Source organism: Trachypithecus francoisi, unplaced genomic scaffold (assembly GCF_009764315.1).
Source record: "Trachypithecus francoisi isolate TF-2019V2 unplaced genomic scaffold, Tfra_2.0 Lachesis_group15, whole genome shotgun sequence".
Classification (NCBI taxonomy): Eukaryota; Metazoa; Chordata; class Mammalia; order Primates; family Cercopithecidae; genus Trachypithecus; species Trachypithecus francoisi.
In genome coordinates this window covers 114,081,372-114,222,668 of record NW_022681460.1, presented here as the reverse complement: position 1 = coordinate 114,222,668, position 141,297 = coordinate 114,081,372, and the positions used below count along the sequence as shown (strand labels likewise).

The following is a 141,297-nucleotide window of genomic DNA, read 5'->3' as shown; positions in this document are numbered from 1 at the left end:
CACACGTGTGCAGACACACAACACGTGCATACACATGGACACACACTGCCATGCACAGGAACACACCCCTCCCCTCATGCCACACACGTGACAACTGGACCCCAGATGTGCATCCTGGGAGGACCCTGCTGTTTCTCTTTTTGCCTCTGTGTCCTGGGAGAATGTGCTCCAGGAACCTTGCAGCGGAGGTGTCCCAGGCCCGGGGAACAGCCTAGCTCAGGCCTGGGGCGCGGGCAGCCAGGCAGGGGTCTGGCCCAGTCCTAGCGGGGGGAAATGAACTCTCAGCCCCCAGGGTACGGCTGGGGCCACTATGCCTGGACCCAGGTCAGACGAGTCACTCGTACATCCTGAAATCCTGCCAGAGGCCGGAAGTCAGGTGCATTAAATGTGCCGAGATGTATGCACCCAGGGCCTTGGGGACATGAACCAACAGTTTGTTCAAAAGCAGACACCTGCCTACAGCAAGGCCATTATGAAGCTAGAGTCAAACACTGAGACTTGTGTGATGAAACAGATCCAGGATTTGTGTTTCAGGCCTGGGGCTGGAGGCAGGAGGCAGGGAGGGACGCTGGGCCGAGGCCTCGTCTCCTGGAGGCTCTGACCCCCCTGGTGCAGGGTGGTGTGTGGGCAGGGGCACCTCGGGAGGGGAGGTTCGATGTGGAGCACAGGAGCCACTTTGGGTGGGAAGACCGAGGCCTGGGGGGCACTCAGGACTCTACCGTCAGGGGCTCTGTGAGCTAGAATGGGGAATGGGGGGTGGACCGGGAGCCTCTGGGGAACCGACAGCGGGAAGGCCGCTGACCTGGGAGGCTGGGGGTTGTCTCCGTGGCATCACCGTGCCCTTTGGGAAGGTCCTTCGCTCTCCGGGTGGGGTCTCTGGGACCCTGTGACGAGCAGGCCCCTGATGGTGGGTGGGGTCCTGTCCCTCTGTTCCCACCCAGCCAGGGGTGACAGTTCCGTCTTCCTCCCGCATCAGCCGGCAGCCCCTTCCCGGGAGCTCCCTGAGTCCACCTGCTGCTCCGGGGCTGCTGGGGTGAGGATGGGGTGAAGCAGTGCGGCCCTGCCTGTACCACCACTGCCCACTGAGGCCCACACCCCACCCATGGCGGCCGGGACGGACGTCCTTCCCATGTCCTGTGTCCCCTCACCACCACCAGCCCAGCATGTCCTTTGCCCATTCCCACTCGGGCACTGCCCTGGGATGGGGCTGCCCCACACCTGGGGATATACCCGGCCACATGCCCGCCCCACACTGGGCACACACCCAGCCCACATGTGGGCAGGCCTGGGTCCTGTTTGCTGGGAAGAAGTGGGCAGGTGGGCTGTGGAGTGGGCAGTGCTGTTTGCGTTGGTGCTGATTGGAGGTGCCTCCTGCTGCTGTGTGAGGTGGCCAGGCTTCCCCGGACTCTCTCCAAGGTGCTCTCAGAGACAGTCGAGGGGCCCTGGGCCTCGGGCTTCTGTGTGGGGTGACGTGGGAGGGCAGGGAATGGAAAAATCTTCCTCCCCCACCATTAGGAAAGAAAACGGTTTCCATGGGGCCAAGTTTATTTTATTTTATTTATTTTTTTGAGACAGGATCTCGATCTGTTGCCCAGGCTGGAGTGCAGTGGCCGGATCTCAGCTCACTGCAAGCTCCGCCTCCTGGGTTCATGCCATTCTCCTGCCTCAGCCTCCTGAGTAGCTGGGATTCAAGACGCCCGCCACCACGCCTGGCTAATGTTTTTTGTATTTTTAGTAGAGATGGGGTTTGCCATGTTGGCCAGGTTGGTCTCGAACTCCTGACCTCAGGTGATCCATCTGCCTTGGCCTCCCACAGCACTGGGATGACAGGTGTGAGCCACCGCGCCTGGCTGGTGTTAACTGATTTTAAAGTGCACACTTGGGCGGCCCTCACCTCTGTCAAGTCCCGAATGTCCTCATCACCCCAAAAGGCAACCCCGTCTCTATAAGCACTGGCTCCCCACCCCTTCCCCAGGCCTGGGAGCCTCCACGTCTCTCTGGCTTGGCCTGTTCTGGATGTTTTGTAGAAATGGCATCAGACGCTGTGTCCCTCTGTGCCCAGCCTTTGTCAGTCGGGGTCCTGCCTCAGGTTTCATCCCGGTGTGGTGTGTGCTTGCGCCTCCTTCCTTCTCATGGCTGAGTGGCACCCCGCACGTGGCCGGCCTGCCTGCAGTTCGTGGCTCATCTGTGGGTAGACACTGGGCTGCTGGGCTGTTGGCCATGGTGCATGGATGCTGTGGTTGTCCATGCACCGGCTCTTGTTGGACGGAGGTTTTCGTGGTGCCTGGGCGTGGACCCAGGAGTGGCGTTGTGGTTGTAGTGGGTGGTGGTGTGGGCATTGCGGTTGTTGGTGTGGGTGTTCTGGGGGATGTTGTGGGTGCTGCGGGTGTTGTGGGTGGTGGTGCGGGTGTTGTTGGGGTGGGTGTTGTGGGTGGTGTTGTGGATGTTGTGGATATTGTGGACACTGTGATGGTGTTGTGGGTGGTGTGGGCATTGTGGGTGCTGTTGTGGGTGTTGGCAGTGTGGGTGATGGTGTGGGTATTGTGGGCGTTGTGGATGGTGTTGTGGGCATCGTGGGTGGTGGTGTGGGTGTTGTGGGTGTTGTGGGCAGTGTGGGTGGTGGTGTGGGTGTTGTGGCTGGTGTGGGTGTTGTGGGTGGTGTTGTGGGTGTTGTGGGCACTGTGGGTGGTGTTGTGGGTGTTGTGGGTGGTGTTGGCATTGTGGGCGGTTTTGTGGGCGTTGTGGGTGGTGGTGTGGGAGTTGTGGGTGGTGTTGTGGGTGTTGTGGGTGGTGTTGGCATTGTGGGCGGTTTTGTGGGCATTGTGGGTGTTGTGGGTGGTGTTGGCATTGTGGGTGGTTTTGTGGGCATTGTGGGTGGTGGTGTGGGAGTTGTGGGTGTTGTGGGTGGTGGTGTCAGCATTGTGGGCATTGTGGGTGTTGTGGGCAGTGTGAGCATTGTGAGTGTTGTGGGTGTTGTGGCTTTAGGCGGAGGGCATTTGGTTCACTGCATTTCCTGGCCGGCATCTCCTGTCATCGCATGCCGGGTGCCCACGCACGGTCCATACTGGGGTTTGGTACCGTCCACCTATGGATTAAAAACGTTCCTGGACCTCTGGTTTCCAAACACCCGGGCCGGGCTTGTAGGCAGAGCCAGTCGCACACCATCTCCTCCTTTCTGAGGTGGGTGGGGCTCTGGGCAGGGAAAGACGGAAGGAGGGAAGGAGGCAGGCTTGCAGCCTTGACCACGGGGAGGAGGGGAAACTGCCCCTGGATGCGCCGGAGTGCACCCCAGCTTGTGGAACGAGGCTGCGGGAGCCTGAGACCGGGAGCTGCAGGGCCTGCACCACGGAGGGTCCCTGGGGGACGGGACAGCCTTCCCGCCTCTTCCAGCCCCTGGCGCTCGGCTGTGCCTTAGCTGTGGCCTCGTCGCTCCAGCTTCTGCCTCAGTCGTCATGCGCCGTGTCTTCTGACTTTGGATTTAGGGTCCGTCCTGATCCAGTATGACCGCATCTCAATGACATCTGCAAGGACCTTGTTTCCAGACAAGGCAGCTCTTTGATATTTGAGTGGTGGGGGGCGCTGCTGAGCCACCTTGCTGCCTCCTCATAGGACTGAAGGACATTTTGCCTTTGAGCAGGAGACTCCACACACGCGGACACTGACATTGAGCCACAGGGCTGGTCACCATCCCCCTCCTGTGGCACCACATGCCAGGGCCTGGCACCTTCTGCGTGGCTCACATGGCCTTGGGTCCGGCCCCTGCCAGAGGCTGAGGCCCAGGGACCCTGCTGGGCTGGAAGGTGCTGCTGACGCAGGCGCTTCTAGATAAGCAGGAAGCTCCGGAGAGGAAGCTTTATTTTCACTTCGTTCCGGCCTTTGGTGTTTGGAGGTGGCCTTTAAAGATTTGTTTTTGATTTTATCTCAGAGACAGTGAGGAAAAGCCCATGGGTCAGGCTCCAGAAGAAACATCCGGGAGGAGGTCCCTGAGTCTGGGACGGTGGGGCGGGGGCTGCAGGGGTCCCAGGAGGAGGTGCTCCCGGCCCCGCACAGCCCTGTGGCTGCAGCCCCTGCCTGAGCCTGTGGGCCTGCTGTGTGGTGGTCCTGGGGCAGGGATCACAGAGCCTCACTCCCCAGAACCCCAGCCTGTGTCCCCGAAGGGTCCCCTCTCCTCAGAGGGGTTTAGTCCCACCAGGTGGATGAACTTGGCATGCGTTGCTGGGCTGGTTTCAAGGGAGGGCTCTGCCCACCGTTATCACGTGTCAGGAAAGCCCCGCCGAGCCCTCTGTCCTTCGCCTTCTGGCCCAGCCAGGCGCCTGGAGCACTCAATGGCCCTGTTGAATGTCACAGAGGCTGCCGGGCACGCGGGGACGGGGACTCACCCGCTGGGAACAGGTGTGAGGGCCCAGCTCTGACCAGCAGGTGCCTGGGAAGGGCTTCTCCTTGGACAAGAGCTGCCTTCAGCCCCTCGGTCTGGAACCTCTTGGGCCACCCTGGCAGCCTCTGCCCTGTGAAGTTTCTCTCTCTGGGAGATGTTTACTTTCCTGGCAGTTGGCCTCCGTGGCACTCACAGAAAAGGGCAGGGCGGCCCCTCAGACCCTTTCCTGAGGCCACACCACCCTGAAAGCAGGGTGCGTGCCCTGAGCAGAAGCAAGGACTGCGGCCTCTCCTCCCAGCTGGGCCCCGGGATTCTGAGACCCATCTCTAAGGCCAGGGCAGGGCTGGGGCAGGGTGCGTTTATTAAATTCTTAGGGGAAAAAAAGCAAAATTAACACAGAAACAAGTGGATGAACCAGCAATGGGCGAGGCCCGCCTGTGGACTCTGCCCCGGCCCTGCTCAGGGCTCTGTGGCCCCAGCTCCTTCCCTGGCGAGACACCTACCCTGCCCTGTGCCGCCAGCAGCTTCAGAAGCAAATGTTCCAGAAAGGAAGAGGAAGGGGCCAGGCAGGTGTGTCTCCCAGACTCTGCTCAAAGTGAACAAAAAGGAGGCAAAGGGACCAGAGGGGGCATGAGGTGGGGGAGGGGGAGTGAGGGGTGAGGGGGTGTGAGATGGGGAGGGGCGTGAGGCAGAGAGGGGGCGTGAGGGGGGAGGGGGCATGAGATGGGGAGGGGGCATGAGATGGGGAGGGGGCATGAGATGGGGAGGGGCGTGAGGGGGGAGGGGGCATGAGATGGGGAGGGGCGTGAGGCAGGGGAGGGGGTGGGGTGGTCAGGGTGTGGGGTGAAGGCATGAACCACAGTGGCTGGCCTCTTTTTTCTTTCTTTTTTTCTTTTTTTGAGACAGAGTCTCGCTCTGTTGCCCAGGTTGGAGTGCAGTGATGCAATCTTAGCTCACTGCAAGCTCCATCTCCCAGGTTCATGCCATTCTCCTGCCTCAGCCTCCTGAGTCGCTGGGACTACAGGCACCTGCCACCACGCCCGGCTAATTTTTTTGTATTTTTAATAGAGACGGGGTTTCACTGTGTTAGCCAGGATGGTCTTGATCTACTGACCTCGTGATCCACCCGCCTCGGCCTCCCAAAGTGCTGGGATTACAGGCGTGAGCCACTGCGCCCGGCCTGCCTCTTTCTTTTCCTGGAGATGCGTCTTGCTCTGCTGTCCAGGCTGAAGTGCAGCGGTAAGATCGTGGCTCGCTGCGCTCAAGTGATCCCTTCTGGTCCAGCCTCCCAAAGTGCTGGGAGAACAGGTGTAAGCCACTGCGCCCACCTCCAGGTTTAGCTGTGGGATGTTTGGGCTTTGAAAGGAGCTGAGCTGACAGAGCCAGGAGGGCTGGCTGCAGGATGGAGTGGCTGGGGCGCTGGTGTGGAAGGGAGAGGACGGCTGTCACAGTGGCCTCTGCCCCCAGCTGGTGCCCTGTCCTCACCGTCTCTGTTCAGGTGGTCAGAGCAGCAGCAATCTTCTGTGCTGGCAGACGGGCCCTGACCACCCCATGGGTCCTCAGCTCATCCGCTGCCCCGTCCCTCCCGTCCACCCTGTGGCAGAGAATTTTCACGGCAGCTCCGAGAACAGGAGGAGAGTCACCTCCAGCATTTGTTCTGAGTCTGTTCCCTGGCAACGTGAGGCCTCAGCTCTTCCAGCGCTCGTAAAAATTTACGGCCATCACAAAGGAGCTCAGGCGGATGGACTGCAGTGCTGGGGTGGCACCCCCATGAACCACCCTTTGTGAGCCGCTCCAGACACTTTGGCTCCGGGCTGGCATCTCCCACCACCCTCATGACAGCAGCGGCTATAGCCCCCGCCTCTTGGGCTGGCCCCGTCACGGCAGCGAGGGCTCTGCGTGTGGACAGCCGCCCCCTGCAAGCGTGTTTGTTAACAGGGACCGTGAGGAGCTGTGGGGGACTCGGTGCGGGGAACCGGGGTCTGGCTGAACATCACTCCCTATTCTGAAACGACAGCGTCAGGACAGTGGCTGGGCTGGGTGAGGCTGGGTGGGGCAGCACGGCCAGGAGGGGCAAACGGAGGGAGGGGGTGCGAGGCACGAGGCTGAAAGTAGGGAGAGGAGGGAGGGGGTGCGAGGCACGAGGCTGGAAGTAGGGAGACGGTGTCCCAGCCGCCGTCACCTGTCCAGCCTGTCTCGCTCACAAATCCCTGTAGTCCACAGTGGCTGCCCCTTTATTCCTGGAACAACGGCTTGGGTTGGGGTCTGCGTCTGGGATCGGGGAGCGCAGGGGGCTCATGCCCGGGAGGCTGTGGACAAAGGCACCTGCTCCGTGCTAGAGAAGGTTCTGCCCCAGCGAGGGGGGCCATCAAGCCAGACAGCCCAGGGCCAGCCACATGGGGAGGCTGGGTTGGGGACAGCAGCCCTGGCACCTCTCCCTGAGAAGCAGCCTCCCCAAGCTGTGCCTGAGCCGAGGGCACCGCCCAGGTCATCTCAGCCAGAGCCATGGCTGGGTCCAGGGGAGAGATTGTGCCAACACGGTGACCTCCCAGCAGCTGCGTGATGTGAAGGTTTTCAAGCAAAGGCTGAATAGCCTGGAGAACATCCGCACACGCAACGCTCAGGGTCAGCCGTGCAGGCAACTTGCCCATATGTGTTTTACACGTTACACAGCTGCCTCTATGTTTTCTGCTGACCGTTTCAAAGGAAGCAGCAGACACTGACTGTAAATACTTCAGTGTCTCCTGACGTGGGGACACTCCCATTAGAGAACAAATTCAGTGAATTAGTGAACAGATGCATGGATTCAAACACGAATCTGTGCTGGGCACGGTAGCTCACGCCTGTAATCCCAGCACTTTGGGAGGCTGAGGCAGGTGGATCACTTGAGGTCAGGAGTTCGAGACCAGCCTGGAAACATGGCAAAATCCCATCTTCCTAAAAATAGAAAAATTAGCCCAGCATGGTGGTGCAGGTCTGTAATCCCACCTACTTGGGAGGCTGAGGCAAGAGAATAGCTTGAACCTGGGAGACAGAGGTTGCAGTGAGCTGAGGTTGTGCCATTGTACTCCAGCCTGGGTGACAAGAGTGAAACTTTGTCTCAAAAAACAAAACAAAAAAGAATAAATTTAGCAAGAGAAGTGCAAGACTTGTACACTGAAACTACACTGGAAAGAAATTAAGATCTAAATAAGCGAAGACATCCATGTTCATGGATAGGAAGATTTAATAATAGCTATGACGAGAATACTTCCCAAACTGATGTACAGATCCAACACAATCCCTGTCAGAATCCCAGCTGATTTTTGTGTGTGTGCAGAAATGGACAAGGTGACTGTAACATACGTATCAAATTGCAAGAGACCACAGAGAGTCAAAATCATCTTGAAAAGGGACAAAGTTGGAGAATTCAAATTTCCCACTGAGGGATAGTGGCTCGCGGGGCCCGTGTATTGGCCTGGTTGTCTTGGTAGAAGTTTGGCATTTTGATGCGCCTGACGCTTTCCTAGGCCATTTGCCTCATTCCCCACTCCTTGAATTTCCTGTGGGCCGAGCCCCCAGTCTCCACCCAGCACCCTCAGCTGGCTCCTCTGTGCCATTTGCCTTGTTCTTCACTCCTTGAATTTCCTGTGGGCTGGAGGCTGAGCCCACAGTCTCCACCCAGCACCCTCAGCTGGCTCCTCTGTGCCATTTGCCTTGTTCTTCACTCCTTGAATTTCCTGTGGGCTGGAGGCTGAGCCCACAGTCTCCACCCAGCACCCTCAGCTGGCTCCTCTGTGCCATTTGCCTTGTTCTTCACTCCTTGAATTTCCTGTGGGCTGGAGGTTGAGCCCACAGTCTCCACCCAGCACCCTCAGCCGGCTCCTCTGTTGGGTGCTGCGTCTCCGTGTTGTTCCACCACTGACACTGCAGCTGCACTTGTCCCTGTGATGGGCCCAGGCTGGGCTCCCCTAGCCCAGTGCTTTCTGATTCCCGTTGCCTGTCACCAAACAATTTGGTTCCCTTGGTGGTCCTTGTCTGAGTCACCGTGGGTAGCAAAATGGTTCCTTCTAGAACTTTTGTGCCCGTGTTATTACAGACTTGTCTTTAGTAGGGGCAAAATCCCATCCTCAAGTCCCTCACCAAATTAAACAGCAGTCCAGACTCCATGTGCACTGTGATCCTGGGCCTGTGGGACCAGACTGGCCTGGGGAATGGGCGTGACTCTGTTGTGGAGGGAAGCGGGGAGTGGAGGGGAGGATGCCTTTCCGTGTGTGGCCCGCCCTGCCCTGCCCTCCCCTCCCCGCACAAACTCCCTAGTTTCTGCCTGTGCCAAGCCATGAGTCTCCAAGAGGGCCTGGGACTGGGGGAAACCAGTCTGGGGGCTGCAGCCCCCTCAGGCCCAGCTTCAGAGGACCCCACAAAGTGATGGGCCTGAAGGGGAGGGGGAGGGCATCTGCCTAACCTGCAGACCCCAGGCCAGGACAGGGGCTGGGCCAGATACAGGGGCTGCTCCTGGGCATGAGCCCCCCCTGCCCAAGTGAGGTGGCCGTGTGACCTTTGTGTTCGGCCTTTGTCTGGGACACAAAGCTGTGGCCTCTCCCACTCAGTGGTGATGGCTGACCTGTCTCTTGGGATTGTCTGCCCCCTTCTGAGCCCCTGGGATTCTGAGCCCCTGGGAACAGTGGGGTGAGTTACCAGCTGTGCGGCTACGTGGCTGGACAGTTCGCCCCACACCTCGGCCTGCGTTCCTGCGCCAGAGCACCGAGGGCCTCCGGGTGGGAGCTGCTGCAGCCTGCGGGTGTCTAGCTGTGCATCTCTGGGACCTGGAGGGAAGGATAGCTCAGAAGGGGCTTCTCAGGGGTGACCTTGTAATGCAGATTCAGGAAGGAGGGTACACAGGGAACATTCGAAGGTCAGAGACACTTTTTCCTTCTGAGCATGTGTGAGAACACGCTAGGTGGTCCGGAAGGGTGTGTGCAGTGGGGGTGGTGCCGGGGGGTGCAGCCTCCACTTCACAGGGCTCTGCATGAACAGGCCCAGGTCCCGGTGGGGTCTCTGGGTGGGCAGCTATGGGCACAGCAGCCGCCTGTAGGGGCCTCCCCCGATGGAGCCCTCAGGGTTTGCAATGGTGAATCCTCAACCCACTGACATGAAATACACGTATTTTAGGTTACAACTGGATGAGTTTTGACAAATGTGGCATCAGTAACCCACAGATCTGTCGAGACAGAACACTTTGGTCACCCTGAATATTCCTCGTGCCCACCCCAGAGGGAACCACTGTCCTCACATGTGTTTCACGATAGATTAGTTTCACCAATTCTGAAACTCTGTGTACAGTTTCACTCCATGCAGTGCCTTTGACGGCATCCATGTTGCTTTCTTTTTTCTTTTGAGACGGAGTCTTGCTCTGTTGCCCAGGCTGGAGTGCAGTGGCCGGATCTCAGCTCACTGCAAGCTCCGCCTCCCGGGTTTACGCCATTCTCCTGCCTCAGCCTCCCGAGTAGCTGGGACTACAGGAGGCCGCCACCACGCCCAGCTAATTTTTTATATTTTTAGTAGAGACGAGTTTCATCAACTTAGCCAGGATGGTCTCGATCTCCTGACCTCCTGATCTGCCTGCCTCGGCCTCCCAAAGTGCAGGGATTATAGGCGTGAGCCACCGCGCCAGGCCCCATATTGCATTCTTTCTTTTTTCTTGCCTTATGACTCTGGCTAGCCAGACTAGTGTGATGTGGAATAGAAGCAGTGGGACTGGATGTTCTTGTCCTGTGCTTCATCTAACAGTGAAGCTTTCAGTTTTCCCCATTACATATTATGAGGACTATGGGTTCTGCAGATGTCTTTTATTAGGCTGAAGAAGTTCCCTTTTCTTCCTAATTTGCTGAGTTTTTATTATGAATAGTATTGAATTTTGTTTAATGTTTATTCCTATATCTATCAGAGATATAATCATATGGTTTTTCTTAGTCTTTTATTGGTTGATTTGCTTTTTTTTTTTTTTTTTTTTGAAATGGAGTTTCACTCTTGTCACCCAGGCTGGAGTGCAGTGGTGTAATCTTGGCTCACTGCAGCCTCCATGTCCCGGGTTCAAGTGATTCTCCTGCCTCAGCCTCCCAAGTAGGTGGGACTACAGGCGCCCACTACCACGCCTGGCCAATTTTTTGTATTTTAGTAGAGATGGGGTTTCACCGTGTTAGCCAGGATGGTCTCCATCTCCTGACCTCATGATCTGCCCCGCTCAGCCTCCCACAGTGCTGGGATTACAGGCGTGAGCTACTGTGCCCGGCCGGACATTTCCTTTTCATATCTTTACAGATTCAATTTCTTCAATAGCCAAAGGGCTCTTTGGTATCAGTTACATTTTGGGTGAGTTTTGGTTGTGGTTTTCAAGGAATTGGTCCGTTTCTTCTAAGTTATAAAATTTTCATGTCTAGAGGGGAGTTGTTTGTGCTTTTGACTTTCAGTGTGTTTTGGACAGCCCCTAGACCAAAGATGAGTCTTGACTGAGGCTGTGAGGGGCAGCTGTGCCCCGAGGCTGACGGGAGGAGCCAGACGACGCCTGGGAAGATGGAGCCGTCCCGGTGCAGCCACGTGGCTGTCAGGAGGGCATGGGGACTGAGCTGCTCTAGCAAACTGGGGAGCTTAAAGCAACAGAAACCCACCCCCACTGTCCTGGAGGCCAAACGTCTGAGTTCAAGGCTTGGGCAGAGCCGTGTTCCCACTGGAGGCTCCAGGGGAGGGTCCTCCTGCCTTTCCAGCCCCCAGTGGCTTCAGGTGTTCCTCGGCTTATGGCTGCATTGCTCATCTCCGCCTCCGACTTCACTTGACCACATCCTCTGTCCATGTTTTCTCCTCGCCTGTCTCTTAGAAGGACCCTTCCCACTGGATTTAGGGCCCACTCTACTCCAGGACAGTCTCTTCTCAAAGCCCTCAACCTATTGACGTCTGTAGAGACCCTTTTCCAAATAATGTCACATCCACAGGTTCTGGGGTGAGGATGTGGACGTCTCTTTTCGGGGTTCATCATTCTCCTACTTATTACGGTCTCTAGGCCTCCGGGTCCGCCCCTCTGCTGCCAGGGTCTGTGGGTGGCTCTGGCCCTGCTCTGGCTCTGTCCAGGTGTGGGTGTGCACGGCCCGACCAGAGAAGGGGTACCCCCTGCCCCCAGTGTGGACCCACAGATCCTGTGGAGGTGGGAGAAGGTGGCTCTCCAGCCATGGGGGCTGTGCTCATTCTCAGCTCGGGGGTCATAGGACGAGGAGGTCAGCGAAGCTGGCAAGTGATTCACAAGGTGCTTGGTGTCTGGTTCCCACCTCGTGGGCCTGAGGATGCAGTTCAGCGTGTTCACCGTCACCATCAGGTCGTTCCCTCACTGCCACCGAGGGGCTGGGGCTGCTGCTTGGCGGTGGGGTCCCCATGATGGTATCAAGAAAGGGCTGAGGGTGCTGGTCACGCGCTGCCCTGTGCTGAGTGGACGTGGCCAGGGCACGTGGACCAGCTGGTTTTTGGTGCCGCCTGTGGGGCCATGGACTCAGCATGCTCCCCGCTGTGAACTGGGCACCAGGGGTTGGGGGAACGCCCTGGGGGATGCTGGGTACTTGGGTCTGGGGGACACGGGTCGGGGGATGCCTGGGAGACCCTGGGCACTCAGGTTGGGGGGAGGCCCGGGGGACACTGGGCACTCGGGTCAGGGGGACGCCCAGGGGACACTGGGCACTCGGGTCAGGGGGAGGCCCGGGGGGCGCTGGGCACTCGGGTCAGGGGGAGGCCCGGGGGGCGCTGGGCACTCGGGTCAGGGGTACGCCCGGGGGGTACTGGGTACTTGGGTCAGGGGGGCACGCTCCCAGCTGTGCTGCCCTGCAGGCTGGCCTCTGCTTTTGCCCAGAGCGGGAGGCTGGGTGCACGCGTGGGCACTTTGTTCTGAGCAGCCTGGATCAGAGGCCTGGGCTTGCGTCGTTCGCACAGCTGTGCTGCCTGAGCCCCGACAGGTGATGGTGGTGGGCCAGCTGTCCCTCCAGGGTCCCAGGGAAGGGTGGGGGGAGGCACCCCCCACGTTGTGGGTTTAACCCTCACCTGCCTGCACCCCTGCTCCCTGTGGAGGGGAAGCCTGGCCTCTCCTGTGTCCCCAGATGGGGCGTGGTCTTCTTGCCGTCTTGTCCCCCCTCCCCCTGCCAACCTGCCCCCAGGGAAGAGGAGTCTCACTGGCAGATGCCTCAAGCCCCAGGGACACACGCGGCCTCGTTCCCTTGGTGTGTGTTGTAGTCCTGGCTTCACGATGGTGTGTGTTGTAGTCCTGGCTTCACGATGGTGTGTGTTGTAGTCCTGGCTTCACGATGGTGTGTGTTGTAGTCCTGGCTTCACGATGGTGTGTGTTGTAGTCCTGGCTTCACGATGGTGTGTGTTGTAGTCCTGGCTTGACGATGGTGTGTGTTGTAGTCCTGGCTTGACGATGGTGTGTGTTGTAGTCCTGGCTTGACGATGGTGTGTGTTGTAGTCCTGGCTTGACGATGGTGTGTGTTGTAGTCCTGGCTTGACGATGGTGTGTGTTGTAGTCCTGGCTTGACGATGGTGTGTGTTGTAGTCCTGGCTTGACGATGGTGTGTGTTGTAGTCCTGGCTTGACGATGGTGTGTGTTGTAGTCCTGGCTTGACGATGGTGTGTGTTGTAGTCCTGGCTTGACGATGGTGTGTGTTGTAGTCCTGGCTTGACGATGGTGTGTGTTGTAGTCCTGGCTGACGATGGTGTGTGTTGTAGTCCTGGCTTGACGATGGTGTGTTGTAGTCCTGGCTTGACGATGGTTGTGTGTTGTAGTCCTGGCTTGACGATGGTGTGTGTTGTAGTCCTGGCTTGACGATGGTGTGTGTTGTAGTCCTGGCTTGACGATGGTGTGTGTTGTAGTCCTGGCTTGACGATGGTGTGTGTGTGTAGTCCTGGCTTGACGATGGTGTGTGTTGTAGTCCTGGCTTGACGATGGTGTGTGTTGTAGTCCTGGCTTGACGATGGTGTGTTGTAGTCCTGGCTTGACGATGGTGTGTGTTGTAGTCCTGGCTTGACGATGGTGTGTGTTGTAGTCCTGGCTTGACGATGGTGTGTGTTGTAGTCCTGGCTTGACGATGGTGTGTGTTGTAGTCCTGGCTTGACGATGGTGGTGTTGTAGTCCTGGCTTGACGATGGTGTGTGTTGTAGTCCTGGCTTGACGATGGTGTGTGTTGTAGTCCTGGCTTGACGATGGTGTGTTGTAGTCCTGGCTTGACGATGGTGTGTGTTGTAGTCCTGGCTTGACGATGGTGTGTGTTGTAGTCCTGGCTTCACGATGGTGTGTGCTGTAGTCCTGGCTTCACGATGGTGTGTGCTGTAGTCCTGACTTTACGAAGCCGTCTTTGTGCCTGGGCCGGCCTCAATCCACGACGACCTGATCTCAAGGCCCTCCCTTAATCGCATCTGCAGAGACCTGAGTTCCAAAGAGGTCCTGTTCTGAGACTCCGGGTGGCCGTGAATTTAGGGAGACAGCGTTCCGCCCAGTGTCCCCATTGTCCTGGGGTCACGGCCCAGCCTCAGACCCTCCCCGTGGGGGACAGACAACAGGAACAGCAGGCCTGGCCACGCCTGCCCCAGAGGCACCGTGGACAATGGCTGGGGAGACCCCTGGGGGGCGTGACAGTGACCAAGTAGGGGATGTCCCTGGGACCGGGGTGGGTTGGCTGAGGTGCCCCTGAGGACGGCCCCTGCCTTATGGGCTGTACCGTCCACCTCCACCAGACAGGGCTGTGACAGGGCAGGGCAGGCAGATGGGCCGGGGCAGCAGCCCGCAGCTGTGTGGCTCACAATAGGGCCGGCCCTGGCGGGGACACAGGCCCTGATCCGGCTAATGGTGCCGCGTATCTTTTGCATGGGGGAGAATTGTGAGCGTGGACGTCGTGGGGGAGATGAGGCCACCTGATGGGGAGCCTGCAGCCCACCCTTTAAAGGAACAAGGCATTTTTTTCACCCTTTTTTTCCGTGTGGCTCAGACAGCTGACTCCTTAAATATTAATCAGGGTCATTGAGATGCAAATGCGTGCCCACCACAGAAGGCCCCGCAGCTGCAGGGCTGGCACCGAACGTCCTGGCCCTGGCGGCCCAGATGCAGCCCTGACCAGAGCTGGCAGCGAGGACCACCTTCCCTGAGGACAAACAGGTGCCTGCCCCTCGACAGGAGCAAGGGCGGCGTGGGCCTCGCTGGGTCTTTTTAGCTTTGGCCATGGCTTTCCTCGCTTCCACTGCCCTTAAAACACGGTGTCCTGGATAGGCACACACCGGGGCCCCCCAGCTCCTCTCGAAGCCATGAGGCTGGGGGAGGGCGCCGCGTGTCCGGCCTGTGGTGGGTTCAGAGGCTGAGTTTAGACAAGTCTGGGGTGGGGGCCGGGTGCAGTGACTCACACCTGTAATCCCAGCACTTTGGGAGGCCGAGGCAGGCGGATCACGAGGTCAGGAGATCGAGACCATCCTGACCAACACAGTGAAACCCCATCTCTGCTAAAAATACAAAAAAATTAGCTGGGCGTGGTGGCGGGCACCTGTCGTCCCAGCTACCCAGGAGGCTGAGACAGGAGAATGGCGTGAACCTGGGAGGCGGAGCTTGCAGTGAGCCAAGATTGCGCCACTGCACTCCAGCCTGGGCGACAAAGCGAGACTGTCTCAAAAAAAAAAAAAAAAGGGTCCAGCCCGGGGAGCATATCGCTGGGTGGACACAATGACCTGGATGCAGGGGGTGGGGCAGCTGTGTTCAGGCTGCCTGGGGTTGACCATCAGCAGAAATACAAAATAAGATGGAAGAGGCAGAGATGCCGGGAGCCACGATGGCCCCGCACGGAGCCGAGTCTCCTCCTGCTTCCTTAGCACGTGTTGGAGGACGAGTCCCAGCTCAGCTCTTCATAATAAACACAGTAGAAGCTTCAGGGACTCAGAAGTGCAGCCCAGGTCGGGTGTGGTGGCTCATGCCTGTGATCCCAGGAGTTAGGGAGGCTGAGGCGGGTGGAACACGAGGTCAGGAGTTGGAGCCCAGCTTGGCCAATATAGTGAAACCCCATCTCTACTAAAAATGCAAAAAGTAGCTGGGTATGGTGGCGGGCGCCTGTATTCCCAGCTACTTGGGAGGCTGAGGCAGGAGAATCGCTTGAACCCGGGAGGCAGAGGCTGCAGTGAGCCCAGATCGCGCCACTGCCCTCCAGCCTGAGTGACAGAGCCAGGCTCCGTCTCAAAACCACAGCACAACACCGGGGACCGGAGGCTCTCACACTCCGCAGTTAGAGACTTTCCGATCATAATAGTTTCCGTGTGGATCGGAACTCATGCAAAGCAGCACACAGAGTGGAGGGTGAGCTCCAGAGTGTCCACGGGGTGAACCTCAGTGTGGCCACCACCGGGTCCAGAGCAGGGTAGACCCCGTGCCTCCAGGGTCCGTCCCTTCCACATGTGGCTGCAGTTCTGGTGCATGCGGCCGCCCGCCGTCCGCTGCCTCTGACCTGGGCCGCGGGCTTGTGACATGTGTCTGGGCTTTCCAGTCGTGGCTGTGACGCTCTGTGCGGCCTCTGTTCCCTCTGCCCTGGACGGACCGTGGTCACTCGCTGTCTTCGTCTCTGGTCCCCGGGGTTTTGTGACCCTGGAGCCCCCACATCCTGGTGCAGAGCCCGCCTCTCCCGGACTGGGCTTCGGCCGAGCAGACACTGCCCAGCTGCTCTGTGACCAGCGTTCTCTGCTCTGTATCTCACTGGCGTTGGCGCTCGCTGAGTCCAGCCTGGCGCTGACATGTTTCTGTGCTTATTTCATTTTCCAAATCAACTCCCCGAGGTGAGACGGGCTTGCACCAGCAGGTCGGAGCCGGTGGTGCACGTCTGCCCAGCTCTGTGCTGAGTGAGGATGTGCTGGGGGCTTGAATCAGACATGGGGGTGGGGGTGGTGTTTAGATCACAGAAATTCGAAGCCACACAAATCAGGGCTTTATCCAGAGAGCCAGGCATGATTTCCAGGCATAAAATGCACCCATTTAAATGTAACCGACGGTTTCCGACAAGGGTACCTGGCACCACAGCCGAGACTCAGAACATTTCTCTCCCAGATCTCCCTGCGTTCTGGCCCTGGCGACATGGGCCTGCGTCTGTTACTGGGGTTGGGTCGCTATCCTCCCTGGAGTTCCCTGAGTGGAGCTGTGCCCTGTGAGCTCTTTCGTCTGTTCTTCAGCTGAGCACGGTGCTTTGGAGGGTCCGACGCCGTGTGTATCAACAGCCAGATGTGCCTCTTGCTGAGGACGATGGCTCCAAGATGACCTGGTTCACCCGTCCTCCTGCTGATGGATGCCGGCATTGCCCGGGTCCTGGTTGCGGTAAATCAATCTGCTGTAAACACTGCTTACACGCCCTTGTGCTTTCATTTCTCCTGGGCAGACACCTAGGAGTGGAGTGGCTGCTTCCTGAGGGAGTTCACGTTTCACGTTTCCAGAATTGACACTTTTCCAGAGTGGCTGCTGCCTCCCGTCCCGGTGGGTGTATGAGGGGGAGGGCTGCCTCCTCCGCCATTGTCTGGCAGAGCCTGGATAGGACAGTGTTATTTCTCTACCAAGTGTTGGATGGAACATCTTGGCCTCAAGTTTTCTGTTTTAAATCACAAATTCAATTTTTCTTTTTTCTTTTTTTTTTGTCACCCAGGCTGGAGTGCAATGGCACGATCTCGACTCACTGCAACCTCTGCTTCCCGGGTTCAAGCGATTCTCCTGCCTCAGCCTCCTGAAAACCTGGGATTTACAGGCGTGCGCCATCACGGTGGCTAGTTTTTGTATTTTTGGTAGAGACGGGATTTCACCCTGTTGGCCAGGCTGGTCTCGAACTCCTGTCCTCAGGTGATCCACCTGCCTCGGCCTCCTAAAATGCTGGGATTACGGGCATGAGCACCGGGTCTCTGTGTGGATGTGGAGTTGTGGGGCCACGTGGTCATCCATCTACACTGAACATTTTGAGCAACCCCAGACAGTCTCCACATGGCCACATGATTTTGATGCACGGCAGGCGAGCCCGAAAGAGGAGCTTAGTCCAAGAGGGTTCTTGGCTTTGCCCAGGAAAAGAACTCAAGGGTGAGCCAGAGGTGGAAGGAACAGCTTTACTGAAGAGGCAGGGTTACAGCTGTGGCTGCTCCTGCACGGCGGGGCTCCCACAGACAAACAGCTCAGGGCAGCTCTGCAGCCTCATTTATAGCCACCTTTTTTTTTTTTTTAAAAGACAGAACCTTACTCTATCGCCCAGGCTGGAGTGCAGTGGTGTGGTCTAAACTCACTGCAACCTCTGCCTCCTGGGTTCAAGCTATTCTCCTGCCTCAGCCTCCTGAGTAGCTGGGACTACAGGTGCCTGCCATGCCAGGCTAATTTTGTATTTTTGGTAGAGATGGGGTTTCACCATGTTGGCCAGGCTGGTCTCTAACTCCTGACCTCAGGTGATCACCCGCCTCGGCCTCCCAAAGTGCTGGGATTTACAGGTGTGAGCCACCGCGCCCGGCCAGAAATGTCAAATTTTGATGAAGTCCAATTTCTTTTCTGTTTTGTTGTTGGTGCTGTTGCTGTCATAGCCAAGAAATCACTGCCAAATCCAATGTCATAAAGATTTTCCCAGGTTTTATTCTGAGTCTTACAGTTTTAGCTGTTATGCTTAGGTGTTTCATCCTGTTTTTTGGGTTAAGTTTTGTGTATGCTGTTAGGTAAGGGGCCAGCTTCATTCATTATTTTGCATGTGGAGATAACACTTTCCCAGCACCATTTGCTCAAAAGACCATCGTCTTCCCGTTGAATGGTCTCAGAGCCCATGCGTGTGGGGCGATTTCTCGTCGGAAGGTACCAGGCCGCGCGTGTGGGACAATTTCTCGGGTCGTTCTTGTTGGAAGGTACCAGGCTGCGCGTGTGGGGTGATTTCTTGGGTCGTTGTTGTTGGAAGGTACGTGGTTGCATGCGTGGGACAATTCCTCAGGTGGTTACTGTGCCCCGTCCTTCTCTAGGTCTCCATGCTGCTGCCACACTGTTTTGACAAGGGAGCTTTTTTTTTCTGCCACTGTGGGCCAGCTGCCACCATCTGTGGTATTCTTGTGCATTGCTGATCTAAAGCTCCAAAGCCGCCGTTCTCCCAAACCTTCCTGCCCAGATGAGGACCTGGGCAGCCTGAGACCTCCAAGCTGCAGTGAGGATGGCTGAGAGTCTGACCCAGCCAGGGAGGCTGTTCCGGGGACTCCAGGGTGCCCCTCCCTTCCCCCAGGCCCACGGTTGACCCAGCAAACCCACATTGAGGGCCTGGCGCAGGACCAGGGGCAGCTTGGTGTCAGAGCACAGAGCAAGCTCCGGAGAGCCAGGGGGTTGCCATGTGGGTGCCGGCAGTGGTTGCTAGTGCAAAGGCCCCACGGCCCTGACCACACAGGGACCCCAGACATTTGGGGGAGATGGGCTCAGTGCGGTGAGGCCTTGGGACCATCTGCCAAGGACTGATGGGGTGAGGGGAACCCAGCTTCGGAAGGGTCAGGTGTGACGGGCTCTGCGTCTGCAGAGAGTGCAGGCTCCATTCCAGCCAAGGCTGTCACAACCTGACCTCAGGTCAGCTGTCGGCCCCAGGTGAGTGGACGTTTCTGGGACTCTGGATCTGGAGACTGGACCCCCACAATTAGGGCCCCTCTGCCTGCCGGGTGAGGGGGTCTCCCCAAGCAGGGCTGGACACTCATGGATCGGAGCCAAGGGCTCCATGGAGTGGGTCCCCGAGGCCCCCAGCTGGGTCCAGGGGCCCCCCTATTTTCGTGACCTTGGTGGGGTGCCCAGGGGTGTTGGCAGACCTGCCCTCCACAGTGACAAGCCCCCGAGGCTGGCCGAGAGGGGGAGGGCAGATCACACCATGGCCCCCACCCCTGAGCACCCCTTCAGATGCTCAGGCCTCCGCCCCCAGGGTCCCAGGGGACTTCCTGACCAGAGGCATCAGTCTGACCTGTGTGGGGGCCACTGGCCTCACTGCCCCGCACCGGCAGGCAGGACCCTCCATCACACAGAACACAGGTGGCGGGGGGCGGGGCGTCTCGCACAGGCTCTGTGGAGAGAGTTCAGACACAGGGGAAGAAGCTGACAAGCCCAATGGGAGGGCTGAGGGCCACGATTCTGTTTATATGAAGCGTCCTGAACAGGGAGACCTACAGAGGCATGAGATGGATTCCCTGGGGCTGAGGGCTCTGTCTGGAAGATGGAAATGGGCCGGACAGAGTGGGTGGTGGATGCACAGCCTCGGGAGTGCACTCCACACCACAAACGACTCGCTTAACCACGGCCACTGGTCCGCTTCATACTGTGTGACTTGGCCCCACACGCCCTGTGACCCTGCCGCCAGGTCCCCTGGGAAGTCACAGCTGCCATCCCCGATGGAGGATGAGGGTGGCCGCTCCAGGGCTCTTACAGGTCCTTCCCGTGGTCCCAGGATGGTGCTGCAGTGCCTCTGGGCTGTGGGTCCCATGAACGGGCTGCCCAGTCACTCCTGCCGTGGGCTCCTCCCCTGCCCCCTTGCCCAGGACCTGCAGCCCCACTGCGGGGTCCCTGGGAGACCAGTGGTACACAGCTGCCCTGGGACAAGAGGAGCCTGGAGCGGGGTGGAGGAGCCTGGGAGGAGGGGCTGTGGGATTCGGGACCCACCATGGGGAGGGCGGCCGTATGGGAGGGTTCCGGGCAGGGGGCACAGAGGGCTGCTGGCTCCTCTGGCCTCCCCCTTGCAGAGGCTGGGCAGGGGCACCCCTTGGCACCAGCCTTTCCCGGGTGATGGGTCCTTTGGGTCCTCACAACTCCTGCCGCTGCCCGAGATGCCCGCCCCTGAGGTGTGCCACAGGGCTGAGCCCCACCAATGGCAGAGCCCCCGGGAAGCCCCCAGGCCCCTGCGGCCGACAGCTCCGCGTGGTTGCCCCAGTAGACTGGCTGGCTCCTGGCGCGTCCCTCTGAGGCCCCGTCTGTCCCTCCACAGACACAGGGCGCCCTGTTTCCCCGGGAGCTGGAACACGGGCCCTCTGTTCGCACCTGGACTGGCCGCCCCCCAGCCAGGCCGAGGGGGGGCTCCACACAGACCCGCACTGTGCCGACCGCAGCCGGCCTCCTCTGCCTGAACCACCGTGTTGTCCCCACCGGGGCCCCCCACAGTGGCTCAGCCATGGGCATCACGGCTCCGGGCATCGTGGATGGAGACGGGGAAGGGGTGGGTGGCTGCCCCCCAGGCTTGGGGAGAGGGGAGGGCCTCTGTCCTGCGGTGGGACCCACTTCTGACTTCTCCCGGGACCCAGCCTCACAGCGTCCTGGGTGAGGGAGGCGTTGCCCCAGAGCTTTGCCTCCTTCCAGCAGGGCCGGCACCCCTGCTCGTTCCCATTTAACTCCAAGTATTCCCACACACAGCAGGCACTGGAAGGGTCACCAGGCAAAGCACCACCTGTTCACCTCTCCGCCCCCAAAGCCTGAGTCCCGCTCGGTCACCCGCTGCCCCAGCACCGGAGTGTGGGCTGGGGGCATGGCCACTGCCAAAGAGAGGGAGGCGCAAGAACTTCATTTAAGCAGTTTGTTTTCGAGTAAGCTGGTAAATGGTATAATAGGAAGAGTAGAAAAATATGTAATAGATATGACATAAGAATAGGAATAATAGAAAAACATGCAGTAGACGCTGTCCAACGATGATGACGGTGTGCACAGGCGGCTGTCCTGTGATTGAAGGGCCTTGTCAAGGCGTCAGAGGCAGCGCGGTCACAGCCTGGAGGGTGGGGCTGGGCGTGTGGTGTGTCTGTCTGAACCTCACAGACACCAGTCACTGGGGGATGAAACCGGGCCCAGAACACATGTGTGCATGGGCTATGTGTGCCTGCATGTGTGGGATGCGTGTAGGCTGTTGCGGGGGTGATGAGGGACAGGACAGAAAATGGCCCGTCCAACCCCACATCCAGGCCGGGCGTGTCCAGCTCTCTGTGGGGCAAGGGCTCGGCTGCCCCAGACGTGATGGGGACTCGGCTCTGAGGGTCAGGACTTGGCTGGGAACACACCATTGAGGGGGGAACAGAAACCAGCCCCTGGGATGCTGGGGACCCCGAGAGCTCCCTGGCTGGACCTGTGGTCAGGGCTGTAGTGGAGGAAGGTGTCAGGATGGCCATCGTCTCAACTCCTGTGGGCGGCACAGCCCCAGGCTGGGCCTCTGGGAGGAGGGTGGGATGGATGGGAGATCAGAGCCCCCTGAGAAGGCTGGCGCCTGGGACAAGGGTTGGCCAGGATGTGAAGCCCCAGGTGGGCAGGGCCAGGGAGCCGCCACAGTGTGTGACAGCAGACCCCACCCAGGACCCCTGCGCTGGGGGCTGGCTCCCACCGCTCTTCTCTCCACGTCTCTCTTGGCGGTGCCGAGCTTGGGCCGGGTGCAGGGAAGGGCAGACGTTGCTGAGCTGCCGAGGGGCTGGGTCTTTGCCTTTATTTCTGGTGCACATTTAGAGGGGGCTGGGGCAGAGGCCACCCACGGTCCCTGAAGTAGGGCCTCAGCTCCTCCAGGCTGAGTGGAGGGAAGTAGGCTCCGATCCTCTTCCGCACCCACCACTTGCCCTCGGCGGCGTGCCTGCCCCCAGGACGGCTGAACTTGTACCTGTAGTGCTCTCCTCGGACCCACCTGCAAGGGGGCAAGTGTCAGCCCAGGGCCTGCTGCTGAGCTGCAGCTGCTCACAGGGTTCCTCCACGGACAGAGCGGCTGCATGAGGAGCCCCCACCCCGAGCACAGGCAGACCCCCAGCAGACCCCGGGCAGGACGACTGTTGCAGTCCACACCCTCAGCAGGGAACAGTGCAGCCAGGGGGAAGGGTGGACGTGGGCAACTCCGCGAGAGGAGACCTAGCAGGGCCACATGGCAGAGCCCACACGGCAGAGCGACCGGCCCGGGGAAGGCCAGGGGCTTCAAGGGTGGCACTGAGCAGGCCCAAGGAAGTTCCCAAGGCCCCAGTTTGAGCCCCAAGTGCCCCCCGCCTGGGAAGGCACGGAGAGGAACCTGCTGTTCACGGTGTGGGATCTCCACCATCATGCCAGCCCTGCTGCAAGGTGCCTGGGGGTTTCGCTCCACAGGGCAGCCCGAGGCTGTGAGGGAGCCAGGCTGGGACCCGTTTCCTGAGGGCACAGCCTCTGCTTCCCAGGGCTTCAGGCCCTTTCCTGCCTGAGATGTGGAGATACTGGCTGCCTGCTCGCCTTGGACAGGCCCGAGTGGGATGAAGGCCCCTCCCCCATCTCCTCTGGACTGCGGCAGCGGGCAGGTCTCTCTGCTGAGCTCTGTGTAAGGTCCTGCTGACCATGGTGGCCGGGCCTGGTTTAGGCCACGCTGGGTCTTGGTTCCCGGCTGGCAAGCCCTCACTAGACTCTCGGAGGACTGGGCATTTTCTCCTGGGGGTGAGACGAAGCCCCTCGTGTCCAGGGCTGCTCGGCTGCCCCGGAGAAGAAGGCGCCAGACGGCGTTGTGGCCATCGCCAGCTCCCGGCCTCCAGGCCCTTCCCAGTTGTGCAGCAGGAGTGGAAGCATCTCAGCCCGCAGGCCGGCTGCTGCCTGGCTGGGATCCACAGCAGAGCTGGGCCCCAGCTGCCTGGTGAGTGTGAGGGTGCAGCCGTAACAGGGCCCTCTGATGGCCCCTGGAATGAGCCCAGGCAAGTGCTGGCGGCTTCACACGGCACCAGGGCCTGGTGCCCACTCTGGGGCGCTGTCATTATTCGGGGCTTCTGGTGACCTGCACACAGCTGTGCCCCTGGGGCTCCAGGTGGAGACCTTGGGCTGTGCCCCTTGGGCTGGCAGGATGAGGGCCTCTGGGCCCACCCTGCTCCTCCTGGCTTTGGTTCTGTTTGGGTCTGGGGTGTGATGGATGATGGTTCCTCTCCCCCAAGTCCGAACCGCCCCAGGAAAACCGGGAAGGCAGAGACCCTCTGGGTGGAGGAGGGTCCCTGAGGCACCTGATGGGCGAGAGGGATCAGTGGCTTCAAGAGGAGTGGGGTCGGGCCTTTGGAAAACTTCCCGGGTAGCCAAGACTGAGGGCGATGCTGGTGGCTGGTAGCTCCCATCTGCTCCAGGAGGGCACTGCACACTGCCCTGGGCCCCGGGGTCTTTCCTGGACCCCCTGGGCCCGAGGCCGCCATGGTTGTTCTTGGCTATGTGGACGGCAGCGGCCAGCATGGGGACTGAGCCAGGTGGTGCCAGGCAGAAGTCACAGTGGACCCCGAGACCGACCTGTGAGCAGCTCAGCAGCAGCTGAAGGGACAGGCTGGGGCGCGGCCACGAGGGCGCTGGGCTGTGCTGGCAGCATGGTCCCCGCACGCTCTCCTGGGCCTTGCTGGGGCAACGCAGACCCCACACAGGCCCACCCTCTCCCAAACCCTGCTGGGAGGGTGGGGGTCCCGGGAAGGCCTCTGCAGTGGGATCGCCGATCTTTCCCAAATTCCTGCTCTTGCTTTCTGCTCCTTCCCAGGACAGGGTCAAAGCCTGGGGGTCCGGGCCCTGGTCTCTGACATCAAGAGCTGGAACTGCAGTTTGGAAAGCGTTTTGGAAAGGGCCAGAAGCCTCTGTGCCAATGGCAGGTTGGTGGGAAGGGGCCCCAGGCCCCCAGCGGCCTGAAGGGTTGCATTTCATTCCTACAAGGTACCCGAGAAGGCCATGGCACCACCCCCAGAAGGCTTGAGTGTTTAAAATAGGGGATCTCCCAGCCCTTTTGAACAGACCCTACTGGCAACAGCTTGGCACAGCTATAGTAGGGATCCCAGCCAGGGCCTGACACTGAGACTACAGACATGGGCCCCATCCACGCCCGGACCCCTGTGTCCTTCCGCACCCACCCCCGCCCTTCGGCCTCCTTGTATGAGTTCAAGAACGTGGTATGAGTGGAATGCTGTGGCATGTACCCGCGGGGCAGGCGATTCTCATTCGTGCCAACTCTCTGGTTCCGCCAGGTCGCGTGATGGAGGCTTCCTCCTTGTCGCTGACCAGCGTCTGTGGCGTGAGCACACCTGAGTTTGTGCGGTTGCTCTCCTGTGGAAGGACAGCTGAGCTTGTTGCAGTGTTTGTCTATTACAGCTGCCGTAAAGCTCTGCACGGGTTTCTGCGTGAACCTGGGTTTCAACTCTCCGATTTAAACATCCACGGAAGCAACTGCTGAGTCCATGGCAATTTCAGGTTTCGTTTTTGAGGAGCCATTTTACTCTCCCAGCAACAGCCGAGTGACCAGATTTCTTGGCATCTTTGCCTGCATGTGGGGTTGTTGCTACTTTTATTCCAGCCATTCTGATGGGTGTGCAGTGATGTCATGGGACAGGTGTGAGCCACGTGTCACGGGACGGGTGTGAGCGATGTCACGGGACGGGTGTGAGCAGTATCACGGGATGCGTGTGAGCAATGTCACGGGATGGGTGTGAGCGACATGTCACGGGATGGGTGTAAGTGGTGTCATGGGATGGGTGTGAGCGATGTCACGGGATAGGTGTGAGCGATGTGTCATGGGATGGGTGTGAGCAGTATCACGGGATGGTGTGAGCGACGTCACAGGATGGGTGTGAGCAATGTCACGGGATGGGTGTGAGCGACATGTCACAGGATGGGTGTGAGCGACATGTCACAGGATGGGTGTGAGTGGTGTCACAGGATGGGTGTGAGTAATGTCACGGGATGGGTGTGAGCGATGTCACAGGATGGGTGTGAGTGGTGTCACGGGACGGGTGTGAGCGGTGTCACGGGATGGGTGTGAGCGACGTGTCACGGGACGGGTGTGAGCGATGTGTCACGGGATGGGTGTGAGCAATGTCACGGGATGGGTGTGAGCGACATGTCACGGGATGGTGTGAGTGGTGTCATGGGATGGGTGTGAGCGATGTCACGGGATGGGTGTGAGCGACATGTCACGGGATGGGTGTGAGCGACATGTCATGGGATGGGTGTGAGCGACGTGTCACGGGATGGGTGTGAGCGGTGTCATGGGATGGGTGTGAGTAATGTCACGGGATGGGTGTGAGCGATGTCACGGGATGGGTGTGAGCGGTGTCACGGGACGGGTGTGAGCGGTGTCACGGATGGGTGTGAGCGACGTGTCACGGGATGGGTGTGAGTGGTGTCATGGGATGGGTGTGAGTAATGTCACGGGATGGGTGTGAGCGATGTCACAGGATGGGTGTGAGTGGTGTCACGGTGGTTCTTGCTTCCCTAATGACAGGCATTTCTCCTGGGCTTATCTGCAATCTGTGGACCTTCTTTGGTGAAATGTCTCTTCCTGTCCACGCTCATTTTCTAATGGGATTATTTTACTGTTATGAAACTTCTTTACATATTCCAGATTTTAGCCTATTGTCAGATACATGGCTTGCAAATATTTTCTGTCTGTAGCTTAAAAATTATTTTTGTCCTCTTAACAGGGTCTTTTATGGAGCAAATGCTTTTAATTTTAATTAATTACAATTTATCAATTTTTCCTTTTACAGATCATCTTTTAGTATCAAGTATAATGATTCTGCCTGACCCTATATCCCAAAGATTTTCTTCTAAAGTTTTTTTTTTTTTTTTTTTTGAGATGGGCTCTTGCTCTGTTGCCCAGGCTGGAGTGCAGTGGTAAGATCTTGGCTCACTGCAACCTCTGCCTCTCAGCCTCCCGAGCAGCTGGGACTACAGGCATGCACCACCACACCCTGCTAATTTTTTGTATATTTAGTAGAGACAGGGTTTTGCCATGTTGCCCAGGCTGGTCTAAAAACACCTGAGCTCAAGCAATCTGCCCACCTCGGCCTCCTGAAGTGCTGGGATTACAGGTGTGGGCTACCATGCCTGGCCCTGAAAGTTGATTGTCTTATGTTTTACATTGAAGTCCAGGATCTGTTTTGAGTTATTTTTGTGTAGGGTAAGACTTGGGTTGAAGGTTTTGTTTTTGTCCATGCAATTGCTTGGGCGCTTTTGTAAAAAAATTCAGCCGGGCATGTTTGTGTGGGTCTATTTGTGGGTGCTCTGTTATGTTCCATGGATCTGCATGTCTGTCCCTCTGTCAGTACCACACTGTGTTGACTACTGTGGTTCTGTGTCGTGAAACTGCGTAGAGATTCCTTCCACTTTGTTCTCTTTCAAAATGGTTTTAGCTATTTTAATTCCTTTACATTTCTGTAGAAAACTTGAGATGACTTGTTCTTACCCATTAACACATCTTCCTAGGGTTTTTAAATAGGAATTGCATTAAACCTACCCATCAATCTGGAAGGAACTGTCATCTCCACTTTGTTGTGCCTTTCAACCCGCGAACGTGGCCGTCTCTAAATGTGAGCTGACGTCTTTCAGCAGCATTGCCCAGTTTTCAGCATGTAAGTTCCGCACATGTTCTGTCAGGTTTATACCTAAGTATTTCACTTTTTGGAGTGGTTGTAAGTGGTTCTGCATATTTAATTTAGGTATCTGTGTGTTCATTGCTAGTATACAGGAATACTACTGAATCATTTATGTTGATCTGGTGTCTTCTGACTTTGCTAAACTCACTTATTAATTTTCTTGTTTTTTGAGATGGAGTTTCACTCTGTCACCCAGGCTGGAGTGCAGTGGCGCGATCTCAGCTCACCGCAACCTCTGCCTCCTAGGTTCAAGCAATTCTCTTGCCTCAGCCTCCCAAGTAGCTGGGATTACAGGCATGTGTCACCACACCCAGCTAATTTGTACTTTTTTTTTTTTTTTTTTTTTTTAGTAGAGACGGGGTTTCTCCATGTTAGGCTGGTCTCAAACACCCGACCTCAGGTGACCGGCCTGCCTTGGCCTTCCAAAGTGTTGGGATTACAGGTGTGAGCCACTGTACCCAGCCTCACTTAATTCTAGGCGTGTTTTTGGTGGATGCCTTGGGATTTCCTACAAGGACAACGATGTCATCTGTAAACAGGCACAGTTTCGTTTCTTCCTTTGTGATCTACATGCCTTTGAATTCCTTGTCCTGCCGTACTGCAGTGGCCAGTGCTTCCAGCACTGTGCTGGATCCGATCGTTACAGCAGACATCCTTTCTTGTTCCGGATCTGAATGGTGAAGGGTGATTCCCTCCCCCCGAGTAGAATGCTGGCTGCAGGGCTTGTGCAGATGCTCTTTATCCAGCTGAGGAATTTCCTCTCCTTCTCTGTTTTTCCAGGTTTAAATCACGAATGGATGTTAAACTTGTCAAGTGCTTTCCCCACAGTGACGGATGTGATCATGTGAGTTATCTTCGTTAGCTGGTAACATGTGGATCACACTGGCTGATTCTCAAATAGGGAACCAACCTTCATTCCCAGAACAATCCCTACTTGGTCATGGTGTAGAATTGTTGCATATTGACAAATTCTATTTAGTAATTTTTTTTTTTTTTTTTTGGAGGCAGAGTCTCACTGTTGCCCAGGCTGGAGTGCAGTGGCATGATCTCCACTCACTGCAACCTCTACCTCCCGAGTATCTGGGATTACAGGCGTGAGCCACCAAGCCCAACTAATTTTTCTATTTTTAGCAGAGACAGGGTTTCACCATGTTGGCCGGGCTGGTCTTGAATTCCTGACCTCAGGTGCTCTGCTCGCCTCAGCCTCCCAAAGGGTTCGGATTACAGGCATGAGCCATTGTGCCCAGTCTATTTAGTAATATTTTGTTAAAAAATTTTGTGTCCATATCGCTGAGGGATATTGGCTTGTAATATTATTTTCTCATATTATCTTTGTGTGGTTTTGGTATCAAAGAACCACTAGCTTCATAAAATAAATTGAGGCTGGGCACAGTGGCTCACGCTTGTGATCCCAGCACTTTGGGAGGCTGAGGTGGGAGGACTGCTTAAGCCCAGGTGTTCGGGACCAGCCAGGGCAACATGGCAAGACCCTGTCTGTACAAAAACTAAAAAAGTTAGTGAGGCGTGGTGGTGTGGGCCTGTGGTCCCAGCTACCTGGGAGGCTGAGGTGGGAGGATAATTTGAGCTCAGGAGGTCGAGGCTGCAGTGAGCCATGTTTGTGCCACTGCACTTCAGCCTGGGTGACAGAGTGAGAACCTGTCTCAAAAAAAAAAAAAAAAAAAGAAAGAAAAGAAAAAATAAAACATAAATTGATGTTTTTCCTTCTTTTCTATTTTCTGGGAAATTAATCTTAGAATTCTCCAGTGAAACCATCTGAGCCTGGATATTTCTTTTTGGAGTTTAAAATTACAAATTCAATTTCTAGTTATAGGACTATTTAAATTATTTCATACAAAGTGAGTTGTGGTAGTTTGTGTTTTTCGAGAAATTGGTCTATTTCATCCAAGTTATAAAATTTATGTATGTTAGGCTGGGTGCGGTGGCTCAAGCCTGTAATCCCAGCACTTTGGGAGGCCGAGACGGGCAGATCACGAGGTCAGGAGATCGAGACCATCCTGGCTAACATGGTGAAACCCCGTCTCTACTAAAAAATACAAAAAACTAGCCGGGCGCGGTGGTGGGCGCCTGTGGTCCCAGCTACTCGGGAGGCTGAGGCAGGAGAATGGCGTAAACCCGGGAGGCGGAGCTTGCAGTGAGCTGAGATCCGGCCACTGCACTGCAGTCTGGGTGACAGAGCGAGACTCCGCCTCAAAAAAAAAAAAAAAAAAATTATGTATGTAGAGATGTTTGTCGTATTCCCTTATTATCCTTTTCAGGATTGTAGGGTCTGTAGTGATGTCTCTTTTTCATTTCGAGACATAGTCTCATGGTATTGTTGGGGCTAGAGTGCAGTGGTGCAGTCTCGGCTCACGCGATTCTCGTGTTTCAGCCTCCCAAGCAGCTGGGATTACAGGCGCCGCCACCACGCCCAGCTAATTTTTTGTATTTTTAGTAGAGACGAGGTTTCACCATATTGGCCAGGCTGGTCTTTTTTTTTTTTTTTTTTTTTTTTTTTTGAGACGGAGTCTGGCTCTGTCGCCCAGGCTGGAGTGCAGTGGCCGGATCTCAGCTCACTGCAAGCTCCGCCTCCCGGGTTTATGCCATTCTCTCGCCTCAGCCTCCCGCCAGGCTGGTCTTGAACTCCTGAGCTCAGGTGATCCACGTGCCTTGGCCTCCCAAAGTGCAGTGATTACAGGCATGAGCCGCTGTGCCCGGCCTCTTTTTTTCACCTTTGAAATTGGCAATCACATCTTCTCCTTCTGTCATTCTTACTAGAGGGCTGCTGATTTTATTGGTCTTTTAAAAGAACCACCTCTTTGTTTCAATAAGTTTCTATATTGTTTTCAATTTCATTTTCTGCTTTTATTTTCTTACTGCTCCTTGCTTTAAATTTTTTCCTAGTTATTCATGGAGTCTTGCGCTTAGATTCTTCTTCTTCTTTTTTTTTTTTTTAAGAGATGGGGTCAGCCGGGCGCGGTGGCTCAAGCCTGTAATCCCAGCACTTTGGGAGGCTGAGACGGGCGGATCACGAGGCCAGGAGATCGAGACCATCCCGGCTAACACGGTGAGACCCCGTCTCTACTAAAAAATACAAAAAAACTAGCCAGGCGAGGTGGCGGGCGCCTGTAGTCCCAGCTACTCCGGAGGCTGAGGCAGGAGAATAGCGTGAACCCAGGAGGCGGAGCTTGCAGTGAGCTGAGATCCGGCCACTGCACTCCAGCCTGGGCGACAGAGCAAGACTCCGTCTCAAAAAAAAAAAAAAAAAAAAAAAGAGATGGGGTCTTCCTGTGTTGCCTCATGGCAAGAGGCTGGCTTCAACGTCCTGGGTTCCAACAATCCTCCCACCTCAGCCTCCTGAGTAGCTGGAACTACAGGTGCGCCCCATGGCACCCAGCTGAGGTAAGATTATTGATTTGAGATCTTCCCTCTTTTCTAACCTCTCATGTCTCTTTTCTAATGTATGCATTTGAGGCTTTCTTTCTCATCACTAGTTTCACTACATCCCAGAAAATGTGACATATTATTCAGTTCAATGAGTGGCATATTCTATAAACATCATTAGGTCCTGTTTGTCGATGATGGTGCTCTTTTATGTTCTTGCTGAATTTCCATCTACTTATTCTATCAGCTGTCGAGAGAAGGGTGTTGAAGCATCCAACTGTAATTGTTGATTTGTCTGGCTCTCCTTTCAGTTCTTTTTCTTCTTCACATATTTTGCAGATCTGTGCTTAGTGCACACACTTAGGATTGCTACGTCTGTTTGGTGGGTTGGGCCTTTTCTCATTGGACATCTTTGTCTCTGATAATTTTTGCACTGAGGTCTACTTTGACATGAATACAATGAATCCTTTATTCTCATTAATATTCACATGATATTTTTTTCTATCCTCTTACTTTCAACCTGCCTATACAGTTGGTCCCTAACTTATGAGAATTCAACTGACAGTTTTTCAGCTTTACTGAAAATGGTGCGAGTGATATGCACTCAGTAGAAACCGCACTTTGAGTGCCCAGACAACTATCCTGTTTTCACTTTCATACAGTATTCAATAAATTACATAAGATATTCCACACTTGATTATAAAATAGGCCTGTTAGATGATTTTGCCCACTATAGTCTAATGTGTTCTGAGTACGTTTAAGGTAGTAGTAGGCTAGGCTAAGCTACGATTAATGTTTGGTAGGTGTACTAAACACATTTTGACTTATATTTTCAACTTATGCTGGATTTATCAGGGCATAAGCTCATGATGCATATATTTAAGTTACTATCTTTTTTTTTTTTTTTTTTTTTTTTGAGATAGGGTCTTGTTGTGTTGCCCAGGCTGGAGTGCAGTGGCATGATCTTGGCTCACTGTAGCCTCAGCCTCCTGAGTAGCTGGGATTACAGGCATGCACCACCATGCCTGGCTAATTTTTGTATTTTTAGTAGAGAGAGGGTTTTGCCATATTGGCCAGGCTGATTTTGAACTCCTGACTTCAAGTGATAAACCTGCCTCAGCTCCTAAAATGCTGACATTACAGGAGTGAGCCACTGCATCTGGCCAATCTTTATCCTTTGGTTTATTTAGACCATTTACATTTAATATAAAGTTCACCATTCTACTTCTTGTCATCTGTGCTGTTTCTGATTTGTTTTTCCCAACCTGCTTTCCTATGGGTTATGTTTTCAGAATTCTATTTTGATTTGTCAATAGTGTGTTCCAATGTATCTTAGTATAGGTTGTTTTTTACTGGCTGTTCTTGGCACATAACTTATAGTCTACTGATGTCATTTTACCACTTCAAGTTTAGTATAGAAACCTTACCTCTATGTCCATTTGCCCTCATCCATTTATAATTATCTTAAATACTTCATCTACATAAACTTTGAACTACTTCAGACAGTTTTATAGCCTTTGCTTAACCATCAAACATGACTGGGAACTCAAGAGAAGGAAGGTCTATTGTGTTTACCCATGTTTTTTCTTTTCCTTTTTTTTTGAGACAGTCTTGCTCTGTTGCTCAGGCTGGAGTGCAGTGGTGTGATCTCTGCTCACTGCAACCTCCGCCTCCCAGGTTCAAGCAATTCTTCTGCCTCAGCGTCCTGAGTAGCTGGGATTACAGGCGTACATGTATCACCATACTCAAATTTTTTATTTTTGTAGAGATGAAGTTTCACCATGTTGACCAGGCTGGCAATGTCTTATTATCTTTAGTTTTTAGAAATTTGACTTTGATGTGTTTAGATTTGAATTTCTTTGGGTTTTTCCTATTTAGTTTATTGACACTCAGTTTATTGACTCTGTAGGTTTGCCCCTTTTGCCAAAATCGGGAAGTTTTCAGTTCTTATTTCTCCAAGTACATTTTCGGCCCTAAAACTCGCTCTCTCTTCCTCCTAGGACTTTGACGACATGAATTCTGCATCTTTTGTTCTAGTCTCAGTCCCACAGGTCCCTGAGGCTCTTGCTGTTTTTTCCCTTCTATGTCCTCTCTCTTGTTGCCATTGGGTACTTTCTATGTTTAAGTTTATTGATTCTTTCCTCTGTCCTTTCCATTCAGATGTTGAGTGTTTTATATCAGTTATTTTTTCACTTCTAAACTTTTCATTTGGTTCTTTAAAAGATCTTCTCTTTGCTGAGGCTGTATTTTTATCAGTTGTGTTCATACTTGCTTCCTGAATGCCTTTTCGATGGCTGCATTCACATCTCTGTGCAGTCATTCTAACACCGCTTTGATGTTGGTGCTATCATCCGTCGACTGCCCTTTTTCACCAGTTCAGTGTCTTCCTGCTTCCTGCTATGACAAGTGAGTTTTCCACTGAAAACCAAACATTTTGTGTATTAGGAGATTTTGGATCTTATTTAAACCTTCTGGTTTAGATGACTTCTTCTGACGTCATGCTGGTAGAGAAGTGGGGTATTGCCTTGCTACAGCCAGGCTGGGGTAGAACTCCGGTGGATACATTGCGGGTATTCCTTGTCGACTGGGGGTACTCCTTGTTGCTTTGGGTAGGACGGGAGTCGTGGCTACGCACTAGGCCTCCATGACACTATGGCGGGGGTGGCCTGGTCACTGCTGGGTGGTGGTGAAGGTCTGGACTTTCTGCTAGTTAGTATGTAATACCACTCTGGAGGGGAGGAGCCCCTCAGTACTGCCAGGGGTGGGAGGAGTCCACGCTCCTCCTGTGGTCTCCACTGACACCATAGAAGCGGGGGGCGGGCAGGGGGAGGGTCCTTCCTGCCCACTTAGATGAAAATCTCAGCTTCCTTTTTGGCCTCCTCTGGTAGCACCCCAGCGAGGGGTGATTACCCCTTACAGCCGTTTGGAGCAGAGTCCAGGCTCCCTACTCCATGCCTTGCCGGTGTGGGTGGGGCCATGGTTTTTTCTGTGGTGTTGGCTGGAGCGGTGATTATTTTCTGTAAATTTCCTGTCTTGCTAGGCTGCTCTTTTCTGGCCCTTTAGTGAGAGAGCAGATTTTTGTTGAGGTGTTTGTCTATATCTGCTGGCATTACTGGGTTTCCAGTTTCCTCACCTCCAAGTCTAGAAAGTGAGGCAGAAAGCAAGCCCAGGCAACACCGCCATTTTGGGGCTGTGGCTCCATCCCGAGGGCCCTGCTGGTGGGCTCTCTTCTCTCACCTTTAGTCTTCCTGTTTTATATAACGTCTAGGGATCTTGGTTGCCCTTAGTGGGAGGAACAGGGATAAGTGTCTGCTCCATCTTCCAGTTTATTTTATTTTATTTATTTATTTATTTTTTTGAGACGGAGTCTCGCTCTGTTGCCCGGGCTGGAGTGCAGTGGCCAGATCTCAGCTCACTGCAAGCTCCGCCTCCCGGGTTCACGCCGTTCTCCTGCCTTAGCCTCCCGAGTAGCTGGGACTACAGGCGCCCGCCACCTCGCCCAGCTAGTTTTTTGTATTTTTTAGTAGAGACGGGGTTTCACCGTGTTCGCCAGGATGGTCTCGATCTCCTGACCTCGTGATCCGCCCGTCTCGGCCTCCCAAAGTGCTGGGATGACAGGCTTGAGACGCCGCGCCCGGCCCGTCTTCCAGTATTAAAGTCGATGAGGAACTAAATGCAGACCCACGGTTAGGCCACGGCCTGTCATGGTGCCGCCCGCTCCATCTGCCAAACACGTGTATCATGGAGACGGGGAGAGGTGTGCTGTGTGGCAATGTTCAGTATTTCAGATGTTTTGAATGTTTTCCCTAAATGTTAACTCGTTACTGGCTCATATAAAATAGTTCCTGCTTTTCACACTTGGTTTTACAGTATCCACCCTTTCAGGTGCTCTGGGACCCGTGGACGGACCTGAACTGCTCTGACATGATTCCTTTTTTCAGCACCTCCTGGCTGAGAAACAGGCGACCCGACTGTGCACTCTGCCGGCAGAGGCCTCCCTCACGACCTGACGATGGCAAACCTTCCTCCGAGCTAGCTCCAGGGTCCCCAGGCACCGAGGAGGCCGCGATCTGGGGTGGGGGCGGAGGGGCTCTGAAGGCTGCTGAGATGGGGGCAGCAACAGAGAAGACCCGTACTGAGCCTGGAAGGACGAGTTCTGGGGCCAGGTCCCCAGTGAGCCAGGAGGTGAACGTCTGCCTGTCCAGGCTCCAAGGTCTCGGGCTCCCAGGGCTGCTGGTGGACACATGGCAGGCAAGTCACCTGGGGCTTCATGCTAATTCACAGGAAGGTGGCCTGTCTGAGGGCACCAGCTAGGAGGGCAGCCGCCCCCCCAGAGGCTCTGGGATGGAGACTCCCCATGAGAAGGGAACCCCATCGCCTCTCTGCCCCAGCTCCCCGTAATACCAGTGCTGGGGAAGCAGCCCTGGAAGCATCGCTTGGCCAGAAGTACCCTGCCTGGGCTGCCAGACTCGGGGCCCAGCTGCTCCATTGCCTCTCTGGACCTCAGTGCCCCCTCCCACCCCTACCCTCCAGCTCCTCTGCTGGGGCCTCCACACAGCTGTGAGCAACTCCAGAGGCTGCAGCTGTCCCAGCTCCCGAAGTGTTCTTGGAGGGAAAATCCACAGCTATGTTTTCCGTGAGAACTGGCGGCTGATGGCGCAGGGGAGGGATGGGCAGTCCAGACTCTGCTGTTCTTACAACCTCCAGGGGCCTGCTCAGTCCCAACCATGTGGGGCAGGGGATGCAAATGCTTGTCAGAGTGGCCGCCCCAGGTCTGGCCACGTGGGCGTCTCCAATCCTCTACGCTCTGCCTCACTCTGGACCCCACCCCACACTGTCCTCAGATCCCCTCCTGTGCCCCAGTGGGGCACCATCCCTGCCTCCTGCTCCTCTTTGGGAGGCCCCAGCTCTCTCCAAAACCTTGTCTTCTGGTCACAGTGCTCAGGGTCCTGGGCGTCTCCTCTGCACCCCAGCTCCCCTGCGTGGAGTGTGGAAGGCCATCCCCGGTGTGGGGAGGAGGGTGACCTCCCCCCATGGCTGCCACCTCTGGCTCCCGAGAATCTCACCCCACAGGGCTCCCTCCTTGGGATGTCACCAAGTCCCTGCCCAGGGTGGGCCAGGCTGCACGGCCCACAGGAGTCCCCTGCCCAGTTCACCATGGGCCCTGGGGCTCCTGGAGTGAAGGCCCCACCTGTCCTTCTTGCCTCTCCAGGCCAGAAGCAGAGCAGGCACCCGGAGGATGCCTCAACAAAGGTGTGAACCACGGCGCTCTGCCCGGCCAGGGACCTTGGCCGTGGTGTCCAGAGTAGCTGTCCTGGCTCCTCTCACCATGGCAGGTTTGGTTGGAGTGGGCTATGAAGCAGGGGTGGGACCAGCCTTGATGCCAAGGCTGATGGGGGGGCCCTTTTTGCTCCCAGCAGGCCCCACCTCCTGCCTCTGCGGGAGGGAAGGGGCACTTCCTATAAGCAAGTGGGGTGTGGGTACAGGTGGGTGGGACCCCAGAAGACACCTGGATTTGGGGGAGACCCCTGAACAGAGGAGGGCATCTTACCTGGGCGGGGGCCTGCCCGCGAAGGGGTTGTGTGCCAGCAGGGACAGGGCCTCAGCGTCGCTGGCCAGGAGCTTGCCGGCCAGGTGGAGGATCCAGTCATTGTGCTCGTAGGTCTGGGAGGAGAGGTCGGGCTGGAGATGGCTGCGCCATGCGCTGTCCAGGCACAGTCCCCCCCAGATGCTCGGCCGTGCCCTCCACTCCCTCCTGCGCCAGCCTCTCTGTCCGTACAGCAGCGTGTGGTCCTGAGGCTTTCCTGGAGGTGGGTTCCCTGGGCGGTCGCACCCCAGTTCTTTGGCTGGGGTCCCCTTCAGGGGCCGCCTGCTTCACATGCTCCTTGTAGCCCTGACCACTCATTCCCAGGCTGGCCGCTGGCCTCACTCCCCTGCCTGGGCGCCTCGGAACCTGTCCGCCCCAGCTCCCTCTGTCTGGGCCCTGCCTCCCTGAGGCTCAGTTTTCTGGTGGCTGAGATGGGACCAGGAGGACAGAAACAGCAGCTCTGTCGTGAGTGCCTCTGCTACCCCCAGCCCTGAGGATTCCTTCCTTCCTGTCTTCTGAGACAGAGTCTGGCTCTGTCCCCCAGGCTCGTGTGCAATGGCGTCATGATTTGAGGCTGCAGCGGTTGGGCTCAATCAATCCTTCCTCCTCCTACGTAGCTGAAACCACAGGTGCCGCCCTCACCTGCTGCTAATTCTGTATTCAGGGTCTCGCTATGGCACCCAGGCTGGGATTCCTGGCATGAGACCCCACCTGGCGGACCCTGGGGGACGCTGGGGCTGGGGCTGGGCCTGGATGTCGTGTGGGCTCAGTTCTCAGCTCAGGAAGGATCCCGCCCCTCATCCCCCTCCCCCTCCCCCTCCCCACCAGCCCCTTCGGTGGGTGCTCTGGGAACCTGTCATCTGAGGGCAGAAGAGGGTGGGGTACAGGTGGGTCTGTGCGCCCGCCGGGGATTGTCCCCCACCTGGAAGGCCGCGAACCACATAAGCCAGTCCAGGCGGTAGTGGTACGGAGAGATGAGGCAGGGCCGTCTGCTGGGGTCGCCTGGCTTGCACTTGAACTCGTAGTCCTCCCACACGGCGTCGGGGGCGCTGGCGTTGGGGCTGGCTGTGCCCTGCAGGATCACCTCCGTCCGCTCCTTGGTGATGCTGCCAGGAGACCGAGGCAGACCAGGCTCACATCACACACCGGCTGGGCTAAGTGGGGTGCATGGGGGGTTCCCCGACTGACCATCCTGGCCCAGGTGGAGGGCCTACACCCTCCCAACCTGCCTCCTGGTCAGGGGCTACTGCGAGGCTGGGTGGGGCTGAGGAGTACTCTTGGGGACTGGCCCCAGGGGCTCATTCGAGAGCACATTCCCTGCCCCTGAAGACCCAGCCACAGCCGGCATGTGCCCCATGCCCCTTGGCAGCTCGGGGTGGACACGAGGGGGGAAGAGGCCAAAGGGCTGGCCCCAGGGCAAGGAGAGCACCTGTGTTCAGGCAGCACTACCCGGCATTCCCACTCGGGGTCAGGGCCTGGTCGCCTCTTCCTTACGCCCCCAGTAGGCATTCCAGGGCCGCAGCCCACCTGCCTGGTGACCTTGGGCCCTGCCCCTTTGCCTGATGGGACCAGGATGGAGGAGGCCTGCATGTCCAGGCCCGGTAATGGGGACAGCATGGCCTGTGCCTGGGTCACGCTGGGGTGGGGCTGGGGTCATGGGGGCCCGCACTCCAGCACTGCCTGAATGTGGCTGGTCAGGGCTGAGTCTCCTCACATACCCAGCTCCATACCCAGCTCCGGGAGATGGGGACCCTGGGCCCATACCTTCCGAAAGCCCCGTAAGTGTTGACAATGTGAAGAGAGTTGAAATGGGTGTTCATGACCTGTCTGGAGCTCAGCAAGTTGAGGACCACGGGCACGCTGAGCCAGGCCAACAGGACGCCCAGCGAGACGTTGGCTGCACGCCGCACCACAGAGCCTGGCAGGGGAGTGAGATCTTCCAGGTGGGGCTCCCAGCCGCCCCCTGGCCTGTCCCCGGGGAGACCCCAGCCGCCCCCTGGCTTGTCCCCAGAGAGACCCCAGCCGCCCCTGGCCTGTCTTGGGGAGACCCCAGCTGGTGCTCACTAAGGGTCAGCTGTCCGGGGTCCCGGGGACGGAGCGGCACCTGACGTCAGGCACCTTGTTCCTGGCATGCTACACAGTGGACAACGCTGACTCATTCCCTACCCTGGCACCCCCAACCCACAGGGGCAGGCTGTAGGGCTGGCACCACCCGGCTTTCTTATGCCCGTGGGCACTGGGGCAGGGTCCCTCAGCTCAGCCACCTACCGAATCTGGGCTTGGGCCGTGCGCCTTGGATTTCACTCTGCATCTGCAGAACTTGGTCCTTCAGGCTGCCTGGCCCGGAAGGGAACAAGAACCCCAGGGCGGCGTCATCGAAGCAGGCCAGGCTGGGCACCATGGTCAGCCAGTTCAGGAAGCTGAGGTTCCCGCTGATGATGAGGATGGCCTGTGGAGATGCCGCAGCTGAGCCTCGTGCAGGGCCCCCGGGTGGCTGGATCCTCCCTTCTTGGAGCGGGGTCTCTGCACCCAGCTTTGCCCTTGCCATCCCGCAGCCCTGGCATCACAAACCCAGCTGTGCCTTCATGGAGGGGACAGCACACGCCTCAGAGGTGCCTTCTGGCAGACGCTTCCAGAACGTTCCTCCCATGACTGCACATTTCTGTGCAGGTTCTGTCCCTTGCTTTAGTGATGCACAAGGCTGGGGCTGGACCAGACCCTGTGCCCTCCTGGAACTCCTCACCTGCAAAGGGTACCTGCCAGGGTCATGCCCAGGGAGGGCTGGTGTGTCCAAACAGGGGAGGCTGTGCTTGGAGAGGGGGTGCCGGGGATGCCCCTCAGCCGACAGGTGACACGGACAGCAGGGGCCATGGGGGGCCACCAGTGACGCTCCCACTCCAAAATAGGAAGTGCAAGGAAGTGAGACACAGGCACAGGCCCCTGTGCCACAGAGGTGAACAGCAGGAGAGGGGAGGGGCTGCATGCAGGGCTGGCTGGGCAGCACGGCCGGGAGGGCTCCAGGGAAAGATTCAGCAACAGCAGTGGGCAAAGCCGCGGCAGGAGGGGATCGGGGGGACCTGCTTCTGGACACCCCTGCAGGCCAGTGATCATTAGGTGACGAAACTGGAGATTGAGCCGCTGTCCCCGCAGCTCCATCAGGTGATGTCACAGGTGCGCTGCCAAACCTCACCCTGGCCGTTGCCGCGGAGGCGTCAGGGAGACAGCGGCGGCTTGCGTGGCCGGTCGCCCCGCATGGGTAACGGTCTGCAGCTGAGCCGGTGGACCCTGGGCGGGCAGGACCCGGGCGTGGCTCCCTCAGACGGTTCTGTCAGCCAGATTTGATGCACTAAAGCCCAGCCTTTGTCCCCATAACTCAGGAGGAAGGCTGAGGGCACGGACCCCGATGTCTAATAAGGGTCTCGCAGGGGCAGCCGCATCAGTTTTATGGACGATAACGGCGTTTTATGAACTGTGCATTCATGGCTCTCCCTGGGTTAATTTGAAAAAATACCTTTCCTGGTTCTGAGCCCCAAATTAACACTTTCGTATTCTCCACCGTCTACAGTGTTACTAACCCCCTGTGCTAAAACCAGCCCCGCCTTGCCGTGGCTGGGGTTAGCCACCTCTGCCAGCAGCTTCCCTGGCCGGCCAGACCCCCATGCCCTCTGTTCTGTGACCAGGGCTGGTCTGGGGCGGGGCAGGGCGGCTGGGAGCCCCTGTACTCCCATGACAGGGAGGGTGCAGGGCTGGGCACTGAGGTCTGACCTTTGGACCCACTCTTTGGGGTGCTCTGGAGGGGATGCCCCAGCTGACAATGGAAGGTCCTGCCATCCATTCCTGGTGGGAAAAGCTCCAGCCTTTCCGGCCCTTCCCTGTGGTCAGCCTGACTGGCAGATGAGACCAAAGCGACCTGGGGCCCAGCCTGAGCCAGGGCCCGTTCCGAGGCTCGGCCACTCGAGAGCCATCAGGAGCTTTGAGCAGCGCCCAGTCCTAAGCCCCTGCCTGCGTTTGTCAGGGTGGGCCCCGCCTGGGCGTATTTCCAAAGTCCCCTCGGGTCATCCTGATGGGAGCTCAGTGGGCAACTCTAGACTCAGGGAACTAGGGCTCCATGGAGCACAGATCCGGGCATGAAATCCTGTTTCTAAGAAAGCTTCGGGGCTCGGGGACTCGGGGCCCTGCCCCGTGCGGAGGCGACCCCACCGCACAGCGTTCAGCTGCTCTGGTGTATCTCTCGCCCTCCATCTGGTCGGCTGTTTTGTTATGAAAACGCAGTTCCGTGTAGAGTGCACGGCCTGAGTGCTCCTGGGGGACCTAGTCTTCCTTGTTTTTCTTCTAGCGTCACTGAGCCATCTCCTCAGAGGGAAATCAATCTGCTCAGAGCCCATCTGTGCTCGCCTCCGGCCGGCAGAGTCCTCACACGGCCGTGCAGCCCACAGATGACCCAGCCGGTGGCTGGGAGCAGGGGCGAGGCCAGAGGGGTCCCCAAGGCCGGCACAGGAAGAGAAGCTTGAGGTGATGGAATCCTGGGGCCAAGAGACGGAGCAGCAGGGGTTCCGAGGCCAGTGGCGCGTGGCCCCAAGAAGGAAGAGCAGGGTTGGGGTCTCTGGATGCCTCTGGGGCCTCCCACCTGTCAGCTGCCACAGAGAACAGGTGCGCTTGTGAGGACCCTCTGCTGAGGACACGCCTGTGGTCACGGGGACCCTCCGTGGACGACACGCCTGCTCGCAGGGACCCTCCGCCGAGGAAATGTGTTGTGTTCCCAGGTGGGCATGAACCCAGGTCTCTCTTCGGTGTCACGGAGAGGAGATGAGGGCGGAAGAACATGGAGAACATGGTGGGAGGTAGAGAATCTGCTGAGGTCTGAGCGTCCATAACAGCAGTGACCTAGAGCCCTGTGCCTGACACACACAAGCGCATCCGGCCTTGCAAAGGAACTGGATTTCAGCACGTGCCCCAGAAGGGACAGACCCAGGGTCATGACGCTCAGGGAGGGAGGCTGGACACGAGGCCGCACATCGTCGGAGGCCAGCTGCATGGAACATCCGGGCCCGGGAATCCAGAGATGAGGCTCCCAGCAGTCTGGCGGCTGGGGGAGGCCCGGCGGGGGGTGTCGGGGGTAAGGGACGTTCTGAACCAGGTGGAGGGGTGGCTGCGTCACTGTGAACACTCTGAACGCCCCCAAGTTCACTTCAAAAGCGTGAACTTGGCATTATCTGTGTTGTTTCATCACAACCACACACAGCTCGGGCCCATGAGCCCAGCTCCCTCCGGGACAGCCTCAGGACAGCCGGCCTGCACACGGGGCTGAGAGGGCCTCCGGGCCTCTGTCTTGAGGGGGCGTGAGGTGCAGCCACCACAGGGCAAGGAGCCCTCTGGGACGGGTGGGTGGGGTGGGGCCGGACAGCCCCTGTGAGCAGGTGCCTCAGAGGCTCCAGACCTGAGCTCACCCCCGCCCCTCCCACCCTGGCGGCCCCAGGTGTGTCTCCTTGTCCCCAGTGCCCTGGTGGAGGCTGATGGCTCCCGTGGGTGCTGGCTGGGCGGCCGGGCTCTGCGGTCACTGCTCATGTGCACCTCTCTGGGCAGCAGTGGCCCCAGGGCCCCGAGGAACTCTCCGGAACAGCTGTGTAAACTGCGCGTAGGAGGAGGGAGGCTGCTCATGCCTCAGCTCCCCAACGGAAGGAACATGGGAACACACGGAACCAGGACGGGCTCCAGGGAGGCAACACTCAGAGGTGGCCCTGGGTCTCAGGGCACTCGGCTGGCACAGGTGAGGGCGTGGCCCCGGCCAGGGCACTACAATGGTAGAGGGCGCGGGTCACTCTCAGTCCCACACCGCATCATCCCCCAAACACCCTCTGCCCTGCACGCCTGTGGGGGCGTACATTCCTGGGAGTCTTCAGCCCGGCCCTCCTCCAGCAGCTGGGACCCCAGGACCACATGGCTGAAGATGGCTCAGGAGTCGCCCATGTGTGCAGCCCCACCCAGGTTAGGAATCCTGGAACAGACCACTCCATTCAGGCTGGACACCCCTCCCTGGGTGGCAGTGGGACCCAGGGCTGGCACAGTCAGCCCTGGCCCCACGCCTGTGCTCAGCACAACCTTCCTCGTGCCCTGTGTGGGAAGCACACGTGCCCGGGACTCCGTCTGGGGCCCTTCTGAGGTGAGTGGAGAAATAAACCGGGGCACATGTGGACCACGGGGGTCTCAGTGCCAAAGAGAAACGGGCGATGGAGGCTCCAGGAGGCGCGGGGAGCCCCACGTGCAGACGCGGAGGGAAGGGAGCCAGTCCGCGGAGGCCGCAAGATGCTTCCCACTCCACAACGTCCAGCAGAGGCAGCACCGTGGAGACGGAGGGCCGGCGGGGCACAGAGGACTTCCAGGGCCACAAGCGAGTGCGTGAAGCTCTGATGGGGACACACATTGTCCTCCATCGTCTTTGTCGGAGCTCACAGAGTGAGCAACCCTGCACATGACTCTCCTGTCAGCTGGGGACTCTAGTTGGCAACAGTCTATCAGTCCTGCCTATCAATTATACAATGTCCCGGCCAATGCAAGGTGCTGAGGGCAGGGAAACTGTTTGGGATGGGGATAAGGGAGCCTCTGTAGTCTCTGCACAGTTTTTCTGAAAACCTAAAACTGTTCTAAAATAAGTCTCTTAATTAATAAAACAGCTGAAACACCGGAGGAATGGATGCAGGTAGCTTGGGGTGGGCAGAGGCGGGCTGAGGACCTCAGGGGGTCGTGGTGGCAAAGATGCTGCCCAAACTGAGACCTCCAGTAAGTTAACCCGGCTGATAACCACGGAGGAAACAGAAGGTCTTTCTTGTCCATTAGAGGAGGGAAAGTAACAGGAAAAAATGCGAAAGATACAAAGAACAAAGAGAAAAACACAAAGATGTGGAAATACGTCCAAATACGTCAGCAGAGATGTATGGCCCTTTACTTCACAGAGACAGACGGCCAGGCTGACCCTAAGCATGACCTTGCTCCCGCTGTCTCAGGAGCTGCATCGGTGAGGACACAGGCCTTGAGGCCAGGCGCACACCTGCAGTCACGGCACTTTAGGAGGTCAGGCAGGAGGAGGGCTTGAGCCCTGGAGTTCAAAACCAGACTGGGCAACATAGTGAGACCCCCATCTCTACAAAAAATTAAAAATGGCTGGGCGTGGTGGCACCTGTAGTCCTGGCTACTTGAGAGGCTATAAAACTCAGATAATATTATGACTTTTTTTTTTTTTGCCAAGATTTGAAAACAGATGAAATCAACAAATTCCCAGGAATATGTTCACCACAAAAACTGCCTCAAGAAGGAATTGAAACCCCGCCTGTCCTGTGGCCCCCAAGGGTGATCAGTCACAGAGACCCTGGTGGCACAGGTGGCCTCACGCAGGAGCACTGCCAGGTGTGAGGGACGGTCACCTTTGCTTTCCAGACTCCCGTACAGGAAGAGGCTCAGATGTGCTGGGAATGTGAACTCGCTCCAGCACCTGCAGCAGGAACGTAACCTGCCACGTTACAGATGGAAGAACAAGCATCTCACGACCGATGGAGAAACACTTACTACAACTCCGCATCCACTCGTGGCTAATAACCACAAAGGAGAAGTGAATAAAAGCAGCCACGAAAACAACCCACGGCTGGCATCGTGACAGACAGTGCGCAGCGCGGGGGCCCTCCCTGCTGTGGGACCCCAGACCCAGACGGCACTCAACCCCGCCCAGCAGGGGAGAAAGGGATGGACGCAGAACCGGCAGAACCCCCAGATCGCCCACAGGACGCGTCTGCGAGGGGCCCGCGGACAGACAGGGTAGTACCAGTACAGAGGCCCCCCGAGAAAGGCTGAGGCCGCCCGAGTCCCACACTTAGCAACCAAGAGGAGGAAGTGTGAGTTAAAAGAGCACCATTTGCAACATCAACAAAAGCAGTCACCTTGGAGCTGCTGTCCCCGCAAGGGGCACGGCCACACGGAATCGACTGAAGCTATTCCAGGAGCCTGCAAACACGTGTAGGGTATGGCTACTCTAGGAGCCCGCAGACACGCGAGGGGCACGGCCACACAGAACCAACTGAAACTATTCCAGGAGCCCTGAGCAGCTGCAGAGAGAAACGTGCGGTCCTGGACGGGGGACGATCTGTGAGCAAGTCCGTTCTTCCCACTTAGATTCACAGCGACATCGATGCCCGCCAGAGAAATCACCCCATGGGCCCCGGCGCCTGCCTCCAAGCAGCTAATGTGGAAAAGCCCGAGGGGTCAGGAGCTGCTCAGGGCCTCTGCGACCACAGCCAGAGTCCTTGCTGGGGGGAGGGGCCAAGAACGGCACAGCCACCCTGGGACACGTGCAGCTTCCAGTAAAGTGAATCACAGGCCTGCTCACGGTACAGCAGTGCCCTTGAAAACACGTCCACGGGATGACGAGATTGCGTGTGTGCACGGCAGGCTGCAGTGAAAACCACCACGAGTGCACAGACAGGACAGACGGGCCGACCGCAGAACGCACACCATGAAACAGGGCCCGGCCAACAACCGTGGGCGCCCCCACGTGCACCAACATGGCGTGGCACCCGCGCCTGCTGATGGAGCTTTGCCCCTAGAGGCTGTGGTGCTCTGGCAGGGGCGGGCAGGGCGGGGGCAGCGGCATGGGGCACCCAGATCCATCTATTTTCCAGAGCACGTGGAATGCCACCCCAGGACCTGTGCACTGCCCTGGATGTATGTTACACTCCATCGAAACAATCAAGAGAGACAGAACCACCTTTAAAATCCCCACCACATTTTCCTTGGGAATTGACAATCGGAATGTAGCATTTACAGGGAAAAGCAAACGCCCGAGATTGGCCCAGCCCTGCCGGAGGCGGCGTGGGGGTGCCCTGCCCTTCGAGGCGCCCTCAATGCAGGGGGCTTGTGGGGCAGGGATGGCAGTGAGCATGGGCAGGACAGGGGGTTCAGGAGTGCCTGGAGTTCTGGGGGCAGGGGGAGGCAGTCCCTCACCCACATGGAGACAAATGACCCTGGCCTCTCTCAGACCCTGGTTCCTGGTGGACTGACACGAACACGTGAGAGGAAACCTCTAGAATGGAAGAATCGTAGGAGGAGATCCCAGGAATGTGGGGGTGTCCACACAGGGCCTTGGTGTGCCTGACCCCGTCCCACTGCCAAGCCCAGGACATGGCTGGGCCTCTCGCAACTTGGGAGGAGCCAGTCCTTGGAGGACGCCTGGGAAGGAGACCCTCAGCCTCCAGCCCGCGACAGGGCCGCAGTGGGGTCCTGCAGGGGATGAGAAGGAGCTGGTGAGGCCCTGACACCAACAAAGGCTGGAGAGGGCAGGCTGTCCCCAAGAAAGGGGGACTGTAATGCCCCAGGGGCCTCCCAGACAGCAGGGCAGCCCGAAATAGGGCGATGGACCAGCGTCTGTGGACACGGGGGCCGAACGGGTGGCGCGGGCTCACCTGGAACAGGATCTGCAGTACCCCATGGATGATGCAGGCCCGCCGGCCGAGGAAGAGGAAGAAGGGCACCAGGAGCTCGATGAAGTGGTTGCTGAGTGTCTCGAAGCGGTGGAACCACCAGGGTGAGTGGTGTAGGTAGTATGCCACAGGGTTGGGCACCGGCTGGGTCTGCAGGAATAGGAGGGGCCGTGAGGTTCCTGGCCGATCTCGGGGGGTGGGGCTAGGGATAGGCATGTGGGTCCCTGGCCCCCTGACCCCGGCCCCTACTGCACACAAGATCCCCCCGGCTCGCCTGACCCTGCACACGCGGAGCCCACCTGCCAGCCTGAGAGCCAAGGGACAATGAGGGGGAAGCGAGTTTTTAAAGCAAAAGCAAAGTGTTTATTTTTGTCTTAAAATCTTTACCATCTAAAAGCCAAGAATACACACCCTAACTGAAGGAGAGACAACACCTATAAATCGTTCGTACCGAACTCGAGAACACAGGCGGTCAGAGAACGCACTGCCTGCTGCCCACACAACCCCCAAGTGCTGGGGTCCACAGGCAGCCCCTCAGGCTCAGGATGCCCTCTCCCTGGGGATGGGCACGTGGGTGGGGACGTGCCGGTTGGGGACCAGCAGGAATGGGGGTCTGGGCCCCGAGCCCAGCTCAAGGCTCTAAGCACAAAACCTGGCTGTGGGGACCTTGAAGCCTCCCAGGCCAAGGCACAGAGGAGTCCCCACACCTAGGGTCCCACTCAGCAGCCCTGTCAGGAGGAAGAGCGGGAACTTGTTCTGTACCATAACTGAAAACTATCAAGGCCAGGCCTGTGTGATCCCAGCACTTTGGGAGGCCAAGGCAGGCAGGTCACTTAAGCCCAAGAGTTTGAGGCCAGCCTGGACAACATATCAAGACCCCATTTCTATAAAAATAAAAAATTAGCTGGGCATGGTGGTGCATGCCCATAGCCCCAGCCACCTAGGAGGCTGAGGCAGGAGGATCGCTAGAACCCAGGAGGTGGAGGCTGCTATGAGCCATGACTGTGCCACGGCACTCAGCCTAGGCGACAGAACAAGACCTTGTATCAGTCAATCGATCCATCAATCAAATCAGAGCGGTTGTGCAGACTTGTGTGGAGTGAGAATGCCCAACTGGCAAACCGGGCCCAGGCCCCCACACGCTGGTTCCTGGAAACCCCCGACGATGGGACCCGGAGTGGCACTGCCAGGGCCATGTGAGTCGGTGAGCCCAGGGTGGTGGTGGGAAAAGTGCCCGTGATGGACGATGCTGCATGCTCTGCCTGGCTTTGCAGAGGGGCCTGCTCACAGGCTGCTCAGAGCTGAAGGCCTTGCTAGCAGAGCCCGCGGGAGCCATGGGGTCCGGCACAGCCACAGAAACCCCACTAAGGACAACAATGAACAAGCCCTGCAGAGAGGGAGGCAGCCCCCAGACGCTTCAGAGTCCGCACCCAGGTCTTGGGACTCCCGGGGTCCAGAGAGGCTGCGTGGAGGTCGGGGCCCTCGGGTGGCAGAAAGCGCACGTAGGGGCTGTGCTGGGCAGCACTCGCTCTGGGGTGGGGGTGTGGGATGTGCAGGAGAGGCGGCCACGTGCACACCCAAGAGGGGGTATCCGGGCACAGGGCTCCAGTGCACCCCGAGAGCTATGGGCTGGGGAGGGTCCTGAGGCCTCTGCTCATTTGCTTACAGGGCAAAGAGTTATTTTTGTTTACACTGAGGCTGGGAGAAAACATGACCTGAAACTCGGCTGTGAGCCGTGAGGTGGGTGTGGCAGTGTCACACTGCACGGCAAGGCCAGGAGCTCCCGTGCGGCCGGGACACTCAGCCCGCGGCCAGGGGAATGGTGGGTCAGGGCATGGTGGGGCTGCTGGCCCAGACCTCAGGGAACAGCCTGCAAACTTCTCCTAAAAGACAATTTTAAATAAGAAAAACATGAGGAACGTGTGAAGGGGATGACACCTGTTTAGGGACTTAGAAGGCAGCAGATCTTGGGGGAGAACAAGTGTTGTCTGTTGGGACCCACCCCCCAGTACCCACAGTGAAAAGCCAGAGAAGAACCGGAACACCTGGGCTGCCCCCTCCCTTGTGGGCTGCTGCTCACTGTGTTTGGGGCTGCGGCGAGCCCCGCGCAGGAGGCGGCAGGCTTGGCCGGGTGCTGGGAACAAGCGCCTCCAGGGCTAGGCCCACACCCCAAGTCCCCGCTCTCAGTCTGGCTTTTGGGGTGGGGGACGTGAACCTCTTCTTCCCTCCTGCACGCTGCGGCTGCTGACGTGTGGGAGGCAGAGGAGGCTGCTTATGCTTCTCAGGTGAGGGTCCTGGGATGAAGAAGGCAGGTCCCGTGTGTTCCAGGAACAAGCCAATGACAAAGGGCCCTGTGGGAAGTGGCCCTTGGATGTCTGCGTCCCAAAGTGGTGACTGCCACTGGCTGAAAACCTCACCTGGGAAGGGGCCATGGCAGGGGCACAGTGCGATGCCTTTGTGGACATGCAACCCCCCTTCCCATCACGGCAACTGCAGATGCAGGAAAACGACAGTGAGTAACAAAGACGGTGACAAATGTGACAGAAACGGGGCTGACGGGACCCAATGCTGTGTTAAAACGAGAAGAGCCTCAGGCCGAGCTGTGGTGGCTGCTGCCCTCCTGAGTGGGGTTCACCTCCCCAGCTGACCTTGGCCCCTCCTGAGTGGGGTTCGCCTCCCCAGCTGACCTTGGCCCCTCCTGAGTGGGGTTTGCCTCCCCAGCTGACCTTGGCCCCTCCTGAGCGGAGTTCGCCTCCCCAGCTGACCTTGGGGCTCAGCTTTGGCCAAGAGAATGCAGTGAGTGATGTTCTGAACTCTCAAGCTCAGTCCTTGAAGAGGCAGATCCAGCCCCATGAAAGATCCCTCTACTCTGAGGCCACCAGGCTGTGAGGAAGCTCATGGTGGCCACGTGGCAAGGCCACCAGGAGACACACCAAGTTCCAGAACAAGTGACGCCTTCCTGGACCTCTCGGCCTGGCTCGTGAATGACCCCACCTGACACCACGTGCAGCAGAAGAGCCGCCCAGCGGAGTCCATCACGGGACCAGGGGAGAGAGAAGCCGCCCAGCGGAGTCCATCACAGGACCAAGAGAGAGAGGAGCCGCCCAGTGGAGCCCATCGCAGGACCAGGAGAGAGAGGAGCCGCCCAGCGGAGCCCATCGCGGGACCAGGAGAGAGAGGAGCCGCCCAGCAGAGTCCATCGCGGGACCAGGAGAGAGAGGAGCCGCCCAGCGGAGTCCATCGCGGGACCAGGAGAGAGAGGAGCCGCCCAGCGGAGTCCATCACAGGGCCAGGAGAGAGAGAAGCCGCCCAGAGGAGTCCATCATAGGACCAGGGGAAAGATGTTGCTGCTCTAAGCCACTGAGGCTTGGGGTGTGTTGGGCAATAGCAGATCTCTGAAACAGCCTGAATCCAGAAGCCAAACAGTGTGGAACTCTGATGTTAGTGGGAAAAGCCCATTTTAGAGAAACCAAAGTAAAAGTTTTTCTGAGTCTTTGGGTAACAGATACTTAGTGCTGACTCGCACGCCCTCCACCCCAGACAGGGCTCAGCACTCACACCTGTGTAAGCCTCCTCACATCCTGGAGAGGTACAGAAACAATATTTGAACAAACACTGGCCAAATGTTTTCTGAATGTAATGACAATGATAAACCTATAGATTCAAGCAACTCGACAAACTCCAAGCACAAAAAACATGAGGAAAATGACACCAAATAACCAAATGGTCACATTTTACTACATGACAGTATGACACTATTGATCACTTTGATTGTCGTTTGATTGACAAATTGTCACAAACTGCCTATGTTAATTAGATCATGTTGGTTGGTAGTGTTTTTCAGCTCTTCTATATCCTTATTTTGTATCTAGCTGCTTTATCTGTTATTGAAATCTCCAACTTTATGAATGTGTCTACGTCTGCTTGCAGTTCTATCCATTTTTGCTTCATGTCTTTTGAAGCTCTATTACCAGGTGCATAGATGTTTGAGAGTCTTCTGACCTCCTGATGAACGTTGTGAAATAGCCTCTTTACTCCTGATCACATTATTTGCTCTGAATTCTGCTTTGTCTGGTGTGAAGGTGGCCAGTCCAGCCTTCTTGCCACTTGTGTTTGTGTGGTATGTTTTCCCACCCCTTATCTTTCAGCCTGTGTGTGTCTTCGTATTTGAGGCGTATCCCTTAGAGTAGTGTTACAAACTACACATCATAATCGAATATTGCTCAAAACTTGGGATAAAAAATCTTACATGCAAATAGAGAAAGATGTTACAGAGTATGTAGATAAGAAGTTGTCATAGGAAATAATGCAAATGAGACGAGAGTAGAGTACAATCTTTAAAGTACTAAACCTGTCAACCTAGAATTCTATACCCAACAACAATCTCTTTCAAAAATGAAGGTGAAATAAAGACTTTGTTAGACATTGACAAGCTGAAAGAACTTGTCACCAGCACACCTATGCTAGAAGAAGTGTCAAGTCTGTTAGGTGGAAGGAGAATGATCACAGATGGAAACCTGTGTCTCCACGCAGCAGTGAAGAGCTCTGGAAATGGTGACATTAGGTGGAGGGAGAATGATCACAGACGGAAAGAAGAGCTCTGGAAATGGTAAGTATATGGATACGCAATGAGGCTCTTCTTCCAATTGAATGAAACGTCTCTGAAAGATAACTGACTGTTTAATCGAACTGTTTGGCAATCATAGCAAAAGACCAGGAGGGGAAAATACTGTTGGTAGAATATTGTTGTACAATTCTTTCAGCATTTATGAAATAGACTTAGTATAACTTGAAGGTGAGCTGTTATGGATTAAAGGTATGTACTATAAACCCTAAAACCACCACACAAATAAGACAAAAAAGTTACAGCCAAGAAAGAAAATAAAAAGAAGTCACAAAAATATTCAATTAATCCAGAGGAAGGTATAAAATAGAGAACACATGGAAGAAACAGAAAACAAATCACAAGACAACAGCTAAAACCTTCCCCAGGAAAGACTGCATTTGATGCCAACGGCCCAAACACCCAGATAAAGGGCAGGATTTGTCAGACTGGATTGAAAAATAAGACCCAAGCATACTCTGGCTCTAAGATATCTGCTTCAAATACGAAGACACACACAGGCTGAAAGGTAAAGGGTGGAAAAACGTAGCATATAAACACGAGCGACGAGAAGGCTGGGCTGACCACCTCCACACTAGACAAGGCACAATTCAGAGCAAAGAATATGAGGAGGAGTTAGGAGGCCATTTCACAACGTTCATCAGGTCAGAAGACTCTCAAATATGTATGCGCCTGATAACAGAGCTTCAGCAGACATGACGCAAAATGGATAGAAGTGCAAGCAGACATAGACAAATCCATAATGAGAGTTGGAGATCTCCATCTCCCTCATCTCAATAATTGATAAAACAGGCAGAAAATGAGGAAATACAGGAGAGTTGAAAACACTGCTGGCCAGTGTGATCTCATGAGCCCTGGCAGAACACTGTTCGTTTTTAGCTCAAATGGAACTTTCACTACAACAAACCATATTCTGGGCTACAGAACAACTCTGACTAAATTTTAAGACTCAGGGCAGATCAAATACATTCTGACAACAAAGGAATTAAATTAGAAACCAATAACAGAAAGAGATCTGGAAAATCCCCATCCCTTTGGAGCCTTTACAGAACCTCCGTTTCAGTGCATGTTACAACATTGGATTCTCACCACCGCCTTAGGGTAGTGGGTGATCCGTTTAAAGTTGGAAAGACAGAACTTGCTCGGGATCACACCAGCCAGTAAGGGGCGCGTGGAGGGTAGGCAGCACAGGGCTGCGTAAGAAGAGGGCTCAGATGCAGGCGCTGCCGTCCTCGGCTGCGTGGGTAGAAGAGCCGTGAACACTGCTGACCTTGAGGTGGCACCCCTGCCTCCCCAAGCCGCGGCTGTCCCTGGCAAGAGGACCCCAGGAGAAGCGGGAAATCCAGGTCCAGGGAAGGCCGGTGTCTCCTCAGGCCTGTACTGGCCTGGTGGGCTACTCTGCCGGGTGATGCCAGGGCATGGGCCTGGGGCTGTCAGCCGGGCCCTGCCAAAACCACCCTGCAGTGGGCCACCTGCCAGGCCAGGCCCCTCCCACCCGAGGCCCCTGACATTCTACAGGCCAGCACTGCCCCTCCTCCCCAGCCCCCAGCACACACAGAAAACATTATCTTCTTACAAAAACCAATAAAACAGCCAGGAGACAAGGCGAGAAGCGTCAGCCCCCAGCACGCTGGATGGGATTTAGGCGCGGTTCCCCTAACGATGACATTTACCGTCCTTAAGGGTAACGCCAACCTGGATATAGATTATTCCCACATTAGCAGGCCACCATATCTGAGGGCGCCTGGTGACTCACCTCCAGTCACAGCCTGAGGGGGCTGGCAGCCCACGGCCCCTAGTCGTAGTTAAAGGCATTACAGGATCTCCTGGCCCAAATTCTGGCCGGGTGGGTCCTGGGACACACGAGGACAAAAGGCTGTGCTGAGCTTCCCTGTTGGGAGTCAGCCAGGGGCAGCCCCAGGCGCTGTGCTGTGTGTGTGCCTTGAGGGGACAAGCTGGAAAGGGACACCTGCCTGACACGGGGACGCACCAGCCACAAAATACACTGCGTGGAAGCTGGCCAGGCCAGGCTGAGCACGTCAACACGGGTTCCTGCAGCTCCTGCCGGGAGTGTTGGCACACACGCAGCCTTGGTACCTGTGGCGGAGCTGGGCGGGCAGGGGGGCATGAGCGAGGCTTCTCTCTGCAAAGCTGCTCTGGGCAGCAGGGCCCTGTCCCCGGGGGCACCCACAGCAGCTCTGCACCCCCTCAGTCACTCCCACCCACACCTGGAGGCCCCGCAGAACTCTGGAAGCCCAGTCCAGCGAGGGCTGCTCTGTGTGGCCCGCCCCACGCAGAGAGTGCACACTCCTAGCACGAATGGCCTCTGGTCTCCGTGGGCACCTCGGGGTAAGCAGGGTGTCGCAGACACCCTGGAAGGCATGGCCGTGGCCTGGGCCTGGAGTCAGGGTGCAGAGAGTGACCACGGGCAGGGGCAGTGCTTCCGGATCTCTCTAACCACTGGTCTAAAACTCCGCCCGCATGTGTGGGAGCCAGAGACGCACCCCCAAACTGCAGGCTGGGAGACCCTGGCTCCAGGAGTGTCAGGTGGCCCCAGGCAGATCCCAGGGACCCCCGCCCTGCCCAGGCAACTCCCTGAGGGTCTGTGGTGCGTGGCCTGGTCCCCGTTCGTGAGCCGACCCTGAGAGGCTCCGTGCCCATCACGGGACCTGTCTGTAGCCCTGAGAGCGTCCTTTAGCAGACAGAATTGTAGTTCTCCACGACGTCGGCCCAAACTCACAGGCCTGACCTCGGGCCAAGCCTTGGGGTGCAGGGGGTAGAGCTCAGTGGGGTACTCCTGCTGGCAGCAAGTGAAGTGGCCGTGGGTCCCTGCCCGCCCAGGCCCTGGCAGGGGCTGCCCTGTGCCGTGTCTGGGAAGCAGCTCTGGAAGGGGCGTGGAAGGAGCACCGTGGGACTGAATGATGGTGCTAGATTTCCCGCAGCCCTCTAGCAACAGAGTTACGTTCAACTCCCCTAAAAAGCAACAGAGACTTGTTTGCAATGTTCGGGGTCCATGTACTCCAGATCCAGTGAGTCTTCTCTGCATCAAAACCCATTCGTGGGAGTCCTCACCCCATCCTTCTCGATGACAGCTGACTTCCTAAAACCCAAGTACAGACAGAGGACAGGCCTGGATTTTCCATTTCAGCAGCCAGTGCCATCCCTGCTGCTAAAAGCAGCTGCATGACCCCCACATTCACAACCTGCTATTGCATCCGTGTCGTCAGGAGACCACTCTGATGTGGGGACCGCAGCAACCCTCCCCACAGCCCGCCGCATTCCGGATGGCGCCCGTCCCTGGTCACCAACCCTTGTCCTGTGCTGGCCCTGGGATCCTGGGGTTCCTTGGGACAGGGCTGAGGACATGGCTCTGGTCCCTCTGCTGGCTGAGAGCAAGCGGCCATCAATGCATCCCCACTGTCTCGTGGGACCGAGCCCTTGGCCTGCGGGGTCTGCACTCACTCTGGGTAGAGGGCGTCGGAGCTGAGTGAGCTGCAGGGCATCCTGGTGGAGTCTACGGAGATCTGGGAACACCACACGTAAAGGGCCACAGGCTTGTCGGGAGTTTCAGGCAGAGCTGCCCTGTCGCCTTTCACCCTCCGGGGAACTGGCCTCTTCTCTTGGAACTTGGGGACGCCTCCCCCGCTGCTTCTGACTTAACCGACTGAATTTGCTGGCAACTGCCTTTCGTTACCAGCAGATGAAAAAAGCGGCGAGTCTGGGGTGTGAGGCTGCGGACAGCCATGGCTGAGCAGTTCCTTCTGGGGAGAGAAGTCCGCACACGCGGAGCTCCCGAGCCCGGAGGAGGAGTCCCGAGGGAGGTGTCCCCGGGGTGCATGTGCCTTTCGCTCTGTGCTGCTGAAACTTCCGGAGGTTTCCAGGCTCCGGAAGGGGCTCAGCGGCCCCCACAGCACAGGGGCAACTCTCCTAGAAAGGGGCACCCCCGACTCCTTATCTGACCAGCAAGAAGCGGAAAGACAGCAAAAGGGCCTGTGGTCCCCACCCACGATGCTGTGGGACAGACGGCGCAGCTTGGGGGATGCAGGCAGGGCTGCCACCTTCTGGAATCAGGTCCTCCTCGGAGACAGGACTCATGCAGGGCCCTGGGCTCGCAGATGACACCCTGACTTCCTGAAACCTTCACCAGTGCCTCGTCATCAAGACACACGGGAGGGAGTGTCCATGTCTGAGAGACAAGTCTGAGGTGAGAGGGGGCTGCGGCTCCCATCCCAGCTGAGAGCTCCTCTGCCTCATGGCCGCTGCCCACCTGTGCATCCCTCTCCTGGGGCCTCCACGTAGCTGTCCCCAGACGTGATGTCCTCGCTCTCCCCACACACTGCCCCCTGTACCTGGCCTTGGACTGGGCATGGCCAGTGCTCCGTCTGTCGAGTGGAGTCCAGGCCCCTGAGGCTGGTACGTGGGCCATCCCTGCCCCAGGGGACACAGTGAACCGCAAAGAGCCCTGTCACGGTGGTCCACCCGCTGCGGGCACAGCACCGCACTGCTCTGAACACTGGCTACTCCAGGTACTCCCTCCTGGAGCCCCAAGGGGCCCCTGGGATGCAAGAAAAGGGCTTCCTGGGCCCTGTCCCAGCTCAGCGGGGCTCCCCCATGCCTGTTCAGGTCACGGTGGGATTTGAAACGCGATTCCCCGAGGACAGTCTCCGCAGCTGGGCGGGGCGGGGGGGGCGGCCCCACCCGCTGGGACAGCAGCTGCCACCAGAGCCTCAAGCTGCCCGGCTTGGCCCTGCACCCTGTGTGACCATCAGGACATCAGGCTCAAGGCTCTCTGTGAGCCAAGGCTCAGCCTGTCCTGGGATATGGATGAAAAGGGCCCTGACCTCGCACACCCTGCACTGCAGCCTCAGTGTCCGGAGAGGGGAGTGGCCCCAGCCACAATCCAACCTCCCAGGAGGCTCCACCTTCCGGAAGCTCAGCCACGTGGGTACAGGACCCCCCATGTGTCTGGGCCTCTTCTAAGGACACAGTCGTTGGATTGGGGCTCAGCACAGTCCACGCTGACTTCATCTTAACGACTCACAAGGCGGCCCCAGATAAAGCCACGCTGCAAGCTACAGGGAGAGTGGGTGTGGGCCCCGCCTGCAGGCCCTGTCTGTGGCCCGGACATCGCTGCGGCCAGCCCTCTGGGTGGCAGTGACACTGAGGGTGCCTCGCGACATCCAGGGCCATCCCCTCAGGCCCGGGCTGCCCCTGCCTCTGTGCTCCAGGCTGGGCCCACTCTGTCCACCGTCTCGGGCCATGTCTGGACTGGTGGAGTGGGCGGCGGACACAGAGCACTCCTCACACACAACACAGCAGAGAGCTCCGGTGAGGGGCAGTCCTGGGCTCTGGGGCCCAGGAAGAACTGGGTGCTCACGGGGGCGGGAAGGGACCCACCGCATCCCAGCTGGCCGCATGGACACAGGGGAAGGCAGTGCTGACAGGCAGCTGTGGGGCCCCCCGGCCAGCCTCCCCAAGAGTTGCGACCCGCGTCCTCGCCGGAGCGCAGCTGTGGCGTGACCCGCCCCTCAGAAACACCACACCCTGGTGGTCCTGGCCAGGTGAGTCCTGGGGATCCTGAGACACTCCCGGGCCCAGAGCAGCCACATTCACTGAAGAGACACAGCCCAGGATGCCTGACACCAGCTTTAAAATGCAGCCACTCTGTAGAGAAGACATCAGAGTGTTTGTGGGGACACGGGTGGGCACCTCAGTGTCTCTTGCCAATGGAAACCTGCATGGGATGGTCCTCACCAGCACCCAGCCTTTGTGGACCTGAGCCCAGTGCACCACTGCTGTCCCCACCTGTGCTGAGCCAGCGGGCTCCGTGAGATGCGCTGTGGAGCTTCTGGCCTGGAGCCAAGGGGCCCACCCAGCTTTCCTGACTTGTCCTGAGGGCGTCTGGAGACATGGGACCTCCCCACACTTTTCCGACCCATCCTGAGGGCACCTTACATGGGGCCCCTCAGCTCTGCTGACCTGTCCTGAGGGCATCTGGAGACAAGGGGCTCCCCAGCTTTCGTGACCTGGGCTGAGTGCATCTGGAGACATGGCCCCCTGCCCCAGCGTTCCTGACCTGTCCTGAGGGTGATGGGGGAGACACAGGGTCCCCCCCCAACTTTTCTGACCTGTCCTGCAGGGCATCTGGACACACGGGTCCCCTCAGCTTTCCTGACCTGGGCTGAGGGCGCTGGACCTACTCAAGGGCAGGGTGGCCGGCGTGGGCTGCGGTGTACACAGCTTTGTTGGCGAAAGCCTCTCACGCACGTGTGCTCTGCGGCTGCTGCCTGTCACGGCTGTGTTGGGACCACCCAGCCACAGAGCTGAGAGCATTCACTTTCTGGTATCTCACCGACCGTCAGCTGAACCTGGTCTCAGACAAAGAAAGGAGCTCACAGGTCCTCAGCAAGGCAGGGCATTTGATGGGGTACGGGGAGATCTCAAGAGCCTGAAGAATAAAGTCAGGACACAGCCACTAAATGCAGGTGCAAATGCCTGTCCCAGGCCGGCACGTGGACCAAGACCTGGAATCGCAGCAGAGGCGCCACGTGAGAACGGCACCAGCTCCACGCTTGGAGACGGTGGGTGCCAGAGCAACCCTGGCAGAAAATGCAAAGGCAATGAGACAGCTGCCACTGGCTGTCGGTGGCACGCAGACGATGATGGCTTCCATGTGCAGGTGTGAGTGATGGGCCGAATGCAGGAAGGGGTGTCCAGGCCTGAGATGCTCTAGGTGCACTGTGGCCATGACCATATAAGCCCAGGGTGGGGATGGTGCTACCTGGAGGCTCCCACATGGACTGAGAACAAATGACTGTCCAAGCTTCAGGCCCCAGACCACTCGCAGCCCCTACATGAACTCGTGAACTTTAGGCCCCAGACCACTCGCAGCCCCTACATGAACTCGTGAGCTCCAGGACCCAGACCACTCGCAGCCCCTACATGAACTCGTGAACAGTTGGCAGGAACTGGGGTATCTAAAGGGACTCAGCCTAGGCCTGGGGGCCAAGCACAGTGGAACTATGCTGTGGTTCACACCTGCCCTGTGGGACACACATGCCCGTGTCCAGGTAATGATGGAGCCACAGCTCTGCGTAGCAGGGGCTGGGCACACAGCCAGGAAGCCCCCAAGAGGCACTTGTCGGGACGGTGGGGAGCTGTGGACTCCAGGAAGGAGGGGCTGGCCTGGAGGCCTGGGCAGGACAGACGACAGCAGCAGAGGGTGCCGGTGCAGGAACCAGAGCAAACCAGCTGCACTCGAGACCATGGAGGGCCACGGACCCTGTCCCCGCGGCCCCAGCAAGTGAGGGGCGCCTGCAAGCCCCCGTGTGACCACCTCACCCGGAGAAAAGAAGGAGAGGGTGTCCTGAATCAACTGGGGGTGACCCTGTGACACGACAGCTCACAAGGGTGTGTAGGACTGAGCCCCACTAAGAGTGGGAATGGGACGGCGTGAGGCCGGGTGCTCTGCCCTCACCCTGCACAGCACGCTCACCTCGTAGTGGAAGTCCATGCAGGTGAGGTCTCGCCAGCACCGGTCCCCCCGGATCTTGATCAGGCCCTGCAAGGAAGACAGCAGAGGGAGAGTCAGTCACGGGGGCTGGGGACGCGGCAGCCCCAATAGAAACAGCTTCCCGGGAAGACGAACCGTCCACGAAGGCCGTGGATCTGGGCTGCAGGTGCGGTGAGGGAGGGGACCTTACGTATGAAACACTCGGGAAGGGGGAATTTGGGGAGGGCAGATTCAGGGCTGCTTTGATGAACAGGACTTAAGTGCACACCGCAGGCGTGAGCAACGGCGGCTTCCTTTTTATAGTCAGCGCCTGGTGCGCCTTCCCCAACATTCATTCTCAGAGCTCCACGCATCATCATGCTACAGAATTTGCGTGTCTTTAAAGAGGACAAATGCACCACGCACTGCACAGACCCCACGGACAGTGTCAGGGGGAAGCTTCTCAGAGCCTCCAAGATGAGCCCAAAGTCAGGAGGGAGCGCCCAGTGCACACGCGTCTCAGCCACGCCCCCTGCGGCACAAAGGGAGCCCAGGCGCAGGCCCCGTGTGTCTCCCACACACTGCAACTCGCTGCTGTGAGGATGCCTGGGGCACGGGAGAGGCTTCCAGGGGCCTGCAGAGGGAGCCGTCGGCACTGGGGAAGGTGGGACTTGGGCAGGGAGGCTGTGGGGGTGGGGGTTCTGCAGTGCCTGGGCCACAGTGAAGCATCCAGAGAGGGGTCGGCTCCCACACCCATCCGCTGTCCCTGGGACACTCACGGCTTCAGATGATTCCTTCACAAGTCAGAAACAACTGACCCCTCCTCCCGCCTGCCCTAAAATCACCACTGAGACACAGATTCACATCCAGCGTCTCTCACACACTGGCTGCGTCCAAGGTGAGACTGCACAGACGCGGAAGTGAGCCCTCCTCCATGACGGGAGTTTCTGCTGCTACAACCACTCCCGGCCAAATCCCCTGGGCTCCATCCACCTGTCCACCGGCCCGTCTGCCCACCCGTCCCCTGTCCACTGGCCCGTCCGCCCACCCGTCCCCTGTCCACCGGCCCGTCCGCCCACCCGTCCCCTGTCCACCCGACTGTCCACCTGGCACATAAGCACTGAGTGCCTGTGAGGTGCCGGGTCCCGCTCTACCCCAGAGGCCGTGTGCTGCAGGCGCAGGTGCGACAAGGTGCAGAGAGGCAGGACAGCCACCAGGCGTGGCAGACACGGCGGCACATCAAGGACAGGAATCCATGCCGCAGGTTCAGAGCCGACGGCTACGGTCGGTGTAGCATGGTGGGCTCTGGGGCAGCTGCGTTGGGCTGCAGGTGGTGCTGTCTCACGGTTGCCCATATGGTGGGAAGAGGGTGAGGGTCTCTCTGGGGACATTTTCGTGACGGCCGCCTCCCATCAGGCAGTGCTCCCTCCGTGGGCGTGCTGGGGTGTCGGGCCTGGCTCCTGGTACCATGACACGGGGGTCAGGCTTTCCATGTGAAATGGAATTCGGGGAACACAATCTGTTCACAGTGGAGGCTGACTCGTGTCTGGACAGAGCTGACAGGGCTGGCCTGGGCGGGGAGCCCCAGGGCAGGGTGGGCATGGCCATGAGGGAAGAAGAGGAGGGTGAGGGTGTACTCCTCAGGCAGGAGCATGAGGCACAGCAGGGCTGAGGAGGCCACAGCAGGAGGCCCTGGAATGCAGGGTCCCTTCCACCACGGCAGCAGTCGTGGTCCCATTGTGGGAGACTGGCCTCCAGATGGTGGGGGGTGCAGCCTGAGGCCTGTGGAGGCCATCAGGACCTCCAGGGCAGGGGCTGGAGCTGCCGTTGGGGTGGAATTTCCTCCTCTCCGGGGAGCCCCAGCTCCAGCCTCGGTCTCCTGCCCGGTCGGGTCAGCCTCAGGCTCCCAGTAGACTCCTCCTCCCCAGGTCAGCCCATCACGGGCTGGAGCCACGTCTGCAAAACATTAATACCTCCCAGCAGCACGGAGGCCAGCATTTGGTGATGGACCAGACCCCAGCCCAGCCAGGCTGACACAAAACCGACCACACACGGGAGGGCCTTCAGGGTGGCTGTGGGCTCCAAGCCAGGGCCAGGCAGCACGGGAGCCGCCGGGTTCTCTGGCTCCATGTGACCGAGAAGGCAGCAGGCTCTGCTGCTGTCTGTGCAGGACGACCTGGGCAGGGGAGGGGTGTGTCCAATTCCAACGAGTTTGGAACATGGGGCCCGCGGGACTGGCGGGGGAGTGGGAGAGCCAGGAGAGGCTGCACTGTGCCCTGAAGGACGGCACGTGGCTGAGAGGGACATGAATGAGAAACGGCAGGGGAGTGGGACCAAGAGCCCAGCCTGGCCCTACAGGAATACCAAGCAACAGGCACCTGCTCCGCGTGTGAGCCAGATGGGACACCACCCACACGCAGGCTACGCGGTCCACAGATGCGCCTCGGAGGAGTTCTCAGGCTCAGCCACCCCGCACACTGTGAAGGCTACGTCTGGCGGGGCCACGTCTGGGTCCGGCATCACTGCCTCTAGGGTCTCGCTGCACGGCCCCGCCCTCACACGCCCTGCGCCCCCAGCGGCAGGGAGGGCACCAAACACCCAGGAGCGTTACTGTTTAAAGACCTGAAGGGTGAACTGCCTTAAAAACCGAGTCAGGTCTTCTGGAAGCTGGGTTTGCTCAAATCACAAAAACACCAGAGACTGTTTCCGGCTTGGGCTCCTGTCCTGCAAACATGCATGAAAACAACCGGGGGCGTCCAGCTGACCAGGTGGAGCAGGCCCCACTCCTCAAGGCACTGCCCATGCCCACGGCATCCACTGCTTCTGATGAAATGCACAGCTCCACCGGGCAGGGGCACAGCCACCGCCCCCGCTCCCACACATGAGCACCAGCTCTGCTCCCTGCAGAATCCGAGAGTGGAACTCTATGGAGATTCAAACCAGGAAAAGAAGAAAAAAACAAAATAATTAAAATGTCATTCAAATTCTAAGCTGATATGAGACACTTAAAAATCTGAAAAATTCTTTCAGGAGTGGAAGATAATTATATTCCTCCCATCTATTGATTTATCTCTACATTGCAGATGTCAGATTTTCCACGGATTTTTTTTTTCTTCCAGAGCAAGTGTCAAAGGAACAAAGCTTTCTTTGAGGCTTTTCAGCCCAAAATTAATTCTTAAAAAAAAAAAAAAAAAAAAGGCACAGACAGGCCGATAAACGCACCAGACCCAAAGGGAGCCAGGGACCCACTGCCCGTGCTACGCTCCCGCTCTGCTCGGAGTGCCGGAACTTTCCAGGCCCGTCGGCGATGTTCCAGCCTCGCAGCGTGCGGCTGCAGCAGCTCCTCTCCTGATGCCTGTGTGTCCTGGGACACACTTCCCCAAATCTGCCATCTGGAAACTCGAAGCATCTGACGGTCTTATGCGGCAGAAGGAGACACTCTGTGGATACCCCGTTTCTCTCACTTGGCCCCCAGAGGCCTGCCATCCACCCTGCAGTGATAGCCCCCTGCACAGTGGCTCAGGACAGACCCAAGCCCCCACAGTCCCTGAAAGCACCGGCTAACGTGGTGTTAAAGGAGGCAGCGCCACCAGGCCTCCCTCCAAGCCACAACCTCCTCCACCCTCCTGGCATTAGGGTCCCCTCGCCCATATCAGTGGCCCTTCCTCCCCACCTGTAAACACAGGGAATTACTCGCGACAGGTCCTCCCTCTGCAGGAGAAAACTCAAAGGGGAAAGGTTCGCCCTGGAGCCGGGTCAGAGCCTGGTGCCCCTGTGAGCAGCTGCAGGGGTCTGAGACTTGTTGCAGCAGCCACTGCTTCTCCCCGAGTGCTCTGAGAGCTGGGGGTGGGTGGAATCCGTGTCTCAGGGTGAGGAGACCACCGGCAGGCTCCGTGGGCACAGGCACTGTGGGGTCTATCAAGGCCCTCTCGTCTCCATATCTGAGGGTGGCCCAGGCGTGGCAGGGGTGGTGCCTGGGGTCCGCCTGGTTCCGTGGCTCTCCCATTTTCCTGGGATGGTATCCGCACTTTCTTGCCCTCATGCAAGAGAGAACTGGCATGGGAGGTGGGCTGTGCCCCCGAGTGCTTCAGTTCAGCATGCAGACTTGTGGCACAGCTGCACTAGGAGCTGTGTGCATGGCAGGTGTCCTCTGCGTGGCAGGCATCCTCTGCGTGGCAGGCATCCTCTGCATGGCAGGCATCCTCTGCGTGGCAGGCATCCTCTGCGTGGCAGGCATCCTCTGCGTGGCAGGCATCCTTTGCGTGGCGGGCATCCTCTGGAGGAGGGGCCTCACCTCTGGGCCACTTCACGCCTCAGAACAGTGGTCTGAGCATCGAAGTGTGGTGGGTCAGCGTCTCCGTGGCTCCTGACGAAGGGGACCCAGGGCCCCCGTGGCTTCACACTGAGGACAAAGCTCTGCCCTCAGACACGCAGCTGACTGGCTCATTGACAATGACTGGGCTCCAACTTGCAGACCAAGGGACCTGGGCCTGGACAAACGCCCCGGGCTCGCTTGCCGCCTGGAGGTGAATTCCCATGAGTTTGAGGGCAGCCATTTGCTCCCCAAGCACCTGGAAAAGGCTGTCCCAAGCTGACAGTCGGGCCGCCGCAGACCCTAGAGGACCCAAACTGTGGGCAGAGGCACTGACTTTCTGACCAATGCCAGCCGGGAGAGCCTGGGCTTCCAGAACCTAAGGCCTGTTCACAGAGGTTTGTCTGTCTGAAAACACCGGAAGTGCTCCTTCCCCTGGCTCTGGGTGCCCTTGAGGCCTTGGCTGCTGGGGCCCAGAGCAACCCAGGTGGGGGCAGAGCCAAGAGGTGGCAGCTGGGGCCCAGAGCAGCCTAGGCAGGGGCAGAGCCAAGGGGTGGCAGCTGGGGCCCAGAGCAGCCCAGGTGGGGGCAGAGCCAAGGGGTGGCAGCTGGGGCCCAGAGCAGCCCAGGCGGGGGCAGAGCCAAGGGGTGGCAGCCAGGCCATGCAGGTGCCAAGACTTGGGGCACAAGCTTTCAGGTCACCAGACACCAGGAAGACCCCAAGAATCACCACGCCTTAGCAGCTTAGCCAGGGGAGGGGATTAAGAGGAGGGCAGTTCTCGCCACGGCGTGGCATCTCCGAAGCACAAGGTCTGCTGTAGACTCTCAGCCGCCTGTCTCTCTGACAGGATCAGTTTGTCTTCCGGAAGTTGCTGCTCTAGTCACTGTACCACGTGAATTCCTTTTGCTGTGATCACGGTTTTAACTAGAAATCAGACAGAAGACATTTTGGACTTACTGTATTTTTATTTTTGTTTTCTGGCAAACAACGTGCACTTCAATAGAAACTTTCGGCGTGAACCCAGAAAGGCGTGTGCATGGTAAGCACGGCGGCTGGTTCTCTCACTGGGAGATCACCTGAGCTGGACTGTGCGGTTGGAAAGAGGAATTACTAGTGCTCTTTTTAGCATAGTTTTATTTTGCACCCCCAACCCAGGAGATCCTTTGAAGATTACAGGAGAGCATGTCCTGAGTGATCGTTCCGGGGGCTGCGCGGGGATCGGAGACACGCTCGCCCTGGAGGCTGATGCGCTTCAGCTGCGAGGAGCACCCCGGCTCCTGTCCCAGCTCTGCCCACAGACGCTGGAGGTCAGAGGCACAAAGCGCTTTCGAGGACTCTGGTCTGGGCCTCAGCCTCACAGGGGGCTGCAGCTGGGGCCAGAGGTCGGGATGCCATAGACATCATTTACTAAAAATTCCCACGATGCCTCCGTGCTGGAGTCAGAGGTCTGTCCCTTCCAGGTGCTCCATGTCTCCCTGAAGGCGATGGGCCTGAAAGAAGCCCCTTTTCCTATGAGCTGCCCCCACACTGATGCAATAAAGCAATTAGGATAATCGCTCTGGTTCTGGAGTGTGGCTGCCTAGGACCAGGGCAGGCCTGTCGCCCCCTCCACACAGAAATGGTGGCACATCCGCCTGATCCTGGCCTCACAGGGCTGCATGCCGATACTGATTCCATTACGTTTACTGTGATTTCACCAGCGGCTCTGATGCCAGGCAGCAGCCTGTGGACTTCAAAGTCAGCTCTTCCCGGGTGCCGGCAGCACCGCTCCACATTGGCCTTTCAGTGCTGCCCATGACCCACACCTCCCATGGGCTGCGGACTCTCTGGGACGCTCGGGGGTGAAGCACGCTCAGCGTAAAGAGCTTTGCAGACAGTCCTGGGCCTGTGGGAAAACAGCAGACATTAAAGCGCAAACCTGTTGAGCCCCTGGCACCTTCCTTCCGACCCTATGAGGCCTGGGGCGGCAGCACACACGTGGGAGGCACGGGCCCTGGACGCGGGAGGCCTCCTGCCCTGGCCCATGAGGGTCGGAGTCTCCACTGCACGATGCCGCACACTTGGGCCTGAATCCCACAAAAGGTGAGCAGGTCTGGGTGTAAAGAGAGACGTGGGGCTCAGCTCTGACGCGGGTCCCGAATCCTGGCTTTCCTTGAGAAAAGAAGTCACTGTGCACGGCACGGCCCCTGCACCCTTTTTCAAGGGTTTTGTCCATCTGATCTAAGTGGTCACATTGACTGGCCTAAGGCTTCTGTAATATCCCAGGCAGCTCTTCATGGCGGCATCTCTGTTACTGGGTTTCCACGGCACCTGCAATCATACAGCCTGGCTATACTATAGCTCCCTGGCCTTGGCTCGATTCTGACCTAAAAATTGTTGACACTGTGGGCTTACATATTCCACATTTCAGTTGTTGCTTTTTCTTCTAGTGTTAATGAGGACCAAGACAGTTTGCACATAAGGAGCATTAGAAGGCCCTACCTGTGGGTGCTGTAGCCAGGTGTGAGCCCTCCAGAGCCATGAGCCGCACAGGTGTGAGCCCCACAGAGCCGTGAGCTGCACAGGTGTGAGTTTGGACATCATATTTTATTTTATTTTTTTGAGCTGGAGTCTCACTCTGTCGCCCAGGCTGGAGTGCAGTGGCGCGATCTTGGATCACTGCAACCTCCGCCTCCCAGGTTCAAGAAATTCTCCTGCCTCAGCCTCCCAAATAACTGGAATTACAGGTGCCCGCCACCATACCTGCTAATTTTTATGTGTGTGTGTTTTTTTAGTACAGACAAGACTGCACCCTGTTGGCCAGGCTGGTCTCAAATTCCTGACCTCAGGTGATCTGCCTGTCTCGGCCTCCCAAAGCGCGGGGATAACAGGCGTGAGCCAGCATGCCCAGCCAGACATCATGTTTTAACTTGGCCAGTTTTTGGAATGATGCGTTCTCTGGCTTCTCTTTATCCTCCTGTGGGCCTGAGATGCCTCTGCCAGGCAACACGCACACCAAAGCGGCCCAGCAGGGAGCGGGAGACAGCGGCGGGGGCGTCTGCACACCTGCAGCCACAGCAGGACAGCCCGTCACACGCCCCTCCACACAGAAGCCAGACGGGGAGTGAGGGGAGGGCTGGGAGCGGGAAGGGACAGAAAACAGATTGCCAGCTTTTCAGTTCTCCAGGGGTCAAACTAAAAATCAAGTGGTCTCCTCTTTAATATTGTCCAGGTCTGAGAATTCCCAGCAACAAGGACCCCAACTCAATTCCCAGAACGTTCACTGCCGAGAGCGCTGCACCCCAACACAGCCCAGTTCATCAGCAGGAAGTGATCAAGGGTGGCTTTGGCTCCCAGGGGCCTCACGGAAAACCCACCCTCTGCCCCTATGCAGGTGGCACAGAGGTGTTGGGACACAGAGCTGCGGGCTCCACCAACAGGTGTCTGCTGCCTGCTGGCCACAGAGTATGCAGACCCACCCCCGCCCCGAGACACAGATGCTCTGTCTTCACAAAACCAAGATGGGGAAAGAAGGGGGAAGTTTTTTTTTTATATAGCGTCATTAAAGGCCATCTGTTGCCCTAAACACTGTGACTTGACGGCAACGCCACTGATCATGTCCTGAGGGAAAGAGACCTTCACTTTGACACGACTGAAATAAACTCATTTAAAGCAGAAAACCCAGCCAAAACACGAGGTAAACGCTCCAGGGCTCCGGGAGAAGCCGTGTGTGTGCAGCCCGATGGGAGGCAGGCTGGAGACGGCCCCGAGTCAGAGTCGGGCGAAGCCATCTGGGTCCATGTGGCTTCTCGGTGCTGTCCCTGCAGCTTGAGGCAAGGAGGGTGGAGAGGCGCCGCCAGCCCCACCTGTGTCCCTGAGGAACCGTGGTGACTCCATGACGGCTCCAGCCCAGGCCCGGGAAGCCACGACCCGCACAACCTGAGGATCCCCGAAGCCCAGCCAGGGCCGGCCCAGAACCGGGTGGAGAGCAGCAGGGGTGGGTGGGGGTGGTTCTTTTTCCAGCGCAGTCAGGTGGCAGCCGACCCACACATACAGCCAGCCTGGCCACCAGCACCTGGGCCCTGTTTGTTGCCCCAACCCGCCGACACCCTGTGGCAGTGGCAAGCTCAGCTATCCTGTGCATGGCACGGCCATGGGTTGGGGTGACGATGCCCGCCGCCTGCCGCTCCAGGGCCTGGGGGGAGCTCTGGGAGCCAGGCTTGCTCTGCCACACGCCTGGGGTGGGCAGCCCTGGGCCAGGGCAGCAGCCAGAGTGAGATGGAGCAAGGACAGGGAGGGCCAGGCTCTGCTCCACCCCCGCAGGCCGATGCGTCTGGCCTGGCATTCTCCCTGACTTGTCAGCTTCCCGGTTCAGAGCCCTCACCTCACCTCACACTCCTGGATGTCAAGGGACACCAAGAAGCCATCGAGGGAACACATCATCCCCCGCCTTGTTCGAGCCTGTGAGAGGATGCAGCTTCCTGTAGCTGCGCCCTGGGGGCCGCCTGTATCAGGCTCTGGCTCTGACTGGGCCGACTGTCTTTCCAGGGTTCAAAGCACATGGTTTTCATCTGGTGCTCAACCCAGGGAAGGCCGAGGACAGTCTGGCTCGGTGTGGTGACCTCTGCACTGCCCCCAGGGACGCCTGTCTCTGCTGTGTGGCGGTGATGCTACTCATCCTCCCCAGTGCTCCTGCCGGCTCCTCCTCTGAACCATGGGCTGACCATCGAGATACACAACACTCCCAGCGCTCCGAAAGTTCCCAAACTTCCACTCCGTCAGCCCCAACCTGAATCCCAAAGGCACCTCTCTGAGCACGTCCCATGCACTGTTTGCCTGTTCTGACCCTCCCATGAAGGGACTCGCTTGGGGCACACTCCTTGGTGTCTCGCCAGCTCTGAGACCACCGCACGCTTTCCACATCCGTAGTTTCTTCCTCCTCATGCTGAGGAGCCACAGCCATGTTAGGAATGTGGCACCGTGTGTTATCCGCGCTCCTGCTGATGGGCTGTGGCCATTTCCAGTCCTTACTCTTGCGGACAGTGCTGTTACAAGCGTTTCGTTTCTCTGGGGTAACTATTTATGAGTGGAAACACTGGGCTGTGGGATGGGAGCAGGTGAACTCTCTCCTAGCATGCTGGAGCCCATACTTGCTCCCCGGCAAGGCGCACGTCCCCCGCCTCTCACCCTGCTGCGATGGGCTGAATGTCTGTGTCCCGCTCAGTTCACAGACTGCAGCCCTAACCCCCATGATGGAACTGCTAAGGAGCTAATTAAGGTTAAATGTGGTCATAAGGGGAGGCCCTGATCCGACAGGGTTAGTGTCCTTGCAAGGCAAGGCCACGTGAGGACACGGAGAAAGGTGTTTTCACAAGCTACGAAGACATCCTTGCTGAAAACCAAATCATCTGGAAGAACCTCAATCTTGGACTTGCAGCCCCAACAACTGTGAAAATAAATCCCTGTTGCTGAATGCCCCTGGCCCGTGGTGTTTTCATGCAGCCTAAGCATACGGACGCGAGCGCCAGTGCTGACTCGCTAGCCTTGGTAATTCCAGCCGTTCTTGTGGGGAGGAAGCATCTCAGCGCAGATTTGCTCTGCGTTTCCCTAACAGCCAATGCATCCGAGGGACTTTTCAAGTGCTACGATAGCCATTTGCATATTTCCTTTTGTGAAGTGCCTGCTAAAATCCTTTCCCTCTTTAAAAAATCAAATTATCTTTATTATTGAACTTTATGAATTCTTTATGTATTCCAGATACAGGTTCTTTGTCAGGCATAACAGCATTGTGAATATTTTCTCCTGATCTCTGCCTTGCCATTTTCTCGACGGTCTCTTTTGAAGAACAGAAGGCTTTAATTTTGAGGAAGTCCAATGTATGTATTTTTTTTTCTTTTTCTTTAAAGACAGGGTCTCACTATGTTGCCCAGTCTGGTCTTGAACTCCTGAGCTCAAGGGACACTCCCGCCTCGGCCTCCTGACATGCTGGGGTTAGAGGCGTGAATCGCTGTGCCCGGCCATTTTCTTCTTTTATGGTTAATGTTTTCTGTGTCGTAAGAGACTTTTGCTTATCACAAGATTACAAAGTATTCTATGTTACCTTCAAGTAGTGTTAATAGTTTTAGCTTTTATGTTTGCAATCCATCTCAAATTAACATTTGTGTATGGTGATAGAGGGGGTTCACTTATCCCAGATGGATATCCGGGACTTCCAGCACCAACTGCTGCACAGGCTTCTTTCTCTCAGTTGAATTGAGTTGGTGGCTTGTCCAAAAATCATTTGATCCTGACTTTGGTGTGGGACCGTTTCTTGGTTCTCTGTTTTACGGATGCAGCTATCTGTCCTCATGCCTTGTGATGGTTACTACTCAGTGTCAATTTGATTGGGTTGAAGGATGCAAAGTACTGATCCTGGGTGTGTCTGTGAGGGTGTGGCCAAAGGAGACTGACACTTGGGTCAGGGGGCTGCGGAAGGCAGACCCAAGCTTAATCTGGTGGGCACCATCTCATCAGCTGCCAGCGAATATCGAGCAGGCAGGAAAAGGTGAAGAGATGAGACGGGCCTCCCCTCCCGGCCTGCATCGTTCTTCTGTCCTGGACACCTCCTGCCCTCGAACATCGGACTCCAAGTTCTTCCGTTCTGAGACTCGGGACTGGCTCTCCTTGCTCCTCAGCCTGCAGGCAGCCTATTGTGGGGCCTTGTGACTGTGTGAGTTAATACTCAATAAACTCCCCTTTACATATATGTTCATCCTATTAGTTCTGTCCCTCAAGGGAACCCTAACAACGTCTGTGTCACACTGTCTCCATTATTATCATTTTTCAGTAAATCTTGGAATCAAGTAGTGTGACTCCTGCATCTTTATTCTTCAAAATTGTTTTGGCTATTTAGGTCCTTGGCATTTCCATATACATCTAAGAATCAGTTGATCTATTTCTGGAAAAAACAATCCTTCTGGGGTTGTCTGGGATGTCACGGAATCTATAGCTCAAATCGGCGACGACGGACAGTTTAACAATATGCAGACTGATTCATGAACATGGTATACCTCTCCATTTACTGAAGTGTTCCTTACTTTCAGTAATGTGTGGTATCTTTCGAGGCATACAGGCTGCATTTCTTTTGTTAAAATTTCCTATTTTATGGTTCTGAATGTTATTATAAATGCTATACTTAACGTTTTCATTTTGACATTTTCTCCTAGCATATGGAAATACAACTGACTTGCTGAGCACGGTGGCTCACGCCTGTCATCCCGGCACTTTGGGAGCCCGAGGTGGGCGGATCACGAGGTCCTGGCCAACGTGGTAAAATCCCGACTCTACTAAAAAAATACAAAAAATTAGCTGGGAGTAGTGGCGGGCACCTGTAGTCCCAGCTACTCGGGAGGCTGAGGCAGGAGAATCACTTGAACCTGGCGGGTGGAGGTTTCAGTGAGCTGAGATCACACCACTGCACTCCAGCCTGGGCGACAAGGCAAGACTCTGTCTCAAAAAAATACAACTGACTTGTGTGTGGTGACCCTGAGGCCTGCAGCTGACGTCCAGCTCAAGCGGGCACAGAAGCTGTGGCTTCTCCTTCCCTTCTGCTTGGCACCCTCACCTGGAGGGCCATTCGGTCCCCCTGAGATGGCTCTGAGGAACCCAGTGATCAGGGCATCTGAAACCCCCCAGGCCACAGAACCACAGGTGCTGGTTTCTGAGTGAATCTGCCAACCTGACGGTGTGGCGCTGGTTCTGACCCAGGTGCACAAGCCGGGGAAGGGTGTGCCTGCCTTCCTAGCTGACTCTGTCCACAGGGCAGTTCCTCATCAACAGGTGGATACTCTGCTGCTGTCGTTCTTTCTTATCAACTCACCCTCCGCTTTCCACCAAAGGAACATTAATCACACCAATGTAAGAGTCTATCAAGTAATTACGCCTTTTAGTGCACTGATAATTTCTTATCCAGCTGGCACTAACAGTCAATCAAAATGCCATAAAAGGTGCTTCCGATGAGCCGATGAATCCCTGCATCCACCAGGCATTGTGGGAGCTGTTCAACTCTTGGCATCAGGAGCTTTGCATACAACCGCCTGGCGGCTCCTCTGTGGGGCTGGCTCCTCTCCCTGGAGCTCTGCTTCTCTCCCAGGACTTCGGCCTGACACTGCCGTCCACAGAGTCCTTTGAAATGCCACATACGCTTCTGTGTATATTCAAGTCAGCAGAGGGTAGAACCTAAAACTAAGTCCCGGACGGATCAGGACCCACAGCCTGTGAGAGTATCTGTACTCTGGCTGGAGACAACGAAGAATTTCAATGTCCTGTGAAAAGGAGCCATGGAAACATTACTAATCTTTCTAATTAAATGGAAAAATAAACCCGGAGTCAGCATCCCACTTTCCTGTGGGATCTGGACGCTGGCTGCAGCTATGCCCTCCTCCAACAAGCCATGGCCAACTGTCTGCAGCCACTCACCCATCCCTCAGCCAGAACCCGGCCTGACACCATTTCCAGAAGGCTCTGCGCCACTCATCCACCCCTTAGCCAGGACCCGGCCTGACACCACTTCCACAAGGCTCTGCAGCCACTCACCCACCCCTCAGCCAGGACCCGGCCTGACACGACTTCCACAAGGCTCTGCAGCCACTCACCCACCCCCTCAGTCAGGACCCTGCCCGACCTAGAGTAAACGCCCAAGACTCCCCATAGCCCCAGAAAACCAACCTGTCAGGGATGCCCTGGTGCCCACCATCCACAGGTGTGCAGTGACGTCGTGGATGGGTGCCCACCACCCCTGTGAGGCTGGGGCAGAACACCTGGGTTGAAGCTGGCATGCCGCAGAGGGCAGGGGGAAAGCGGGAGGCTCCCTGCCCGGGACAACCCTCTGGACACCTTGTCCTGGGGGGTGAGAGGGGCCCTGGTGCTGAGGTCCCTCTCTGCGGGTCTCCTGCTCATGCAGCTGAGCCTGCAGTGACCCCTCCCAACCACGGCAAGTGCTCATCATGAGATGCCATATAACCCTCCCAGAAAAGGAATAAAGGGAATTAGGTGCTCGCATACCACCAGGGAGCCCCATTTTCCTCAAGAAACGGCCAGTCCACTCCATGCACAGCTGACGTTTCTACAGCACTGGTGAAGGGCTGGTGCTAGTGAGACACAAGGTATGCGGGTGAGAGGGGCAGAAAAGGAAGGTGTTGGGGAAGATGGGAGCCGCAGGGGATGGAGCTCTGAGATGAACGAGACAAAAAGAAGAGCTATGCCCAGATATGGGCATCACAGTGCAGGGAACACATGGTGAGGAATGGGCCCAGACAGCCCCTCACAGCGCACCAAACCACACTACCCGCTACAGCAAGCTACGCTACACCGAACCACGCTACAATGAACCACGCTACCCGCTACAGCAAGCTACGCTACACTGAACCACGCCACACACTACACGGAACCACACTACCCGCTACAGCAAGCTACGCTACACCGAACCACGCTACAATGAACCACGCTACCCGCTACAGCAAGCTACGCTACACCGAACCACGCTACACACTACACGGAACCACACTACACGCTACTCCAGACCACGCTCCACGTTACAGCGAAGCATGTTACATGATACCCCAAGCCACGGGAGGTCGTGGCTTCCTGAGTCTGTGGCTGGTGCTGTGTCGAGACTGGGTGTCCGAAGTGTCTGAAGCTGCCCCGGGGGACAGGGTGAAAGGGGCTGCCCAGCACTCGGGCCCCCTACCCGAATGACCTGAAGCTGAACACAGGCACAGCAGCCACGCCTCAAGGCCAGGGAGAAAAGAGGAACGTTTCGGACTGCAGGAGTGGCCGAGATGGCGGCGCGCTCTGGCCGTGGCCCTGGCGTGAGCACGTGCTGTTGGGTGGGGCAGGGACAAGTTCCTTGGGGCTGTGCCCAACTCTTCTGTACGTCTTCAGCGGATCCTCCATGAAACACTTAAGCGAACAGATGCTCAGAGAGCGTATCTGTATGATGTGGTTTCCAACACAAAAACATGAAGATTTTATCATTCCAGCCCAAAATTAAAATCTTACTAACAAAGCATGTGAAGTGGAAGAGAAAGTGAGAGCTGCGTAGCTCTGGTGAGTGCAGCAGACGTCAAAAGGACCATGTCGCTCCTGATTTTAAAGTGCAAATCATGTCTTTGTGAACTCAGAGGTCACATTACTGAAGCTGAACACAGGGCTGGCATGTGTCGTCACCGTGTGCAGGGCAGACGCAGATGGGCAGCCCCTGGCTGGGCAGGAAGCACACACAGCCCGCCACCCCCACACCAGGGCTCAGCAGGGAACCCGCCACCCCCATGCCAGGGCTCGGCAGGGAACCGGGACAGTCTGGCTGTCCTAAGAGACGCCAAAGCCCAGCAGGCCAGGCACCCGGGAAGAAGGACGCAGTTGAGAGACCGCACGCAAGGAGGCCGCGCTTTCCCTGAGCGTCAGGACAGCAGGTCTCATGCCTCCTGCACCCTCGAATATGTCTGCCGACGCACCCATCATGGCCTGAGACTCTGTCATTTACAAACGAGCTCTGAAACATTTCGGACACTCCAGCAAGCACAGGAGGGCTGGTGGGGGAAGCAGGGCGCCCAGTGCTCCTCTCTGAGTCTCCTGAAATGGACTCAGAGGTGTGGCTCTTTCCCAGAAACGATGATCACGAACACGCCTGGGAAAAGCCAGGCGAGCCCCCAGGGTTCAAACACAGGCCCCTGAAGGGGCAGAAGAGCGGGCTGTTGCCCAGGCCATGCCGACGGGAGGACAGAGGGCGGCGGGGGAGGAGGGAAATAGCCCCACCTCTCCTAGAAGCCGCACAGGTTAAAGAGCCACCGTTATTCCCCAAACGCCACACAGAAGAGCTCCACTTACTGCTCCCAGCATGATCCTGAAGATCAGCCACCGGAAGCCCCACAGGACAATCCGGGATGTGGGGGTGTGCTGGGGCAGCCTCGACAGCGTCCACAGCGGGCACAGGAAGATCCCCAGGAACCCCGTTTCCAGAAGCTGGGACTCCCATCCTAAAACGACAATGAGACATACCAAGGGTGAGTTAATGGAAGCCACACATTTCACCAAGAAATCATTTCAGAAACTCAGTTTAATGGAAACGGTCCTTAAAACAGGGCTGACCTTGCTGCGGAGAGGCACCAACCCCCACGTGTTAGTCTCAGCACCAACATGCAAGGTCAGGTCTGCAGCAGTGGGAGCTCTGGTGTGGGACCCGGGGCCCAGGTCAGGGCTTCCCGTGACCTCGGCACCCTTTGCCCTGGAGGGAAAGGCCCCGCTCTGAGGGCCGCCACCTGCCACCCCGCAGGACGCTGCACAGACCTGACATCTGAGAATGCGCCCAGCACACGTGCTGCCAGCGGATGTTTGGGGGAAGCCTTTTCCCTCCCGTAGGTTTGCATGAAAATAGCTTTCACCTTCTTCCCAGCCCGGAAGCAGCACTGGCGCGGCAGCACTGGGGCAGCAGCCCGGCCTCTGTGTGAGGCAGTGTCTCCCTCTGGCCCTGTCCTTCCCAGGCGGGCATGGAAGCCAGGCAAAGATGCAGAGGCAGGTCATGGTCGGTCACATGGAACCACACCGGTCAGTCCCTCACGGGCCCAGGATAAGGCAGCAGCTCTGCCGCTGGATGTGGGGACATGTGGGGGCCCAACGGATCCTTCCCACTGGAAACCCGGCAGAAGAATGCAGACGTGGGTCACCATCCCAGTGCTGTTCTCAGAGGTGAAGCCACCATGAACGTGGCTGCTGGAAACTGCCCACAGCTCGTGTCTGTCCATGGCAGGTCACATCCCAGGGGCCCGGAGACCCCACAGGCCAGGCTCCCTCCCGGGCTCTGAGGATGCCGGATGAGACAGAGGCCACCCGCTGGCCAGCATGACAACGATCACACAACTCACACCACCACAGCATCTACGCGCCAGAGTGGAGGGGAGAGTGCGGAGGGATGCGGACGGAGGCTTGTGGGGGCAGCGTCTATGTGCCACAGAGTGGAGGGGAGAGTGCGGAGGGGAAGCGGACGGAGGCTTGTGGGGGCAGCGTCTACGCACCACAGAGGATGGGAGAGTGCGGAGGGGAAGCGGACGGAGGCTCATGGGGAGCTTCCTCTAACCATTGGTTCAACTCGTCTGTATCTGAGATATTATGGTAAATACATGGTAAAAAAAAAAAAAAAAAAAAAAAAAGCCTGTGAAGAAGCTGCTACAGCAGCACTGGATTGCAGCCCAAAGTGCAAAATAAACGCCTGCAAGTCCACACTGACGTTTGCCAATTACTGAATAAACAGACGGGTGTACATGGAGGCAGCGCGGCCCTGGTCTCTGAATGGACAGACGGTCGGTCCTTATGCTGCCCCGGCTTGTGGAGGGCACAGGCTGCCAAGCTGACGCCTGCTGGTCTCGCAGCGGGACCCCCTCCACCTCGCCTATGCCCCAGGCTCGCTGGGCCGCATCTTCCCCATGGAAGCCAGAGCTGCCCAGCTGGCTGGGCCCTGCGAATGCCCTGGGAAGGAAAGGGTTGCCCTGGGCCCACCTGCTTCTGTTTTCTTTGCTTGGGTCTTGTGGAATTCCAGCAGCTGCGAGGCATGCACAGGGCTGCCATTGTTCTCCGCCTCAGCGTGGCGGACGACGCGTCCCCAGGAAAGTCAATAAGCAGCACACTGCCAGGGCGGCCTCAGCGCCAGCGCCAGCGCCAGGGCCAGGGCTCTCCAGGCAGCTCTCACCCAGCAAACACCAGCGCTGCATGAAGCGAGCCTGAGGCACCCGAACGAGGCGGCAACATGCAGGGCCACAGCAGACGCTGCTGGTGAGAGCAGTCCTCGGCCCCTCGGCGCCTTTCCCGTTGCACAGCTGCACGCACTGCCCACCGGGCATCAGCATCTGCACGCCCTGCTCTTCCCCAGGGACCTTCCTCCCCTTTAGCAGGGGAAGGCTCCAGGAGGGCCCCTGCTCCACTCCACTGCCCCGGCGTCGTTCCCACCACGTGCTGTGTTGGGCTTTCCGAGAGACTGAGCACAGCCCCGGGAGGAGCCTGCTATGCTCTGCCTGGGGAACTGGGCAGCAGCTCTCGTGGGGAACGTTCACGTCCATGGCCACTGCCCTCCTTCCTGTGACACAGACAGCACTGGTCCAATCACCAGAGAAGCTGCCTGTGCAGGGCCCAGGGAGACGCTCTTGAGCCCTGCCCGCTAGACAGGGTGCGTCGCCCCACTCCTGCCCTGGCACCTTGCCTGGTGCACCCATATTAATTGCTCATTGCCTGCTGGATGCCCCGATGCTGGTGCAGAGGAGATGCAAGTGCCCCAGCACCCAGGTACAGGTGGGCACCAGTGCCTCTCAGCTGCCCTGCCCCTCAGGATTCACACAGATCCACAGCCAGGCTGGGGCCCAACGCAGGAGCCTGTGGCCTGCAGGCCCAGCCAGCGCTGCAGGTAACTGTACTATGCCATTCACAGGCGTCTCGGGGCATCAGAAAAGGCAGAAACGAGGATGCAGCTTCATAACTGCCTTGCTGGAGACAGTTTAGGGTTGAAGGCTCTGGATGTCAGGTTTGGAGCCACAGGAGATGTGGGGCACACAGAAGAGAGAGGCTTCACCGTGGGGCACCCCGAGGCACACGGCGAGGCCAGGGCCAGACCTGCAGACGCCTGACACCCTGACGGGCATTCTGAGGCCTCGGTTTATAACGGAACTTTAAGACGAAATACTGGGAAAAGAAAATCTGCAGACAATGGTGACTGCCACACGGTGCCTCTCGGAGCGGCTCCCCAGAGCTCCAGACTTTGGAATCAGTTCTCACCATCGTTGATGGGGCACGAGGCCTGGCGGCTGCAGCTGCACGCACTGTCTTCTGAGATGCTGAGCCCCGGGGACACGGACATCCCCATCACGGGGCCCTGGGCTGCCCCTGACCCCTCCTGGGAGGGGAGCAAACGTCTCCACATTTAAGGGGGACTGCAGGTTGCCTCAGTACTAACCCTTCCGGCACTCTGTGAAGACAGCCCTGACCCAAATGGGTAGAGGCTGGACAGGCCAAGACCCAGGGAGGCTCCCCACACCCGACCTTCCTGCTCTGCAGGACACAGACTGGACGCTTGCTCATACAGTCCACGAGAGAACGCACACCACTATGGGCCCTGAGGCCTGTGATCGCTCTGGTTCTCCAAGTGTAAAACCAGAGACACACTCTCTCCCACCCTTCCTGTGACCATTGGTGACACAATTTCACTGCTCTGGAATCAGATGGAAATGTGGTTTCTCTGAACTAAATCTCCAAGTGCGAATCACTAATGTTGAGCAGTGACTGACGCAGAGGGCCACACAGCTCTCAGCCCTAAATCAGTGGCTCTGAGGGCCCCGGCCTCGCTGCTGCCTGCTTGGCTGGCCCAGGAAGGGTGTCCCCCAAGGCCCGAGGGCTTGTAGGGTTTTCAGCGTCCCATGCTTGCCTCCTAGATGGCAGGGTCTTGTGCTACTTGTTTTAAGAACACCGATTTAAAAACAGCCAAAGAAAAACTCACCCTAGATCTGGCTTTGCAGAGCCAAGGGGCGACCAAGGGGCGACTCCCGCGGACGTTCAGGCTGGGCGGGCCCTGTGTGCACAGGTGTGAGGAGGTATGGGTATGGACAGGTCTGAAACACCAGAGAAGCCAGGCGCAGGATGGGGGCAGAGGGCAGGCAGAGACCACAGGGTGGAGCAGAGAGCCCTCCTCATCCTCAGAACGGCTAGGGTCCCTCACTCTGCAGCCAAGCTACTAGGCACCTGCTCCCCAAATAAAACCCAGGCAGAGGTGCATGCTGACACTCCTTTTCTATTTATGGGAATCACAGGTTGAGGAGGGACCCTCTGCCACTGAAGAACCAGAAGATTTGCCACCAAGAGGCGCGATCTGCGCCTGGCAGCCCAGGGCACGTGGGAACACGTGGAGGGATGCCTAGAGGATGCCCTGGGCGGGGCTAGGCTGGGCGGCCAGCAGCACACTCATGCACCACCAGCCTTGGGGACCGCAATCAGACGATGGAGAGTCCCAGGGACAGGGTGCATTGCTGGCCAGGCAGAGCGCTGGGGTGGAGCCTGAGCTGAGGTTTTTCAGATGGAAGTCCTGTAGGCCAGCAGCCGTGTGGGACGAGAGAGATGCAGGGTGGGACAACTGCGGTGCCTCAGGCAGGTGAGACGAGCACCATCACTGGGGGCCAGAGCAGGTGAGATGTGGGGATGGGGCAGGTGAGACACAGGGGCCAGGGCACGTGGGACGCGGGGGGTCAGGGGCAGGTGGGACGTGGGGGCCAGGGCAGGTGGGACGTGGGACGTGGGACGCCGGGGCACGTGGGATGTGGGGGGCCGGGGCAGGTGGGACGTGGGGGGCTGGGGCACATGGGACGTGAGGGGGCCAGGGCAGGTGACAACCAGGTGCTGCTCGGCCACCGGTGAGGGGCAGAGGTTCGGAAGGTGCAGAAGGTTTGCAGGGTGGGGGCAGCCAGCCTCAGGCACAGGGAGGGATTTGGGGCCAGTGGGTTGTGGGAGGAGCTGCCTCTGACCAGGGAAGAAACGTGATTTAACACGTTTTGGAGGTGCAAGTCACTGCAATGGCCACTGTAGGAGAGAATGCCAGTTGAGGCCTCATTAACTCTGTGGAAACTATCTGAGTTACTGAGAGTCATTAAATATAGCACAGATGGATCCTTCAAAAATGACAGCCACCATCCACGTTAGGAACAGGAAATCCATTAAGTTCGCTGTTAAAATCGGGGACGAGGGAGCAAAGCGCTTCCCTCTTGACTGCCTGTCACTCAGCTCTGCGCCGGGCCGCCCTCTGCCACCCCAGGGACTTCTAATGGCGGCCCCAGAGAGAGCTGGGAGCTTTTAAAAGTTTCCTTCGTTTTCACAGGTTATATTTTAGGATGAAAAGTTATGAAATAGCACTGCAAATCTTACTTTGCACTATCACGGAACAGAAGGGCTGTGGGCTACAGACACCCCTGGGGCTGGATGATGGCGGCTGGGGAGATCGGCTCTGGCTGCGAGCCAGTGGCAGGGTGCGCACTGGTAGGCCACACTCACATGGCCCTGGGACACCAGGTGGCCTTGTCTGTGACCCACCCACATGCAGAGCCCCAGACCCCACTTCTCCACGTCTCCAGCCACAGGGAAAACACCTTTCATGACCCAGTTTGAAAAGGCTTCAGAGGGACAAGCGGAGGCTCTGCCACTGAGGCCTGCGTCCTTGGGATGCCTCGTTGGCTCCCCGGCAGCGACTGAAGGTACGTCAGGAACACCCCTCTCCTGGCAGCTGGCTGTGTCCCGGGTGTCCCTTTGCAGACCCTCTGAGTGTTGAGCTCTGGGTCTGTTACGGCGGTTGCTCTGCAGCCAGCTCCGAGAGCACGAGTGTGCTCAGCATTGGGGATGGAGATGCCACCCAGGGGCTGCCACCCTGCAAACTCATCCTGGAGGCAGAGCTAACGTCACGCGTGTGGGCCCAGCACACAGACGCAATCCTGTGGGGAACCAGGCCCAAAGCCCACTCTCATGTCGGTACCACAGGGGACGGGTCGTCACCATCTCACCTCCCCCAAGCACACGGGCAACACACAGCCATGGTGTGGCCGCGCCAAGCACGTGCTCCGCAAGCCCATGTGAAGAAATGCCGTACCTGTGCACTGTGGGCAGGGGCCATTATAGGGGCTTGGCCAGGGCTGCTGAACCCTCTGGCTCACTGGAGATGACCAGGCAGGGCTGCCCTCCCCTAGGAGACACGCCCACCCCTGTACCGGGGCTGTCTGCAGGGGTGCTGGGAGGTCCTGATGTTCGCCCCACCCCAGAGGTGACCCAGGGGACAGCAGTGCTGCTGTGCTCGCCCAGCACCCCCAGCCCCCTCCCGACCGTGGGCTCCTTCCCTCCTCTGGGATTGGCCAGGCTGTGTCCTGAGTGGGCTGCAGCTCCCTGGCCTGCGGTCACCCAGAGCCAAACTCTGCACAGGAACTTCCAGAACCAGCCTGCGCTGTCACAGCTGCATCTGCCCGCTGGCCACGTCTCACGTCCTGAGGACGTTTCATGGGAGGGCCGCCATTCTGCTGCCACAAGACATATAGGTGCAGAGCTGGGGATGTGACATCGGGCTGTGGCGTGGGGCAGCTGGCTGGGTTAAACCAGAGATCAGATGGCAAACGGGAATGCATTTACTAGCAAGCAGACATCTCCGAAAGCGCTGGTTAAGGGCTTTTGTGCTTTAGATAAAATTGTGTTAACTACACGCTCTCAGTTACGAGGAGTTTAGCGGACTGCTACATATTTTAAGGCTGTCTGTGGGCGCTGCCGAGAAACAGGAAGTGGCCTCGGTGACCCCTGCGCCCGGCCGCGCAGCTTGTTCATACTCGGTTGCCGTGACAACCAGACTTCCCAGCCCCAGGTGTCCCCGTGGCTCAGCTCTGTGCAGGTGTCAGCAGCTCTCGGGAAGCAAATCCACGCTAACGACCTTAGCTATCTTTATTGGTTTTGGATAAATACGAAAATGCTTCCCGTCCACGGAAATTTGACTTTGCGGCAAAGAGTGTTTAGGATTAATGTATTCCAAGTATTTCACCTACGTCAGGCTGGCAGGCACCACACAAGACCATTTCCTTGTCTTTTGTGTCCTGAGAGTGAAAAATGGCTGAAATATGCCGAGCCTCCAAGCGACTCATGAGACCCCAGAGAAGTGCTGGCCATCGTGGGCTGCGGGGACACTGTGCCCACGGAGCTGTCCTGGTCACAGCGTGCCTCACGGGCCCCGGCCCCTCAGGCCTTGAAGCACTCAAAGGCAGCCTGCGTGGCTGAGAAGCACATTTGACATTGCATTGAACTTTGGTTCAGTTGGATGTGAATTTAAGTGACCATGTGGGGCCAGTGTCCTGGGGTGCACCCCGACAATCAGCCAGGGGTGGGGTGGGGCCACTGTCCTGGTGTGCACCTCAACTCTCATGTGGCGCCACTGTCCCGGGGTGCACCCCAACTCCCATGTGGGGCCAGTGTCCTGGGGTGCACCCCAACTCCCATGTGGGGCCAGTGTCCTGGGGTGCACCCCAACTCTCAGCCAGTCCTGGGGTGGGCACCTGCTCAGAGACACCTGTGGGATGTGGGTCTCACCCCTGAGCAGCCGTGGGACGAGCTCACGGCATCTGCCTGCTCCTCCCATGGGGGCTCCTGGGCTGGAGCTTCACAGCTCAGCAGTGTCCATGTCCCTGCTGTGACACCCGCATGGGCAGTCAGAGTGTCAGCGTGGGCCCCCAGACTGAGAAGCGGGTGTTCCCCTCACCACACAGTCTCGGGGACGGTCTGTTTTCACTCGCGGCTTTTCCAGACCCTCCCCTGACACTCGGCGGTCGGCATTTCCAGCTGTGCTCAGTGTGGCCAGCAGGCAGGACCCATCCCACGTGGAGGGCGGTGTGCTCAGGGGTTGTGTGAGCTCACACCCTCACAGAGAAGGAACATGGGGGTTGGCACACCTGGGAAGTGGGCGGGAATCACTCCACATGCCCGGGGCAGGGGTCAGGGCAGCCTTGCGGCCTCTGCCTCATCTCTGTCAGGACCTACACACAGAGCTCCCTGCCCCACCTCCATCACCGCTGAGCCCCCAGGGGAAAGCTCACGTCTCCAGCGCTCCCATGAGGACAGCAGTGCTGGCAGCACCAGGGCAGAGGCCTGACAGACAAGGGGAGGCTGCTGTGGGCATCCCACCCACAGACCCGCTCTGGACAGTGTGCGCCCCTGAAGGCAGGAAGGGTGTCTGGGCCGCAGTCTCATGTGGGTCACTCTTGGGGGGCCTCAGCAGCAACTGAAGGAGGCAGCGATGTCCTCAGGCCCACATCCTGGAGGCATTGGGGAGAAAGACACAAGTGTTTTGCTAGAAACACTGGTGTTTAGAGAGGACTGGGTTTCAGCTACATCAGGTGGCAGGGCCACCCTGGTAGGAGCCTCATGGGGACCCACAGTCAGAACTTGGGGGCAAGGGTAATGCAGCCAGCACCCATGCTGGGCTCCCCACCCCATGGCTTTGCCCCGGGACACCCTTCCTCCAGGCAGCCAGCACCCATGCTGGGCTCCCCACCCCACGGCTTCGCCCCGGGACGCCCTTCCTCCAGGCAGTCAGGCTCCTGCCCCTAGCACCATCCCTCTGGCCTTGGTCAAGACTCTGTTCGGACGCCACCTCCACAGCTTTGCTGGACTGGACATTCACACCGGCCCCGGCTCACTGGCTCAGCCGCCAACATGGCATCCACACTGGCCCTGGCCCATCGGTCCCCACAGCACGCACTGCGTGTCCACATTCCCCTCTCTAAGCACTGCACCCCAAGCGTCGGTTCCACACGGATGCAGGAAAGGATCAGGACAAGGAAGAGGAGGAAAATGCGCTTGCCAGGCAGGCGGGCCGGAGAGCTCAGCAGAGACGCAGAGCCTCGGAGGAAGGCCAGGCCCACTCCAGAGCAAGAACTAAAATCTCCAGAGCACAAATGCCCCTGGATGAGCTCAGCAGCAGCGTGGAGAACAGAAAGAAAAGGCAGTGAACACGAAGACATAGCAGCCACAGTGACTCACTCTAGAGACGAGAGGCTTTTAGAAAACACCAAACAGAAGTACAGGGCACGGAATCTCGTGAAAGGCAAGGAGAGGCCTGACGTCCACGCTGGTGGAGCCACAGGAGAGGAGACAGAACATGGGGCAACCCCTCCCTCAAATATTGGCAAAAATTATCCAAATTTGGTAAAAAGTAGGCCTATCACAGTCAAAAAACTGACAACCGAAGATAAAATCCCCAAAGTCATCAGAGAAAAATAATACGTTACACTGGAATGCTAGGAATGACAGTCGCCTTCCCGTCCGTCTGAAACAAGGGACAGATGGAGAGAGGGAGCCAGGCACAGATCCTTCCCAAGGGGCCCCTGTGTGCCCAGAATGGCTGGGCATCTGCAGGCGTCTCTAGCAGCAAAGGACACTGCGTTCTCCCCGGGGAGCTTCCAGTGTCATCAGAGCCTGAAGGAGGAAGCAACTTGGCACCACGTGGCCCAGTGCAGCTGTGGCGGGAGCTGGCCTCAGTCAGCAGGTTGCCCGGGTCTCTGTCTCGGTGCTCAGCAAGGCGAGGACAGGACAGAACGGGCCCCATCACAGACTGCGCTTAGAAGGCACTCAGTGAAACAAGGGCCATTTTCCTCTGGAGGTAACTCAAGAAGCTGAGACCGTGAGTCAGATGCCTTGGATGGTAAGAAGTCCAGGTACGTAGAAGACAGGAGGAAGCTTCCCTAGTATCATCTACAAACGTGCTTCCACTGGGGCAGTCTCCTCCCCTTTTCAGACAGCGCAAAGCCCTCCTGTGGTGAACAGTCACCGTAGCCCTGCTTGAGGGGCCGCTGGGTCCAAGACCTCCTGGGTGGGCACATGGACCTGCGCTTCCTACAGAGACACTGACCAGACAGGCCCTGTGGAAAGTTCACCCGCGAGCCAGGCACCGGCACAAAGCCAAACCCCCCGGCGGAGTGTGCGGGTGCAGAGACAAAACGCTCCACGAGGGCTCGCAGGGACTCGACCTTAGAACAAGACAGTGGTATCTTTGTACAAATGGGAGTGGTGACGAGTGAGGATGACGGGAATTTCTGGGTGACGGCCACTCTCTATACCTTGATGGGGCTCATGCAAGTTCTTTATCAAGGGAAAGACGCAACGTGCGGTGAGCTCCAGCTAAGGATGTGCAGGCTGAAGCACCTGGGGAAGCGTTGATGCCAGCGCCACCCTGACGTGTGCTGAAGCACCAAGGCAGGGACGGGGGACCCGGGTGAACAGACCCACTATATAGTGATGCAGCCAAGGCAGGGACGGGGGACCCGGGCGAACAGACCCACTATACAGTGATGCAGCCAAGGCAGGGACGGGGGACCCGGGCGAACAGACCCACTATACAGTGATGCAGCCAAGGCAGGGACGGGGGACCCGGGCGAACAGACCCACTATACAGTGATGCAGCCAAGGCAGGGACGGGGGACACGGGCGAACAGACCCACTATACAGTGATGCAGCCAAGGCAGGGACGGGGGACCCGGGCGAACAGACCCACTATATAGTGATGCAGCCAAGGCAGGGACGGGGGACCCGGGCGAACAGACCCACTATATAGTGATGCAGCCAAGGCAGGGACGGGGGACCCGGCGAACAGACCCACTATATAGTGATGCAGCCAAGGCAGGGACGGGGGACCCGGGCGAACAGACCCACTATATAGTGATGCAGCCAAGGCAGGGACGGGGGACCCGGGCGAACAGACCCACTATATAGTGATGCAGCCAAGGCAGGGACGGGGGACCCGGGCGAACAGACCCACTATATAGTGATGCAGCCAAGGCAGGGACGGGGGACACAGGCGAACAGACCCACTATATAGTGATGCAGCAAACCCCATAAACAGAACCTACAGCATCCAGGCGGTTCCTATGCGGGTTTTACTACACAATTCTTAGGAAAAAAACAATAAAGGTTAAAAGGTTTGAAATGTAAAAAAGATTGACTACATAGAAAATTTAAAAACAAAACGTAAGTAAGAGAATCTACAGAAACAGGCTCAGCCACTCAGAGGTGTCAGCAAGGTCTGAGCGGAACATTAAAAATCCTGCGAGAAGGCCTGGAAACCAGCATTCCCCCGCAGCTGAGGAGGAAGGGGAGAGAAGCAGCTGTTTATCCCAGATGAAGTCCAGAGCAACACATTCCAAACAGCCGACATGGGACAGAGGCGACGAGGGACGGTGGCCTGGACAGAAAACATCCAGGCAGATAGGGAGACCCTGTCCCACAGGCCCAGCCAAACGTCCAGGCAGATAGGGGCACCCTGTCCCGCAGGCCCAGCCAAACGTCCAGGCAGCCTGGGGCACCCTGTCCCGCCCAGCCATGCTCCTTGGCAGCAACCACCCAGGGGCTATCTCACGGGCTGATCAGGGAAGTGCTGGTCCCCACGCAATCTCACCTCCACGGCAAGGTGGGAGAAGGCAGCCACCTCCCAAGGGGGCCACAGAGTGGGTTCTGATCCAGCCGCGAGCTCTCCCAGCCCACAGTGACCGGCAGCCAGGCAGGCAGAGTGGCCACTGGGGAACTGACCCAGCAGGACCTGAAGCAGGGAGACAGCGTGTCGGCATCCACCCAGCGCGGCCAGCCCTTGTGTGGACAAACAGCTGAGAAAAGGCATTACTAACATGGACATGAAGAAAGTCGCCTTGGTTTTCAGGTGTGATGTGGTGTTGGTGTTGTGTTGTTGCAAAGGCCCTGTCTTCAGGCGTGTGAGGAAGCATTTCCAAATGCGGGAATGCAATGCCTGGAATCTGCTTCATGATAAAACAGAGCAGGGGCGAGGAGCGTGGGGTGGACGCGGCAGCTGCTGACACCAGCATGGCGCACTATGGCCTGCGAGGGTCCCAAGCTGTCCATAGTTCATTCCTCCCCATTACGTGGCTTCCTGAACAGCCACGTATTTCCTAACTCTGCCGGCTGAGGGGCCGAGATGCTGCAGCACCCCAGTAGCAACAGGTACCCCAGCACCCACATCTTGGTCTCTAAACACCCTTCCCCACTAGACTTCTCAGGGAGCTTGATCCAGGGCTAGAAAGATAAAAACAGGAGATGGTTGTCTGGCAGCATCATAAAGCAGGGGGAGCGCAGGACAGGCGGCAGAGGGTGCGGGGCTTGAGTTAGGGAGTAGGGGGAGTGCAGGACGGGCGGCAGAGGGCACAGGGCCTGAGTCAGGGAGCAGGGGGGGTTGCGGGACGGGCGGCAGAGGGCGTGGGGACCAGAGTCTGCACCTGTGTCTGCGTCTCCCCTGCCTGGGGCCATGCATCGAACCTGCACCTGTGTCTGCGTCTCCCCCAGCTGGTGGCCACAACAGTGTCTGATGGTACCAAAAGAGCTTCTGGCCTCTCTGCTGCTTGCACGACTCTGGACGCACATGCCTTTGCCCGGCAGGGCAGCCCCACAGGGCCGTGTGAAGACGACAATGGCTCACCCTACCAGACAGTGAGCACCATGGCTGGACAAGCCGAGACAAGGACCCATCTCACCAGCTGCTTTTACATGTCTTTCTATAAGTGTGATCACACAGAGTTTAAACAGGATCCTGGTGGTTTGCGCGGACAGTCCCGGCTACTCGGGAGGCTGAGGTGGCAGGACAGCTGGAGCCCAGTCGTTTGAGACTAGCCTGAGCAACATAGCAAGATCCCATCTCTAAAAAAAAAAAGAAATCCTCTGTAAGAACACTGCTTTAGAAGGAAGTGGAGGAAGGGCTGTGGACTCTGAGGCTTACCCTCAGTGCAGTGAGGTCACCTGTTCCTGGGAACCATCTTAGGATCCCTGGGATGGGCACAGGGACAAACTCGTCAGTGACACCCAATTTGGCAGAGAACCTGCCTCACAATCTCCAGATCCACAGACCTACAAAGCATCTGCTCCAAGCAGTAACAATGAGGTCCTGAGTGGAAATCTTCACAAAGTGGAGAGAAAAAAACTGATGGATTGTCTGATGTGTTTGATTCTGTGAAAACAACAGTATTGGAAAGCGTTGACCAGTTGTGCTGGTACAGTTGGAAGAAATTAGTGAGCTATGATCAGTGATGAAAAACTAAGCCAATCAAAAAAGAAGAGGCAATGATGAACTCCAAGAAAAAGGAAGAGTTATTAGAAAAGAAGTTGTTATAGTTCATTACTTGGCTCAGCAGTCACAATATGTACAGAGTCAAAATAAAGACTATCAAACTAATAAAAATTATATTTGTGACATAGCTACACTAATGAGGAGAACATTCGGGTGTGTGGGGGCAATCCCTGTCATTCATAAGAGGACACGTATACACAGTGTCTAACTGTGATGTGCGAAGAATCATCCATATAAACCTCGCAGTCAGAAAGACAGACAACGCCGGAGTGCGTGCTGGAGGTGATAAAAGGGTGGTCTGCGGAGCAGCGTCTGGCTGAGAACGGATAAGGCAGGTGCTTCTGTTAGTATTATAAGTCAGGCGATACAATTTCACTAATCATACACATGCCTAATTTTTTTTTTTTTTTTTTTTGAGACGGACTCTTGCTCTGTCACGCAGGCTGGAGTGCTGTGGCCGGATCTCAGTTCACTGCAAGCTCCGCCTCCCAGGTTTACGCCATTCTCCTGCCTCAGCCTCCCAAATAGCTGGGACTACAGGCGCCCGCCTCGTCGCCCGGCTAGTTTTTTGTATTTTTTAGTAGACACGGGGTTTCACCATGTTAGTTAGCCAGGATGGTCTCGATCTCCTGACCTCGTGATCCGCCCGTCTCGGCCTCCCAAAGTGCTGGGATGACAGGCTTGAGCCACCGCGCCCGGCAAAAACAATCTTCAGGCCACATTGGCCACAGTGTAATAAAATCAAAGTTAAGAAACAACAGGTCACCTGTAAAACCCTGAGCATGTGGCATTTTCGAAGCATTTCTCCAGGTGGTCCTTGGTCTAAAGGCATCAGCGCTGAAGGTTATAAAACCACATCATCGGCCACTGTTGGGGCAGCACCGGGCCTCAGATGATGGGGTGGGGCAGGGACACAGCCAGAAGAGGGTAGCCGCCCTCCAGTTGGCTTTCATTAGCACAGAAGAAGAGATGGAAAACAGCTGAATCAACCAACTCCAGGCAGTGGAAATGATAAACCCCTTTCTCCCAGAAAAAGCAAGCAACCTACAGAAGGCAAAAATTAATGAGCTCGAGTATATTTTAAAATTCTGATAAAACCAGCTCTTTGAAAAGACCCATGAAGGGGATGATCTATGGCGGTTCTGGCAATGGGGAGCGGGGAAAAGGAGGAAACAAGTATTAAGCCCCAGGCGGGAGAACGGACGCAGGCCTGCTAGGGGGTGGCAAGGCCACCGCACAGACTATGCCCTGTGGCTGGCAGTGGGAGGGTGGAGGGGAGGAACGCGTGAATCAGACCCTCGTCCACGGGGTGCTGGGAGCAAGTCCCTGAACGCCCGCTGGGCTCAGCTGCCCCCTGCAGAACGGGTAGTGATGAAACCGCCCTCTTCAGCCACCACAGGGCCACACAGGAAGCTCCGCGCTCACTGTCACTGCCACTAATCCACAGGAACAAAGAGCGATGCCACCAAACATCCGGCATCCATACAGTCTAACATAAAAACAATTAAAAAGCGACGCCGAAGATTCTAGATTAAAGCCACCCAAGCGGATTCAGGACTGGAAGTATTAATTACAGCAATAAAACTGTTCCTCAGTAGCTGAGAATCCTGCATAGTAAAGAGATAACCATGGCTTTGAAATAGCAATGGGTAACAACGTGATGGGAGAAATTCAAAGCCAATAAAATGTTAATGTTCACGTGAATGAGACAAAACGGCCTTTAAAATCTGTTTTCTCGGTGGGCGTGGTGGCTCATGCCTGTAATCCCCTGGAGCACTTTGGGAGGTCAAGACAGGAGGACGGTTTGAGCTTAGGAGTTCGAGACCAGCCTGGACAACACAGCAAGACCCTGTCTCTATAAAAATGAAAATAAAAAAATTATGTGTGGTGGTTCATGCCTGTGGTCCTAGCTACTTGGGAGGCTGAGGTGGGAGGATCACTTGAGTCAGGGGAGGTCGAGGCTGCAATGAGCTGTGATTGTGCCACTGCAGTCCAGCTTGGACAATAGAGCAAGGCCTTGTCTCAGAAAAAAAATTATATATATATAATTTTTATTTATATATACATCCTTTTTTTCTAGGTTCAACTTAATAATTTCCATCAGATATTAGTAAATGGAAAAAAGGCAATGAAAGAAATGTATCTAATATGGCCCTGTTTGAGTAAAGCAAACATTTACCCCTAAATCCTGTGTGTGCATCTGCATATGTGTCTATGTGTGTGCATGTATGCATGTTTGCACATGATCTACATATGTATCTGTGTGCACATGTGTGCACGTGTTTGCATATGATCTGCATACGTGTGGCACGTGTTTGCATGATCTGCATACATGTCTGTGTACATGTTTGCATGTGATCTACATATGTGCCTTGTGTGCGCGTGCACGTGTTTGCATATGATCTGCATACATGTCTGTGTGTGCATCTGTGCTGTTTGCATACGATCTGCATATGCTTGTGTGCATGTTTGTATATGAGCTGGATACGTGTCTGTGCATATGGATGCATGTGTTTGCATATGATCTGCAAATGTGTGCACGTGTGTGCACGTGTTTGTATATGATCTGCATACGTGGGTCTGTGTGTGCATGTGTTTGCATATGATCTGCATACGTGTCTGTGCATGAGTGCTTGCATATGATCTGCATAGTTGTGTGTGCATGCATGCACGTGTTTGCATATAACCTACATAGTGCACGTGTGTGCTGTTTGCATATGATCTGCCTACGTGTGTGCACATGTGTGCACGTTTGTATATGATCCTCATACGTGGGTCTGTGTGCGCATATGTGCACGTGTTTGCACGACCGGCATACATGTCTATGTGCGCATGTGTGCACATTTGCATGATATACATACGTGGGTGTGTGCACATGTGTGCACGTTTGCATATGATCTGCATAGTCTATGTGTGCGTGTTTGCATATGATCTGCATACGTGTCTGTGTGTGCATGTGTGCACGTGTTTGCATATGATCTGCATAAGTGTGCATGTGTTCACATTTACATGTGGTCTGCATATGTGTGTGTGCACGCATTCAGGTGTGTTTGCATATGATCTGCGTGTCTGTGTGCACATGCGTGCACGTGTTTGCATATGATCTGCATACGTGTCTGTGTGTGCATGTGTGCACGTGTGTTTGCATATGTCTGCGGTTGGATACAAATCTGAGTTGGCATGAAGATAAGGACGGACTGAACCAGGAGGTTAACATAGGGTGGATGAAAACTAGATGAAAAAAGACTACACTAAAAATAAGTGCCCACCAAAGTTGTGCACACACACGTGTGAAGGTGGAACCTGGCACCACAGCACACACCCTAAGGGGCCCTGGCGTCCACCCAGAGGCTTCCTCTTCTCCTTCACTGTGCCGGCTGCATGTAGGACCCCAGGGAGCCTGCAGGTCACGGCCAGGGTGCCAGCTGCTCCTCGGGTCCCCATGTGCCACCTCTCCTCTCCCCGAGTCCTCCCTGGGCAGCACCCTGGCCCTACGGTGGTGTCCCAGCAGCCCAGGAAGACAGACAGCCTGGTAAGTAGTGACAGAGAAGCCACCAGGCGAGAACACCACTCCTGGAGCCAAGAAAGACCCAAGACCCCAGTGGACAGCATTGGAGAGTCCAGAAGGGCTACTGCCTCCAGGCGAAGACTTAGGCCCAGAGGCCTCCAGAGATGGAGTGGAGTCTGAGGGCAGCCTCTCCTTCTCTCATGGCCAACCAGGGGCCACTCGTGGTGAGGACGCAGCAGAAGCCGTTTAAGAGCCCTTTCTCATCTGGGAAATGGCCCGTGGAAATGGTTCACGGCTAGCTCACGTCACGCAGGGGGCTCTAAAAGTCACCCAAGTGGGCTTCCCTGTCCTTCCTATGAAGACACAACCAGACACTGAGACCAGAGACACGCAGGACCACAGTCACGCCAGCCCCAGGTGACGGGGAAGGGCTCTGCCTCCCGGGACCACGGTCACTCCAGCCCCAGGTGACAGGGAAGGGCTCTGCCTCCTAGGTCCACAGTCACTCCAGCCCTAGGTGACGGGGAAGGGCTCTGCCTCCCGGGACCACGGTCACTCCAGCCCCAGGTGACGGGGAAGGGCTCTGCCTCCTAGGTCCACGGTCACTCCAGCCCTAGGTGACGGGGAAGGGCTCTGCCTCCGGTTTGAGGGAACCCTCTGGAACCACACTCTACAGGATGCTTCTCCCCCAGGGAGGGGCCGTGCAATTAAATCAACGCAGGAGTGGGGCGGAAAGGACCCAGAGAGGGGCTGGCTCAGCCACTGGTTGCAGCCTGGCAGCTGGGCCAGTTCCCGGCGGAGGCCATCAAGGCTGCCTCTGATTAGGGAATAATTGAATTAAAAGAAACTGCATTCCTGACCCTGGGAGCTGGGAAGGGGAGGGAAGGGCCATCAGCTAAAGGGGCAGGAGGGCTCTGCATGGCGAGGACTGGGGCTGCTTGGTGGAGTCTGGCACAGCCCAGGAGGCTCAGAGCTCACCCAGCAATGGCTTCCTGCAGGCAGGCTCTGCTCCAGCACTAACAGGGCTTCATAAAAACTTCCAGTTGGGCCAGTAAACCCCTCATTACACTGTTTTTAAAGCATGAATTTAAGAGTGGCAAGGGTGAAGGGTCACACGGAGTATTTAATTCACAACGGCTGGCGAGCGGTGCTGCCGCAATGGAAAACTCCCTAGGCTGGTGTCTGGGGCCCCGCACACGCCCAGTGACACTCGGCCTGCGTGGGGACCGCCTAGAAAACAGACCTGAGAGGTGGGGAAGTTTCCCTCCTGGCAAGAGCACAGCAGCGAAACCCAGGAGGGCCGGTGTGCTGGGACAGCCTCCTAATGTAGCACAAACAACTGAGTTCCAGCACAGCCTGCAACGAGCCCCAGGCCGCCGCCCCGCACAGGCACCCGACGCGGGGACAGCCCACCCGTCCCGCCTCCGCGGCTCACACAGGAGCACCTGTTGCCGCTGAGATTCGTTCCTCACACCCGCTACGTGCACATCCCCCCACGGCCTCCACGTGTTTTCAGCTTAACCACAGTCCAATCCCAATGAGACCCAGGCCGCCTGTGTGTCTGTGCGGACACCTGGCCCAGCAGACAGGAAGGCCCCAGACCAGCTGGCACTGGCCTTGCAGAAGATGAGGATAAACCAATCATTCATCAACGAAGCTTCTTACTCCAAGGACCCCAAATTCCCTCAGGCCCTGACCTGTCCAACGCTCACCTGGATGGGACTGTAGTAAGAAACAGAACCCACTTCCTACAAAGGAATATCCTAGGAAGGTGGAGACTTCCAGAACCCTTCCCTGGGTCCCAGGACCCTCACTCCTCTGCACATCCCCAGCTGACACCCTCACTTCACCCTGAGGCAGCAAGGGGGCAAGGCGCCCAGCCCCTCCCCTCAGGCAGTCACCATCAACCGCCTGGTCCCCTGCACAAGCCCATCCCCACTCCCCACAAGCCCACCCCACGCCCCACATGCCCATCCTCACGCCCCACGAACTCACCCCATACCCCCAGGGGACCCAGTGGTGCAAGATGGAGTAGGATCACCTGGAGAAGACACCTACACACACCCAAGTCCATCAGGCTAAAATCACACATAAATTACAAAACCATTGTGGGGGCCTAAAACACTCCAAAGGCCTTGGGAACCTGTTGGTCTTCCTCTGGGACTCTATCTGGGCACAAGGACCCTGCAAAATGGCCCGGGAGCTGAACCGGAGGAAGCCTTGCCCTGCCGCAGCCCCCTCCTCACACAAGGCTGCCCCCTGGTTTCAGGACCCCTCACCAGGAGTCTCTCCTTCCCCTGGTCACATCCCAGCGGCCAGTGGGGTCACAATGCTGTCCCATCCCGCGCCCATGCCTGAAAGTCCGGCTATCCCTCCCGGCTGTCCAGGCCTGGGAGGGGCCAGAAAGTGTCTCCAGAAGCACTGGGGACCGGCCCTGGTCTCAGTCCCCGAACAGCAGCTGCGGCCTTTGCTGTTTCAACCTCACCAAACTGCAGACGGGAGCCCCTTCCTAGAGCCTGCTCTCCTTACAGAACCCGGCGCTAGGCATGATGCCCCATGTGGGATGGGGACTGTGCGGGGAGCCAGGGACCACGCTGGAGGACGGGGCCCACACTCGGGGGATGGGGCCAAGCTGGGGGGACAGGCCCACACACTGGGGGATAGTGCATTGCCAGCAAAAGAGGCCTGGGCCTGGAGGGAAAGCAGCCGCCCCATGGAGCCCCGCCACTCACTGCTGCGGGTCCTCTCGGGTTCCTGCATCCTTTCCAATGCACAAGGGCGGCTGGAGGCTCCAGAGACTCCCAGATCCAGGCTCACTGAATATCAAAAGGTGCACTCACTACAGGCGGCAGGAAGCTGCTGCGCTTGGGGCTGCGGAATTCATTGCTGTCAGGCTCCTTCTTTGAAGTGAATGTTACCAAACTCAGCAGCCCTCAAAGCTCAGCTCTATCTAAACTCCAGCAGAAACACGGACGGCAGAATGGGGCTTAACAAATATTGTGGTTTTCCTGTGTCCTGGAAAGCGCGGCCCCGACGAACGTGGCTTCCTCCTGCCCAGCAGTCGCGTCTGTCTGAACGGGGCGCAGGGCCCTGGGACACAAAGCCCAGGACAGCAGCAGGCGAGCTCACCGGAGGTGCTCTTACAACAATAGAGAGATGCGAACAGAGACCCAAAGACCAGCCTGGGCAGCACAGTGGGACCCCATCCTGACAAAAAGTTTAAAAATTAGCTGGCCAAGGCAGTGCGCCTGTAGTCCCAGCTAATCAGGAGTCTGAGGCGGGAGGATGGCCTGAGCCTGGGAGGTCAAGGAGCTGAGATTGTGCCATTGCACCCCAGCCTGGGCGACAGAGCAAGACCCTGACTTGAAAAGAAAAGAAACGTAAACGTTCTGTGGATGGTGTGGTCACCCTGAGAAAAAGGAAGACACTAGCGGAGGGGGTGAGCGGACTCCCCAGCTGGCCGCCATTTCACTAAGAGCGGCTGCGTGTGTTTCAGGCCGGTCCCGCTCACGCCCACAGCATCGCGAGAGCATGTCCCGGGGAGCCCACACCCAGCCGTGAGCCCTCAGAAGACAGGGTTTGCTGCTAGTGAAATGTTAGGATCTTTGACTGGCAGCTTCTGCAGACTGTGCTGGGTTGAGAATGGTCTGGGGCCAGGCACAATGGCTCATGCCTGTAATCCCAGCACTTTGGGAGGCCGAGGTGGGCGGATCACCTGAGGTCAGGAGATGGAGGCCATCCTGGCCAACATTGTGAAACCCCGTCTCTACTAAAAATACAAAAATTAGCCGGGCCTGGGGGTGGGCGCCTGTAATCCCAGCTACTTGGGAGGCTGAGGCAGATAATTGTTTGAACCTGGGAGGCGGAGATTGCAGTGAGTCAAGATTGCCGCCACTGCACTCCAGCCTGGGCAACAGAGTGAGACTCAGTCTCAAAAAAAAAAAAGGCCTGGGACCGCCCAGCGGGGAAGCCACAGCTATATGCAGAGCACGTGAGGTACAGCCAACGCAACCAAGGACTAGAGCTTTTTATTTAGCTTCAATTAATTGTAAAAACACATGTGCCAGTGGCCAGGCTAGGTGGGTGCCCTGGAAGCCTGGACCACCTGGAGACAGCTGGCTGCTACCTGGGGGCGCATACTACTGGAGGATGCTGCTCACCAGGCCGCAGGGTCCCGGTAACCGCCCCCACCCCCCACCCCCCCCCCCCCCGCCAGAGCCACCTGATCTCCACTAAAGCCCACTGTGCAAAATGAAGACAAGGATGGTCACTGAGATGGACACAGAAGCACACGTGACTCGGATGAGATGAGGAGCACAGGCACAAACTGCCTTCTCCCAGGCCGCCCCGAACCAGGCCACAGGAAAGGAGCCTCCCCAGAGGTCTCAGATCAGGAGGCCTGACCTTCCAGTGCCTTTGGTTTAGCTGTTCTGAGGCCCAGCACCCGGCGTCATACCTCAGTAACTGGCAGCTCTATGTTCTCCAAGATCAGGGAAGGGAAGAGAGTTCAAAGACGCGTGGCCACTCGGAAGGCAGGGAGAGCTCTGCCGAAGCTACTATGAGTCTTCTGAATTTCTGAGCGACAGTCCAAAGTGACGTGCTGAGCTGCTGCAGGGTCAGACACAACATGAAACTCAGGCTCACGAGGACTCCCAGGCGGAAAACATGAACATTAACGAGTCAATGATTCGCTTCTGAGTCCCTACAACGACCACCTGCCACTAAAGAACCCGTTAGAATGTGTGACGCGCACCTGAGAACACCCAGGGAGGCGAGGGCACAGAAGACGGACTTCCGTCCGCTGGGAGCACAAGCACAGCCCCTGAGGACGGCCACACAGGCTCACGTCCCACCCCCCAGGCAGACCCCATTGCTTTTGCTTCAGCAAGTGGTTGGGGACACGGGAGGGTGGCTCCAGAGTCACCCGGCCCCTGGGCGGCCTCTGCCGCTCCAGCAATGCCTCTTGGAGTCCACTTCCCCAGGCGCTTCCCCCACACCCTACTTAGAGAGGCTATGTTCCCCAGGAGGCCTCACGGGCAAAGGCACGGGGAGGGTGGGCTCCAGGCCTTCTCATCCTCAGCAATGGGTCCTGTGGCCTCGGTGCTGAGACAGGGCAGCACTCGCAGGCCCATCCCTCACAAGGAACACACACACGTGGGCTGCTGCTCCCTGAGCCTGCCCCTGCCTGCGCATGGCCCCAGCGGTGCTGGCCGTGTGCACTGGCCTCACAGGATTCGGTTTCATGATCACTGCTCAGGATTCACAGCATCAGACAGCAGGGACTTCTCCCGCTAAATACAGGTGTTAGGACCTAAAGGTTTCGCTCCTCATAAGAACTAGGAAAAAATAATACTGTTGTAATTTACGATATTAATTTTTTAAAGTTTTTTTGTGGTGATAGGGTCTTGCTATGTTGCCCAGGCTGGTCTCGAACTCCTGGGCTCAAGTGATCTAGCTTTAGCCCCTAAACTGCTAAGATTATAGGCATGAGCCACTGCTCCCGGCCTGTTGTAATTTTAAATAAATAAAATTTACTAAGAAAAGATTTGTTTATCTAAGTGTTGAAGAATATAGTTTTCTCTGTGGGCATTTTGGTACTAAATGCATCCTGACGCACTCTGGGGGAGGCCTGGGACTCCGGCTGCCGCACACGCTTCCTTACGTCTACTCACTCCTCCTGGTGCACTCTGGGGGAGGCCTGGAACTCAGGCCACTGCACACGCTTCCTTACGTCTGCTCACTCCTCCTGGCGCACTCTGGGGGAGGCCTGGGACTCCGGCCGCCGCACACGCTTCCTTACGTCTACTCGCTCCTCCTGGTGCACTCGGGGGGAGGCCTGGGACTGAGGCCGCCGCACGCGCTTCCTTACGTCTACTCGCTCCCACACTCGTGGGCACTCTGCTCCCTTGATGCAGCCACGCGACTGGTGGGCACAGAACCAGCTGGTTCCGACCAGGTCGTGTCAGATTTGCAAATGGAAAAGGAATTCCTGAAATAATTCACTGCTTCTTGCTTTAAGAAAAACATGGAAACAATGAACAGATGTAAGCATGCAGAGCCGCACACCGTGACAGTGCACGCTGAGCCAGGCGGCACCCAGCAGCCAGGAAACCCATGAGTGACAGTGGCCGAGGTGGCCTGGTCCTCTGCAATGACAGGTACCTGCCTTTTAAGGTGATTAAAATCAGGAATAAGGTTCTTTTATATTTACATTTTAACAGATTGTGATGTTCTTCCTTTCTTTGATTCAAACCAAATTTCCAGCATCTCTGGTGCTCAAAAGGAATGAAAATATGTGAGGAATAAAGGCATGAAGACAGTGACCTCTACCGCAAGGATACAGGCCCTAAGGCCTGAGACTGTGAAAGGGGCAGGCAAAGATCCACGCCCAGACAGGCCACCCCTGCTCTCCCAGGAAGGGGCCGACAGCCAGAGAGGTCAGGGCAGAGACAGCCTGAGTGAGAGGCCCAGGCCAGGGCCTTTACCAGCAGAGACCGGTCCCTCCACCTGCACCCTGAGGTCAGGGAGAAAGGCAGGGGTGGGGAGTGCTCATCCTTCCCAAGGTCCTGGAATCAGGTCCACTGATCAAGCCACTGTGTGTCCCATGACATTCTGGAGGCCTCTGGGCCCAATGGAGGGTACACCCACTATCCTCTGATCCTGTCCTGTCCACTGGGCAGCTGCCCTCTTCCCATCCTCCAGTATTGACTGTGTTGTGTGGGATAGGGAGGACCTCTGATCCCCTCCACCAAACAAAGCACAAGCCAAAGTGCCCACCCGCGTTAGCGCCGTGAGCAACATGAACCTTCTCTGTGCCGAGGTGCACACAGCCTAAGTGTCCACGGGGGATGGGCCCGTGGGTGCTCTGCCTCTGCTCCAGGGCAGCAGTGGGGAGACCACACCTCTGAGATGCCCACGATCACACGTGTGGCCATCCGTCTGTAGGTGCCTGGGACCTGGGAGCCCAGGAGCTCCCGCATCCAGGGAGGAGGCACGGATCAGATCACAAGCGCTCACCACTGCCATCTGTGCATACTGGGAAGGCTGATGGCAAAGGCGAAGGAACGGGAGAGGCCAGGAAAAGTGTGTGAAGTACATACCAAACACACAACGCTCAGCTCTCGCAGAGCTTTCTCTAAGCGCATCTCACTTACCGAAGGAGTACCTGAAAAACGAAAGAAACGCGTATTAACACTTTGGCTTGTCTCGACCAAAATCCAGTTTCCCCCCGAATGAAGCCCCCCCCGGCGCCCAGGACAGTGTGGGGTCAGGGAAACCCTGCCAGGGGGACCTGCCCGCTGGGCATTAGGGGAACAGGAGCCCCTCCCCACGGCCCGCACACAGGCAGGCCCAGAACAGGCAACCAAAACACATTCCCAGATACACCGATGATGCACCCATAGAAATTAAACACACGTATTTTGCGGATGAGTGAATTAATACTTATTTTTTTGCAGCATCAATTAAATGCCACCAAAAATGTCATCCTTTGGAATCTGAAAATGTAAGGACATCACATGACCTCGAGCGCAGATCATTAGAAAACGGATCTTGAATGAAAGGAATGGGTGGGAAAGGCTGGGAAAGGCCTGAATCGCCACCAAAAGGGGCTTCAGTGATGCTGTGACCTGCTTCTCACCCTCAGACAGCGGAGCTGCAGGCAAGCAGCATGCGTGTCTAGAGGACCCCAAATCACAAACGTGGAGCCCCCCCACATGCACCGAACACACAGCTTCCAACACATCCCACACCTGCCTCCGCCTCTGGCCTCTCTAACCCCACCCCACCTCACAGCAACACCTACCCTTGGGCTCCAGAAGAAACCCCCTCTGCCACTGTGGTCCTGCAAGAGGCGGGCAGGGCGCACCGATGCCTGTGGGAGGAGCCCTGCCTCAGGTGCTCAGTGCCGTGCCCGACGCAGAACGCACCGTATGTGGTTCGTGGACATGAAATGTACACAACAGGCCCGTCCACAGACAGAGGCCGTAGATCACCAGGTGTCTTCTGGGGTTGATCAGAATTTTTTGTTTTTGAGACACAGTCACATTCCATCACCCAGGCTGGAGTGCAGTGGTGCATAAGCTCACTACTCAACCTCAACCTCCTGGGCTGAAGCAATGCTCCCGCCTCAGCCTCCCAGGTTGCTGGGACCGCAGGTCTGCACCATGATGCCCCACTAATTTTTGTATTTTCTATAGAGGTTCTGCCACGTTGCCCTGGCTGGTCTAACTCCTGGACTCAGGTGATCCTCCTGCCTCCGCCTCCCTAAGTGCTGGGATGACGGATGTGAGCTGCCCCGGCCAGAATGTTTTAAACTTGGTGCTGATGGCATCAGAGTCCATGAATATGTACATTGACTTGTACACTTTATATCAGGGATGTCCAATCTTTTGGCTTCCGTGGGCCACAGTAGAAGAAGAAAAATTGTCTTGGGTCACACATAAAATATACTAGCACTACTGATGGCTGATGAGCTAAAAACAAAACAACTCATAATGTTTTAAGAAAGTTTATGAATTTGCTTTGGGCCGCATTCAAAGCCATCCTGAGCCGTGTGTGGACAAGCTTGCTTTAAATGCAGTTTTACGGTATGTGAAGTACATCTCGCTAAAGACATTAAGCAGCAACGCTGCCTAATGAAATCTGTAGGAATGAAAGGCTACAGGGTGTGGGAGGCCCTCAGGGCCCACTGCCCGTCCCAGGGCTCCCTACACCATCCGACCTTTGAATATGTCTGTGATTTTCCCCCTTGACATTACAATAAAAACACAGCGAAGGCCATGACAAACGACATCTGAGCTGTGAGGGAGGTGGGTGGGGACAGAGCGCTGGAAGGCTCATTCTTCAACCACATCAGGTGTGTGGCTGCCTCAGCGGCTCTGATGTCTTTTTAAATCATCCCTTACCCGGTAGAGATCCACACTATTTATAGGTAAAAGAGGATTAAGTCTGGATTTGCTTTTCACTCCAGAGGAAGGAGGCTGGGAGGGAGAGAGGGCACCCTGTGGGCTGCAGAAGGAGGCTGGGAGGGAGGGGGGCACCCCATGGGTTGAGGAAGGAGGCTGGAAGGGAGAGAGGGCACCCTGTGGACTGAGGAAGGAGGCTGGGAGGGACAGAGCGCACCCCATGGACTGCAGGATGCACTCCCTGCCCCCATTTCCATGACCAAAACCTTCCATGCAGCCGCTGTACATACTGGCTAATGCTAGAAATAAATTTACCCCCAAAATGTTCCCAATACATAACCTTAGTTGAACAGAGAAAGGAAAAGGAGCTGATTTTTAAAATCCATAAAGAATAAAAGCTTTGCTCTTTTATTAGCCAGGTGTGGTAACGCACGCCTGTAGTCCCAGTGACTTTGGGGCCAAGGCTGGAAGATGGCTTAAGCCCAGGAGTTTCAGGCTGCAGTGAGCCAAGATCGCGCTACTACTGCAGTCCAGCCTGGGCGACAGGGCAAGAGACCCGATCTAAAAAGATGCAGCCTCACGCTTTTATCAGAAGGGACCAAGGCCTGGAAGAGTTTCAGTGACTCAGTGCCACCAAAATACAAGTGTTGAGCGGAGATGGGATGAGCCCAGATGCAGCTGCCTTCACGTCGGCTGAGGGTGTTTCAAAACCTATTCTTCTGTCACTTCACCTGCTTTGAATTTTGAATTTCAAAGCTGCCTGATAAAAGATTCTTTAAATAGCAGGTTTTAGCTAAGGTAATGACATGAAAAACTAAAACGACTTACTTTCATAGCTTTTATCATATTTTCAACAGTTGGGACTTACGTTAGAAGATACCGACTCCATGGAGTTCTTTTGGGGTTTGTTCTGCTGTTTTGTTCTTTAAAGAAACTCAAGTCCTTCCTCACATGGTGGGACGTAGATTTTGCTTTTGGATGGTCGGGGTTAACATGCTCCCTCTGACTGCCTTGTGAGGTCAGGAACCTGCTCCCCCGTAAGCCCCCACACCCGACTGACAGGCCGTTGGGGTCTCTGTGCTAGGGAGGCAGCAAGACCCCGGATGGCCTGCAGATGCTGCACATGGCCCCAGTACAGGCCCTGCCCCCTTGCACTTCACAGGGCTCCTGTTTCTACAGGAAGCCTTTGATTTAAAAGCACATTCGGTTCCAGCTATTTATCATCTGTAAAAAGGCCTCATGTAAATATTTGTTAAATTTTATGCTCCCCATTTTGGGGTAGGCTAGTTGTAAATTTGTAAGAAATCTTCCACTTTCTGGCCTAGCACAAAGAACTTTGCTGGAGGCCTATCTAGAAAGTGTGTAGTAGGAACTTAATCATGAACCATGTTCTCCTGAACCACGCCTGGGTTCCTGACTTGTGTCTGCAGCTGACCACATCATCAAGACTCAAGTCTTTGTCATGTGGTGAAGGCCAAACGTGTAGATTTATTTACAGAAGTTACCAACAAAAATACCACAGGAAAAGAACAGCACCTTTGGGTGAGAACAGCTGGGGGGCTTCCATGTCTACCCACCCCACAGGAGAGGGGGTGCAGCACCCACCAGACCACTGTGCCTCCCACCCAGTCACCAGAACGGGGTGGCAGCTAGCACTGGCAATGTCGGAATGCTGGGTCCCGTTGTGCAGGGCCATGGCTTGCCTGGCACAGGGAAGTGCTAGACTGAACGGTGGCTTGCAGGGACGGCAAGGACAGCACTGGATGGAGGCTCACGAGGACGGCAGGGACGGTGCTGGACGGCGGCTCGCAGGGACTGCAGGGACAGGGCTGGACGGCAGCTCGCGGGGACAGCGAGGATGGGGCTGGACTGTGGCTCGTGGGGACGGCGGAGACGGGGCTGGACAGCGGCTCGCGGGGACGGCGGGGACGGGGCTGGACCACACATACCAGGTCATCAGCGCCAGTGAGGCAACTGGCTCACTGCAGACACGACCGCTGCCACCCCAATGTTTAAGTTCATACAACACAGAAAATAAAATGGTAATAACAAGAGGTGTCTTCGCAAACATCTGTTGCCTGTTGCCACTTACTGGAGCTGCCAAGAGGAAGTCCAGGTCCCAGAGCTGTTGGGAGGACCTGGGCTTTGAAGCCAGGCAGCGCAGGGAGCACCCAGTGCGTGCGCGGCTCCCATGGACAGACGGACAGATAGACAGACGAACGGACGGATGGGCGGTGCTCCCATTACTGTGCGAAAACCGACCTCACAGTACATATTCCATTCACTACAGGTGAGCAATTTAAAAGAGGATGTAAATAGCCCTTAAAAGTGTAAGGAAAAAGTGCTGGAGGCTGTTTGGACGCAGCACCAAAGGCAGCAGTGAAAATGGGGAAAGGGGCCGGGCGCGGTGGCTCAAGCCTGTAATCCCAGCACTTTGGGAGGCCAAGACGGGCGGATCACGAGGTCAGGAGATCAAGACCATCCTGGCTAACACGGTGAAACCCCGTCTCTACTAAAAAATACAAAAAACTAGCCGGGCGAGGTGGCGGGCGTCTGTCGTCCCAGCTACTCGGGAGGCTGAGGCAGGAGAATGGCGTGAACCCGGGAGGCGGAGCTTGCAGTGAGCTGAGATCCGGCCACTGCACTCCAGCCCCGGCGACAGAGCGAGACTCCGTCTCAAAAAAAAAAAAAAAAAAAAAGAAAGTGGGGAAAGACGGCAGACTGGACCACAGAGGAACCCCGTGCAGAAAGCAAAGTCCGTCGCGTGCAGAATGGGATGCGGCCGAGGGGTCGCACCTTCCACGCGCGTTTACCTTCTGCTGGAGGCAAAGGGCCCAGTTCCCGGACAGCAGGGCCTCTTACAGATGGAGAAACAACGAACATTCACACCAAAGGGGAACGGCAAAGGCAAAACACAAACCCCCAGAGAAACAAAAAAGAGCAAAAAAAAGAAAAATTACTTGGCAGAGAAATGTGCATTTAAATAACATTATTTTCACTTATAAACACTCTGGTTTTTCGGAAATGGGATGTTCTGAGTAGGGAAGAGGACAACAGCACGCTGTCCCCGCCGTGAGCATGCAGCCCTGGGTGCAGGCTGGTGGCATCCGTCCACCAGGCACCACGCACACCCTGCCCCAGCCGTCCACCTTGGGAGCTCACTCACTAAGTCACAACCCTGCAAAATATCCCTACGCCACAAAGCTGGCCACTGAGGCGCCACTTCCAGCAGTAAAAAACCAGGAACCACCACCAACGTGCCGGCCAGTGGGCTTGGCGCAATGAGCAAACTCATGTAACAGACGGCCCTGTGGCCACCACACACTCCACTGAGCAGCGGAAGTCCAGATGGGCGCGTGGCAGCTGAGGCCCCGACCGGTGCATTGCTGAGGCTGCCAGCGTCAGGCCTTGACCCTGCTGTCTCTGCGGCAACCCAGACCGCGCTCCATGTGGCCTCTGCCTCTGTCAGGAGCAGTACACGCTGCCCAAAGCTGCTGTCAGACAACATCGGCGAGATGGGAAGATGCTTGCGATTTGATGGGAAGTAAAAAAAAGTTTAGTTATTTCCAATATTGTCATAAGGACTAGGTAATGAAAATTGTTTAGGAATTAAGTGAATAGACAGCGAATAAAACAGGATGTGCCATCTGGGCCCATTTTTGTTACAGAGAAGCCCGAGGCAGTGGGCTAAAAGGAGGTCCCCAGAAAGACATGTCCACATCTTAATTCCTGAACCCCATCTTATTTGGAAAAGGTGTCTCTGTGGAGGTAATTAAGGATCTTGAGGTGAGGGCCTCCTGGATTATCTGATCACAGGTGTCCTTATCAGAGATAGGTACCAGGAACCCTGAGACAGACTAAAGAGGAGATGGCAAAACGGCAGGGACTGGAGTGATGTGCCCACAAGCCGGGGACGCCCGGAGCCCCCAGGGACTGGAAGAGACAAGGAAGGACCCTCCCGTAGAGACTCAGAGGGAAGGGAAGGACCCTCCCATAGAGACTCGGAGGGAACTGGCACTGCTGACACGCTGATTTCGGACTTCTGGCCTCAAGAACTGTGGGAGAGTAAATGTTTCTTATTTGAAGCCTCCCCACGTGGTCACTGTCATGGCTGCGGAATGCTGCCAATCGTCTCTCACAGGGCCATGGGAAGTGGTTTGGACATATCTCCATTCCTGGATAACCACATCAAAGCACAGGCTCACCCACCGGGGACCAGCATCATGGAGGACAAGGCAGGTGGCGTGGGAGGGTCCTCCCCACAGGCAGCACCCTGCCCGGGAAGACAACCACAGGAAACAGCGGGCACACCCCAAAGAGGAACACCGTTTATTTAAAGGGATGCATAACTTTAAAATATCAGTGTCATAAAAGATGGACGTCCCAGAAGAGACCGGACAACTAAACCCAGCGCTTAACCCTACTCTGGAAAGTAAATGCTATGAAGATTATTCTTAGGTCAGATGACAAACTGGAAAATGAGCGAGAGATGCAGTCACAGAACGTCAACCACATTAAACTTACTGCAGCGGATCCCTGCGGGAATGAAAAGAACACGCTTCTCAGGAAACACACTCGTAAGTATTTCAGGGTAAAGGGGTTCATCAACTATGTCAAAGTGGCTGATAGTATCGTGCTGATCTTCTATGTCCTCATTTTTTTTTGTTTAGTTGTTATTTCAATTACTGAAAGTGACTGATGTTAAAATCTCCACACAGAATTGTGAATTTGTATATTTCTTCCTTGACTTCTGCAATTTTTGCTTCATATATTGTGAGCTCCAGTATGTGATGCCTTTATGTCTTTGTGATCAATTAACTCTTTTATTACCACAAAATGTCTCTGTACACCTCCGGTAACACTCCGTGTCTTGAACTTAACTTTGTCTAAAGTTCATACAGCCACTCTAGTTTTCCAGTACAGTTATGTCGTCTGTCCCTCTTTAACTTTATCCTTCCTCTTTCAACTAATCTGTACCTTTATATTTAAAGCATATCTCTTGAAAACTGCATATACTTAGGCCGGGCGCGGTGGCTCACGCCTGTCATCCCAGCACTTTGGGAGTCCGAGGCGGGCGGATCACAAGGTCCGGAGATCGAGACCATGGTGAAATCCCATCTCTACTAAAAATACAAAAAATTAGCCGGGCACGGTGGCAGGCACCTGTAGTCCCAGCTACTCGGGAGGCTGAGACAGGAGAATGGCGTGAACCCGGGAGGCGGAGCTTGCAGTGAGCTGAGATCGCGCCACTGCACTCCAGCCTGGGTGACAGAGCAAGACTCCATCTCAAAAAAAAAAAAAAAAAAAAAACTGCATATACTTGATACTTGATTTTTTCAAATTGATTTTTTTTTTTTTTGAGATGGAGTCTCACTATGTTGCACAGGCTGGAGTACAGTGGCACGATCTGACCTCACTGCAACCTCTGTCTCCTGGGTTCAAGTGATTCTCCCTGCCTCAGCCTCCTGAGTAGCTGGGATTACAGGCACAAGCCACTACACCCGGGTAATTTTTGTATTTTTAGTAGAGACGAGGTTTCACCATGTTGGCCAGGCTGGTCTTGAACTCCTGATGACCTCAGGTGATCCACCCGCCTTGGCCTCCCAAACTGCTGGGATTACAGGAGTGAGTCACCGTGCCTGGCCTGATTCTAAACCTCTGTCTTTTAAATGGAAGATTTAGTCACTTACATTTAATGTAATCATTGATACGGCTGATTGGTTAGTTTTTTGTTTTCAGAGTCTCATCTGGTTTTTCGTCCGTTCCTCTGTTCCTGCCTTCTTACTGTAAGCAAATATGTCTAACACTCCATTTCAGTCACTCCACAGGCTCCTCAGCTCCATATCTTCGCACTACTTTGAGTGATTGCCCGAGGCCTAACAATAGGCATTCTCGCCTGCTCACAACAGACCTGGGGTTAATAGTTTCCGCTTCACGTAGACTTTAGAGAGCCAGTGACTTTACAGATTCAGGAAGGATCCCCTCCCTCCTTTGCGCTAATGTCGTGTATATTACAGTTTTTGCCTTAGTTGTGTCTATAATAAATTAAGAAAAAAAGAAACAGAGAACTTTTCATATTTACCTACCTTTACCATTTCCAGTGGATTTTACTCCTTTCTATAGATGAGTTTCTGCCTAGCAATAATTCCTTCAGCCTGAAGATATTCCTTTAACATTTCTTTTTTTTTTTTTTTTTTTTTTTGAGACGGAGTCTTGCTCTGTCGCCCGGGCTGGAGTGCAGTGACTGGATCTCAGCTCACTGCAAGCTCCGCCTCCCGAGCTTCTCCGCCATTCTCCTGCCTCAGCCTCCCGAGTAGCTGGGACTACAGGCGCCCGCCACCTCGCCCGGCTAGTTTTTTTTTGTATTTTTAGTAGAGACGGGGTTTCACCGTGTTAGCCAGGATGGTCTCGATCTCCTGACCTCGTGATTCGCCCGTCTCGGCCTCCCACAGTGCTGGGATTACAGGCTTGAGCCACCGCGCCCGGCCCCTTTAACATTTCTTACGGTGTGCCTGCTGGCAAAGCTTTCTCTCAGTTTTCAGTTATCTGAGAATGTCTTTATTTTACTTAAGTTTCTGAAGGATACTGTCACTGGACAGCACTCTGGGCTGACAATCGTTTTTCTTTAGAACTGTAAAGATGCCAGTCCACCGTCCTCTGACCTCCAGGGGTTATAAGAAACCAGACATATTTGAATCTTTATTCTCTGAGTGTAACGTTTTTTTTTTTTTTCTGGGTGCTATCGAGAGGTTGCCTTTGGTGTTCGGTAGTTTGACCACAATACGCCCAGATAGGGTTTCCTCTTACTTCTACTGCTTAGGGTATGCTGAACTTCTTGGATTTATACGTTTACATAGTTCAGCTATTATTTCTTTAAATACTTTTTATGCCCCATTCTCTGTGTCCTCTCTCTGCGGGGCTCCAATCACATGTATGTTAGACCACCTGGTGTTATCCCACATGTCACTAACACTCCACTCATTTCAATATTTTTTTGTGTTTGTTCTTTAACTTGGATAATTTCTAAAGATTTCTCTTAAAATTCATTGAGGCTTTCATCTACCATCTCCAACCTGTTATTAAGCCCATGCAACAGATTTTTCAGTACAGATACTGTACTTTTCAGTTCTAAAATGTCCAACTGGCTCTTCTTCAAAGATTCAGAGACTCCGCTAAATTTCCCACGTGTTTGTTCGTTAAGACCGCTACTAGGCTGGACGTGGTAGCTCATGCCTGTAATCCCAGCACTTTGGGAAGCCGAGGCAGGTGGATCACCTGAGGTCAGGAGTTTGAGACCAGCATGGCCAACAATGGTGAAATCCCGTTTCTACTAAAAATACAAAAATTAGCTGGGTGTGGTGGCACACACCTGTAATCCCAGCTGCTTGGGAGGCTGAGGCAGGAAAATCGCCTGAACCCAGCAGGTGGAGGTTGCAGTGAACCAAGATCTCACCACTGCACTCCAGCCTGGGGGACAGAGTGAGACTCTGTTGCAAAAAAAAAAAAAAAAAAAAAAAGAAAGAAAAAAGAAAAAAAGAGGACTACTTCCCTTGAGCCCTTGTGTGTACCCATAATGGAGGCCTTAAACCCTCTGTTCTACTTGTGGTATCTTGGCTATCACAGTCAGTTTCTCGTGACCTTGTTAGTTTGCTGTATAGGGATCCCATTTTCCTGTTTCTTTCCTTGTGTAGTAGTTTCTGATTCTAGCTATTAGGAAAGATCATAACATCACTGAGAGGTTAATTTTGTCTGCTTCCTTTGGAGAGTGAATGAGTCTGTCTGGTAAGCAGTTGAGCCACTGGAAGACGAACTTGGTCTTTCCAAAAGCTCAATTAGGGTCAGTCTAGAACAGACCTTTTCTAGGGCGAGAGGAACCCTCCTCCTAAGATGTGGCCTTTCTGGGGGCATGGGCTGAGTGCCTAGGGTCTTACACAAGTCGCCTCTGGACCGGCTGATGGGGAGGCTTATCTTCCAGCACTGTGGGACCCTCAGACTCACCACTAAGGTCACCACTCCCTACCTGCCACTTTCCACCAACCCTCAAAGACTCTCACTCTCCATGTTCATAGCTTAGAACAAACCCAAAAACTTAGGGGAACCCGTGTAGGTTTCCGTGCTGATGTCTCTGTTAGCTCCTTTACTCTGGTGCCTTGCCGCACAAACGCAAGCTACCCTCAACTCTGATCCCTGCCTCCTGAGCTCGGAGACGCCTTGTGTTCTGCCGGGTGCCCTAGCTGCGGTGTACAAGGTGCTCAGGCAGAAGGCTGGGGCTACCAAGGCCACGCTCTACGTATCTCCTTTCCAGGGACAGCAGTCCTGGGCACCTGTGCCATCTGCTATTTCACTTGCTGACGGTTTCATAGTGCGGAGGCTGGTCCTGCACCTGCCACTCCACCATGGACAGGCATGGAAGCCATGAAGACAAATCTCTTATTTTAAAGTATTGTTTCAATGTGAGACATCCTCTCCCTCAAACTGCCCCTGCCACTGTGCCCCACTATCCCAGTCCACAGGACCACAGCCACCCCGCGTGGGCAAGGGCCAGATGGCAGTTGTGTTCCCCATGTCCGCTGCTGGCCTCCTTGCTGCCTGCTGAAGTCTCGCCCTGTCTACGGCCCCAGCGCCCTGAACGCCCCATCTCTTCTCAAGTGTCATCCCTGCCCCTTTAGTGCGCCGTGATGATTATGGGATGTACTCTTTGGAGTCAAAGAAATACATATCTCTTGTTAGGTTAAAAAAAAAATTGGAGGTTGGGTACCGTGGCTCACGCCTGTAATGCCAGCACTTTGGGAGGCCGAGCCAGGTGGATCACTGGAGGTCAGGAGTTCGAGACCAGCCTGACCAACATGGTGAAGCCCCGTCTCTACTAAAAGTACAAAAATTGGCCAGGTGTGGTGCAGGTGCCCATCTATAATCCCAGCTACTTGGGAGGCTGAGGTGGGAGAATCGCTTCAATCCAGGAAATGGAGGCTGCAGTGACCTGAGTTTATACAACTGCACTCAAGCTTGGGTGACAAGAGCGAGACTCTGTCCCAAAAAAAAAAAAAAAAAAAAACCCAGAAAATATTTGGCTGGGCCCGGTGGCTCATGCCTGTAATCCTAGCACTTTGGGAGGCTGAGTCAGGAGTATTAAACTTTGAGCCCAGGAGTTCAAGACCAGCCTGGGCAACATAGTGAGACATCCATCTCTACAAAAAATAAAAATATTAGGCCGGGCGCGGTGGCTCAAGCCTGTAATCCCAGCACTTTGGGAGGCCGAGACGGGCGGATCACGAGGTCAGGAGATCGAGACCATCCTGGCTAACACAGTGAAACCCCGTCTCTACTAAAAATACAAAAACTAGCCGGGCGAGGTGGCGGGCGCCTGTAGTCCCAGCTACTTGGGAGGCTGAGGCAGGAGAATGGCGTAAACCCGGGAGGCGGAGCTTGCAGTGAGCTGAGATCCGGCCACTGCACTCCAGTCCGGGCGACAGAGCGAGACTCCGCCTCAAAAAAAAAAATAAAAATAAAAATAAAAATATTAGCCAGGTGTGGTGCTGGGCGCCTGCAGTCCCAGCTATTTGGGAAATTGCACGGGGAGCATTGCTTGAGCCTGGGACGTTGAGGCTGCTGTGTGCTGAGGCTGCCAGCAGACACACACAGGCTCCCACATGAGAGATGCTCACCCACCTGCCGGGCTCTGGAGACTAATCCCCGTCTAGCCAGGAAGGTAACTCTGTTGTTTCAGAGATCAGCTCACAGGCAGGAACCGAGCGCTACGCAGGAGTCAGATACCCCAGACAAAGACACCCAGCACACAGCAACAGGGTCTGGCTTTTCCCACGCCATTTGGAAGCAGGACACGACCATGACCCGGCTGACAGAGGAGACGCCCAGGGTGGGCTCTCTCAGTGCTTGGCCTTGTGTGGCAACCGCCACCCCTCCCACCACGGGGTCCCTGAACCTTGTGAAAGGAAGAGGATGCCACTTTTTCCATGGAGTATGCCTACGCCTTGTCAAACCCCTTCCCACGCGCTAACACAGAGACACTGGCTGCAGCCCAGCCAGGGAGGGCACCACCCACCCAGTCGGGGCTACGCAGGGGCAGGCGGTGGAAAAGGTATTACAGGTACTTGTGGAACCTCCTTACGTCGAAGTCCTGGAGTCCAAACATGTGTTAATCATCAGTGAGAAATGGAGCACCGACGGCGGTGTCCCTGGGCGCTGGCGGCCTCCCAGCGTCCCCTCCAGCCCTGGCGCTGCTCTCAGCACTCTTTGAAATGGAGCCGCCATCCCTCCTGCCCAGGAAGGAAGCTCCAAGGGCAGCTCCCTCCACAGGAAGGAGGACCCCTGAGGTGTCCCGACTTTAGTCCAAGTTCCTGGAGAGAATCTTTCCTTCCTTCTGGGGTCGAGATGGTGGGGAAGGGATGGCGGTGCTGCCGTACTGAAGGGCAGCAAAGCAGCCTGCAGGGCCACTGCCGAAGCCAAGTGCAGACGACAGAGTCAGAGCCAACGTTTTGGAAAAGCTGAAGCGACTTCAGATACTGCAGCGGACGCTGTGCTCAGGGCTCTGGCGTCCTGCAAGGCTGAGTGGCTTTATGTAACGGGAAGGCCAGCTCTGAGCAGAGTCAGAGTCCCTCTCTAAAATCACTTAGAATTTTATGCAACAGTTATTAAGCTGTGGGGCTCTGTCATAAATGTTGCCAAACCCCTAGATGTTTACATTTCTAGACCAAGAAGACAGACCCCCAAAGTACCAAAACAAAAACGTGCAAGTCCACGCTGCCACAAGCCACGCTCAGGCGAATGATAAACGGGGAGCAGAGAGAAGCCTCCTGCGCAGGCGGGCTCACGACTCCTGCAGCCCCCCGAGGCGGGTGGAAGGAACCTCACTCCTCCAGTGAAGCCTGTACAGTGACGTCCTCACCAAGAGCGCGGGGGGGAAGGGGGAAAAACCGCTTCACCGTCCAGACGCCCTACCAGTACAGCCCCCACCAGGCCACCCTCGCAGAGACGGCTCAGGTGAATGTCATGTGTAGGGGACGTGCGTCACAGGGCCTGAGGCTTCAGGGGCAAACCACAAACAGCCATATGCATTGCACGTGGCCCCAGCCCTGCGTACTCCCGCGAGAGCGCCTGACCCCAGCACACCACTTCAGCCTGTGCTGACAGCTCATGGGCCCTCCGCAAAGTCAGGCCTGTGTGCTGTGGAGAGGCCCCAAGGCGGCGCCATGTCGTGGGTGCCCAAGGCGTCCCCAGGCCTCCTGCCCTGCCCTGGTGACACTGTCTGACCTGCTTGTTGAATGAGGTGACACACTCAAGTGTAGCTGAGATCTGAGGAAACACCAGCAACTGGACCTGGCAGCGGTGCCCACGCCAGCACAGCCACACAGTGGGGACCCTCCCTACAGGTGCCCCGATGCCAGCTGCAGCCCTCCCTGCATGAGCCTGCAGGGCCTGGGCTGTGCCGCCAAGCCCAGATCACAGCGACCCGAGCCTCCCACTTGGGAACACCAGAGCCACAGGAGCTGGGCTGGAGGCAGAGCATTCAGGCTCCCGGAAGCACAGCCGGCCCCAGACACTCCAACCTCAGCTCAGCCGTGCTGACCAGGATGGAAAACACAGGCCCCAACGCCCAAGGCTGAGCCCTGGCTGCGCCAACTCACCATCGCAGCCTTCCATCCTGGGACAGGGTCCTGGTTCCGACCACTCAGCCCTGAGCTGGCGGCCTCCTGTCTCCCGCCCACAAAAGACACAAGAGCCATCCTCAGTCTCCAAGCAAAGCCCCGCTGTCCCACCGAGAGTGGAACCAAGCTGGGCACGCAGGAGCCAGCACACCCCCTGCTTCCTACATGTCCACACAGACACCTGCCCCAAACTAGCCTCCAACACGTCCACACAGATACCTACCCCAAAGCAGCCTCCAACACGTCCACACAGACATGGACCCCAAACCAGCCTCTGACACGTCCACATAGACACGGACCCCAAACCAGCCTCCTACACGTCCTGATACCTGCCCCAAACCAGCCTCCTACATGCCCACACAGACATGGACCCCGCTGCTTTTGCCTCCCTTTCTCTGTCCCTCTGGCTCCAGCAGGATGGCAATGCAGTCCTTTAAGTAAAGACGTGCTACTGCAAAGAGATGGGGTTTTAACCCTGAGGATGAGTGGCTGCTGTGGCTGGTGGACTGGCTACTCTGAGGTAGCCTCAGTAAAATGATGATACCCTCCTGAATGAATTTAAGATGAACGCTCGTCCAGTCTTTCCAAGTGCCAGGAGACCTGCGGCGTGTGTGCTAAGTGACAGCAAGCCCTGCGCTCCCACTGCCCCGTTCCTCCTACTCACCAGACATGGCCCACATTGACCAGGGACATGTAAAGGCCCCACAGGGCAGCCATGAGAAGCACGTTGGCACAGCCCGTGATCAGGACGAAAGACGAGATGCCCAGTCCGAGAAGAGCGAGCAAGTCCAGGGTGGAGTTCATGTCTGACCAGTCCATCAGCCAGAGGATGGTGGGCATGTAGCTGAAGACTTCCCAGCTCGTCTTGTCCTGGAAGTACTGCTGGAAATTCTTCAGGAACACTCGGCAGGGAAGCAGCCCCCTGTCACCGATCAGCTGCTTGTTCTGATGGAAAGCCACCAGGAATGCCACGACTGGAAGGAAAAGAAGACAAAGCAAGCGTGACTAAGAACAAACCACATGTGGACACCGTGGGTGTGGCTCAGACTTGCCGGGCGGGGCGGGGCAGGAAGGGGAGGCAGAGTCTGGCCAACAGTTTGGGGTCCAAACCCCAGACTCAGGAGTCTGAGTACTTTCTCAAAATCTTGGAGGAAATATGGGAAAACTCAGCCTGCATCAGACGCAGGGTGTGTATATACGCACACACACAAAAGCAAGCGGCGTGTGTACATGCACCACACACACGGATACAAGCAGTGTATGTATACACGCATACACACAGACTCAAGCAGTGCGCAAGGAGTGTGTGTATACATGCACACGCATGGACACAAGCAGCGTGTGTGTACACACACACAAGGAAGCAAGCAGTGTGTGTATACACGCATACACACGGACTCCAGCAGTGTGCAAGCAGGGTGTGCATACACGCACACACAGACGCAAACTAGACACGTGTATATAAAATGCGTGCCTGCAGCAGACACAGTGTGTGTATACACGCACACACACGGACACAAACTAGACACGTGTACATAAAATGCGTGCCTGGCTACACACAGACAGTCAGCTGACCATCCGGACTGCACTCTGCGTTCACCATGACGAAACACACCCTGATGACCCTGGCTCTGGACAATGGCGTCACTCCCAGCACACGCTGCAGGGCTTGACACTTACAGCCCACAGGTGAGCCACGCTTACCCTCCACACAAACCCCACAACGGCACTCTCACATCCACAGGTCTCCGAGTCCATGTCTCACGGTGCCCACTCCATACCGGCTTTCTCACATCCTCTGGACGTCAGTGTTTGCAGAATACTGAATGTTTACCCAGAGATGACGACAGGCGAGAGAACCACATTCCCACGTGTAAACATGAAGAATGAAAAAGTAGGTTAAAAGTAAAAAAGATATACCATGCAAATGTGAATCAAAAGAAAGCTGGATCTAGTTCACTATGGCTGAAAAAAATTAAAAATAAAAATAAAAAAATAAACAAAAGAAAGCCGAAGTGGCTCTATTAACATCATAAAAAGTAGATTTAAGAGCTGGGTACGGTGGCTCGCACCCATAATCCCAGCACTTTGGGAGGCCAAGGCAGGCGGATCACCTGAGGTCAGGACTTTGAGACCAGCCTGGGCAACATGGCAAAACCCTGCCTCTACTAAAAACACAAAAATTAGCTGGGCGTGGTCTTGCATGCCTGTAATCCCAGCTACTCCGGAGGCTGAGGCAGGAGAATGGCTTGAACCTGAGAGGCGGAGGTTGCTGTGAGCCAAGATCACACCACTGCACTCCAGCCTGGGCGACAAGAGCAAAACTCCACCTCAAAAAAAAAAAAAAAAAAAAAAGTAGTTTTAAGGGCTGGGTACAGTGGCTTATGCCTGTAATTCCAACACGTTGGGAGGCCAAGGCAGGTGGATCACCTGGGGTCAGGAGTTTAAGACCAGCCTGGCTAACATGGCAAAACCCTGTCTCTACTAAAAAAAATACAAAAACTAGTCGGGTGTGGTGGTGCACCCCAGTAGTTCCACCTACTTGGGAGGCTGAGGCAGGAGAATCACTTGAACCCAGAAGGCTGCAGCGAGCCGAGATGGTGCCATTGCACTCCAGCTTGGGCGACAGAGACTCTGTCTCAAAAGGAAAAAAGTCGATTTATGAACAAGGAATGACACAGGGATGAAAGAAGATACTGCATAATGATAAAAATATCACAAGAGCAACCCCAGAAGTACATGCGGCTGCCTACTGCGTGCAGGAAGCTGGCTTGGGGTCCACGTCTGTGTAACTGTGCGTGCTAGTTTGGAATGGTGTCTGTGTAGACAGCTAGGAAGCTAGTACATGTACTTTTCCCCATGCGTTTATAAATCTAAAAAAGTATAAACGGAATCTGCACATGGAAAACTACAAAACACTGATTTAAAAAATGAAACAAGATCTAACTACACGAAGAGACAGACCATGTTCATGGATTGAAAGAATCAAAACCATTAAGCTATCAATTTGATCCATAAATTCAGCACAATCTGAACCAAAACACCCAGTCGGTGCTTCTGCCGAGGCTGACAAGCCGATTCTAGAATGTACATGGGAGGGCAAAGGGACTAAAATAGCCAGAACCATCTGGAAAAGAACAGAGGTGGAGGACTCAGGTTACCCAGTTTCAAGACTTACTAAGAAGCTAATCAAGACCACATGAGGACAGCACAGCACTGATTAAAGAAGAGCCGCAGAACTCAGGGGAATGGAAGACAGGGCCCAGACATAGCCCCGCTGCCCCAACCCAACACACAGAGGGAACAAATGCTGACAAAGGTTCAAAGGTCACTCCACAGACAAAGAGCAGCCTTGGGCTGGGCGCGGCGGCTCACACCTGCCATCCCAGCACTTTGGGAGGCCGAGCGCTGTGGCTCACACCTGCCATCCCAGCACTTCGGGAGGCCAAGGCAGGAGGATCGCTTGAGCCCAGGAGTTTCAGAGCAGCCTGGGCAACAAGGTGAGACCCAATCTCTACAAAATAAATTAAAAAACAAAGACTAGTCCTTTAACAATGATGTTAGAACAAATGGATGTCCACGTGCAAAAAGATGGACCTGAACACACTACACACCGTACACAAAAATTAACCAAAAAGGATCATAGGCCTAAATGTAAAACATAAAAGCATAAGACTTGTATATGGAAATATAGAAGAAAATCTATATGACTTGGATTTGGCAACAAGTTCTTAGATACAACACCAAAAGCATAATCTATGAAATTAAAAACTGTAAATTGAACTTTATCAAAATGAAAAACTTTTTTTATTTTTATTTTTTATTTTTTTGAGATGGAGTCTCGCTCTGTCGCCCAAGCTGGAGTGCAGTGGTGCAATCTCGGCTCACGGCAAGCTCCGCCCCCCGGGGTTTACGCCATTCTCCTGCCTCAGCTTCCCATGTAGCTGGGACTACAGGTGCCCGCCACCACACCCGGTGATTTTTTTTTTTTGTATTTTTAGTAGAGACGGGGTTTCACCGTGTTAACCAGGATGGTCTCGATCTCCTGACCTCGTGATCCGCCCGTCTCGGCCTCCCAAAGTGCTGGGATTACAGACGTGAGCCACCGCACTCGGCCAAAATGAAAAACTTTTGATCTGCAAAAGCTACTTTTAACAGAATGAAAACACAAAGGCCGGGCGCGGTGGCTCAAGCCTGTAATCCCAGCACTTTGGGAGGCTGAGACGGATGGATCACGAGGTCAGGAGATCGAGACCACCCTGGCTAATACGGTGAAACCCCGTCTCTACTAAAAACTACAAAAAACTAGCCGGGTGAGGTGGCGGCGCCTGTAGTCCCAGCTAAAACACAAGCCGCAGATTAGAAGAAAATACTGGCAAATCACACATCTGATAAAAGATTTGTATCCAGGGATTTGTATCCAGAATATTTAAAGAACTTTTAAAATTCAATAATTAGAAAACAAACAACTTAACGTTAAAGGTGTGAAAAAAAACACCAGGCCACAAGATCTGAACAGACACAGGAAAGGTGCACGGTTGGCAAATAACACGTAAAAAGATGCTCAACATCATTCATCATTGGGGAAATGCCAATGAAAACCACAACGTGCTGTCACCACACACGCGTCATTGTGGCCGAAGTGTTTGAAAACGGACAGTGCCCAGGCCGGGTGCGGTGGCTCACGTCTGTAATCCCAGCACTTTGGGAGGCCGAGGTGGGCAGATCACCTGAGGTCAGGAGTTCAAGACCAGCCTGGCCAACATGGTGAAACTCCGTCTCTACTAAAAATATAAAAACTAGCCGGGTGTATTGGTGGGCGCCTGTAATCCCAGCTACTCGGGAGGCTGAGGCAGGAGAATTGCTTGAACCCAGGAGGCGGAGGTTGGAGTGAGCCGACACAGTGCCACTGCACTCCAGCCTCGTCAACAGAGTAAGACTCTATCTCAAAACAAAAAAAAAAAAAAAAAAGGAAAGGAAAGAAAATAGACAGTGCCTAATGCTGTGGAAGGTTCGGGGACAGCAGGAGTGCCCTCGCTGTGCTGGGGATGCTGTAGACGGCAGACGGCGGCATCTGACCCAGGTAATGAAGGGTTACCTTACAACCCAGCTACTGTGCCTCTCAGGCCTTCAACCTGAAAACGTGCTCACACAGAAGCCTCATGCAGATGCTCATAGCAGCTCTGTTCACAGTCACTAAAAACTAGAAACAAGGACGACGTCCTTCACGGTGGAAGTGGATAAATAACCAGAGGTGCATTTGGGCAACAGAAAAATAATCAGAGGTAAGTATGCAGGAGCTGTTGGTTCAGGCAACAACATGGATGAATCTTAAGTGCATTTTGCTAAGTAAGACAATCTAGACCCAACAGGCTACGTACTGCATGATTCCATTCATATGGAATGGAAAAGGTAAAATCAGAGGGATGGGAGACGGACCCAGGCGTGCCAGGGGCTGATGCGGGGGACGTGGTCACTCCCATGCACGGGGACTTAGGGGCTGGAGCCGGGGTGATGGAGCAAAGCCCACAGCACTGAGCATTACACAAGATGAACTTTAATGCGCACAAACTATTGGGGGAAGACCCAACCAGGAGGTCAGGGGATGCAGACGGAATGCAGGCTCCACACACGCGAATGTAAATCAGAACCACACTGGCAGAGGGCAGGAGCTGCCTAAGCAACTCCGGAAAATGTTCTGAGTGGAGACCGCAAGGCCAGAAGGAGCGGCACACACACTGCACTCCAGGGCTTTCCCCTGGCCTGGCAGGACAATCCGCACACGTGCACCAGGGCTGAGCAGATGCTAGAGGAGCTAGGGGAGCCAGGTTCTCACGAGCAGAGAGGGAGGATTCAGATGGGCCAGGAGGGAAGACTGGAATACACCGTGTGCCAGGACAGAAGGCTGGAATACACCGTGTGTCAGGTGAGAGTCAGAGTCATTGGCATGGACCAGGTTCACCTTCGTATACTTACGGATGGATGGGTGGATACAACAGAGAAGCAACCACATGTGTGAAATGAGACAGTGACATACAGAGCCTAGCTCTGCCCAGCAAGAGGGCCAGCAGCCAGGAGACCCCCCCAACGGCCCTCCCAGTACCCAGATCAGAGTTTCTATGCTCCCCTAAAGAGAACCAGGGCTTCTTGGAAAAACAGCTCATTCTAGGGCTGAGGCAGAGAAACAGAAGCTGGGCCTGAAGCATCCCTGTGGGGAAGGACGGGAAAGCCACTAGTGGTCAAAGCTGGAGAAAGTGAGCAGCAAACTCATAGTGACAGCACTGGAATACAACCCAGACACAGACTCACGGTGACAACACCGCACCACAACCCGGACACAGACTCACGGTGACAACACCGCACCACAACCCGGACACAGACTCATGGTGACAGCACTGGATCACAACCCAGAGGGAAAATAAATGGGCATAGGTCCATAGTGACAAAATCAGTGACCACAAACAAGTAAGTAACAAGATCTTCCTCACAGAGGAATTCCACATAATGTCTACAGACACTCCCTCCGGGAGGCGGGGGCAGTGAGTGGCTTCCAGAGGACAGAACGAGCGGGAAAGCAGGGACCTGACAGAGGGGACACCTGGTGGACACACCTTGGCCAGGTGATCAGAAAGCCGTGCGGACGTCAGGACCCTGATACGGTGGGACGGAAAGGGCCCCACACCTCTGTGGGCGTCTTCCCAAAACCCATCACCCAGTCTAATCGCGAGAGAACACCAGACGGACCCAACGTGAGGGACGCCCTACAGACACCATGACAGGCCTGCTGGACACTGCCAAGGTCGGAAAACACAGGAAAGTCTGGGAGACTGTCACAGACAGGGAGGGAGGGAGGAGACGCCAGGACAAAACTTTCTGGGAAAAAGCATGGGTGGAAAAGCCACAGAGGCTGCAGTTTTAGCTAATAGTTTTATTTTTAATAAAAAAATTTTAAAAAGTAAAGGTTTCTTGAAGACACTGCACCACTCAGTGCCCAGCATGAAGCTCTGTGAGCAGCCTCCCTCCAGCGCAGTGGGAGCAGGGCCACAGGCAGAGCACCGCAGGGTCCTGGGCAACAAAAGGGCCAGTGCTGGTGACCTCTAAAGGGGCTGGGGATGGCAGGTGGGTGGGGGGCAGCTCCAAGTGAGGAGGAAGAGAGTGGACACAGGCGGACACGGGGAAGGACACGGGATGGACACAGGGTAAACACGGGGCAGACACGGGGCAGGACACAGGGTAGGACACAGACTGGACACAGGGCCGGACCCAGGGTGGACACGAGGTGGGACACAAGAGTGGACATGGGGCGTGACACAGGGTGGGAAACAGGGCTGCAGCAGAAGACTCCCCACACCCCTCCTGCCTCCACCTCCGGGTGGAAGGGACCTGAGTTGTGAGTGCTGACCTCCTAGCAACATAGAGGACACCTTGCAGCAGGCCCTCAGCCCCAGCAGCCACATGCGCAGGGACCCTCAGCCCCAGCAGCCACATGCGCAGGGACCCTCAGCCCCAGCGGCCACATGCGCAGGGACCCTCAGCCCCAGCGGCCACATGCGCAGGGACCCTCAGCCCCAGCGGCCACATGCGCAGGGACCCTCAGCCCCAGCGGCCACATGCGCAGGGACCACACCAGCAGCTTCCACAGGAGCTCAGGTCAGTGTGTGTGCATGTGGGTATGACATGCCCATGTGTACATGTGTGCGCAGGGGTGTGTGCATGTGTCTGTACACATGAGCACACGTATACATGTATGTGCGCATGTTCAGGGATGTGCGTGTATCCTGGCATGTCTGCAGCTGGGAGAAACACAGGTGGTGGCGGTTCAACCACGGCACACTCCAGGGCCCAACCCTCGTCGGCGCTAAGAGGGGCCCTTTTGGCCGGGCGCGGTGGCTCAAGCCTGTAATCCCAGCACTTTGGGAGGCCGAGACGGGCGGATCACGAGGTCAGGAGATCGAGACCATCCTGGCTAACACGGTGAAACCCCGTCTCTACTAAAAAATACAAAAAATTAGCCGGGCGAGGTGGCGGGTGCCTGTAGTCCCAGCTACTCGGGAGGCTGAGGCAGGAGAATGGCGTGAACCCGGGAGGCGGAGCTTGCAGTGAGCTGAGATCCGGCCACAGCACTCCAGCCTGGGCAGCAGAGCAAGACTCCGTCTCAAAAAAAAAAAAAAAAAAAAAAAAAAAGAGGGGCCCTTTCCCACAGGGACCTAATCGTGCTGCTGAAGGATGGATGTGCTCTGCCCCTCACCACAGTGCCAACTCCAGGGCCACAGAGGAAAACAAGACGTGGCCTCACTGAGGCAACAGCCTCCATCAGTAATTCTAAGGCAAGAAGCACAGGATACTTCCTGCTTCTCAGGAAAAAGGAAGACAGACTGAACTGAGATTTCAGGGAAAAAAAAAACCATTTCAACCTCTACTCACATTATAAATATAGCTACATAAAAAGAAGCAGCAAAAATGTTGAAACATCACAGGCTCTCAAAGCAAAACCAACCAGTCAAGCTTCGGAAGGCCCCGTCACTGCCCCACACAGGAGGCAACAGACAGCCATGCGACCACCTGCCTCTCACAGGGACCCTGAGCCCGACCTGGGAGCTGCAACCATGTCGCCCAAGCAGCCAACAGCAGGCATGGCCAGCAAATATGTTGCGTCAGAATCAGAAAGAAATTGCCACGTGTGGGAGCCTGAGCCTGTAGCCCCAGCTACTCAGGAGGCTGAGGCAGGAGAATCGCTCGAAACCGGAAGGAGGTTGTAGTAAGAGGAGATCGCGCCACTGCATTCCAGCCTGGGCGAAAAAGTGAAACTCTGTCTCAAAAAAAAAGAATCAGGCCGGGCGCGGTGGCTCAAGCCTGTCATCCCAGCACTTTGGGAGGCCAAGACGGGTGGATCGCGAGGTCAGGAGATCGAGACTATCCTGGCTAACACGGTGAAACCCCGTCTCTACTAAAAAATACAAAAAACTAGCCAGGCATGGTGGGCGGGCGCCTGTAGTCCCAGCTACTCGGGAGGCTGAGGCAGGAGAATGGCGTGAACCCGGGAGGCGGAGCTTGCAGTGAGCTGAAGTGAGCTGAGATCCGGCCACTGCACTCCAGCCCGGGCGGCAGAGCAAGAGTCTATCTCAAAAAAAAAAAAAAAAAAAAAAAAGAATCAGAAAAAAAAATCAGCTTTCTCTTTTCTCCTTTTGGATAAATTGTTGTAAAATTAAAACAGTCATCCCAGAAATGCAGAAATGCCATTCTCGATGGTTCTTATTGGCCATGGTTAAATTCTGGGCCTTGGCACGGTGACCTCAAGTATTTTGTCTTTAAAGGTATGTGCTGCAGAGCTCTGAGGTCGGGCAGTGCTGTTTGCTTTTTAAACAAAGAAGTATTTTTACAGAAGACCTTGTAAAACCAAGTGGTGCATTTCATTAGAATTCAAGTGGCCTGGAGAAAAGAAAAAGAACTCATTTCCCATGAGCTCTTAGAGCCACTGAAAGCTCAGAACAAAATAAACTGAGCAGGGTTTCAAGTATTCTTTTTGGTTTAATTTTCTCCTCAAATTTTCTGAAGAACAGCTGAGAGTTCAGCAAATACGGGTGCAAACGATTCTGCCTGCCATGTCAAGTCTGCCTTGGGCGTCATCTGAGGAGGATGACAAGCTACAAGGGCTGCGGCGAGACTCGGAGACATGCTACTGATGGCACCGCGGCCCCACCTCGCTGGAGCAGCTGCAGGGGAGAAGCGATCAAACTGCCCCATGTGGAAAAGAAAGAAGGGCGGTGAGCGGGCGCACAGCACAGACGCCACGGTGCGGCACGCGTGCCTCCACGCCTAAGGACAACACGAGCGTGGAGATCCCCTAGAGGCTGGATTTTCAACACAAATCGCACCCGAGGACTCCAACGTGACAATATGGAACTGGAAAGACGAGCAAGAAAAACCCCTCCGTTCCCGCCACCGTTGGGCGTTCCTTCTGCAGCCCAGGCTGTCCACGTTACTCGGGATCATAGTCAAGCGGTGGGTTCTGTGTGGCGCTTGGCTCCTAGGGCCTTGGGGAACCCATGTTCTTCTCCATTCAGCTTCATGGAGAGACTTTTCCAGGTTCCGGAAGACCATGCTAGAAGCTAGACAGAAGAGTGGCCCCACCCGCCCTGTTTGGAACCTGGCTGGGGCGTGCGGTGTTTGAGGCGCGTGGGCAGATTGGGGTGAGGCCAGAAGAGCCTCTTCCAGAGCCAAGGACAAGCCTTGAGGCTGAAGAGCTCACCGAGGCCACTACAAGATAGAAAGAAAAAGAGCCTCAGAGACTCCTCAGTAAATAACCAGAACAGACAGCAAGGGTGGAGAGCAGGAGGGCAAGGCACTGAGACTCTACAAGCTTCCAGGGAGAAGAGTCAGATGCTTGAAGATGCTTCCCCGATGCTGCAAAGCTCTGAGGGAAAGTGGCTTTGATGGAGAATTACAGATCCGGGCAAGTTGGTCCTTTTCCATTCTGGAAAAGCTGCTTGGGGATACACGCCAGCAAAAAGAGAATCCGCCAGCAAACAGGGAGACACGAGCAGCCCAGGAAGTATGAACGCAACCAAGGGAGGGCTGCGGCAGTCTCTCTCCTGGTGGGCCACACCTCAGGGCTGGAGGCGGGTGGAGGGGGAGGAAGGGGTGATGGCTGGAAAAGTGTCCTGTATTGACACTAAGCCCGGGTAGAGACCACCTGCTACAGGTCGGGCACATTTCACTGAACAGGAGATGCCCCTAGAAGACAGGGGATAGAGGCATAAAGAAAGCCCTCTCCCTGACTGCAAGGAGCCAGAGGGTAGATGGCCACAGTAACACTGGAAAGGGGACAATATCAGCCACAAAAGAAGCAGAGAGCAGGGCTCCAGTGGTCAGTCCTGGGTGGGGTCAGGAGTCCACGAGTGATGAGGGCTAAGTCTGAACACCGGAAGGGCATTGGCAGCCATGGAGAGAACAATCACAGTTCAACCCCGGGAAGGCAGAGGTCAGGTGGTCTCAGGACTGTGGTCAGGAAGAGATGCCTCACGTGGCGGGGACACAGTGGGAGCAGTTCAGGCACCACGGCTCGTCTGCTGGGGCCCCAGCCTCTCGTTGCAAGCAATGCAGGTGGACATCTGCCCCAGAGGCAGCAGGGAGCGTGTGTCCCAAAGCCCCCAGCACTCATGCCCTGTGCAGGCGCCAAGCGTCCAGCCCGGACAGGGTGGTTCCCTCCCGGGTCTGTCCAGGACTCGGACCCAACAAACACGTGAACCGACAGACCACATCCCTCAGGAAGGTCTCTGTGCCGAAGCCATGACAGCCACGAAAAGTGCCAGTCACAAAGTCAGTCTGCAAACGCCAACGTTACCCAGTCTCCATGTCACATTTCACCCACAAATCCCTTCCAAATTGTAACAGTATCTCATAAATGTTTGAGCTTCAAAAGAAAGGTCCTTTCCAACGTTCAGATACACAGACTCCGTGGCTGCCTGCAAGCCATCTCCCGGGCCAGCGTGTCCTCCGTCCACCTTCTGGGAAGTGTGCACAGGCGGGGAATCTCATGTCAGCCTCAGGATGGCCCAGTGGTCAGTCTCACCTCATCAGTGACAGGCAAGTCTTGATGAGCATCTTGGCTAAGGCCACATAGCTAAGGTGTGGTCCACCAACTCTGAGCCCCACTACTTCCACCTGTCACAAGCTTCCAGAAAGTTCTCTGCAGTGAACAGCTATCAACCCAATTCTGACCAACTGTAATTACACTGTTTCCAGAAAACACCTGAATTCTGAGGCCGTTAAAATGCATTGTGTACATATTCTATGTGACTCTCAAAAATAGCAAACTAACATGAGTTCAGTCCAGGAGAACCCAGAAGGGGTGGGCAGCTCTAGCCTAGGGCGTCTTCAGTAGCACCTGCGAGGCTGTCCTTCCCCGGCCTTGTCAGGGATCCAGCTCTACCCACTGGCGCTGTAACAGATGCAGGGCTGCCAGAAATTCCAGGAGTCTAGCCCCAGCTGCCTGTGGCCACCCATGGGCCGACCTGCCCAGGCTCCCTGGGAGAGGGATTTCAAAGCATCAAGGAGCCGGCCTGGTTGACAAGGCTCCAAACCAGCTGTTTGCCACACACGCGCTTGCACTGCAGGGTTGACCAGTGCAGGCCTCAATCTTCCGCGGGGAACGCTGGGCCACAACGCTGGTGTATGACCCTGTGGGTCCCTGGCATAAAACAGTGAGGACTTCTGGCCAGGCTGCTCTGCCCTCTGTCCCAGTGACCCTAGGCATGGTGCCTGCTCTTGAGTTCAGTTTCCTCATTGCATACACAGACGGCAGCAGGCCTGAGTGCAGGAGGCACCAGCACCCATGGGCGGCCAGCACGGCCCCTACACACCAAGAACACAGCACCCAGGTCCCGCTGCTTAGGCCGGAAACTCTTGTCACATGAGCTTTTACTCATCCGGATTTTGGCCGTTCCTGGGAGTGGCATCTGGGCTGAGGGAATGCTCAGTGTCACATGTCCCCCATCACCTCAGGTGGCCTTGGTCCTCCCAGGTGCCGTCACGGCCCGAGAACGCCACTGCCCAGATGTGAACCCGGTGTCCAGGATACGCAGGCTGCACAGCGGCGTGAACGAAGGGCAGGGCTGAACTCCAGGGCCCACGGACACTCGCTGCACATCCAGGCCGGAGGCTGACCCTGCTTCCTCGCTGTCCACCGGGGGCAGTGACGTTGTCACCTGGAGGTCGGCACCGGGCAAGGTGCTACTTCAGCATCTGCTCAACACAGTAATTGCACCAGGGACTGGAGTCCACACGTCAGGATGACAGGTGTGTTTTCAACTCCGAGCCCTGTGAAAACGCCGCTTTCCGCTAACACCACACTCCGGTTCCCACAGCACAGCAGGGCATGGCAGACACCCCAGGATGCCCGTGGTACGCACGTCTGTATGCAGTAAGCACACCCCTAGCACCTACACACCTCGGTGGCAGCACACGGAAACACCCCGGCCCACGGGGGGAAGGAGCCAGCCCCAGGACGGACGCAAAGTCAGGCTGAATGCAGAGGCCTGTCGCTGGTAGCCGGCCTCTCCATGTCTAGCTTCGAAGCTTCCCCGACACAGTAGGCGTTTCTGCGTTCTCCTGATCTGTACATTTTTACTACGTCTGCTGAGACTATCTGCCTAAGGGTAAGCCTGCCTCAGTTCAATGTCTTAACAAGGGGAGTTTCCACAGAATACATTTGATTATGTGTTTAACAAGTGTTCAATAGCTACAAACGTTGTAAAATTCAGTATCAAGTGAACTTTTTGGAGAGCCCCTATAGCAACTTGGAAAAACCCTGGGATTCTGAGGAACAGGGAGGAGCGCACGGTCTCAGTAAAATCCAGAACTTTCTAGAAGGAGATAAATGCAGGATGACTGCCTGCTTGCCCTGGGCCAGCTCAGCCAGAAAACCATGTCCCTGGAAGATCCTGGAAGATGGGAAACTGGTTCCTTGATACAGCAGAAAGACACTGATTCTACCCTAAATATACTCACAAGATAGAAGAACGTGCATATGTCAAGGAGAAATGGTCAATGCTGGGCACCAGGCTTAAAATATCTGCTTGACCCAGTGGCTTAAAAGTGGTTCCTTCTGAATTGAACAGAGAATCCCTGCAGAGATCAAAGGAGCCTCGGCTCGTTTGAAAGAGTCTGAGCTGGTTTTATGAAGCTGTGCTCAGGAGGCAACGCCGCTGGGACTTCCCGCTGTATCTGGGTTCCCCTGTGGAAGGCCTATTAGAGCCTCACAGCTTCGCTTTATCTCTACTTCATCGTTTGCTAAGTGACAGCACCAACATTTAGAATGACTGTTCAATACTGTGGAGGGAAAAGCAACCTGGGAGGAACTACATTTTAAAATAATTGCAGGCTGGGCACAGTGGCTCACGCCTGTAATCCCAGCACTTAGGGAGGCCCTGAGGTCAGAAGTTCAAGACCAGCCTGGCCAACATGGTGAAACCCCATCTCTACTAAAAATATTTTTAAAAATTAGCCAGGCATGGTGGTGCACGCCTGTCATCCCAGCCACTTGGAAGGTTGAGGCAGGAGAATCGCTTGAACCCAGGAGACAGAGGTTGCAGTGGGCCGAAATGGTGCCACTGCACTCCAGCCTGGGCAACAGTGAGACTCCGTCTCAAAAATAAATAAAATAAAATAAAAAAAATAATTGCTTTAAAGAAAGAGAGAGAGAGAGAGAGACCGAGTTGAAGCCGATACTGCAATCCCACAGGAAACCTGGTAGTGATGAGCACATCTCATCACTTTGCACCAGGAGGTGGAAAGTATCACACAAACGTCACACAAAACGTCAAACTGAGCATCACTCCAGCACAGCCAGGCTACCAAACTTCCCGTGATGTGTGCGGGACGAAAGCTGTGCAAACAAGAACTTCTGCAATCCGACCGTTTCCTTCCACGCGTGAGGCAAATAGACAAGGGAAGGAAATGGAGACGTCCAGTGTCCACGGCCTACAACCACACGTGGACAACGCCGGGGCCAGTGGCTCCGCGGCTCTCTGGAAGGGTGGCTGCCCACGCACTCCGCTGGCTCCATCTCGGCCTGGCACGCTCCCCTCACTTCCAGGCTCATCTGAGAGCCTGAGTCTGGGCTTCGTTGCTTCTAACAGGCTGGGCTTATGAAACATGTATCCGTGTGTCCACTCATGTCCCTGTGATCACAGGACCGTTCTCTTCCAAACCAGTTGTGCGTAGCCGGGGCTGGGGAGGGAGGGAGTGGGAATCGCCAGCTGCCCCTGGCCAGGGGGTCCAGAGGTTTTGAGCACGAACTGACTTTCTCAGAGCTCCGCAGGCTGCGCACGCTGCGGGGTGAAGGGTCTCAGCCGGCGGACCCCGCCAACCACACCCCAGAGTGAGGCGCAGGCTTCACCTGCAGACGAGGTTCCAGAGCTGCCCCCAGGCCTCCGCTGGGCATCCTCCCGAAGGCAGGCTGAGCTGGTCGGGACGCTCACACTAAAGGAGAAACTCCGGCCTGGCCAGCAGCCAGCCACCCTCCCTCGGCCCTCGGGAGACGCGAAGGGGGCTCCCGGGCCGGCTCCCCGGATTTTGGCAGGGGCCGCACGCGGTGCGGATGTGGCGTGCGGGGCCCAGCAAGAGCGGGAACCTCCACCGTCAGCACAGCGCTGTGCTGGGGCAGCAGGGGCGCCTCCCTCTCCAGGCCTCCCCCCGCCCCGCAGCCAGAACGCAGACCCCCCACCTGCCCACGGACGCGACCCGCCGCCCGACTTGCCCTGCTCGCCTGCGAGCTCCTGGGCCAGGGCCAGGGCCAGGGCCGGCCCCGCCTCGCACAGCCCCGAGCCGGTCCCGGCGGGCGCGGCCGTGCACCTCTGGGGCTGCAGGTGGAGCCGGGAGCCCGGGAGCCCAGGCCAGAGGCTGGAGGCGGCGACAGGGGTAGGGCCGCGCGCGCTGTCGCCAGCAAGCCTCGTCCTGCCCCGCCCGCCCCGCCTCGCCCGGGCCCGGCAGGAAGGAGGGCTGCGTGGGGGCGCCGCGGCCGCGAGACCGCGCGGAGGAGTCTTGAGGGAGGGCGGGGGTCGTGGGGCGCGGAGGTGACACTGGCGGATGTCCCGGGCCCGCCCGGCACTCACAGTACACGAAGTCTAGGGCCTTCAGGAGCACGATCCGGGTCAGCCAGAAGGTGCCCGCGTGGAGGTGGGCCGGAGAGCCTGCGGGGTCACGGCCCGGCGCGGGCAGCGACTCAGGCTGTGGGTCCGAGTACCCGGTTTTCCGCCTCCTCAGCGACTCCTCGGGCGCCGCCATTGTTGGGCCGTCAGGGCGCATGTGCGGGGAGGGCGCACTCCGGAGGCCCCGCCCATTATCGGAGGCCCCGCCTCCCCCAGGTCGGCCCTGCCCACGGTCGAAAGCCCCACCCACACTCCCGGGGGCCCCGCCCCCTCCAGCCGGCCCCGCCCACGCGCGGGAGCCAGTGCCCGGTGCCTGCCTCCCTCGCAGTCCTCGCTGGGCGCTGTTGCGGGTAGGGTGCCGAACCGGGTACCTGGGAGGTGGTGCGCGTCACCCGACCCTAACTCACTGGGGCATGCACGCGTGCCTTCCGTCAGTCCGCGTTGCAGAGGCCCAGGTGCCCTCCCCCAGCCAGGCGCCTTCCCTCCCAACTCTTGTCCTGGCGAAGGTGGGCTGCAGAAACCCTGGCGGTACTGCCACAGCGTGCCCCTGCCTCGCAGCTGACACTCACTCCCAGTATCCGCGGAGGGTGCTGGGCGATCGTCGCAGCCAGAAAGGAACAGAGTAGGCAAGGCTGGGCCTGGAATGCTAGGGGGACCCTCCCCTTCCTCCCAGCCTTCCACCTTTGCACAGCCCAGCTCCTGCCAGCCCTTGGGACTGGACTTCAAGCTGTGGGGGAAGAGGGGGACTCAGGACTCAAGAGGGAAGGGCTAACTGCCCATCACCCCAAACAGAACCTGAAGGAGGACGCCAGCAACTCTACATTCTGATGACTGGAGTGGGGTTCTGGGGGCTGATCTGAAATGGGTGCTGGGAGAGGCTGGGGTCACAGGCATTCCTCAGAGGAAAGAAAGGGCGTGAGGCCAGAGTAGGCATTGGAGACCTAGAGGTTATTGAATAAACTGTGGGGCACTTGGAAGGAAATTGTGGAAGGGCAGGTTTCTCCTTATTCATTCGTCAGAGCTCTTTACATATGAAAAATCCGTTCTTTTGTGTATATTGGAAATATTTGTCCTGGCTTTTTGGTTTTGTTTTTATGTATTCTTGTCTTTCACCTCTCTAGTGTTCCTGGTGTTTTGGCGTATAAATTATTGTCACTCGGATGGTCAAATGACCCGTCTTTATAACTTGTTTAATTATATCTTCACCACCTGTAGCGCGAGACTTGTGAGGGCAGGGACTGACTGTGGACATCAGGTCCCCAAATCCAGGGCTGACCAGCAGTGGCCAGAGCTTCCTCTCAGCCTCCAGCCTCCCTGCGTTGCTGGGGTCATAGCATACCTGTACATCTTATGGTTGAATTCATTTTTAGTTTCCATTTCTTTTCTATGAAAACCCCCTCAGGAGCCCAGCTGTGCAATGGGACCCTGTAAAAGATGTTGCCATGGGTGCAAACATGCAAACATCCTCCACATGCTGGCCAAGCCTCCGGGAGCCCAGCGTGTGCCTGAGGGCTCAGAGCCTTGGGGATTGCAGGAGCCGTCGGCCCTGGCAGGCGCCCAGCACCCAGGTCCCTCTGCAGAGCCCACCACCTGTACCTCTCCTCATGATCTGGGAGCCAGTTTGGGAAGGGCCAGCAGAGCTTACACTGTTCCCCTCCTCTGTGGGGGAACAGGGAGCCCCACACCCTCGGGCTACGCCTGCCGATGGGGCCCTGTCTGGATGCCAGGCCTGTTCGGAGACGGACGGCGAGAGGGACTGCCCTGTGTCAGGTGTGGCCCTGCGCTGTCCTCAGGTGGGGCTGCCGTCACAAGGAGGCTTTGTGCACAGCTTCCCCTCGCTGGGCCGAGCTGCTCTCCCCGCAAAGGGTACAATGGGGCATTGTGCAGAGCAGAAAAGGGCCTCTTGTTCCAGCTTCCAGCGCTCCGGGCTCCGGCTCTGCGTTTGCCCAGGGTGGGAGCAGTCAGCGGAAGGGTCTGCTGGGAGCTCCTGTCCTCTCTGAGCTCAAGTTTCCCTCGGGGTCTGCTCTCTTGGGACCCTGACCACAGGGGTCCCATCCACTGCCAAGATTGGCTCCAGAGCAGGTCGCTGGGGGCAGGGCTTGGACCAAGGAGAGGTGGACCAGCAGCTCTGTTCATGCCCATTTCAGTCTGAAATTAATCAAAAGTGCACTGGGTTATGATTCAGCCATAAAAAGGAATCCAGGAGCCGGGTGCAGTGGCTCAAGCCTGTCATCCCAGCACTTTTGGAGGCCAAGACGAGTGGATCACCTGAGGTCAGGAGTTCAAGACCAGCCTGGTCAATATGGTGAAACCCCGCCTCTGCTAAAAATACAAAAAAATTAGCCAGGCATGGTGGCAGGCGCCTGTAATCCCAGCTACTTGGGAGGCTGTGACAGGAGAATCGCTTGAACCCGGGAGGTGGAGGTTGCAGTGAGCCGAGATTGAGCACTGCACTCCAGCCTGGGCCACAGAGCGAGACTCTGTCTCTAAAATAAAATAAAATAAAATAAAATAAAGTAAAATAAAATAAAATGGAATCCAGTTCTGACACATGCTACAACACAGATGAACCTCAGGACATTAAGCTCAGTGGGACAGGACAGACGCGGAGGTCACATGTTGTGTGAACCCATTTACACGAAATGTCCAGGGTGGGCAAAGCCACAGGGAAAGGAGGGAGCTCTGTGGTCCAGGTCTGGGGACGGGGAGTTGGGGAGCGGGTGCTCCGTGGGTAGGACGTTTCCTTTTGTGCTGATGAGAATGTTCTGGAACTAGGTGATGGCGGCCCAGCACTGCGAGGTGCTAAACACCACTGAGTCGTTCACCGGAAAGTGGCTTATTTCATGCTATGTGAATTTTGCCTCAAATTTTAGAAAAGTAAAATGAGGCTGGGCATGGTGGCTCACGCCTGTAATCCCAGCACTTTGGGAGGCCGAGGCAGGTGGGTCACCTGAGGTCAGGAGATCAAGACCATCCTGGCTAACACAGTGAAACCCTGTCTCTACTAAAATTAGAAAAAAAAAAAAAAATTAGCCAGGAGCGGTGGCGGGCGCCTGTAGTCCCAGCTGCTCGGGAGGCTGAGGCAGGAGAATGGTGTGAACTCGGGAGGCGGAGCTTGCAGTGAGCCGAGATCACACCACTGCACTCCAGCCTGGGCGACAGAGCGAGACTCCGTCTCAAAACATAATAAAAAGAAAAAGAAAAAGAAAAAGAAAACAAAAGAACGACAGACAGCCCTGCACTGGTGTTTGAGAATCGCCCAGAAGGCGCTGTCACCTGTCGGAATACATCGTATTCTTTACACTCACCTTCTTCATCTATATTAAGGAACATCCAGCAGTTTAAAAATAACATTTAGATACAGGTGTGTCTTATTCCCTAAGAAGGCGTTTCACTTAAAAACAGAGGCTTCTCCGCAGACCCAGAGCAAGTTGCAGCGGCCAGGAAATCGGCCAGATGGGGTCCTTCCACCCTGCAGCTCAGCGCCCGGAACCCGGGCTCTGCCTGAGCGCCTCACACCAACCCCAGGCGGGAGGAGGAGGAGGGCGTCCTGAGTTTGCCCTGTCAAGCAAAAACTCTAAGAAAAAAGCCAGGCTGACCCAGGAGAGGCCTGAGGGAGTGGAGATGAGGCTCAGCCACCCCAGGGCTGCCCGGTGCTGGAGGAGAAGAGGCTGAGGAGGAGAGTGGGGAGAGGGGAGGGAGGGAGGGGCTCCCCAAGAGCGTGCAGGCTGAAGACTGGGCTGTCTCCCCAGAAATCCACCAACAAGCCTGCCCTAGGTGGGACCCTGTCCCCGCCATCCCAGCCTGCGCCAGCACGGCCTCTGGGACCCAGGCACACACAAGCCCATGGCTGGCCATGCTCCCAGCAGCTGCGGGCCCGCTTCAGGGAGGAATGAGCCCCTGTCGGCACCTCGTCCAGCTGTCCCCCAGCACCCCGGCCTGGCAGCTCCTGCCGCATCAGGGCCATTGTCCCTGGCATGCGGTTGCAGCTGTCTCTGGCACCCACAGGAACCCAGCGTGGGCCCGAAGCTAATCGTGCACCGTTCATTTACCCCAATTTGTCATGTCCTGAAATCTGTGTATGGAAGGGGAGCCCAGGACCCATTGATGCTAACATCTGTCGCCGCCTTCTGGAAGGGTGGTCAGTTTGGGCAGATCCTGCTGTGAATGTCCAGCGGGCAACCCCCCCCCGCCCCACGTGAGGCTGGCAGGTGCGGGTGGGGGCTGAGAGAGCAGGTGTCGTACCATTTGCTGGTTGTCCTGGGACCATGACTCACAGACGGCTGTTCTGCTTGGCTCACCCTGTCCTCTCCCTGCATCCTCAGCTACAGGCCACGAGTGCTCCCACCCCTGCACCCCAGAAGGAGCCGCAACTCCATGTGACCCTGCAAGCTGGCAAGCCATGGTTTCTAGGCAGAGTGGAAAGCACAGCACCCAATGTGGTGATGTTCTCTGGTTGCAGGGCCCTGTGTGAGGAAACGAATGTGTATTTTTTTTTTTCTCTAGGAATCATATTCTGCACTGGAAGAAGCCTCGGAAGTTGCCTGGCCCAGAGGTCACAAACCAGAGCCCTGCGGGCTGAGCTCTACCCACAGTGCAGTTAGCAGTCAGTGTAGCGGTCACCAACGGCCACAGTAATGCTGCGTAACAAACAGCCTCGGAGCCCAGCGTTGTGTGTCACCGGGTGGTGCTACCCAAGCCCAGGCCACAAGAAAGGCAGGGCAAAGGCAGAGCTGGCCTGTCCTTTCTCGGAGCCTCTACAGCAAAGCTTTGCTGAAGGCTCTCATCTGAACCGAGACCACGGAGGAAACACATTCAGAAAAATGAATACTTGGGAGACAGCAGAGACATTTTTACAGGGTGTGTTTTAATTTGCCTTTGGCACTAATGGGTCTCTGGAACGTTCCATCCTGGCCGGGGAGGTCAGGACCTGAGCGACCAGAGCCCTTTTCGAGAAAGCAGCTTTTCCTTTGCGGCATGCTTATTTCAAGCACCATTTTCCCTCCTGGTTATACTTGAAATGGGGCTCAGTGTTGGGAGGTTTCAAACGTGGACATTCCGGGCAAGGAGTCTCATGAAATCTCAAGGTTGAGTGTGGAAGGACGGTCACAGGTCTTGGCAGCCTAAGAGGGCACAAAGGCTGATTTTTCTGGAGTCAGTCCTCTCCTGCCGATGGGCTGAGAGAGCCCCCCAGACCCCACGTTCCTTCTCAGAGGACCTCGGCCCCCCTGGTGCCTGGGCCAGGGATGGGCTGGGGGCTGGGGCCCAGGGGAGCCAGGGCCTGGCACCCTACAAGGGCCCAAGGGCTGAAATGGGGCTGGGGTCCCTGGATCTAGGGGATGAGGGCCTAGAATGAGGCTGGGGTCTGGGGTTCAGTGGCGCGAGGACCAGGAATGGGGCTGCGATCTGTAGTCTGGGTGTCTGGCGTCAGATAGCACCCTCCCGTACGGGGCACAGAAACCCACATCTATACTGCAGGGTTAGGGACAGCATTTACTGCCACCAACGAAAGTGTTGACTCCAAGTCACAGACACCACCCCTAGGCTTGGCCTCCCTCGGCAGGAGATGACGCCCGCTGGGAGGTCCTTGGTGCTCACCTCTCCCTGGCTGCTTGGAGCCCCAGGGTTCCTGCCCGGGGATGTTTCAGGGCTGCAGAAGGACCCTCTGCCCACTGTCAGATGAGAAGTGCGGAGAGCAAATGCGTGCTGTTGGCGCTCCCCCCACCCGCCACTGAGAGGGGAGACGGATGGGCCCAGCCGGAAGCTTGGGGACCCGCTCCCAGCCTGGAGTGACAGACGCTCAGCAGCAGGAGTCACAGCTGTTCCCGATACATCCGTGATCTGGGTGTGCACCTGTCGCTGGGGAGAGGGCAGCGCTGGTCTCCATCCTTTGAGCTAAGCATCGCCCGCTCCCCGAATCCTTTCCACATGAGAACAGCCCGGGCAGGGGTCCTCAGCAGTCAGTAACTACTCCCGCCAGCACGGGTTCACGGATCAGGAGGCTCCCAGTGTGTGGGGGGGCAGGAGGTGGAGATGGGGAGGGCTGGGCTGGAGACGCTCGTCCTCCGTGGGGGCCAGGGGCATCAGGAGGACCAGGAGGATGTCTGGGCTGCAGGCAGAAGTGAGCTGCAGCGGGGCCAGCTCTGGCCACAGAGGGCCCAGAAAGCACTGCTCCTGCAGGGTGCCAAGAAAGGCTCACTGAGTGGTTTTCCACTGCTCTGTGAGCGCCGGGAAGCTTAAGGCACAGACAAGGCCAGTTCTCAGGCAGATGCCACCCCGGCCAACAGGCCAGCCTTGACCCAAACCAGAACTCGTGTCCCAGCTGGCACTGTCAGCACCCGAGACAGTGAAGCACAGGGAGCTGCAACCCAGCCCAGAGCTCCAAGTGTGCACGGCCAGGAAGCTGACTCCCGAAGGGGGTTTTGAGAGGGGTCCTGCGAACTCTCCTCTCCCCTGGAGACCTATCCGGGGGTGGGGCCTTTCCCAGCCTCTGTTCACAGCCTGTGCCGGCCCAGCCTGTAGTCACTGTAGTCTCGCCAGACCAGCCGTCATTAAAAGCACCAATTAATCTCCCAGGCTGTGCCAGGACGCTGCCAACTGCCCCACGGGTGCTGGGGATGCAGGGGCTGGGAGGCCCGGGCCAGGGCTGTGCACACACTGGTTGCCAGCGGGTTCACGCCCGCCCAGCCCTCCCTGTGCTTCTCACACAGCACAAAAGATGGGCGGGCTGCCGCAGGAGGAGGGACGGGTGGGAGGTGGATGGTGGGGGACAGGGGAGGATGGGCAGGGAGGGACGGAGGGGGACAGGGAGGACAGGCAGGGAGGGATAGGGGCCTCTCCAGGGTGGCATTTTCCTGGGCAGCCCTGCTTTCTCCTTGGGCCCTGGGCCCAACACACACACCACACACACACATCATACACATCACACACACCACACACCATACACACACACCCTGCACACATACACCACACACAACACATACACCGCACCCCATACACAAATACATGTGCACACCACACACACCACACACCATACACACACACCACATTCATCATACACATGCACACACACACCACACACCATACACACACACCCTGCACACATACACCACACACAACACATACACCGCACCCCATACACAAATACATGTGCACACCACACACACCACACACCATACACACACACCACATTCATCATACACATGCACACACACACCACACACCATACACACACACCTGCACACATACACCACACACAACACATACACCGCACCCCATACACAATACATGTGCACACCACACACACCACACACCATACACACACACCACATTCATCATACACATGCACACACACACCACACACCATACCACACACCCTGCACACATACACCACACACAACACATACACCGCACCCCATACACAATACATGTGCACACCACACACACCACACACCATACACACACACCACATTCATCATACACATGCACACACACACCACACACCATACCACACACCCTGCACACATACACCACACACAACACATACACCGCACCCCATACACAAATACATGTGCACACCACACACACCACACACCATACACACACACCACATTCATCATACACATGCACACACACACCACACACCATACATACACACCCTGCACACATACACCACACACAACACATACACCGCACCCCATACACAAATACATGTGCACACCACACACACCACACACCATACACACACACCACATTCATCATACACATGCACACACACACCACACACCATACATACACACCCTGCACACATACACCACACACAACACATACACCGCACCCCATACACAAATACATGTGTACACCACACACACCACACACCATACACACACCACATTCATCATACACATGCACACACACACACACACACACCATACATACACACCCTGCACACATACACCACACACAACACATACACCGCACCCCATACACAAATACATGTGTACACCACACACACCACACCATACACACACCCACCACATTCATCATACACATGCACACACACACCACACACCATACATACACACCCTGCACACATACACCACACACAACACATACACCGCACCCCATACACAAATCATACATGTGCACACCACACACACCACACACCATACACACACACCACACATACCATACACACACTGCACACCATACATACACACCCTGCACACACACACCACACACATCATACACACACACCACATACCACACACCATACACACACCCTTCACACATACACCACACATATCACACACATGCACATCACATACACCACACACTCCATACACACATCACATACATGCACATCACACACACAGCATACACCATATACATACCACATGCACACTCCACACATATATCATATACACCACACACATCATACACACGCACACCACACACACATATATCATATACACCACGTACATACCACATGCACACTCCACACACATATATCATATACACCACACACATCATACACATGCACACCACACACACATATATCATATACACCATATACATACCACATGCACACTCCACACACATATATCATATACACCACACACATCATACACATGCACACCACACAGCACACACCACCATACACACACACCACACACACTATACATGCACCACACATACCATATATGCACCCCATACATACATCCCATACCCATACCACACATTACATGCCATACAAACACACACACCACACACACATATCCTCACTCATACACCAAGCACATATACACATGAACACAGGCGCCTCCGGGGTCACCATCCCTACGAGCCACGGATGGGGTGGGGTCATCTCTCGTCTGGAAGCGTCCCCCAGGCCATCCCTGCCCCATCTCATGGGCAGGAGAGCCTGCCCACCCAGATTCTTCTCTGCAGCTGCCCTTGGCACCCAGGCCAGGGCATGTGGAGCTACAAATGTCGTCGACACCAGCTCTCCATGCCCGGCACTCATGGCCAGGGGACAGCCCTGGTCCAGGTTCCCCCATCAGATCCTCCCCTTGAAACTGCAAGGCCCACTAGCAGGTGGTGAGGTCAGGGTGGGCGGGGCCATGCAGACAGGGCAGAGCCATCCCCAGCTGAAGGGCTGGGGCAGGGATGGGAGACAGGGGAGGAGTGGGTGCAGGTCCCCCCCGGATGAGGACATGGGCCCATCAGATGCACTCAGAGGTGGCTCTGATGGCTGCCCCTCCACCCCTGGGTCCCTCTCTTATCATCAGACACTCTGTTCTAGCTTCCCCAGGGAAAACGCTGGCCTCTCCCTGCAGGTCAGAAGCTTTAGGGCTCAGCTTAAATGACACCAAAGATGCTTTACCAGACCATCCTTCCTGAAGTCCCCGCCTCTGAGAGGTGCTTTTGGGGCTAGCTGCCCACCTCCCTCCACAAGGCCAGCATCTGCGGGACAGGGGCTGTGAGGGTGGTCCGGCTCCGTCCTGTGTGGGAAACTGCCTGGCACACAGCAAGTGCTTAATACCTGGCGACACTCAAACCACTTGACACCTCCCTCTCTGAAAGCCCCATTCTGGGGTCCAGTCAGTCCTAGTGGCTCACACCTGCGGAGGACAAGGGCATTTTCCTGGGGACTAAGGGATGCTTCTGGGCGCCACCCTGTATGGGGACCCTCACCCACATATACTGCCCTCCCGGGAGTGCAGCAACACATCCTCAGCTGGCTGGCCTAGGTCCCCCCCTCCCACCCCAGCGACTCCCCACCTCCCCACCCCTCCCGTGGCAGCCTGCACGCCTGGCACCTCCCCTGGTGGTCACTACAACCTGCGGAAAGGAGCAGGTGCTGGTGGAACCCAGGGCAGGGTCTCGGTTGCACAGACCACCGTGCCCCCGAATCAGGCCCTGGACGCCTCCCCACCTCAGTCTCCCTTCCTCCAGGGGCGCTGGAGTCCCCCACCTCTGTCCCAGGGACCCGAGGCCTCCGTGGTGGGTGGGAAGCCGGGAAGAGGCCGCCCTGCCTGCTCGCAGACCTAATGCAACTTTGCTTTTCTTTGGCAAAGAGGAGCTCCCCACGGAGGTCCTCACCCGGATAGCACTGTGAGCCCGAGTGAACGGTGTCTGCTCTCCCAGGGGCAGGGGGTGGAAGGTGGCACAGTTTGGGCCGGGCCGCCCACCCTCAATGCCTCCACTTGAACCCCCACTTCCGCCTGCCTGCATCCCAGGCGAAACAGATGAGTTCCGTGAGCGCCCCAGGCCATTCTCTGAGGGCCAAGGAAGGATGAGGGACCCCGAGCAGGGGGCAGGGCCTCCAGAGAGAACGTGCACTGCAGACGGAGGTGTGGGTCTTCCCAGGCAGGTGCCAGAGCCAAGCGAGACGGTGGGGCGGAGAAGAGAGGGCAGGCCAGGCTGGCAGCCAGTTTCCCACCTACGATGCGTGGAGTCTCCCAGCGCGCAGTCCGCCTTCCCAAAGCTGCTTCCTCTGACCTGGCCAAGGGAGGCTGCAGAGATGAGACTCCCCTCCCGGCAGGTGGCACGGCTCTTGCTCTTCAGCCCGGAGGTCAACACTTCCTCCGAAGGCCTGGCCCCCTCAGCTCCGCGCCTGGCTCGGGTTGTTCCCAATGCAAAGCAACAGCGGCCCCGGGGTCTGCGGCCGGGGGAGCACCAGTTCTCGGCCAGGCCAGAGTGGGGGTAGGAGGCGAGTCCTGCGCGGTCGGTGGCGGCCCCAGGTGGGTGCGGTGCGCGGGCATGAAGCGGCAGCGCGACCCCCGACTTTGCATCTGGACTTTTCTGGTAACGGACCAGCTCCTTCTGCCGGCCGGGCCGGGGAGACCGCGAGGCTCAGGGGCTGCGGCGGCCACCGGCCCGGGCGTGGGCGCTTTAGGGGCACCGGCGCGGTCGGTCACTCGGCTTTCGCGGGCCGCAAGCTCGGAGACGCGCGTGTTCCGCGTTGGCTGCCTGACCCGAAATGGCGCAGCCCCGTCATCTCCAGCGCGCTGGTCGAAAGTATCCGAGCCACCCTCGGGGACGGCCGGGCCGAGGCCACCTAGCGGGGGCGGCCTTGGGCGGGGACCCGGAGCCGCGGCTGGGCGCTCGCCTCGGAGGGCAATGTCCCCTCTCCGACCCCGCGGTCCCCACCAGGGCAGCACACCCCGTCCTCTCCCCGCCTCCGCAGGCGCCCAGGGCTCACAGGCTCGGAGCGGCCTCCGCCTCTGCCGGACCACCCAGGGCCGCCCCGCCGGAGAGGCCTCCCCGCCCCCGAGCCCTGGGTCACGCCCGGAAGGCCCGGGGCCCCCGCGTCCGGCCACGCCATCCGCCCGGCGGCCCCAGGGACTTAGCGCCGGGTTCAGCGCAGGCCCCGCCCAGCACTCCCGCCCCTCCAACTGCCCGGCCCCCGGGACCGCGCCCCCGCCCGCGCTCTCCACGCTCGCACCCGTATGGGGAGGGCGGCCCCGGGTCCCCCAGCTCCGGGCCGCGGCCCCTCGGCGCGCGTTACCTGGACGTGCGCTGCCCGCAGACTCTGGACGAGCTGGGCTTGGGCGTTGCGCGGCGGAACCGACCCTGCCTGGACCGCAGGCAGCAGCTGACCCCGCGCCACCGGTCTGCGGGCGAGACCTCGGGTGCGAGACGGGCTGAGAGTGAGTGTGTGTGTGTGTGTGTGTGTCGGGGGAGGGGCCCGAGGACCCGCTTCCTAGCTGAGCCTCGGGACAGGGGGCGGACTCCTAGGAGCCGCGCGGCGCCCGCAGAGGAGAGGGAGCGCCGGAGACCCCCCACCCCGGCCTCCCTGCCCTACTTCCCTTCCCCGGGCTCCGGAGAGGGGAGCTCCAGGCGTGGGGCGCCGGGCCCACGTGGTGCGGCGCCGGGCGGGGCGGGCGGGGGCGCGGCAAGAGCGGCGGAGCCTTCTTTATGGGTGGGGGGCGGGGGCGGCCGGGCTCCGCCTCCGGGGGATCGGGGCGCGCTCCGCCAATGGGCAGCCGGGCGCGGGGCGGGGCCGCGGGGCCGCCGCTTAAAGAAACTTGTTGCGGGTCCCCGAGCGGGAACCGAGCCTCGGCGGCGGCGGCGGCAGGGGCGAGGGTCGGGGCTACCGCGCGGCGACCTCGGGTCCCGGAGCGGCCGCAGGGCAGCCCCGGGCGCCGGCCCCGGTGCGCGTCCCCGGTGCGCGCCCCTCCGCGCGCGGCCCCGATGCTGGACATGAGCGAAGCCCGCTCCCAGCCGCCCTGCAGCCCGTCCGGCACCGTCAGCTCCATGTCGCACGTGGAGGACTCGGACTCGGACGCACCACCGTCTCCCGCCGGCTCCGAGGGCCTGGGCCGCGCGGGGGGCGCGGTGGGGGGCGCCCGGGGCGACGCGGCGGAGGCGGCAGACGAGCGCTTCCCGGCCTGCATCCGCGACGCCGTGTCGCAGGTGCTCAAGGGCTACGACTGGAGCCTGGTGCCCATGCCGGTGCGCGGCTGTGGTGGCGGCGCGCTCAAAGCCAAGCCGCACGTGAAGCGGCCCATGAATGCTTTCATGGTGTGGGCGCAAGCGGCGCGCCGCAAGCTGGCCGACCAGTACCCGCACCTGCACAATGCCGAGCTCAGCAAGACGCTGGGCAAGCTGTGGCGGTGAGTACCGGCGCGCCGGGGGCGGAATTCGGAACCCTGGCGGCCCCTGGTCTCGGACTGCGAGCGGGGGCCGGAGGTGGCGGCCACACGCAGGCTCCAGGCTCTGCACCTGGGGCGGGTGTCAGGGCGGATCCCCGTGGAAAAACACCCTCTGGCCAGTCGGGTTCCAGCGCCAGGTATGGGAGTCGAGGTCCGTGGAGGGCAGCGCCTGGGGTATCCACCCTCGTGGCGGGTGCGCTCTGGAGCCAGTTCTGCTGGCGGGGAACACCCTGAGGAGGGCCATGGCTGGCACCCCGAGGTACCCTCCAGCTACTGCCAGTGGCCCCAGCCCCGGGAGGCCCACCCGGCACGAGAGCAAGCTGCATGCGGCTCTCTGGAGGTGCCCCCGCCTTAGAAAGGGCTTAGCTCCTCTGGCTCCTGGACCACCCATGGGGAGGGAGTGGGGCAGGCGTGTGGGTGGGCATCAGGTTTGCCTGCGAGTACCCTCCCTGCAGCTTCTCTCTCTCCTGGCCACTCTGTCCGAAGCAAGGAGGGCAGAAGTGGAGATGATGGGGTGTGTCGTGTGCACGCCTTGGCGTGGTAGAGCTGGTCAGTTTTCCAGAAATTAGGACTGCAGTGTGAAGAACTTGTTGCTCAGGACAGGCAGCCCTCACCAAGTGTTGAGTTTAAAATAGTTCTCTTGGTTTGGGGCTCTAGTTCTTGTATCCTGCTCCTCACCTGGAAAATGGGAGCTTGGAGCTTGCATATCTGCACCTCCTGTCTTCTGTCTGGATCTAGGGCGCAGCCATGGGGCGCTGTAGATTGCAGACCCCTGCTCCCCCAAGTCCTGCCGCACAGGCGGTTGGAGGTGAGCCTCGAAAGAGTCCCAGGGAATGTGTCCTGAGGCTCAGTGAGGACGGGCGCCTGGGCCCTACCCGGGCTTCTGGGTGTCTGGGAATGGAGGGACAGCAGCCCAGCTGCCCGCTGGAGGCCGGCACTGTTCCCGGGAAGCCTCGCTTTTGTCCACCGCCGCCGGCTGGGTCCTGCCCGCCTCCCCCGCCTCCCTTAGAAAGCCCCAGAGGGAGGGAACAGCAGGCCCGGAATAGGGGGAAGTAGAAGGAGAAAGGATGGGAAGTGTGGGCCTTGTTCTTTGACTGTCATAAGCATACCAACCTCCCCAAACAGGCGCCGCGGGCTCCCGCCAGCCGGTTCTCCCAAAGGGGCTTTGCTCCCTGGTGCCACAGGAGGCCATGGCGCCTGCGGCAGGAGGGTTTCTGTGGTCAGAGCCTCCCGGCTGTGGCCTCTGCTGCCAGTCCCCCCCCGTGGTGTGTGCCCATGCCAAGGGCACAGTGGGTGCCCTGGCCATCCCTGCCTCTGCCCTGTGCTGCAGCTTGCTGAGCGAGAGCGAGAAGCGGCCCTTCGTGGAGGAGGCAGAGCGGCTTCGCGTGCAGCACAAGAAGGACCACCCCGACTACAAGTACCAGCCACGGCGCAGGAAGAGCGCGAAGGCCGGCCAGAGCGACTCGGATTCCGGTGCCGAGCTGGGACCCCACACTGGCGGCGGCGCCGTGTACAAGGCTGAAGCAGGGCTTGGAGATGCGCACCACCACGGCGACCACACAGGTGGGCTCCAGACCCCCCGGCATATCTGGGGGTCCCCGGTGCAGGAGGCAGCCGTGGGGTTTCTGGCTGAGATAGGTGCACGATGGTGGAGGGGGGCAGGCGCCCTGGAGAGAACCAGGCCTTCCCCGGGTCCCCTGAAAAAGCTCCCAAGGCCCCGGCCACCTCTGTTTTTGGTGCGCAAGGGACCTGCTTAGGCGCCTCGAGTGCTGAGGGGCTGATAGCTTCGCTTGGCAGGGACCCCGAGAGGTGGTGTTTTTTGCAGCAGGACTCAGTCGAATGCGGGCTCCTCTTCCCACACCGAGCCGCTGCCCACACGGTGCTCAGCAGCCCCGGCTTCAGGGCCAGACTGACAGGGTGGAGTCCTGCCGGGGCCTCGGTCAGGCTGGCTGACGCCCGCCAGCCTCAGAGTGCTTGGCTGGCCCGGGGAGGAACAGGGTCTGTGTGGTCCCCCAGCGCCCTGTAAACGCCAGCTCTGGCCAGGCTGGGTCTGTCGGCTTTTTCCCCCAACCTTGGTCTCTGGGAGGGGCCTCAGGTCTTCCCATAGCACAGCGCTTCATGGAATTTTCTCGGCCGAGGAGTGAGGTCTAGGTCTGACTTTGCTGGAATTTCTGGGAAATGTAAAGAAACAAAAAGCCGTTGATCCCCCCTGGCAGTTAGCGCGGGTGTCCCTCCCCTTCCAGCCTGGCCGGCCCCACCCGCCCCACAGAAGCGGCATTCATCCCTGAAGCCTGCTCTCCTGTCCCCAGGGCAGACCCACGGGCCGCCCACCCCACCCACCACCCCCAAGACGGAGTTGCAGCAGGCGGGCGCCAAGCCGGAGCTGAAGCTGGAGGGACGCCGGCCGGCAGACAGCGGGCGCCAGAACATCGACTTCAGCAACGTGGACATCTCGGAGCTCAGCAGCGAGGTCATGGGCACCATGGATGCCTTCGACGTCCACGAGTTCGACCAGTACCTGCCCCTGGGCGGCCCCGCCCCACCCGAGCCCGGCCAGGCCTACGGGGGCGCCTACTTCCACGCCGGGGCGTCCCCTGTGTGGGCCCACAAGAGTGCCCCATCAGCCTCCACGTCGCCCACCGAGACGGGTCCCCCGCGGCCGCACATCAAGACGGAGCAGCCGAGCCCCGGCCACTACGGTGACCAGCCCCGAGGCTCGCCCGACTACGGTTCCTGCAGCGGCCAGGCCAGCGCTGCCCCGGCTGCCCCCACTGGCCCCTTCACCGGCACACAGGGCGACTACGGCGACCTGCAGGCCTCCAGCTACTACGGAGCCTACCCTGGCTATGCGCCCGGCCTCTACCAGTACCCCTGCTTCCACTCGCCGCGCCGGCCCTATGCCTCGCCCCTGCTCAACAGCCTGGCCCTGCCGCCCTCCCACAGCCCCACCAGTCACTGGGACCAGCCGGTGTACACCACCCTGACCAGGCCCTGAGGGCCTGGCCATGGGGAAGGACTCAGCACTGGGGGGACAGCCTTGTCCCAGCCCGGATGGACTAGCCTCTGAGGCCTCCCAGTGTGTATGGCCAGGGCAGGCGGGCGCAGTGGCTGAGCTCCGTCAAGTGCCTGCTGAAGTCTGCAGGGAAATGTGCTTGCCTCCCGTGGCCCTCGGCCTCCAGATGGCCACACCTCCGCTGATGGATGAGCTCCATCTCCCTTTTCTCTCTCTTTTTGAGGTGGCAGGATTATTCCACAAAGAAGGGCTGCCATTTGGTCCCCCTTCTGGGAGGACTGGCGGCACCAGCACCTTCACTTTGCATCTCGGTAGAGGAGAAACGGCAGCACAGCCCAAGGACCAAAGGAGGGGGTGGCAGGGGCCTTGCAGGGTACTCTGAGGTCCAGGCCGGCCTCAGTGCTGAGAACCCCTGCACACATGGCCACATTCCCTCGACGATGGCTGCATGGGCTGTCCAGGGTGTCTGTCAACAGACCCTCCAGGGACGCACCTGCTTGAGCATCTCTGGGACCCACCTGTCAGATCTGAGGCGTCTCCTTGCTGGCAGAGTGCACCCACATAAGGTCTGGCTGTGATTAACACATATCTTTTTTATTGTTATGTTTTTGATAATTCTTATTTTTGAAGCTTAAATGTGTTTCTTTTGAAAGTTGTTAAAGATATATTTAT

At 56.8% G+C, this 141,297-nt stretch overlaps 2 protein-coding genes and 1 long non-coding RNA gene across 11 annotated transcripts in view; 1 reads left to right on the top strand and 2 right to left on the bottom strand.

The window, feature by feature from the left end:
* Positions 1-20,929: 20,929 nt before the first annotated feature.
* On the bottom strand, positions 20,930-125,134 carry LMF1 (lipase maturation factor 1). Of its 8 annotated transcripts, XM_033236319.1 has the most exons (12): positions 124,918-125,110; positions 109,968-110,277; positions 95,886-95,896; positions 72,440-72,588; positions 57,286-57,351; positions 45,149-45,316; positions 37,971-38,151; positions 37,467-37,620; positions 36,625-36,808; positions 35,667-35,779; positions 24,281-24,407; positions 21,916-22,023 (listed from the first exon to the last, which is right to left on the bottom strand). In XM_033236319.1, exons 1-11 carry the CDS (start codon positions 125,108-125,110, stop codon positions 24,299-24,301), a joined length of 1,638 nt encoding a protein of 545 aa, XP_033092210.1. In that variant the 3' UTR covers positions 21,916-22,023; positions 24,281-24,298. The 8 variants fall into 8 exon arrangements, 6 of the variants coding, with proteins under 6 accessions (XP_033092213.1, XP_033092212.1, XP_033092211.1 ...); XR_004443090.1 differs by lacking the exon at positions 24,281-24,407 and having other exon boundaries at positions 20,930-22,023; positions 37,421-37,620; positions 124,918-125,134; XM_033236322.1 differs by lacking the exon at positions 24,281-24,407 and having other exon boundaries at positions 20,930-22,023; positions 95,832-95,896; positions 124,918-125,114.
* Positions 125,135-129,799: 4,665 nt separating this feature from the next.
* Positions 129,800-136,580, bottom strand: LOC117097875. Its single transcript, XR_004443089.1, has 5 exons — positions 136,466-136,580; positions 135,058-135,456; positions 134,339-134,576; positions 130,552-131,127; positions 129,800-130,076 (listed from the first exon to the last, which is right to left on the bottom strand). It is a non-coding gene; the product is annotated as an uncharacterized LOC117097875 (long non-coding RNA).
* SOX8 (SRY-box transcription factor 8) overlaps positions 135,099-141,297 on the top strand; it is a 6,828-nt gene continuing 629 nt past the window's right edge. The window contains exons 1-3 of one of the 2 annotated variants that reach the window (XM_033236315.1): positions 135,099-136,589; positions 138,943-139,175; positions 139,922-141,297. The exon at positions 139,922-141,297 is cut by the window's right edge and continues 629 nt beyond it. In XM_033236315.1, coding sequence (XP_033092206.1) covers positions 135,403-136,589; positions 138,943-139,175; positions 139,922-140,607 — 2,106 coding nt within the window. In that variant the 5' untranslated portion in view covers positions 135,099-135,402 and the 3' untranslated portion in view covers positions 140,608-141,297. Of the gene's footprint in view, positions 136,590-136,824; positions 137,574-138,942; positions 139,176-139,921 lie in introns of those variants that run through there. The other variant, XM_033236316.1, reaches the window with a different exon arrangement.

Excerpts from the sequence above, each read along its gene's own strand:
- LMF1 (XM_033236317.1), bottom strand. The coding sequence starts at position 125,110 with ATGCGCCCTGACGGCCCAACAATGGCGGCGCCCGAGGAGTCGCTGAGG. Across the intron at positions 37,621-37,970 it reads ACGGCCCAAGCCCAGATTCG|GCTCTGTGGTGCGGCGTGCA; the intron begins GTAGGTGGCTGA and ends CTCCCCTGCCAG. Across the intron at positions 36,809-37,466 it reads ACTTACGGGGCTTTCGGAAG|CATCACCAAGGAGCGGACGG; the intron begins GTATGGGCCCAG and ends GTCTCCTGGCAG.